This window comes from Camelus ferus, chromosome 23 (genome assembly GCF_009834535.1).
Source record: "Camelus ferus isolate YT-003-E chromosome 23, BCGSAC_Cfer_1.0, whole genome shotgun sequence".
Classification (NCBI taxonomy): domain Eukaryota; kingdom Metazoa; phylum Chordata; class Mammalia; order Artiodactyla; family Camelidae; genus Camelus; species Camelus ferus.
In genome coordinates this window covers 14671908-14790444 of record NC_045718.1, presented here as the reverse complement: position 1 = coordinate 14790444, position 118537 = coordinate 14671908, and the positions used below count along the sequence as shown (strand labels likewise).

General features: G+C 54.2%; 5 protein-coding genes and 1 non-coding gene across 11 annotated transcripts; 5 read left to right on the top strand and 1 right to left on the bottom strand.

Moving 5' to 3' along the window:
- The first annotated feature begins 466 nt into the window (after positions 1 to 466).
- GOLT1A (golgi transport 1A) lies at positions 467 to 14722 on the top strand. Of its 4 annotated transcripts, none has more exons than XM_032466970.1 (5): positions 467 to 651; positions 10086 to 10177; positions 11285 to 11397; positions 13672 to 13735; positions 14365 to 14722. In XM_032466970.1, exons 1-5 carry the CDS (start codon positions 627 to 629, stop codon positions 14401 to 14403), a joined length of 333 nt encoding a protein of 110 aa, XP_032322861.1. In that variant the 5' UTR covers positions 467 to 626; the 3' UTR covers positions 14404 to 14722. The 4 variants fall into 4 exon arrangements, with proteins under 4 accessions (XP_032322861.1, XP_006182369.1, XP_032322860.1 ...); XM_006182307.3 differs by having other exon boundaries at positions 11219 to 11397; XM_032466969.1 differs by lacking the exon at positions 467 to 651 and adding an exon at positions 684 to 1362.
- Positions 14723 to 18659: 3937 nt separating this feature from the next.
- KISS1 (KiSS-1 metastasis suppressor) lies at positions 18660 to 21894 on the top strand. Of its 2 annotated transcripts, none has more exons than XM_032466740.1 (2): positions 18660 to 19424; positions 21529 to 21894. In XM_032466740.1, the coding sequence occupies exons 1-2, from the start codon at positions 19322 to 19324 to the stop codon at positions 21840 to 21842; spliced, it is 417 nt and encodes a 138-aa protein (XP_032322631.1). In that variant the 5' UTR covers positions 18660 to 19321; the 3' UTR covers positions 21843 to 21894. The 2 variants fall into 2 exon arrangements, with proteins under 2 accessions (XP_032322631.1, XP_032322630.1); XM_032466739.1 differs by having other exon boundaries at positions 21505 to 21894.
- A 6881-nt stretch (positions 21895 to 28775) lies between these two features.
- Positions 28776 to 28847, top strand: TRNAT-AGU. The gene has a single exon. It is a non-coding gene; the product is annotated as a tRNA-Thr (tRNA).
- A 3715-nt stretch (positions 28848 to 32562) lies between these two features.
- Positions 32563 to 42834, top strand: REN (renin). Of its 2 annotated transcripts, XM_006182308.2 has the most exons (10): positions 32563 to 32705; positions 35776 to 35926; positions 36469 to 36592; positions 37170 to 37288; positions 38224 to 38420; positions 40279 to 40287; positions 40825 to 40944; positions 41350 to 41494; positions 41788 to 41886; positions 42479 to 42830. In XM_006182308.2, the coding sequence occupies exons 1-10, from the start codon at positions 32626 to 32628 to the stop codon at positions 42638 to 42640; spliced, it is 1206 nt and encodes a 401-aa protein (XP_006182370.1). In that variant the 5' UTR covers positions 32563 to 32625; the 3' UTR covers positions 42641 to 42830. The 2 variants fall into 2 exon arrangements, with proteins under 2 accessions (XP_006182370.1, XP_006182371.1); XM_006182309.2 differs by lacking the exon at positions 40279 to 40287 and having other exon boundaries at positions 42479 to 42834.
- A 1828-nt stretch (positions 42835 to 44662) lies between these two features.
- ETNK2 (ethanolamine kinase 2) lies at positions 44663 to 64340 on the top strand. Its single transcript, XM_032466941.1, is given in 9 exon segments — positions 44663 to 45232; positions 46870 to 47129; positions 50041 to 50163; positions 54746 to 54888; positions 55501 to 55584; positions 57966 to 58027; positions 58029 to 58112; positions 59710 to 59783; positions 64122 to 64340. Coding segments are annotated over 9 exon segments (1161 nt in total). The 5' UTR covers positions 44663 to 44974; the 3' UTR covers positions 64195 to 64340.
- Positions 64341 to 68810: 4470 nt separating this feature from the next.
- Positions 68811 to 112095, bottom strand: SOX13 (SRY-box transcription factor 13). The gene is made up of 15 exons (XM_032466940.1): positions 111117 to 112095; positions 110844 to 110982; positions 80125 to 80352; positions 78898 to 79004; positions 78726 to 78812; positions 77390 to 77562; positions 76891 to 76959; positions 76388 to 76502; positions 74025 to 74110; positions 73661 to 73809; positions 73110 to 73233; positions 72908 to 73004; positions 72438 to 72581; positions 71349 to 71565; positions 68811 to 70734 (listed from the first exon to the last, which is right to left on the bottom strand). Exons 1-15 carry the CDS (start codon positions 111217 to 111219, stop codon positions 70458 to 70460), a joined length of 2115 nt encoding a protein of 704 aa, XP_032322831.1. The 5' UTR covers positions 111220 to 112095; the 3' UTR covers positions 68811 to 70457.
- Between the last annotated feature and the right edge of the window lie 6442 nt (positions 112096 to 118537).

Genomic DNA, 118537 nt, shown 5'->3' with positions numbered 1-118537 from the left:
CGAAGCCCTTCGTGTCTAACTCCCTTGGGACGTTTTTGCCCTAGATTCAGCAGAATCCGGCTCTCGCGTAAGGCTGTCAGCAACAGGTTTCACGCAGTTCCTTGTCGCCCCCTAGCGGCTAGCATGGGTACTAGCACAAAAATGGCAAACTCTTACTTACAAGATGCATTTAAGTACTCTTCCAAAGAGAAGCAGGTCCCAACTTCTTTCACACCTTTCACCAAGCCACGTGAGGAACCCAGGTATCCCACAAATCCCTGTTTTCCCATAAGCAGTCCAAGTTTTGCGAAAGAGATGGAAACAGCCGAACTCAGCCTCAGGGCGTCAGGGAATGGGGGTGGCGGAGCAATAGAAGATTCGGATGGGCGTGGCCTTCTCCCGGTGGGCGGAGGACGTGGGCGGGAGCAGTGCCCTCTGGGAAGAACCCGGAGAAGAGAACCCTGTGACTTTAAGCAGCCCTGTGAGTATGTGTGTGTATGAGTGTGTAGGGGAGTTAATGATTTGCCAGAGGCTCGTTTCACAACTTACCAAGGGTCAGCTTCCCTCGAGCATGTACAAGTTCGGTCCTCTTTGCTCCTCACCCCTTGCCAGCTTCCACCCGGAAGGTCCCCCAGGCAGCCTGAAGCATGATCTCCATCACAGAATGGCAGAGTGAGTGTGAGGGACCGGTGCTGTGGAGGGAGCTGGGCTGGAACGGGGTATCCAGGCGAGAGTGGGTGGAGATGCAGCCCCGCCCAGCCGGGACCTTTCTCTGGGGAACCGGCAAGGCGACCTCTGGAGCCAGTTGGCTGGGAGCTGCTGTGTTGGCACCCTCCAGGCAGCGGAGGCAGGGCCGGGTGTGGCTCCCTGCCCTTCAGGGGGTGGGGGGCTGCTCAGGACCCCCAGGTAGCCAGAGGCTGGTGCCTGGGGGAACTGGTAAGTTTACCACTCAAGCTGGTCCCTTTCCCATACAGGGCTCTTTGATCTGGGATACTGCAAAGGCGGACCCAAAAGGCCTCTGCCTGTTCACACATCTTTCCCCCACAAACTCTGAGGGTCTCTTGGGTCCTTTCTTAGCAGAAATTCAACTCAGCTCCCCTCCCCAATCACCATGTCTTCACTCCTTTTAAATACCTTTCCCCTTCAGGGGAGAGGGCAGGGAGTCCCCAGATGTGGGAGAAGTGGTGAGAATGGTGGCTCTGTGAGTTTCATTTGGGTGAATTACTTAAAGCCAGTGTCTCCTCTGTGAACTTGAAGATACTGTTCATTCATTCACTGGAAAATTTGTCTCCTCTGTGTGCCAAGCTCTGTGTTGGGCACAGAGTATACAACAGTGAATGGAACAGACATATTCCCTGCCTACGTTCCAGAACGAGGATACAGGTAATTAACAGATAAAGAAGTCAGTATGTCAGATGGTGATACATCCTCTGGACAAAAATAAAACAGTATAAGGAGGCCCAGGAGTGCCGGGTAAGAGGGGCTGCTGCTTTGTATGTAGAGTGATCAGGAAAAGCTTCCCTGGGAAGGTGCTTTTTGTACAGAGACCCATAGGCAGTGAGGAAACAAAACCATGCAGCTATCAGGAGGGGGAAATCCTAGGAAGCGGAGACAGCCAGTGCAAAGGCCCTGGGGCATTAGCATACTTGATGTGTTGTTTGAAGACCCAGGAGGCTTGTGTGGCTGGAGCAAAGTGAGAAAAGGGGAGAATAGCAGGAGGCTCATCAGGGAGGTCACTGAGAGGCCAGACTGCATTAAGAATTTTGGTTTTATCTCCTTAAGATGGGAAACCATTGGAGAATTTTGTGCAGAGGGGCAATGTGACCTGCTTATATTTTTAAAAGATCACTCTGGATCCTGGATTGAGAATAGACTAGAGAGAAGTGGGGTCAGCAACATGGAGATGAGTTCTGAGGCAAGAGATGGTGCATGGGAGACCAGTTCTGAGGTGAGAGGTGGTGGAGGAGACCAAGGTGGCAGCAACAAACTGGTAGGAACTGGTCAATGCTGAGTCTGCGCTGAGGAAATTGCTGAAGGGATTGGCTGATGGACTGGATGTGGGGTGTGAGAGAAAGAAGTCAAGAATGCCCCCACTATTCTTAACCTGAGCAGTTAGGAGGGTTGAGTCGCAGAGGAAGCAGGAGTTGGGTTTTAGACGTGTTGAGTTTGACGTAAAGTAGATAGTCAGGTGTATGACTCTGGAATGGAGAGGGAAAGCTGGGAGTCGCCAGCATATAGATGGTATTTAAAACCAGGAGATAACCTGGGGCACAGTTTCTCAGCCTCCGCACTGCTGACATTTGGGGGCAGGGTAATGCTTTGTTGTGGGGTCTGTCCTGTTCATTGTAGGATTTTAGCAGCATCCTTGGCCTCTACCCACTAGGTGGCAGTAGCACACTCTCACTCCCAGTTGTAACAATCAGAGCGTCTCTAGACCTAACACAATATCCCCTGAGGAACAAAATCACCATCCCCTTCTCCCCCGGACGCCCCCTCTAAGTTGAGAACCACTGACCTAGGGGGAGGAAAATAGAGAAAAGATGGCTGAAGCCTAAGCCAGTGGCAAACTAACATTTTATTAAGCCAAAATGTGCTGAGTCCTATGAAGAGTGTGCTAAGTCCTGCGAGAGAGAGAGAAATGAGGGGACCAGACTAAGTTGGGGAATAGAGAGTGGACCAAGTTTCCCTGAGAAACTGACATTGTCATGGAGACCTGAAGGCAGGTAACAGATGGGAAGAGACTGCATGTGCAAAGGCCCTGAGGCAGGAAGGCTCATCCTGGAAACAATGATGTGGTTGGAGTGTGACAGGCAAGGGCAATAGTGGCAGGAGATGAAGCTGGTCAAGCAGGCGTAAGCCCTAACATGCAGGGCCTGTAAGCCAGGGAGTGAACAGGAGGACTCTTTCATTCTAAGCCATGACAGATTCTCTGCAGTGCACATGAGTGGATTACATGTTTTCTAAGATCCCTGACTCTGTGTGGAGAAGTGATAAGAGGGTGGCAGGAACGAAGCAGGAGACTAACTGGGAAATGTTGCAAGAGTCCAGGAAAGAGCTCCTGGCGGCTTGGAATTAAGTGGTGAGCTTGGAGAGAAGTGGACAGCTTTCAACATACATTTGGGAAGAGGAAGCAATAAAACCCAGCAGTTGGTTGAATGGGACAGGGGAGGTGGGATGGAGGAGCAGTGAGGGAGACTCAGTGATGGCTCTTGGGCTCCTGCCTTGAACTGCTGGTGGCGGGGTGGTGACATTTTATTTCATCGGGGGAAAACTGAGCAAGGTACAGCTTTGAGGAAGGAGGCTCAATAGCTCTGTTTGGACTTGTTCAGCTCAAGATGCCTTGGAGAGAGAACACCAAGCAGATATGCCACATCAGCAGCTGTATATGAGTCTGGAAGCTCCGAGAGAGGCGTGGGCTGGAAAGGTCGATATTGACATTGTCAGCACACAAGGGACATTTGAAGACCTAGAAACAGATGTGAAATGAGAATGAGAGGTGAGCTGGGGCTGAAGCCCTGAGGAATCCAAACCCCTAGGGGAAGAGAGGGAAGTAGGACCTGGCGAAGAAGACTAGGGAAGAGCGGTCAGCACAGCAGGAAGAAGTCAAGAATGTGTTGTCCTGGAATCCGAGAGAGGATATTTCAAGAAGGGAGTGGCCACCCCAACAGATGAGGACCAACATCTGTCCTCCGGATTTGGGAGCATGGGCGTCACAGATGGTCAAAGCCTGTGGAGGGGGTGAGGGCAGAAGTGGACCAGACAGGGTTGATGAAAGGCACTTTTTCTAGAGCCAAACTGCTAGGTTCAAACCCTGGTTCTGCTGGCTGCTGGCTGTGCACGCCTGGGCACAAGTTAAGCCGCTTGACCTAACTTCTCAGCGTTTCAGCTCTGCTTGTGAAATGGGACTAACAGCATACTTACCTCATAGGCAGTTATGAAAATATAACAGAATTGCTCAGGCTGCCTGGCACCACGTGTTCTTAGTGTCAGCAGTTACTGATATTAATCACTACTGTTAATTTTTAAAAGACAGACAAGGATCTTTCTCTTCCCATGTCCCTCCTTCCTCTTCCTGAACAATTCAGACCTAAAGCCATGAGATGGGGCGAGGGCGGTACCCAAGGCAGGTGTCAGAGCCCCAGCCGGTTGGAGGGTGTTCACAGTGGGGTTGGCCTGGTGCCAGGGCAGAGGCAGGAGGGCATCCTGGCAGGGACAGGGTAGGGGCAACTTTATGATGGAGGGGTCTGCAGACACGATCTTGATGAAGTGCTTAAAGAAACACCACCAGTTACAGGTCAAACTGAAATTGTGCATCACCTGAGAAGAACACGGCATCACATCTTGTTGATATTTCTGCAAAATCTGAATCTAGTCCTGAGGAAACATCACACAAATCCAAATAGACGGACAGCTACAGGATAACCGCCCAAATCTTCAGAAGTGTCAAGGTCATGTCAGGGAAAGACTGAGGAACTGTTCCAGACACAACAGATTGCAGAGACAGGGCAACCAAATGCCACATGTGGTTCTGAACTGGATCTCTTCGCTGGGACAACGGATGAAACCTGAGTGGGGTCTGAGCTTTGGATGGTAGTGATGTATCATCCGTGTTAATCTCCTGACTTTGACGGTTGGGTCCCAGTTGTATTGGAGAATAAAGGAAGCCACTGCCAAGGATTCAGGGGTAATGAGATTGCTGGTGGCAACTGCTTCCAAATGGTTCAGGAACAAAATTCTTTGTACATACTTGCAACTGTTCTGTCCATTTGATATTGATTTTATTTTATTTTTCATTCTTTCAAAATTTTATTTATTTATTTTTCTGTCAGTCTTTTTTTGGGGTGGTAGGGGAAGTAATTAGGCTTTTGTTGAATTTTATTTAATGTAATTTATTTTATTTTTATTTGATTTATTTATTGTATTTAGTTTTTATTTAATTTATTGATTTAATTTATTTATTTTATTTTATTTATTTTATTTACTTTATTAACCTCAGTGGAGGTGCCAGGGGATCACGCCCAGGACCTCGTGCATGCTAAGCACATGCTCTACCACTGAGCTCTACCTTATAAAATCAAATACTGATTTTTACAAAGAGGAAAGGAGAGGGAAAATGAATGGTGTCTGAGGCTCCCTTGCAGAGCCTCAAGCCAGGAGGCCCCGTCCCTCTGCCTGCTCCAGGGGATACTGCTTTCCTTGGAGCCGTGGCTGCTTTCTGGAGCAAGAAATATGAACCTGGCTTCAGTTAGTGTGAGCTACAGAGTGGGGCATCGGGGCAGGCTGGCTGCAGACCCTGGGCTTTCCTTGGCAGCTGCTCCAGATCTGCAGGGCCGGGGCGAACAGGGCATCCAGGCAGCCATCTATGGTCATTCTTGAGGTCTAGGGAGCACCCCACCTTCTCACCAGGTGGCACCCTGGAGAGCCAGGCATCCCTGGAGAGTTCCCTGAGCCTCCCAGCTGTTCTCCGCTCCGCTCCGTAGCCTGGAGCCCTGGCTGACCTCCAGCAGGGGTTGCACTGCCCCAGCTGTCTGGGTCCCAGAGACCGTGGGCTGCGGGCACTTCGGTCCCTCCTGGTGATGTGCCCCATCCCCCACCCTCTCTGCCATGCTGGCTGCCCCCAAAAAACTTCAGGAACAACCCCCGGCTCGCCTCGTCATTTGACTGAAATCTCTTAGCTACTCCACCAGCGAGAGGCAGAGGATGGTCTGCGGCTTGTGTGTGAGAAACACCATCTCTGACCCTTCTCTGTGGGGTGCTGTGTTCAGGGGTGCAGTTTCTCCACTGAATGCTGGAAGCACTAAGTGTGGCCCATAAAGAAGGCTGTCCCCGATCACAGGAAAATTCTGGAAACACGCCAGTCCTTGAAGGGCAGTGTGGGACAAGTTGGAAAAGTAATCGCTATGTAAGCCTGCAAATCATTGCTGCAGAAAAAGGTATAACATAGGAGAGAAGGCGTGAAGTGTGAATTTGAGAACCATATACTCTTCCTACCAAATGAGAAAGAGGCTGTACTTAAGTGCTCACGGGCTGGGCACACGGGTATATTAACAAAACAAAATGAATCCCCCACAAAATGTCCATGGTATGTTTCTACCCAAATACACCTACTAAGGGAGCTGGAGGGGACGGGTGTACTGTCAGAGCTGAAATCAATGACATATTTTCATGGTGGGTGTAAGCTACTAAGAGATACTTTCATAACAGACGTAAAATCTTAAAATACCTTTGTCATTCAAATGAAAGAAATATGGATGTGGTCTTCCCCACAGCATCCTGGTCCATATAGAATTATCCTGACATAGTAGCTGTACTTCTAAATCCACAGCTTGTTGTCTCTGAAGATAGAAAAATCATGCAACGTGGAAAGGCAGACTACAACTTCAATCATGATCAGGGAGCTATGCTCTTCCCAGGGCCCTGGGTTCTAAGAGATTTAATTCAGGCAGGCATTACTAGGAGGCAGAAATAGGAAATGAGCCTGAATAGATCAAGGAAGTTTGTCAGAAACAGGAGGATTAGTAGAAGATGGATTCTGGGCAGCTGGGCGATGTGTTGAGAGAAATGATGTTGTACTGGTTGTAACAAACCCAGCTGTGCCGAAAGGGAGACCCTTATTGGGACTGGCATTTTTCTGAAGTATGAGTTGAGCAAACTTTCAGCCCATAACTTGAAGGATAAATCTCATCTCTTATTAGTAATTCTTTTAAAGAAGCCCTTTGGCCTGATTTCTATACTGGAACTGATTCTAATCCTCTTAAGATCTGTATGGTCACAGATTATGAAAGATTAGCTACCTGAAAGACAATTGTGTTTCATTTTCTTTCCGTTGTAAATATAATTTAGCTGGTAAGCCTAGTCTTAATATTTTTGTTTTTGTTTTGTTTTGTTTTTTACAGTTCTGTCTCTTAACAATCAGACTTTTAACAACTTTTTGCCACAGTAGAAACCTGGCAATAATGTCAATGTCATAGATATCGTAAGGATCAAATCTAAGAAGTTAGTTAACAAGTCCAGTAAAAATTTTTCTCTTTAAAAATTACGTATATATTTTCTTTTTTAAAATTAAGCCATTTTAAATAATGTTATACACGTTGTAACTTTAAAAGACACTCTTGCTGTATCCCTATTCACCCTATAATTTACCAAAGAAGACATTTTAGCTGTATTAAGTAAATAAAGCAAGTTGCAAAACTATGTACAGTATAAACTTAAAGTTGCACCTCATCAGTAATTTTTTAAAAGGAAGCAACACAATTTCATTTACAATAATATCAAAAAGAATAAGATACTTAGGAATAAGCTCAACCAAGGAGGCCGAAGGCTTGCACCCTGAAAACTACAGAATGTTGCTGAAGGAAATTTTAAGATGCAAATAGGTAAAAAGACATCCCATGTTCATGGATTGGAAGAATTATATTGTTAAAGTGTCAGTACTACCCAAAGCAATCTACAGATTTAATGCAATACCTGTCAAAATCCCAATAGCATTTTTTTTTTCAGGAATAGAAAAAGCCATCCTAAAATTCATATGGAGGGGGCAGTGTATAGCTCAAATGGTAGAGCACATGCTTAGCATGCGTGAGGTCCTGGGTTCAATCCCCAGCACTTCTGTTTAAAAAATTAAACAAACAAACAAAATTACCCCCCAAAAAATTTTTCTTTAAAAAAGCACAGAAAAAATTCATATAGAATCACAAGGGATCTTGAATAGCCAAAGCAATCTTGAAAAAGAAGAAAGTTGGAGGTTTCACACTTCCTGATTTAAAAGCTTATTACAAAGCTACAGTAATCAAAACAGTGTGGGACTGGTGTGAAGACAGACATATAGGCCAATGGAATGGAGAGCCCAGAAATAAACCCTGGCATCTATAGCCACATGGTTTTCAACAAGGATGCCAAGACCACTCAATGGAGAAAGGACAGCCTTTTCAACAAATGTTGTTGGCGAAACTGGATATCCGTGGGCAAACGAGTGAAGTTGGACTCTTCCATCATATGTAAAAATTAACTCACAGTTCATTTTATCTCTAAGTAAGAGCTAAAACAAACTCTTAGACGAAAACATAGGAGAAAAGCTTCATGAAGCTGGATTTGAAATAACCCAGTTATTTCTTGGGTATGATACCAAAAGCCCAGGCAACTAATGAAAAAATTGATAAATTGGCTTATATCAAAATTTAAGCCTTCTGTGTATCAAAGGGCACAGTCAGCAGAGTGAAAAGGCAACCTACAGAATAGGAGAAAATACCTGCAAATCATTTACCTGCTGTGGGGTTGCTATCCAGAGTACACAAAGGACTCCTACAGCTCAACAGCAACAACGACAAAACCCAAACAGCCTGCTTTTTAAAATGGGCAGAAGACTTGAATAGACACTTCTCAGAACAAAAGTACACAAACGATCAACAGGCACATGAAAAGACGCTCAACGTCACTAATCATCAAGGAAACGCAAATCAAAACCTCAGGAGGTACCACTTCACACCCATTAGGACGGATGCAAAAAAACCCAAAACAAAGCAAAACCCAAAAACTAACTAGCATTGGTGAGGATGTAGAGAAATTGGAGCCCTTGTGCACTGCTGGTGGGAATGTAAAATGGTGCGACTTCTGCGGGAAACTGGTGTTTCCTCAAAAAAACTAAAAATAGAAGTACTGAATGAGCCAACAATTCCATCTCTGAGTATATACCCGAAAGACGTGAAAGCAGGGTCTCAGAGACACATTTGCTCACCTGTTTACAATAGCCAAAGGTGGAAGCAACCCAAGTGTCCATCCAAAGATGAATAGATAATCAAAATGTGGTGTATACATACAATGGAATATTATTCAGCTTTAAAAAAGGAAATTCTAACACATGGTACAATGTGGATAAGCCTTGAAGACATTATGCTGAGTGAAATAATCCAGTCACACAAAGACAAGCACTGTATGATTCCAATCATACGAGGTACCTAGAGTGGTTAGAATCACAGAAATCCAAAGTAGGATATGGTGGCTACCGAGGGAGGGAGGAACGGGGAGCTGTTTAGTGGGTAGAGAGTTTCAGTTTTGCAAGATGAGTCTGGAGGTGGGTGGTGGCCACAGCACAAGATGGTGAAGGTGCCTAACCCCACTGAACTATGTTCCTCAAAATGGTTAAGATGGTCACTTTTATGTGTATTTTATCATAATTTAAAATTTTCAATGTGAATTTTAAAATGAAGCAACACGGTGAATTGTCATTTGTAGACTATCAGAGTGGCAAAGGTAAAGTAAAATTAATGATTCTGTGTGATGGAGAGGGTTGAGGAGAAAAGGAGCTTCATATCCTAAACAGTCTGCACGTCTGTGCTGTGCCCCCTGGCTCTGAGCCAGGTCCTGCAGTTCAGAGAATGAGTTGGCATAGAACAAAAGACATGCTGCTGACGGGGCCCACCTGGCAGAGAACAGCCCGGCCACTGTGGCTGGAGCTAGGGCACCGAGGGGCGTGTGGCGGGGGCGGCCAAGGTGCTGGCTGGGGTGTAGACTCCCAGGTGATGAGCACATTCCTGATTGATGCTTTCCCTTCCCCAATCATGAGAGGTCATCATCGGGAGGCTGGGAAGAGGAGTGGCTTCGTGGAGAAAGGAGACAGTGAAGCCTCCTGAGCATTGACTAGGGCAGACCCGCTGGGCAGTTCTGAGACCCTCTGGGGCTGGCGGCTGTGCGTTTTCAGTGGTACCCCTCTGCAAGAGGACAGGACCAGAGTAGGTGGGGGTTGTGTTCAGCCAGGGACCCAACTCCGATAATGATCGAGATGCTGCAGCATTTGAAGACAGAGGAAACTGAAAACAGCAAGAGATGAGGGTAGCACTAGCTGCTTCATAGAGCTGTTGGGAGGCCAGGAGGTCAGAATCTGTAGAAATGACCAGCAGTTTCCAGGTGCTAAACGCAGATCCGTGCCCATCCCGCCCTTCCCTTCGCATCTCGTCATCCCCTGAGGGCACGGAAGCCAAGATTCCTGGGTGGAAATGGAGCCGCCCCCCCCGCCAGAGGACACCTGCCTAGGGGCAGTGAGGGGAAGTTCCAGCACCCCCACCTGCTCCCCGAAGCCCATCCCACCACTACCTCCTTGCCCACTGCAGAGATTGGCGTGGGCGTCACTGGCTTCGGCATCTTCTTCATCCTCTTCGGAGTGCTCCTGTACTTTGATTCGGTGCTCCTGGCCTTCGGAAACGTGAGTCCCCCAGCCCTGTGAACCTACCCGAGGTCTCCGTTGCTGGGTGGGTCGGCCCTGAGTTTGTTCAGATCCTGCCCATCCAGGAGTCAGGCTCTATCAAGCCCAGGCAGGCAAGGGTGGCTGGGGATGGACGGTGAGGTCTACTGGGCACGGAGAGTCTGAGGACCTGGATTCTCATGCCAAGCTCTGGGCGAGGCCCTGGGGGTGCCAAGATGAATAAGACACTGTCCCTACCAGCGGAATCCCACACCTTGAGACAGGAATGTGACATCAATGTAGATGACTGGGAGGAGGGCAGGGGCAGTGATAAAGTCACTGGAAGATAAACACATCTAATCTGAAACAAGGTGCTTGGAGGAAAGAGAGCATGCCCTGTGGGAGAAGGATGAAAAGGAATCTGGGGAAAAAAGGGGTGTGGGAGTGGATAAAGCACTTCCAGGTAGCTGGAACAGCAAGAGAAAAGGTAGGGAGATGGAGAGGAAGAGCACAGAACATGCTGGAAGACAGCCAAAGGGTTAAGTCTGACAGGAGCCCGGGCATTTGTAAGGGATCATTAGCCAAGCTGAAGAGGGTGACAAGGCCACAGAGCAGAGGCCTGGACTATTAACTCCATAGGCAGTGGAGCCCTGACAGTTCCCTGTGCCTTTGGGTATGGCTGCCAAACCTATTTAGGCCTCAGTCTTCACCTCTGTAAAATGGACAGAATCTCACTATCCCTTCTTACTTGGAAGGTGTGATGAGAACTGATGTCATATATGAAATACTTGGGATCCAAGAAATTGGGCTGAACTGGGTGTGAAGCCAGAGACTTTCCAAGTTCTCCTTGTCCACCCTGCCCCTGGAAACTCCTGTTTCTACCAGTTCAAATTACTCAGGGCTCTGGGATTTTTCCACATTTCTGGGTCACCCTCTCCCATATGGTCCCTCCTCGAAGATTTAGCAAGACCTGCCCCGTGCCTGCTGCGTGACTCCGGGCCTGGCCCTGACTCCCGCGGGGGCCAGTGTCTTTGTTCTCACCCTGCTCTCCCTCCCTGGCAGCTGCTGTTCCTGACCGGCCTCTCCCTCATCATTGGTCTGAGGAAGACATCTTCCTTCTTCTTCCAGAGACACAAGCTGAAGGGAACAAGCTTCTTCCTGGGGGGTGTGGCCATCGTGCTCCTGCGCTGGCCCCTCCTGGGCATGCTCCTCGAAACCTATGGCTTCTTTAACCTCTTCAAGTGAGTGCGGGTCCCTTTCCCCTGGAGGGGCCACCAGGGCCTCTGAGCAGCTGAGATCAGGTCTGGGCAGCGTGACCAGCAGTGCATCCAGAAGCTGGACTTTATCCTGCAGGAGAGGGGAGCCACGGAAGAGTTGAAATTGGGGAGGGGTATCAGGTAGACACTACAACCGTAGGTTGAAGGATAAGTTGGAGGGATCGGCCAGTCCACCAGCAAACATTGAGCACCTGCTGTGTTCCCATTACTGGGCTTGTCACCAGGGAAGAGACACAGGGCCTGCCCTCAAGTCTAGCAATCTAGATAGAGAGGAGGGGCAGTGAGCTGACATTTGCTAGTCCCCTAATGCACCAAGCACACTCACAATCATCCCCTCGTTTTGCCCTCTCCACAACCCATGGTAAGACTGTCCTCTGCTTTACAGATAAGGAAACCAATGCTTAGAGAGACTGCCCCTGCCCAAGTTCTCACAAGCAGTATGCAAAGGATCTGAACTTGACCCAGGTGTCTTTGGCTCATGTTCCCACATCCCTCGGCATGTCCTGTGTCAGCCTGGGCCCGATGAAAGGCAGGGAGCTCAGTGAAGATGTGTGGGCTCCATCAGGGCCAGGGAGGTGTCCCAGCGGAAGCAGGACTAGAGACAGGCCTTGGATGGGTAGGGTCTCCGAGAAGACTGGAGGGTGCTTAAGGAGAAGAAAGAAAAGGATGATATTGGGGAAGACCATCTCTGGGGCACTGAGGAGAGAACAGGGGTGGGACGGGGATGATGTGGGCTGGAAGAATTGTGGCTTATGGACTCATGGGAAGGAGCTGGGATCGGGAACCCTGGATTCTCATCAGAGCCCTCAGCTTGCTCAGTGCAGCCTTGAAAACACCCTGATCCACCCAGATGCCCGACACCTCAGAGACACCCTGTAGTGTGGCTTCAGGAACGAAATTTTCTCACAGGTGTCCTGCCGTCCATTATTTAACATTCAGATATATCATTATTCAAACAGTCATTTATTGGGGGGTGGAGAATAGCTCAGTGGTAAAGCACGTGCTTAGCAGGCACGAGGCCCTAGGGTTCAGTCCTTATTACCTCCATTAAAATTAAAATAAAATAAGAAAAAAAATTTTAAACCCCAACTTACAAATAGTCATTGATTCAAACAGTCAGTTATATTTAAAATACCTACTATGTGCCAAATACAGGGCTGGGTGTGGGGATACAGTGCTAAACAAGGAGGAACTTCCAGCGGAGCTTATAATTTCGTAAGGAAGGCAAACTAACTCTGAAAATAGTTACCATTTGTTGAGGGCTTAGAAGTGTAAGTAGAGCCACTGCAGATTCAGTAGCTCAGAGCTGTAAGAGCCCTCAGAGATGCAGGGGAACTTCAGGCCCAAGGAGAGGAAGTAAGTAACTCAGCCAGAATTCAGATTCCCACTCCCCTCACCTTTGCTGCACGCAGGGGCCCCTTCCAACGCCAGCCTCCGTGCCTCCCAGCCGTTTGGAGGGTCACCCATCCTCGCGGGGTGTGTGTGATGAGCCCGAGGCGTGGGAGAGAATAAACAGCACAGCGGTCCCGCCTGGAGGCCAGGAAACCTGCGGCAGGTGGTACACACCAGTGCAGGGAGGGGAAGACAGGAACATTAGTAAAAATAAATATTTCCCAAGCATGGAAGGCCTTATGATGTAGATACCATTATTAATAGTATTACTAACCCCATTTTACAGCGAGAAACTGAGATTCAGAAGTTAAGGGATTTGCCCAAGTTGACCAGTGCCAGTGATGGGCAGAGCCAGGACCTGAACCCAAGGAGCCTGCCCCCGGGGCCTCTATTCTTGAGAGCTTGTCAGGAGGGGCTGGCGGGGAGCGCAGCTACTCCTACACCCTTGGCCGAGCAGAACAATCCTCCTCTATCGGGATGGTGGTCCTCTTCATCCAAGCATACGGCTTAGGGAGGGACGCACATGAAGCTGTGAGGCAGGAAGATGACACCCGCCTAGGCAGCCAGATCAGCCGAATCAACCCTGGAGATCAATGACAGATGACAAGGACAGGGTGACAGATGTCGCAGCCAGATCGCCCTCACATCCCCGGGGCCTTATTCTTAACTACTCCACTTGGCTGCCTCTCAAAAAACAGGGCTGCGGCACCACGCCCACTCCCAGTGCCCTGGGGCCCGCTCTCTTGGGAGACAAAGCTGGAGCCTTTGGGGGGACCTCAGCCTCACTGCCCTCATCCTGCCCTCCCAGGCCATCACTGACCCCTCTCCCCACCTCTCTGCTCTTAGGGGCTTTTTCCCTGTCGTCTTTGGCTTCCTGGGCAATTCCGCCAACATCCCCTTCCTGAGTGCGGTAAGTGGGTTATTCCTGTGGCTTGGTGGTGCTGCCCTGGGGTGGGTGGGGCACACGGCGTTGGTAAAACTGGATGTGCTGTGGACCCTTCCTCATCGCCCCAGGTTGGCCAGCCTCAGCTCATCCTCCCCATCCTGTACGTTCTCCATTTGACAAGAGCAGATGAGATGAGGGGTGAGCAGCTGAACCTGAGGCATGGACATAGAGAACTGACGCTAGCTCTTTATTAGAGCCAAAGAGACAGAGGCTCGGGGACTCCAGGTGACCCAGCCAGAAGGTGCTAGGTTTCTGGGGAGCTGGCTGAGTCTGGGCCAGGCATGGAGAGGACGTGTGACAGCAGGAAAAGCAGATGGCAGACTGTCCTCTCCTTGGGGCAGGCATGGGGCAGTGGTCCCCTCCCTTTCTCTGAAGCACCTGACAAAATACGAGCTCTCTGAGAAGCCGGGGGGGGGGGGATGGTCCCTAAGCCAGCACCTTGACATGCCAGCCAGCTGGGCACATCCCCGTAGCCCCGTCTCCGCATCTACGCTCCGCACTGCTCCTGGCTCTCAAGGCCAGCTTCGTAATAACCTAGATATTGAGTCTGCTCTCCACGCTTTGTCTGGAGTAATGATTCTTGGCTCCCACAGCTGTTCCGGAGGCTTGAAGGCACCAGCTCAATGGTCTGAACAGCAGAGATGAGCTCCTTGAACTTGGATCTTTGGTTGAGGGGGCTGGAAAGGAAAGGGGGGCCACCCCCAGGCCCCCGCCCTGCACTGACTCATCTCCCCATCATACCTGGACTTCTCCAAGTCCAGAAGGAAGGACGGAGCCGAATGACTGACCTCTAATTCCAGAGTGAACTCAAGAGGCTGTCAGCACTGCTGGGAGCAGAGATCCAGGGCCCCATGGAAGCTGCACTGGGGCGGGTATCACATCCTGTCTTGTATTTATCAGAGGAAAAGCACGGATTAAATCCTCAAGCTGGGGGCGTCCCTGAGACTCACAGTCAGTGTCTCCAGCCCAGTAAGTTCATTTCCGGACTCGGGGCAGGCCGACCCACACACACACATTCGACTGTTCTCATGCCCTGTGATTTTTATCCTGGGGTTAACTAGTCCTAATGAATGAGATGATATATTTGCAAGCCCCTGTTAGCAGTAGGTATTAAACAAGTGATGGGTATTAATCCCGCATAGTGGCAGGAAGTGCTTCTCAACCATTAATTAGGTGGATATATTTAAAATATATCCAGGTAGATCCTGCGCTGGGGTAGAGACCCAGCCCCTGAGGGTAGAGACGTAGCCCCAACCTTCCGAGGGCCCCAGTCTCCGTCCGAGGGTGAAGTGCATTCTTTACAGGCTCAAGAAAGAGACAGGAAGGCCCCTGCTGTGGGTACATTTAGTAAATCTCTGTGAGGGCCCCCTCTGTGTGTACCGAGCAAGGAGCAGGGGTTGGAGGTGCAAAGGGAAGCAAACCTGCCCTGCCTTCAAAGTGAGGGTCACAGCAATTACAAAACAGTGTGATCCCAACCCCAGACGTGGCGGTGGGACCCCAGGAACAGCATCTGGACACACCGCACATGGAGGTCACTCCTCCGCGTTCCCTGAGCATCCCCCAGGTACGTCCACCTTCTAGAACTACCGTTTTTTGCTGCTTTCTTGGCCGGCTGCTCACATACCTGTGGCCGCCATCTGACCATGGCATATTCATCTCCAAACCCTGTGCTGAACACGTGCTCACTAATTGTTTGGGGAAAGAAGGGATGAGGGAAGGAAGAAAAAGAGACAGTCCCCCACCCAGTCCCAGATCCCAGCCCCGGAGCTGCCCCCTGGTCTGAGTCCCAGGCTGAGCTGCCAGAGCTGGGAGCACACGGGGATCAAACAGCCCCTGGGCAGACTGTGCCGTGTCCTCTCCCTCCCGCCCCCGCGTCCTGCTCACGTCACACTGGCTGTGTCGTGGCTCTTGTCTGGAGGGGGATCATCACATGCTCACCCCCTCCTCTCAGTCCATTTCCATGTTTTGGGGGGCAGGACAGGTCTCTGTGTGGGTCTGGGGAATAGGGAGTGAGGGGGATGAAAAGCACTTGTGGGGCTAAGAAAGCCAGACCTGGAAGGCTGCTGGGGTGGGAAGAAGAGGCTAATTTCAGTCATGAGAACCAGGAGGCGGGAGGCAGCCCTGGGGAGCACTGTGCCCTCTGAGGGGGTCTGAGGAGGAGGGAGCGGGAGGCAGAGGTGGGCCTGTCCCTGGCCACGTCACTCAGGCTTTATAAAAGAGACGTGATCAGGGGGCTGGTAAGAGTGAGTGCAGGAGCCCAGCTCCCCCTCCCTCCGGGTGTTCACCCTCCCAAGCATTAACATCACCGCCTCAGAGACCCCGCGGATCTCCCACTGCACCAGGACAGAGCCAAGGCAAGGTAGGTGCGCTGTGCAGTGCACACCTGGGGAGGGGTCTGGCCGGACCCGGGGAGGCTCCAGAGGTGGGAGCAGAAGTTCAGCTCCAAGACTGACAGGTGTGTCCCAGGCAGGCAGAGGAGGCACTGTTCTTTTTACTGGGTTGGCCAGATTATTCTGGGGGGTCTGGGTAAACACACTGACCTGCACTTTATGAAATCAGGACCTTGGGGATTCCTTTCTGTGGAAGGAGTAAGAGCAGCAAATGAACTCTGTGGCTGCGATGAGAGACTGCAGAAGCTTTTGGAGGGAGCTGGGGAACTCCTGGGGCTCACGTGCTCAACGGGACTTCTCTGAGCAGTTTCCCTGCACCGCCCCCCCCCCCGACGTGTGGATGGGAAACACAGACCTAACCAAAGAGCCCCTGTGTGCCCTGCCAGCCCCCTGACTGCCAAGAGATGGGGGTCACCCAGGAAGGGAGCTGCCCCGCTGCAAACGCTTTCTGACTAAGCCTGGAATTTGTTACTCACTAGGTCCAAAACCCTGCAGCAGGGGGACCACAAAAATGCCCACAGCAGGGCAGCCACTCATGGTCCCTTGGAAGCTGGTGGTTCTCTTCCAAATTCAGTTCTGCCACATGTGTTAAACATTCCTGTGCTGGGCAGTGAATCAAGACTTGGAGGAGAGAGAGGGAGTGAATGTGTGTGTGTGTGTGTGTGTGTGTGTGTGTGTGTGTGTGTACTGGGGACAAGTAGTGGGGAAAACCAAAATTCTCACATGGCACCCATGGTAAATGCTACCTATAATGGGTTGGGGAGGATGCAATACGGGTGAGAGGCACTGGAGGAAGGAACACTACCCTCTAACCACACAGCCTGCCTACTCCCCCTTTCCTCACTCACCATCCTGCTTCTGGAGAGCAGCCTGAATGCTCCGTCTGAAAAGCAGTCTACACACATTCCTCTCTGGCTCACACCGCTCCTGCGTGGCCTCTTCCCCAGCCTCAGGGCTCTCTCGCTCTCCAGCGAATCTCCACCCTCCAGGGCAGGCAGGAGGGTGCACTCCCCTCCCTCCACACCCAGCTCCAGCTTCCCTGCTGGGACTGCCTTGGGCAGATCTTTGTTCATCTTGCTGACTCCTGCTCAAAAACTCAGCTCAGGGGCCACCCCTTGCAGAAAACCTGCGTGTACCCCCAGATCAGGCTCCCACAGGCTCCCACCTGTCCCCCACTGCCCCCACCAGGTACCCACATGCCTCCAGCGTACCGTTTACCATGTTATTTTGAGATGGTCTGCTTAAGACTCAGTTTCTTGTGCTAGATCTCAGGGGAGGGCCTGGGGGAAGCAACCCTGTGTCTGAGCACCGGTAGCGCCCTGCGCAGCACAAGTGGATGCTGTGATGAGGAATGATGTCTGAACTAACCTGGACCCTGTGCCTCCTGGTCTGAAGCCACAAAAGAAATGGTTTTACACTGTTCTCTCGAATGGATTGATCCTGCTTCCACTCCCCACCCCAGGCCTTAAGGCTAGTGCAGAAAGCCGTGGTCTGCATTTCAGGGTGTCATAGAATCAAGTCTGCAAGGATAAGTGACCATCTGAGGGGACAGTCGGTGGCCAGTCTGAGCCAATGATCTTATTTTACATGTGGAGCAATAAGGCCCAGAGATTGGGGGCGACTTGCTTTGGTCTCACATCTCACATCTCACAGGGAGGGCAGGCAGAGCTGGGGCCAGATTGGGTCCCACTCTTACTCTGCCCTATGCCTGGGTTCTGGAGGGAGAACAGGGAGACGAATGGGGAGTGGGGGCAAGACAGAGGATGGACGGGGCTGAGCAACCATTAGGAGCTAATGGGCACAAATGATAATCTCTCCCAACACACACACACACACCCACGCACACACACACGCACACACACTTGCCCCTCGACCACAGAGAGGCTTCAGCCTTTAGATCTGGCACCCACACACTTTCTGCTTAGCCTGCAGGGCTGCCTGGCTCCCCATCAGTCTGTCTTTAATCATGTTTGTTGGACAATCTCAAAGTGCCTGATGACTTTTTCAAAGAGCAATCAGACTTGGAAGCTGGAAGAGCTTGCAGGGGCAGGCAGGTGGCGGTGGAGTGCGGGATGAAATGGGAAGGGGGTGTAGGGGGGGTCAGGTACAACAGCTCCCACCTCAAAAGCCAAAATAATGCAATCAATTAAATTGCTATCTTCCCAGGGCTCACGGAGACTAGAACATGGAGACAATTGACCTGATACACCGGGGAAAGGTTTTTCTCTTTCCTGAATTACAGGCAATAAGACCATTTAATGATGGTCTTCAAGGCCATGAAGGGTTATGAGAGCAAGCCAGATGATTGACTCTCTTTCTTTTTTCTTGAAAAAGGAAAACCATTAAGTTCCTATTACAAAGGTAGGGGAAGGTATAGCTCAGTAGTAAAGGGTGTGCTTAGCATGAGGTCCTGGGTTCAATCCTTAGCACCTCCATTAAAAATAATAATAATACAAAATAGATAAACCTAATTACCTCCCCCCCAAAACAAACAAAAAAGTTCCTATTAAAGCAAGAGGGAACTGAGCCAGGTTCAGGAAGGCACATTCTAATGGGGAGAGTGGAACACAGAAAGTTGTGGATTAATGCAGAGCCCAGCACAGAGAGAAGTGCCTGCTCCCAGGCTCCAGAGACAACGTTTGGACCTCAGCGTTTGCCACTCAGTGGAACTCCTGGACCTACTTCAGGTCACCCCTCCCTGCTCAGTGCCACACTGTATCTCTTCGTCTCTCCAGCATTCCTCCCAAGCAAACCTGAGATTCAGAATCCTGGCCATTTTCCAACCTGAGCAGTCCTGCCCCTTCCACCCATATGGATCCTTCCTCCCTCCATTCCGTCTTCCCTTCCCTCCTTCCTTGATAACCTTACTGGCCTCCCCTCTTGCAGGAAGCCCTCCCTGATGATCCCTACACAGCATGAGTTCAGCTTGGACTCTACTGTGCAAGTGGCCTCAGTCCCATTTTCCATGCTGTGTCTGTTCAGACTCATTCCTCCACTGGGGGCCTCCCAGGGCAGGGCTGTCTCCTCCCTTCCAGGGCTCCCCTCTTTGCACTGGGATCTGCCCCAGCACCCAGCCCCGATGTCGCACCTGACCTAGTCCCTTCTCCGTCTTTCTGTCTTGACATCAGGGTAGTTCCAGGACCTGCATCTTCTCACCAGGATGAACTCACTGGTTTCCTGGCAACTAATGCTTTTCCTTTGTGCCACCTCCTTCAGGGAGACATTTGAAAAGGTGGCACCCATGGAGCACCCTAGAACCACAGGTATGTGCTGACTGGGAGGGAGGGCGGGTGGGGGCAAGTGAGCTGTCGCAAAATGAGTTACCATATTTTTCAGCTCTGGCTAGTCTGTTAATGGGAATTTAACTCTGTATTTAATGGAAACCTAAGACTAGCACACGCAACACATTTAGGGGCCCCACTAACCTTGCAAGCAAGGGCCAGCTTGCCGCTGTTGTGGACGTCAGGAGGCTCACCCAGGTTCAGGTGCTTGTTAACCACCAAGCTCCTTCGTGCTTTTTTCTGCTCTACGCCAACCACCTCTCTGTGCAGATCTGCTGGGAAGGAAATTTACTCTGCAAGTTTCTTTTATCAGTGACCTTAGTTCCTTTATGGCGCATTTGGGGGGGTAAAAGTCTACACAAAAAGGACAGATCTTTAATACCTGTCAACCTTATGTGTTCATTGTGGAACAGATGTCCTGGAGAAACTGAGGCCCAAAGAGGTAAAGAAACCTCCCCCAAAGTCACTCGATCCAATGCTGCAGGAACTCAGCAGGAACTGATCTTCCCAAGAGTGCCCTCCGTGGGGCATGAGCTGGGATGGCGCTCGTCCCCAAGTCAGGAGTCCGGGTTTAATACTGCTGGGTGGTCAGCTTTCTGGGCAAACTAGAACTGGAGCTTAGCCTCTTGGGACCTCAGTTCCTCCAGCTGTGGGACTTGGAGCATTCCCTCTACACACGCCACATCACTGTGCCCAGAAGATATTATTCCAAAGCAGAAAGAACACAGCCCTGGGAACCCAGCCCTCCTTTGACAAGAGTCTCTTCTCTGCTCAGATCGGGTGTTCTTTCTGGGGGAAGGAGGCTCCCCCAGAAGAGACCCTCACCACTGCCCTGGGCACATTGAGCTCTTGGCTCTTTTTGGCAAAAGGTTTTAGGTGAGACTGAAAGCAAAAGTCTACGCATCCTGCTGATGAGATGGTGGCTGTAGCTGGAAAGGGAGCTGCGGTCCCTCCCACCTCAGCCAGGCCCTAGGCAAGGCAGGAGGGCCCTGCTAGGAAGATTATCACTAACTCTGGACCATGCCCCAGCTCCTCTTCTTCAAAGTGTGCCAGGGCACTGAAGAGCAGGGCTCAAAGCCAACTGCCCCCACAACACACACCCACTCACACTCCAAACCTCATTTCCACTCATCTTTTGCCACAATTGGCTGGGGTCATTGTCTACTCAGAGCTAGTTGGCATTATTTTCCTGCTAAAAATTATAGTGAACTTAATGAGCCTTGCATGTGAAGTGCCTTCCAAATTAGCCTCATTAACCCTCAGGATGAAGGGGAGAGATTATACCCAGAGTAGGGGCGGTGAGCTGGTTAAGGTGACCCAGATAATTTCCCATTTTTCATATAGCTTATTAGAGGTCACACTTGTTGGGGGTGTCAGGGCACAATGGTCTTAGCTGCACTTTCTTGATTTCTGTAACTACAAGCCTTTCATTAGTTTTTATATATTTAACAAGCATTTTAAAAAATTTCAGTATTTATTTAGCTTTTGTTGGTGGGGAGGTTTATTTATTTTAAATGGAGGTACTGGGGATTGAACCCAGGACCTTGTATAGTCTAGGCATGCACTCTACCACTGCTCTATACCCTCCACCCCCTTAACAAGCATTCTTGAGGCCCTACTATGTGTGAGGCACTGTTTACAAGACTCTGAGGGACTCTGAGATGACTAAACACGGCCCCAGTCGCCTCAAGGAACTCACAGTCTAGTGGGAGCCCGATGCAAAGCCGGAGCAAAGGGCCAGCCAGCGATCCAAGGAGAGGAGAAAGGCTGAGTGTCCAGCAAATGCTTAGTTTTCTTTATTTCCAAGCTCTACCCTATTTGCTTCCTAAAAGAATGTAATTAAATATAAAAGCCATTTAAGATAATTCCAGAAAACATTTGAAATTGAACTTGTGTTGAAGGCGGGAGGAGCAAATGGCCTAACCACCCATGCTAAGATGCTGGTGGTGCCCGGAACGGAGCTCTGAGCTTCCCAGGGGTCGAGGGATAAAAGAGAAGGCGAGGATGGGGATGCGAGTAAGTGTTCCAAAGCCCTCTTTCCTGGGCTCCGGCCTCCCGGCAGCCTCTCCCTGTGACTCTGTCCTAGGCCCGCGGCCCGGACCCCCAGCGCTCCGGGCCCCCTGGGAGCAGAGCCGGCGGTGTGAGGAGACCAAGCCCGCCGAGGCCGGGCCGGGCCGTCGGGGGGCGTCGCTGTGCCCGCCTCCCGAAAGCTCCGCGGGGCCCCAGGGGCCGGGCCCGTGCGCTCCCGGCAGCCGCCTGATCCCCGCCCCGCGGGGCGCGGTGCTGGTGCAGCGGGAGAAGGACCCGTCCGCCTACAACTGGAACTCCTTCGGCCTGCGCTACGGCAAGAGGCAGGCGGCGCCGCCCGGGAGCCGCGGCCGAGGCGCTGGGCGGGGCTGAGCGCTGAGATGCCGGCCTTGACCTTCCAACCCGGGACGTAGTCCGAGAGTGCTGGCGGGGCTGGGGGCGGGGCTGGGGCGGGGCTGGGGGTGGGGCTGCGGGCGGGGCCGGGCCTGGGCCAGGGGTTTCTGTCCTGAAGCAGTAAAGGAAATGCTGCCCACTCATCCGCCAGATTTGTGCCTAATTTTTGCCAGCGGCGCCGATGGGATCGTTTGCCTTCTCTCTCTCCATTGGCTCTTTAGCCGGTTTTAAGATGGCTTTAGTGTTACCAAGGTCAGTACTTCTCAAACTAGAGGTGGTGAGGGACCGGGTTGACTTTTTTTCCCCATTCCGCGGCAGATCAGTACTTTTAAACACACACACACACACACACACTGCATCCGCGGCTCGGACTGAAAAAAATAAGAATAACTAAAAAGAAGCCCAAATTGGATGCTCCTTGGATGTTCCAGCAATATCAAATTTCTATAAAAATTTCTAGGCCAGGGGAAGGAGGATGGCTTAAGTACCTTCCCTTTTCCCAGGAAAGTTTTTAGCCAGTTGGACAGCTTGATCTGGAAGAGGGTGCCAGCCACTGTCCCATCATACGTAGGCTTAAATATCACCCCAGCCCCACAGTCAGACCTCTGCTGGGGTGCTTGGCCACAAGGCTCTGAAGCCCCACTCCACGTGGGAAGAGTGTCAGCAGCGGACTGGGCCATGCATCTGCCACTCTCTCTCGACCCCAGGAAACCCTGAATGGGTCCAGTGGTTTACATGCATCACTCTCTGCATCCTCAGAACCATTTGAGGGGGCTGAGCATGTATTAGCCCCATTTTCACAAGTGAGAAACCCGAGGTTCAGAAATTTCAATAACTTGCTCAAGGCACGCAAACAATGAGTGGCAAGCGCTTTCAGGCTCCTGACGCTAGACTCTGGCTTCCCCATTGCACTGTTATGCCTCTCCGACATGACAGGGTGACCATGCCAGTCAGCTGTGACGGACACCAGGAAAGGTTAGTCTGCCTTGTGGGGACATTCCTGAGGGGCCGCAATAGCTGGGGAGTTTGAATTGCTGTAGGACAGAGTAGAGTTTGTCATTAGGGAAACTCCAGGAAACCTACGCTTCTGCCCCCAAGAAAACCCAGCCCTATTTGACAGCCTTGGGTGACCCCTTCCCTGCTTGATCTAGAACAGAAATGTTTTTCCCAGAAAGATTGCGGAGTCCACCACCATTCTGTGAAACACCAGTGTTCCACCCATTACAGAAACCAGGACGTCATAGAATGGAGGCAGAACAGTGTTGCTATGGCAATGAGATAGGCTGCTATGACAACTTGCCCAACCCTCCCCCCGAAACTGTCCTCCAGGATCTCTCAAATTATTTTTACTGCTGTGAGCTCGTGTCCCAGCATGGGATGCCAGGGTGATGCTGTTGGTATTTCATCCCTAAACACTTTCAGGTGTGTCTCTGTACCACTGGGAGAGAATCATAAACTAAATACCTATCCTGTTAAGTGAGTTCTTCTCCGAGTCCCTGGACCAGTTCTTTCTCTGATGAAGTCTGTGGGTAGGAAAAGACCAGTGGGTCTCTAAAATCTGCTCTTAGCCAGCCTAATCTTACAAAATTCTCTGTGATCCCTTGTAACCCTTCCTCATGGCCTTAAGTTTAGGCAGATAGGAGGCAGGGCGGGGTGTGTGTGTGTGAGAGTGTGTGCGTGTTGCTTCAGAAGTAGGAGAGTGAAATGTGTTCCTCTGGTATAAAAAGCAAGCCTGTGTCGGAGCAGGTATGTGTAAGGGGGTAAACGTGAGAAACATACATGTGTCTGTGTGAGCCTGTGTGTGGTGTGGCCCCTCTAACTACATTTCAGGCCTTATCGGCTCCCACTGCAACCCGAGTGCCCTCCAGGATCTCTGTTCTAGCTGTGTCAGCAGGTGGGGGGGGAGAGCTGGGTCCGCCTGTCCTGTGCTTCTTGCCCAGGGCTGTGCCTGTGAGATTCTGGGCTTCGGAGTTCTTGGCCCCATGTCTCGTGAAGTGATGGGCATCTCCATGAGATGAATGCATCTTTGACTTCATGAGGCCCCCAGCCTGACTCTGAATGGGTTGGAGGGAAGGTACAGGGCACATCGGAGGCTATGAGGGGCCCCAGGGACACCCTTCCACCTCCTGAGACTTTCTGGGTGGCCTCAGACAGATGGGGCACCAGAGCCCAAAGACTTGGAGGTAGGGCTGCTTTAGGGGCTCTCAAAGCCACTCTTTCCTGGGATCTTTGGACAATCCCCAAGGGGCAAGGGACCAGGAGGACCTGGGCACCCTTCCCTGGGGGAAGGGGAAGTGGGAGGCCTCTTTCCATGCTCCACCCCTTTTGGTAAGTCTGTTTCACTACTAGGGAGCCGGTCTCCTGCCCCTAAGCAAAGGAATGTGGGGAGTGGGGGTGGGGGGATGCAGGGGTATTTCTGCCTTCAGTGTCACTCAACCTGTTAATAAGCAGTTTTTCAGTACCTATGCATACCAAGCCCGGGGCTACCCCATTTCAGCCTCACAGCAGCTGCATGAGGTCGGCAGCATTATTGGAGAGGTTAAGTGGTGTAGCCAAGGTCACAGAGCTGGCCAGTTATGGAGCCCAGGGTCAGACTCTCATATTCTGATTCCAAATGACACAATCTTCCTCCTCACTGAAGCCTTTCCTTTCTCTTGGTCCCCGCTGTGTGGCAGAGCTAAACTTTTCCTCGAACGATCTGTCTTGGGAGCAGGTCTCTGGCAGCCAGTGCAACTCTATCGTGATCCCTCGCTAGACTTCTTCAGTGACAACAGAGGTGAGGTCACCAGTCCCCAGAGCAGGCCTCCCCGCCTCAAACCTCCTACCAGGGCCAGGCGTCTGAATTTTGCCCCTGTCTGGCTCCTTCTTTCTCTAGAAGCAGCTTCCCTAGGTCCAGACTCGCTCACAGGGAGGTGAAGGACATCACGTCCCATCTGAGGGGAGCCAGCACGCCCTTCCTTGCCTTCAGTGCCTTCTTCCCTTTTAAAGACATCAGAGCCCAGTGGGCTTCTGTGCTCAGCCCAGGAGGGAGCCTGGAGGCAGGGCTGGTTTGGGTTGTTGGGAGACCCAGGAATAACAAAGAGCCCCCAGTTTCATCCCCTTCTCAGGTTTTGCTCGCCTATGTTTTCTCTATTATCTGACCAACTGTCTCTTCAACGTGCCTCCCTAAGCCCCTTAAAAGACAGCACAGGAACAAGGGAAGAATAAACTCCCAAGGACAAAGAGAAGGGAGAGGAAACCACAGCAGATGAGAAATGACAACCAGATGTTAAAGATGGAAATTCTATGGAGGACTTGGCAGAATGAAGGAAGCTACAACATCAAAGCCAGCAAAAGAGGGTTACCGAAGGGCATAAATGATTTACCCCCAGGATCAAGTCTCTGTACTTGGAGGTGTCTGGGACAAATTCTAGACTGAGAGCAGGGGACTGGCTGGAAATCTTTATGTGCAGAAGAAATATTTCCCGAGTCCCTTCTCTCCATCCAACACAGCCAGGCTATCCCGCCACCCCACTGGGAAGAAGCTAGGGCCTTCCTCTCTTGAAGGCTCAGTAGAGACCTCCAGTCTTGGGGTCACAAGCCCAGTGAGGATGGGGATAAAGAGAGTGGCTGAAAAGGGAGAGACAGTGTGAGAGCCTGGCTGGGTGAGCCCCTAGCCCTGTCCCAGACTCCTCCCAGAATGCAGACAACAAGGACCACCTCCCCAAATGGGAGACAGAAAGCCCCAGAAAATGACAATGGAGAGGTTAAGTGGTATGCCCAAGGTCACGTAGCAGGCTGATACTGACAATGGAGGGTAACTGCCTTAATCCACGTGGCTGCTTTAACTAAGTACCACAGACTGAGTGGTTTGTAAACAACAGCAATTTATTCCTCACAGTTCTGGAGGCTGGAGAAGTCCAAGATCAAGGGGCCCCAGATCCAGTGCATGCTTCCTGGTTCAGAAATGGCTGTGCTTGTGCTGTGCCCTCACACGGCAGAGAGGAGGAGGGAGCGCTCAGGGTCTCCTTTATACGGGCACGAACCTCATTCATGAAGGCTCCACCCTCATGACCGAAACACCTCACCGAAGGCCCCACCTCCTAATACCATCACACTGAGGGGTTAGGATTTCAACAAATGATTTTGGGGGACACATTCAGTCTATGGCAGTGCCCCAGGGAAAAGCCTGCTTATAGCCTCCATCTAGAGTGAGACTTGCCCCTGCACACTGAGCTTCTAGGCCCCTCCACCTGTCCCTCTTAATCATGAATGGGGAGCCAAGGAGTCCCAGGAACTTGAAAAGAACCACCAGCTTGAAAGAGGAGACTAAAGCAAACAAACAACAGAAATTAGAGACACCACGAAAAAAATTAGTCTTCATTAATATTCTCAGAGGCCATAAGAGAAAACTTTGCGCCTATAAAACAAGTAGTGGATGCGATAAACATAGGAATAGTCACGGAATGAGAAAGGGAAGTTTTGGAAGTTAAAAGTATAGGAGAAAAATATTTTTAAGAAATAAAAGAGTTGGGACATCAAGTTAAGGAAATCTCGTAGAAGGTGGAACAAAAAGAAATCAGGAGATAAAATATAAGAAACTTAGAAAACAAAAAAGAAGTTGCAATATCCTACTGAGTTCCAGAAGAGAGAAAGGAGAAAATGGGAGGGAAGCAATTACCAAAGAATTAATGTAGGACGGTTTCCAGGAACAGAAGGACACAGATTTCCAGGTTGAGGGCATCCACTGAGTGCTCGGTACACACATGGGAAAAAAGCCACACCAGGGGTAAGGAAAGGTGGTGAAATCCCCTAGAGATCAAACTGTAGAAGAGTCTGGAAGCAGAGTGGCACCAGATTTGTTAAACTCAGAAGCTATTGGAAAAAACAATTTCCAATTTCACAGGGAAAATAAATTCCAACCTAGAATTCTATTCACACCCAAGCTATAAAGAGGAAGGGTTGAACGGAAGCATTTCTAGACATGCCAGGCCTGAAAGTGCTTACTTTTCCTGCATCCTTTCTCAGTAAGCTTTAAAATACACGTTCCACTTAAACACCAGTGTCAAGTGAGAAAGAGGAACACCCCCACAGCCCGGGCACAGAAAGCCACAGAGGAGAACGGCAAAGAGAGCCCCCAGACAGTGATGTACAGCAGATCCAGGAGCTCCCAGGAGAAATCCCACCGGTGCTTTACCCGGACATCACACCAGGTGGAGGGGGGTGTGGAGCATCTGAGCAGAATTCACAGGATCTTAGAAAAACAAAGAGTGGGAAAGAGGAGGGGGGCAATGATGAACTTAATGAAAAGCAAAAAATTACACAAGGAAATGTCATCACAATACACAGTGAACGTTAATTTAATTATAATGATGTAAATACTGGTGCTTTTGATTTTGCCAAGATTGGAGGGCCAGAGTATAAGAAAGAAAAATCCTTATCTGCCATAAAAGAAGAAGAGAAAATAATGAATAAAATTGAAATATTAAGAAATGGCAATTTAAGCATAACCTTTAGGAATATGGACGACCAAGGAGAGAGAAATGGTGGAGAGGGTTGAAGATGTCGCCTCTGTAGAACAGGGCTGGGCATGGGGACTGGGGGCAGGACTGGAGACTGCTGGTTCTCCTTAAAAGCCTTTTAGTTCTGGTGGATTTTAAAACTAGAGCATTTCTTTTTCTCATTTTAAAAAAAAGAGAGGGGGAGAGGGAAGAATGGAGGGAAGGGAGGAGGGAAGGGAGGAGGGAAGGAGAGAAGGGGTCCATTTTCTGGAAACATCCTCGGGATGCACCCACCTCCCTAACAGCCCCCCTCTACCCCCACTATCCTTCTGCTGGTGACGTTTGAGCACACATCCCCCCAGCACCCTCCCATCAGAACCACCGACCCTGCATCACCACTCCCCCCTCCAACACACAAACACACACCCTCCTCCGAGCTGCTCCACCATCACCCCACCTCTGGAGAAAGGACCTTCCAGTTTAAGCCTCTTTTGATAATGAAACAGACCCCCAGTGCCATTTGGGGAAAAGCTTTCATGCCTCAGGATACGGTGTCTGGACCCACTACATGGGTGCATCTCATGTCAGGAACGTTCCTTCGACCAGCTCTCCCACCAAGACCTCTGCCCCCTTGTAATCCTGTCCCCCCTCCAGACCCCTGCAGCTCCCAAGACCTGCGTCACCTGCCTTCAATTTTCCTGGGTCACCACTTGAGCAGGCCTCAGGCTGGGATCACCCCAACCCTGTAGCTAAATTCCTGTTCCTCCAAGGTCCCCAGAACAAACAGCTAAAGACGCTTGGTTCTCAGCAGGTCCCCCCGACCCCTCACTCCAAGGGGCTCCTGGTCCCAACCCCGATGCCTTCTAAGTAATTAATCCCTCTGGAGGGTCCACCCACACAAGGCAGCCCTGGCTGGTTATTAAACTCCATTCTGGGTCTTTTTTCTCTCTCAAGGCCCCAGCTGCTCCTCTCTGCAAGCTCAGTGCCTCCATCTGATTGAAAAAATTCCTCCTAGATGCAAGCTGGGGCCCTCCAAGGACAGGGAGCTAAGCGTGACGTGGAGAGGAAGACAGGCAGAGGAAAGACGTGTCTGCTTTTCTATCTTTTCTCCTGCTTCCCTGTTCATTTTTTTATGAACAGAAGCAGGACTGGCCCAAAGATATTTAACTTCCCAACTCTAAGTCTACCCCCTTTGCCCTCTTCCCCAGGGCAGTGGCCATGGCGAGAGCTTTCCACTCAGCGACTGCTGGCCGGGCATAAATCCATGCTCCTTTCAAAGCAGCAAAAATCAGGCCCTTCGTGCCATCAGCCTTCTCTCCCTTCACCTCCTTTGGCCTCTCTCAGCCTTGGTCATAATACCCAAATCTCCTTAAGATCATTAGCATGGAGCAAAGTGGGTTTGGGGCCATTTTTAAAGAAACCCTGAGGTGAGGAGGGTATAGCTCAGTGGTAGAGTGCGTGCTTAGTATGCACGAGGTCCTGGGTTCAACCCCCAGCACCTCCATTTAATAATAATGATAATGGCTTTCCTGAAACACACTTATTTTAACTCAAAACTGATAAAAAGACTTAATCACATATTCAGTAGTAGTCACTTGATAAACAGCTATCACCACTGACAGCTATAACATTTTATGTTTCACACATAAATGTTTATATATGTGTGTGTGTGTGTGTGTGTGTGTGTGTTTGCATATTTGTGTCTGGGCATAAACTGTAATTTTTTTTTTTTAACCATCTTACTTATTTACTAAATTGGCTTATACTTTTTTCTGTTGAATGATGTAGACAATGAAAATAAAAATACTGTGTAGTCACTATAAAAATTTTGGAAAATTTAGGAGAGCAGAAAATAAAAAACATGCATAGTCTTACCCAGAGATATCAGTTAACTTTTTTATATATGTCCTTCTAGATCTTTTTCATGCATGTGTATTAAAAAATGGGATTATAATTTAAATAATAATGATAATGATAATGATAATAATAATGAGAAGAAGAAGAAGAAAGAAGCCCTGAGCACCACTCATCTCCTGAGCTTCCCAGAGCACCACCCCCCCATCTGGAAGCCCCTGCCCGCCCCCTCTGCACACCCAGCCGTGGGATCTGAAGACAGAGGAGAGGGCCTGGCTCCGACGCGATTTATGCCTCTCCGGACTGGTTCTCATGGTTCTCACGTCATGGGCCTGCCCCAGGGGAAAGGGCAGGTGCGACCCAACCCTTCTCTCTGCCTCGGCCAGCTCTGCTTCCCTGACCCCGAGGTGACGCAGCCTGGGGCCTAGACGTGGGATCCCTGGGGGCTTCTGTGAGAAACACTGGACCCCGGGCTGATGGGGCCTGGGAGATAACCCAGAAGGGTCCCTACCCACACTCCTTCCCCCCTACAGCCCCGGGCATTGGAAGGCCTAAGTTCAGAGAGGGAGACTCTCATGGCCAATCCAACCACCTTCCAGATCATTCCCGCCCGACAGCGGAAACGGGGCAGGAACAGGCCAGGCCACCTGCAGGCAGTCAGGACACACCGAATCCTCTACGGGCCTTCAGGTCTTGCTTTCAGGATCCTCACTCATTCCCAGTCTTGCTTAGATGTGGTACCCGGTTTCTGGTCTTAGGATCTCAGGCCCATGGGACTTGAGGGGGGAAGTGGACTGAGAGGAGCCCTGAGGACAAAGGACGTCTTCAGCCCCCAGCCTCTGAGCTAGAGCGACCAGGAGAAACAGGAGACTGTCATTTCCGGGCCCCATCACCATCTCAGAAGTTGGTTTCCTTGTCTCTCCTCTGGTCCCTGCAACGCTCTTGTACCGTCTGAAAGGGGCCGCATGGTGCTGTGTGTCTCCTGGCGAGGTGACTCACTCTTATTCACACTTGTCCCCGCTGCTGGTCCCAGGGCCAGCACACACGTGTGCTGCACACAGTGGCAGGAGGCAGGGCTATGGGCAGGAGGGACGTCTGGGGCTGGAGAGCGCCTGAGGCCGCAGAGGGCCTGACCGGCTGGCTAGGTCCCTGGCTCTGCCTTTGCCACAGGAGGGTCTTTTTTTTGGGGGTGGGGGGGGAGAGATAATTTGGTTTATTTATTTATTTAATGGAAGTACTGGGGACGGAACCCAGGACCTCGCGCATGCTAAGTACACACTTTACCACTGAGCTGTACCCTCCCCCCACCACAGGAGAGTCTTGAGTCCTGACCTGGAATACAGGTGAGGGTCCTGCTGCGCTGTGCTGGGTGTCTAACCTGCAGCTAGACGGGGGCTTTAAAGAGCTCCCCCCACCCCAGAAAGCTCTGCTGGCTTGGCAGACTCAGCCACAGCTCAGCACCCCTTTCCTTCAAATCCCGTTGGCTGTGCTGGTCATCTCTGACACCCACAGCCCCAGAGAGGGGCCTGGGGTCCCAAGGCAAAGCGCATCCTTCCCTGAGTTCCCTGCAGCCTCAGCTTCCTGGTCTGAGCAGTGGGCATGAGGGGACCCACTTCACACTGCTGAGAAGGAACTGTGTTCGTTTCTGTCGCCTTTGTAACTGCAGCATCTAGAAAAGCACCCGACATACCTAAGAAAGATGAGAAATGCTCGGTGGACACTTGTTAATAATGAAAGAGGAATGAAAGTGCACTGAGGCCTGCGGGGGTGCTTAGCAGTCATTTGATCCGACAAGACAGATGTTTCCATTTTCAGGGCTTCTAAAAAGTTCTCCCCTGCCTTCAAATACTTCCTCCGCTGCCAAGAACCCCCCAATTCTCCCAACATCTTGGTTTTGTTTTTGTTTTTGGTCGGGGGAGGTATTTAGGTTTATTCATTGATTTATTCTTAGAGGTGGTACTGAGGATTGCACCCAGGACCTCGTGCATGCTAAGCGTGCGCTCTGCCACTTGAGATATACCCTCCCCCCCCCGTCATTGGGTAAGGGTGTTATAACTTCAGAGGCCCAAACGCATTCATTAGTCAACACATTAGCAACACAGCTTAGCTTCTCCGGTTAAGTCCTCACTGCCCACAATCGGTGCGGAGAACAGTGCCCTGGAGACACAGGACATGGACTAGCGGCGTGTCCGAGCAGGAAGGTGCCCTGGGCCACTCAGCGTCTGCTTCATTCTACAGATCTGGGAACTGAAGCCCAGAGACGGGAGGGGGGTTTCCATGTCACACAGCAAGTTGGTGGTAGTCAGCACTAGAACCCAGGTCCCTGACAACCGTGCCAGTGCTCTGGCACTGCCCGTCACAGTTCACTGGTCACTCACTCAATAAGTTTTAGGCACCACTTTGAGCCAGAAGCAGATGAACACACACACAGTAGGGTCGTACCTGCACTGTGGGAGCCCCCAACAGAAACTGTCACTTCCAGGCTGAGTCAGCGCCTGCTCCACAAAGGAGGTACTGATACTGATGTGGACCCCGAGGAACGAGCAGGGAAAAGCCAGGAGAGGGCAGCCTAAGCTGAATAAACAGCGCCCGTCTGGGATTTAGGAGCCAGGTGTGCGCCTGGTGAGCTGCCCAAGACTGGCAGAGACAGGGCCCAGAGAGGGCCGGGGCCGAGCAGAAGCAGGAGGAGGGGCTGGAAGACCAGCCGCCCCACCTCAGTCTTTGGAAGAAGCCTCCGCGAGGCTAGGTCTCTGAGGATGGACACACGTCCCCCCGCCCCCAGGCCTCTCGTCCAGAGTGCTACACGAGGCGCCTCTTCTCCCGTGATGCGCTTTCCCATAAATAGTTGCTGCTGACGGAGGTGGAGGGAAGGCAGTATTGAGGCCCCTGGGGCTGGATCTGTCAGGGAACAAGCCAGGAGGGGTCACCCATGTTCCGGATGGGAACACGGAGATGCAGCTGGGAGAAGCCAGTCAGGGGCACAGCCCAGGTTAATACAGAGGACAGAGCTTCAAAGACATAAGGAGTGGAGACTGGCTGGGGGCTGGAAACCTGGGTTCTAAGCCTGTCCCACCCCCGACCTTGTTCCCTAGCAGTGCTGTTTCTCAGCAGCCTCTGTCTTCTCTGAGGGGTCACAAGGCCAGGCTGAGACAGGGCTGCTGGCGTCACTGGGTATGGCCTTGCTTTCCCACAGCCATCCTTTCCTAGCTCTCCTGCTCCGCATCAGAAACCTGATCACCCTTCACCCACCTAGCTGGGTCCCATGGGGGATTTATTACTGGCTGCCCTGCCGTCTGCCCCAGGGTAATAAATTAGGGCCAAGCAGAATCGGCACCATCCTGAGTGTGGAGCGTATAAAAGGAGAAGGGTTCTTCAGTGGATCCCGAAGAGAGCTGGGGGCCAGGTGAAGGCTGGACCCGTGGAGCAGAATGCCTCGCTGGGGACTCCTGCTGGCGCTCTGGGGCTCCTGCACCTTTGGTCTCCCTGTAGACACTGGTGCCTTCAGACGGTAACTCGGCTGGGAGGGAGGGTGGCAGGGGCAGGGGAAGGGATTCTGACTTTCCTAACACCCCAACTTTCAGATGTGTGATGTCATCCAATCCACATGACCAGCAGGGCAGGGAGGTATGGTCCCAATTCAGAAAGGTTGGGTGACTCGCCCAGCATCACAGCCTGGAGGCCGTGTCTTTCGATCCCTGGCCAGAGCTTTCACTTCCCGCACAGATCACCATGCTAGGCAAGAAGGGGGTACTCAGCGATGACTGAGACATACTTCATGCCCTCAAAGAGCTCACAGCCTGATTACTAAGAAGGCTGTGGTATGGTTAAGTCTACCAGGGAAGCTGCGGGACATAGTTCCACGCAAGGCTTCTTCTAGAGTTGAATTGCCTTGGTTTGCTTTCTGCTCCACTAGCAGAACCAACTAGTTCTGGAACCACGGGCAAGATGCTGAACCTCTCCAGGTCTCAGTTTACCATTTTTAAAACAGGCATAATGACAGCACCTACATTACAGAGCCGCTTGGAAGACTGAACCAGACGATGCGTGCAAATCCCTTTGCTCGGTGCGGGTGCGCTGCAAAACCCAGCTGCGGTTACACGTCGGGGCACATTATCACAAATGTTAAAAGAAAGGCTTAAGGCAGCCCAAGGGAAGGAAGAGAAAGACATAACATTCCTCTTTGGTGCCAGGCCCTGCAGGAACAAGCAATTCTTCAAGGCTGCGGAAGGGGAGAGGTTGGGTGGGTGAGAGCCTCGTGGAGAAAGGGTTTCAGATTGGGGGGTGCAGATGGGACCAGAAGACTTGAAAGTAAGAGGATGAGTTTTAATAACAGAAATGGTTGCTGAGGATTTCACAGGATCCTTTTCCATATCTCAACTTGAGCTACCCTCCCAAAAACCCAACAGCCCCATTTTATAGCTGAGGACACTGAGGCTCAGGGAGGTCGCACATAAGAGGCTAAGCCTGGGCACACACTGGGCCTCTTGTTTCAAAGCCTCTTTCCACTGCTCCCGGGCTCATGGAGAGAAACAGCTGGGTTGGGGGCACAATGTGAGGGACTGGGAGCTTCCCAGCAGCGTGTGCCTGAGCGCAGCCCCCACCCCTGGGGGAAAGACTGATAGAGGTAAAACCGTTCTTCCTCGTTCTCTTCAAAAGCAGAAGAATGGGATTGGGTTAGGATGCAGAGGGCGTCAGGTTTTCGAAACACGCTTAGAGGAATTTTGCCACCTGCCGGGCGCAGGGCACCATGCAAGGCTCTTTGGGAGATCTGACAGCTGGACCCCATTCTCAAGGTACCGTGGTTGCCTTTTACATACACAAACGCCTTTCAGGTTTATCAAGCAGTGGTCAGCTCGGTTAATCTGCACAGTGATTCTCAGAGGTGGGTACTACCATTAAGTCCATTTTTATAGAGGAGTTAATGTGGGCTCAGAGAAGGCCCAGAGAGGTTAGGTAAATTGCTCAGAATCACACAGGTAGGAAGGGATTCAAGCATGTCCTCACAACCACCATGCCCTCACCAGCTCAGACCACACCACCTCCATGGACAGGAGGCTGTGCAGGGCTGGCTGTGAGCACCTGAGAAAAACGGAGCAGGACCCCAGGTGAGGGTGAGGCCAGGGTGGACGGAGATCATGGGGCAAGCTTCCTGGAAGTGAGGGTGCGTGCTGGGCTTTCAAGGATGAAAGAGTGGGGGCCAGGGCGGGGGTGGGGGGGGCACAGGAAGGGACTTTCTGAAAAGGAAAGGTCCAAAGCAGAGGCTGTTCAGAGTAAACAGTGGAAAATGAGCCCTCTTTGGATTCAAGTCTTCTCCAACCCTCCATTTTCCCATCTGTGAAATGAGAGGCTAGAGAATCAGCCTTGAAAAATCAGAATTGTGAAAACACTTTGGGAACAGCAGACTATGTTATGAATATGACGAGTCATTTCCATTAAGATATCAGGCTGACAGGCATGAAAGTTGTGTTTATGTTTGTGGGCATAATCGGTACAGGGAATGCGTGGGGTGTTAGAGGACGGGGCAGTCCAAGTACAGGGGAAGAGGAGGGGTACCCCAGACGCTGGGCTGCAACCCTGGGGTCCCCCAGCCCCGGCAGCCAGGGACATCTTCCTCCAGGCTTTGGCGCACAGAGCTTCATGTCAGAGCCCAGGGGACCCTACATGGGAAACAGGGGCAGACACACCGCTTTGAATCCCTGCTCCGTCACTACGGAGTCACCTCATCCCTGCGAGCCTCTGTTTCCTTATCATAAAGTGAGGACGGTGACAGCCAGCTTGCAGAGTTGTTATGAGGGTTACATGGATGGGCGGGGGGCGTGCACAGTGTCTGGCACTCATCTGGTGGCAGCTCAGTACGCTGTGAATTTCCCAAGTCTCCTTAATTCTGCCTCCCAAAGGTGATAGGAAAGTGTCAGGACAAGAAGCCGAGGGACTGGGACTTAGGATCAAGAAGGCACATCTTTCCAAGGACAGGCTGCCCAGGCACTCTGGAGATGCCTGCCTCTCCCCCTGCCGGAGCCGGTTCAGTCAGTCCACTCCATTCGCGGCCCTGGCTGGGCGCCTGCCTGCGGGCATCCCGGAGCCCCGCAGTGGCCGCTGCAGGTGTCTGCTGCCACCTGCAGGCTCCACGTGGCACTGCCTCCTCCTGTCCAGCCTTGACGGGGGCACCCCCAGCCTTCCTCTCCTTAGAGGGGAAGTCAGTGCTGTTTCCTCCTGTCTCCTCGCCTGCTGGATCTCCTAGAAGGCAGAGATGATCTTTATATCTCTAGTATCCAGCATGGTGCAGGGGCAGAGTTAAGTGTTCGACACGTGATTATGGAAGGGATGAATGAACGAACGAACGGCCTTGAGGTGACAGAGCTCCCACTCAGACAACAGGAGGGAGTTAGCGGACGGCTACTTGGCAGCACAGGTGGTCACAGAGGTCTGCAAATTCTCCTGCAGAGGCCTACAGGCCCAAGAGCGATTCTTAGGTGCCCGGACTAGGATTGGGGGTAGTTGTCTTAGAAGCTTCCAGAACTCCGCCATTATTACGGGGAGTACAGAGCTCTTCCTTTTCTTACTCCATCCTGAGCCAGGATCTTCCTCAAGAAAATGCCCTCGGTCCGGGAAAGCCTGAAGGAGCGAGGTGTGGACGTGGCCAGGCTCGGTGCTGAGTGGAGCCAGTTCACCAAGAGACTCTCGTTTGGCAACAGAACCACGCCCGTGGTCCTCACCAACTACCTGGATGTGAGTGCCCGGCTCGGGCCTTTCTCCTCCCATCTCCTCCCTCTCTTGGGCCTAAGGCTTTCTTTGCAGTTTCCATGCTGTTTTTGAGTTGCTGAGGGGCACTAAGCACATTCCAAAATTCCCATTTTATTGCCAGAAAGCCTGGGGCACAGAAGGCAGGAAGGAGCCCGGCGGCAGGGGCAGGTGGGGAACTCGGGAATCCAGGCTCTGGGTGGATTGGGGTGGGCGGGCGGGGTGCGTGACCTCGGATGCAGGTTTCTGAGCCCAGGCTCAGTGCAGTTTGACTACTCACTGCATCGGTGGTTCCTTAACAGGTGCTTGGGGCATCATCCTGCTTCATTTCAGTACTTAATTTTTGCCGTCTTGTCTCACTGAACCTCTTACTTCCCGGGAAGTCGTAAGACAGGGCTAAGCATCCCCCAGTCCCTGCTGGAAAATGGACATGTAGAGAGGCTGCATGAGCTGTCTCATGTCGCCCCGAGCAGGCAAGACCTAAGTCTCCCAGAGCCCCTCTAGCCACCTCTTTCCTGTCACCCCTACAGACCCAGTACTACGGCGAGGTCGGCATTGGCACCCCACCGCAGACCTTCAAAGTCATCTTTGACACCGGCTCGGCTAACCTCTGGGTGCCCTCCACCAAGTGCAGCCCTCTCTACACGGCCTGTGGTGAGACCCAGGACTCGTGGTGCCTGTCCCCAAAGCCCCCGCCCTGTCACACTTGGGCAGTCCTGCCTCACACCTGCTAAATCCTTCCTGGCACCACTCAAGCTGCTGCCTCCCCGCCTCTGCTCCCGCAGCCCCTGAGAGGAGAGAAGAAGGAAAGGGCCCTCGTGTTTCTGCCATGGCCACGGGGTGGAAAAGCTGGCCCAGGGAGGCCCCAGCCCACCAGAAAGCCAGCTCTTCCTGAGACTGGGAGAGGACTGAATTCTCAGCCCCCTCCCAGGCCCCTGGGCCGTCTGCACCCTGAGTGAGCTTCCTGGGACCAGAATCTTCTCCCCATCCCAGTGTCAGCAATTACTTTAAAATACTTCATTTGAGACAAAATCCTCAGAGATATAAGTACAGATCAGGGCCCCAAGAAACACTGTCCTTGATTGATGAAACACATGTTTTTCCAAGCCTCCAAGCTCAGGGCCTCCCCATCCCTGCACTCAGGCCTCAACACACAGGCCGTATGCACAGGAACCGCCTCCCTCTTCCTGCCTGGGCCGCCCTCAGCCCTGAGCCTGTGTCCCTCCCCCAGAGATTCACAGCCTCTACGACTCCTCGGAGTCCTCCAGCTACGTGGAGAATGGGACAGAGTTCACCATCCACTACGGATCCGGGAAGGTCAAAGGCTTCCTGAGCCAGGACGTGGTGACTGTAAGTGGGGCTTCCCAGTTCATCCGATCCCCTTCCTGCCCTTCTAGTCCCTGGACCTCTCCCGCCACCCTAGGGCCCATGATGAGGGATGGGGCAGGCCAGCCCACCGTGGGGCTTGGGAAGTTGAGGAGCACCCTCCTCTCTACTTCCCTGCAAAGCAGCAGCACCTGGGGTAGAGCAGACCTGCGCTCCCGGCTCAGCCTGGGTGATTGATGGAGGCTTCTGCATCTAACGCAGGGCTGGTCCTGAGCCCAACAGCCTCTAGCAAGAAACCTGCCTGAGGTCACCGAGCTCTCCCTGGGGCAGGGCTGTTGCGGACATTGTGGTCAGCATCACTTCTGGGGTCACACATAGGTTTTAAGGTCATAGTTGAGGTTAGGCTTCAGATTAAGGACAGGCCTGATTTTTATTGTCATTTGGTCTATGTCTCACCCACTCCATCCTAGAGTTTCTCTCTCCAGCCCCTGCTCTGATGGAGCTGGGGGCAGGGCACGCATGGAACTGAGAGGAAATCACTGTGGTCCTTACTCCCCTTGTCTGTGAAAGCGGGAGGAAGGAGCATGAAGGGCAGGCCTGGCTGAGCTAAAGGAATTGTTAGCCCATCATAAGGGTAGGGGACCAAAACCCAGTCCTGCCGATGTGAAGGCGGGGCCAGTTGGGGAGCTCCTGGCATCTTTCCTACTACCGCTTGGCAGTACCACCTTCTCAGCCTCTGCCCCTTCCAGCCATCGGATGAGCCCAGTTCTCTCTGGACCCACCGCCTAGATGTGTATTAGGAGAGGTGATACGCCTGGGGGGCTGATGAAATGGTCTGACCCCAAACTGTCACACCCTGGGGCATGTCAGTCCCTGGGGCCCCCACTGTGGAAGCCTAGATCAGCCTCTGGCCAGAGGATGGGCCATGGGCTAGTCTGCTCTGGTCCTGCCTCCCACAGGTGGGCGGAATCACAGTGACACAGACATTTGGAGAGGTCACGGAGCTGCCCCTGGTGCCCTTCATGCTGGCCAAGTTTGATGGCGTCCTGGGCATGGGCTTCCCCGCACAGGCTGTCGGAGGGGTCACCCCGGTCTTTGACCACATCCTCTCCCAGGGGGTGCTGGAGGAGCACGTCTTCTCTGTCTACTACAGCAGGTAGGCCTGGCCCCAGGGCAGAGGCGGGGGAAGGGAAGGAGGCAGGGAGCTGGGATAGGAGGAACAGAGTTCTGGGCCAGGATTTCGAAGTGTTCATGACTAGGTGGTATTCAATCCATATGTAGAAGCTACACTATCCAATATGGAAGCCGATGCTTAAATCTGAATTAATTAAAATGAAATAAAATGAGGCATCAAGTCCTTAGTCACACGACACCTCTCAAGCACTCAGCAGCCACAGTGGCTAGCGGCTAGCACATCGGAGAGCACAGGTGTATGACATTTCCATTTTTGCAGAAAGTTCTTATAGACATTCACTGCTCTCGAACAAGAGGAGAATACAGGACGGGGGTGATGGGAAGTAAGGCGTTGCTGTGTCCAGCAGACCCTCCCTGGGAGGATCCTTGGCTCCTCAGATACAGAGATAGCTGCCTTCATTCATTCATGAATCCTTTTGTCTATCTTCTCATTCACTGATTCGACAAATATTGGGCAATTATATGGCAAGCGCTGTGCCAGGCTCTGGGGGTACAGCCATTAACACAGTGTGTAAGCCAGAGTCCCTGCCCTCGCAGAGCTTACAGTCTGGCAGAGAAGACGAGAAACATGACAACGTGGTGAGCAACAACAGGGGCTGAACCCTTGTGCTTTCAGCTCTCGGCTGAGCTTCTCTGCAGCTCAGCCAGCCTTGGGGAAGCTGCCTGTCAGCTGTTCAGCAGAGCTGTGATCTGCTCTGAGCGGCTGGGTTGAGAAAGACAGGATGAGATGAAGATCAGAAGGGTGAAAACACGAGGCCAGTAGCAGTCAGGACAGAGGGGAGGGTCAGAGTCCAGAGAAATCGTGTAGATAAGATGGAAAGGCGTGTCTGGTTTGGTGAGAGACCGGGAGGGACTGAGAAAAGGCCACCAATTGGCTGTCAGGGGCAGTCAGGGGAAGGGATGTTTTGGAGGTCGGGCAGGGCCAGATGGCAAGCAGTGAAGAGGTGGCTGTGGGTGTCCAGAAGGGAAAGGCAGATGTAGGCTGCCCTGAGAAATTTGACAGGGGTGGGAGGGTCAGATGGGGGTGCAGGCAGAGCGGCAGACAGAAGCAGAGAAAAAAAGGGTGGGTGTCTTTTGATGCTGGAGGATGCCTGAGTATGCTTGCAGGTGGAGGAAGGAGCCAGTGGAAAGTGAGAGACTAAGAATGTGGGGGGCGGAAAAAAAGGAGATAATTGAGGGTACAGAAGCCCGGAGGCCATGGAAGGGAGGAGCATGCAGCAAACAGGAAGAAGGCGGGCCTTGTTCAGGTAGGGCCTACCTCTTCCTTTACCCTGGGATGAGAAGGAGGGAACGTCCAGGGGGATCATGAAGGGCTGAGAGAGGCCAAGGAGACTGGTGGAGGGAACTCGTGCTAGCACATGCGCATAGGTACTGGATTTGTAAAATGCAAATTGATGGCACTTGCACCAAAAACGTGTGCAAACTATACACCATGCACACATGTGCATGTACACATGCCTCTGCTATGAATGCTGGAAAACCCCATCCCTTTCACACACACACACACACACACACACACACACACACACACACACACACACACACAGGAAACCAGCCCCAAGGTAGGCCCTGAGCTAGGGGAGGCATCCTGCAGCCTGGAGGAGAGGAAAGCAAGGGGCATGAACTTCAGACTGGGAAGCACTGGGAGCCTTGGCTCCAGTCCCCCACTCACCCCACTCACCGCGGGGTGACTTCACCTCCTGGTGATTCCACTGCCTGCGAGGTAAAGAGAGGGCATAAAACCCACCTTGCCAAACAACAGGCCGGTGAGGCTCGCCTGAAACAAAGGCTTCCATCCTGCTGTGTCTCTTTCTCTGCAGAAATTCCAAGTAAGGAGATGGAAACCCCCTACTTGGCCCTGACCCACCAGAGCACTTGGCCCAGTATCACACATGCCACCTGCCCAAAACTCACCTCGGCAGGCCCAGGCTCCGCTGGAGGCCGCGGTTCTCCTCCCCTCCTCCCCCTGCGCCTCAGGCCCCTGCCCACCCCCACCCGACAGCTCCCAGAGGCCCGTCCCCTGTCCTATGCACCTGCTCAGCCCGCAGCTATCAAACCCAAGGGAGGGTGGGGCCAATTTGCATCCTATTTGCATTCTACTCCCTGCCCTTGTGCCTGTTTCTTTTCTGTGACCTCTCTGGGGATGCTTTTTTGGGTACAGCTGGACTATCCTGGAACCACCTCTGGGTGGGCTTGGGGAGTGCAGAAGCAGTAGGCCCTGCAGCTTCCCCGCCCTGCCAACCACCCTGCCTTCCCCTGCCCGAGCCGGCATCTGGCACCGGCACCCGTGCCCAACTTCCCTTGCTGCTGGGGCTATTGAGTCTCTAAGGCTGTGCGTCTCCAAGAGCCTCTGATCTTCCCCTTAGGAACTCCCACTTGCTGGGGGGAGAGATTGTGCTGGGAGGGAGCGACCCCCAGTATTACCAGGAGAATTTCCACTATGTGAGCATCAGCAAGACTGGCTCCTGGCAGATCAAAATGAAAGGGTCAGGAATCCCCACCCCTCTTCTCTCTCCAGAAATGCTGCTGCTGCTGGGGGTGGGGTCAGAAAGGGGAGGGTTACCGTCCTGCCCTCTCTTCTAATGCTGCTGATTCTTAAGGCTCAGCTGACATTTGCTCTCTGCCTGCTTTGTCCAGGGATGGGGGACACTGAGATAGATGGCCAGAGGGGAGGGGGCCTACTGAGAGAAAGTGGAGTGTCACTAAGCCATGTGCTGATGGAGGGGGCAGCACCTTTCCTCCTCCAGCTCACGCATTAACCATCCTTCACTGCACCACTGGACCACAAGCATGGCCTCCCATCACTTGCTGTCACTCAGGAAAGCTATGCAGCCTGGTGATGCCCCATCAGGCTCCTGTCCATCTGTCTGTCTGACTGTGGCCTCCTCCAGGGTGTCTGTGAGGTCAGCCACCTTGCTCTGTGAGGAGGGCTGCATGGTGGTGGTGGATACCGGTGCATCCTACATCTCGGGTCCCACCAGCTCCATGAGGCTGCTCATGGAGACCCTGGGGGCCAAGGAGCTGAGCCCGGATGAAGTAAGGAGCTAGGGAGGGAGGGAGGGTACCAAGGATGGGGGGAGCAGCACCTGGTCCAGGCCCCCAAATCACTCCAGGAAACATTAGGTCCCAAACGAGACTGTTCCAGGCCTCCCTCTCCTGCCTCTCATACCCTTCCCATGTGTGGCTTTGTCTCTAGTAGTAGGGGACTGGGGACTTGGGGACTGTGCCCAGCCCTCTCCAGAGGAGGGACCAGGCCACAAGCACAGGGCTGTGTCTGCTGGGGGACCTCCCACACTCAAATGGGCTCCCTTTGCCCTCCCTGATGCCAGTATGTCGTGAACTGTAACCAAGTGCCCACACTTCCCGATATCTCCTTCCACCTCGGAGGCAGGGCCTACACACTTACCAGTGCGGACTACGTATTGCAGGTGAGTCTCCAGTCTGCCCCTGGGTGACAGGGGAAGGGTGGGCAGGGGTCCTCAAAAAGAGACGAGGCATTATGCACAGATTACATGCTAGATCAGCGGTTCTCAAACTAGGTTGCTATTAGAGTCATCTGGGAGCTTTTAGAACTCCCAGTAACAGGCCATGTCCCATACTTACTGAATCTCTGCGGATAGCAACTGGGCATCGGGGTTTTCAAGACTCGCCAGGTGATTCCAACATGCAGCAAATTCGGGGATCACCGTGCTCATCTCCTGATCTCCGTTTTCTCATCAATGCTGCGCTCATACGTTCTCATCCACTTGTTTTCCTCAGTGGGTTTAGAGGCGTTAAATACCTTGTCTAGGATCAGAAGCTCTGCCAGACTGTAAGCTCCTGAAGGCAGCACTGTGTCTAATGCATTGTTAGCCCAACATCCAGCTTCGTGCCTGCATCCAGGAGGGGTGTGATGCATAATGGTTGAAGGGGTCAGGATGCAATGGGGGCCCACTGTGGATGGGGCATGGGACGGCTGTGGGGGGTCAGGAGAGGTGGTTATGTGTTGGGCAGTGGGGAACCTCTCTTGCTTCCTGCTAGGACCCATACAATGATGATAATCTTTGCACACTGGCCCTCCACGGTCTGGACGTCCCTCCACCCACTGGGCCAGTCTGGGTCCTGGGTGCCACCTTCATCCGCAAGTTCTACACAGAGTTTGATCGGCGTAACAATCGCATTGGCTTTGCTCTGGCACGCTGAGGCCCTCTGCTGCCTGGCAGGCCCTGCCCTCAGCCCTAGCCCAGAGCTAGAGCACTCTGGGTGCCGCCCACTCGCCTGTCTTTGTGCCTTCATCTCAGGGGCACGGTGCATGGAGCTTTTCCTGGATGTGTGCCCTGCCCCTAGCACTGGCTCTTCCCTGCTTTGAGAACAAACAGAATAAAGACTTCATATTCACAACCCCGTTGCACCTGGGTTCACTAGGGTTTGAAACAGTGGGAGGCATAGCCATGTGATCATGTGCAGACAAGAATGTGACAGAATGATAAACTATACATTCCCTCACAGGCACAGGTCCCTGCGTGCAGGGCTGATGTCATCCATCCAACGTCAGCAGGGCTCAAGTGGACTTGTTTATATAACCTGGGTGGGAAGTTTGCAGAGAGCCAGCCCCTTGAGGACCAGGGCTACAACTGTGGCAGTGGACTGTGGGCCGGGAAGATGCTCCCAGCTCATGGAAGCCAGCCTCAAGTTCAGGCTCTGCACTCAGGCCCTGCAAACCACCGCCCCACCCCCACTCCCACACAGCCAGTGAGACATGCAATCTAAGGCACTAACACCTAAAAGCGGAGACCACCAGAGATCGGACTGATACTCCCTTTTTACATGTGGAGAAACTGAGGCTCAGGGAATGAAAGCTTTGGCCAAGACTGCTCAGTGAAGTGTGAAAAATCAAGACTGGAACGCTGCCAGTCTGACTCAGGTCCTGGGGGCATCCCTTCTTACCACATACAGGTGTATCTTCATCCTGGCGTGGAGCCAGGTGCGCAAGCACACAGATGCATGTACTGCTGTCCTCCATCTCACCAACTTGGGACTCAGCATGCTGAAGTCTTCTCCCCCTCCCAGCCCTTGGCCTGTCTGCAGGGGATGTGTAGCTTGGGGAATGTGAGGTGGCATCCACCTGCAGTCACTGAGGTCATCCCTCTTCATGATAACTGCTCACCCTTCTTTTCACCAAAAAGGGTGAGGTACTGAGTAGCCCACCCAGGCCCCAGAGAACCTTATACGTCTAGAATCACAGCCCCTTGGGATTATATGGGACCCCAGAGTCCCTCTAGGGCTGCATTCCCGCATCTGCAGCAACCCTGTGCAGAGCCAAGGGCACAGTTCTGAGTTTGCTTGCCAGCTTGACTCTATTTCCTCATTGCAAAAAAGAAGAGTTGGAATCAGTGTCCTTCCCAGCTTGACATCCTGGGGCTCCATGCCTTAGGGAGGCAGCACCTCCCGCCCATCGTCTCCTACCCTGTTCAGTAGGACAGCCATAGATGGCTATTTACATTAAACGTACAATTAAATTAAATGTCACACTAGCAACATTTCAAGTGCTGGATAGTCACATGTGGCCACTGCAATGGACAGTACAGATAATAGAACATTTCCATCACCGCAGAAGTTCCCCTGGGCAGAGCTGGGTTCTGGACAGCAATCATGATAGGGCCTTGTGACTGAGAGGTTCCTGAATAGCTGAAAGGGACAACGTGGAGAAATAGGCACTTTTCTGGGTGGTACAGTGAGGGCTCTCCCACGTGGGCTGGTGAGTAGGGAAGTCCCTATTGGCTCATCCACCCCCAAATGTAGCCCCCAAGGTCTCCTCTCCATCGAAAAAGGTCTTTGAGATGCAGCAGGGGCTGCTCCCTCCCGCAGGACCTCTTCCAGGAGTCTAGGGACTGGGGTGGGGGCAGGAAGCTGGGGCACAGGTGGTCCCGACCAAGTTGACCTCTTGGGAGCAGCCGTATCTCCATACTCCAGGATGGAGTGAGGGCGCAGGAAGAGCCTTGCCACGACCCCGCCTCAGACTACACAAGGGGAGCGGCCCGAGGCGAGGGAGGGAGGAGGCCACCTCGCCGTCTCGGAAGTGGGGGAGCGAGCCTGGGGCAGAAGGGCCAGAGCCCCGGGTCGGGGCGGACCCGCCCGCCCTGGCCCCGCCCCCGGCCCCGCCCCCGGCCCCTGCGTCACGGCCTCTCCGGGGGCGTCACCCGGCCTCGCGCTCCAGGTAGCGGCGGCCGCGGCGGCCCCGAGCGGCGGGCAGGCGCTCCCCCGCGGCCCGCGGGGCCGGGGAGGGGGCGGAGAGGGGGCGTTCCCGCGGCCCCAGCCCCGCGGCCCGCCGCCCATGATGTCACAATCGCGGCCAGCCGCGGCGTTCCCGGCTCGGCTTCGGGGGCCCGGCTGCGAGGCGGCGACTGAAGCGGGCCGCCGGCTCCTGAGTCATGGACTTCCCCTGGCCCCTCCTCTACCACTCCCACTCCCGCGCCGGGCCCCCCCGCGGCGGCTAGCGTCCGCGCCGCGGCTCCGAAGGGGGTGGGGCTGCAGGGAATGGCTGTGCCCCCTTCGGCTCCCCTGCCGTGCTCGCCCTTTTACCTGAGGAGGCAGGCGTCTTGCCCGCAGTGCTCATGGGGCATGGAGGAGAAGGCGGCGGCCGGCGCGGGCTGCCGGGAGCCGCCGGGCCCCCCGAGGGCCGCCGCCGTCCCGTGCTTCGGCATATCTGTGGACCAGGACGACATCCTCCCCGGCGCCCTGCGCCTCATCCGGGAGCTGCGGCCGCATTGGAAGCCCGAGCAAGTTCGGACCAAGGTAGCCGAGCGGGCGCGGGGCCCGCAACGGGGACCCCCCGGGGCTGGAACGGGGATGCGTGGACGTCTGTCCGTGCATCCTTCCGGTGTCTGTCCCAGGGGTGCGCGGCTGCTGCGCAGGAGAGGGCTGAAATGGTGGTTTGTGTATTTATTTCTTTCTCCATCTATTTTGGTCCCTAAGCAAAGCTAGGCTCCCGCCTCTCTCGGCCCTCCACACGCACCGCCCCTCTTGGGGCTCTCGGGCACGCCGGAGGTCCACCTGCCCGCTGTCGGCACGCTTCGCGTGCGGGCCCCACCCCCTGTGGCCGCGTGCTGATGCCCCTCGCTGCCCAGAAGCGCGTACCCAGCCGGCTCTGAAACCTGCAAAGCAGGAACTTTTAAGGGCACCCCCCCGACACACACACACACTTATATACACATCGCTGCCCCTTTGCCAACCCATGGGAGCACCTGTCGGTCCCAGGAGCCACCCTGTGGAATTTGGCTGGCCCCTAGCCCTGCGCTGTGTGGAAAGCCTCACTGTCTCTGGGCTCTGGCTCCGCCACCCTCCACCCCAACCCCACTCGGCACCTTCCCACCCTGCTGGGCGCACTCGCAGGGACACAGATGTGGGCAGAGCCTCCCCCTGAGAAGCCTCAGGCTGACTCCTCAGCTGACTTGCCTCCCCTGTAAAGAGTCTTCACCTGCCCCACCCCCTCTGGGAGCTGCCTGGGGAGGAGGGTGCCTGGAGTGGGACACCTGCAGCTTGTGCTGGAGTGGTTGGGGCTCCATGCTAATAGGCCTTCTGGGTGGGGAAAAGTGAGGTTCTGGGCCAAGTGTGGAGGCTGACAGACCCCTCTTGGGGGAGGGGTGGGTGGGTAACATTTTCAAAATAAAAAACTGTTCGGTGTAAAACTGTCGGCATCAAGCAGGCCTGAGGTTGATTCCAGCTCTGGCCTAACATGCTATCTTCCAGTCCCTCCCTTCTCTGAGCCTCAGTTTCCCCATCTTTTATTGGTTCAGATGTCCCTTAAGGCCCCTTCCAGCTCTGTTCACACGTGGTTCCTTCCTCTTTGTCACCCTATGCAGAGAGCCAGCTGTCCCAGCCCAGGCTCTGCTCTCTCTGTCTCTTCTGCCCTAAGGAGCTCTGACTGCCAAAGCCCTGGTGGGTGCCAACCTCAGTACCCTCCTGTACCTCTGCCACTGGGTGGGGCAAGAGGGACAGCAAGGAGTCCTCTGCCTGGCAGGTGGAGAGACGCAGGTTGGGTCAGGCTGTACCCGTCCTGGGTGACTCCCAGCCCTCCTCTGCCACATTCTTTCAGGGCCTGATGGGAGAGTGAAGAGGGGGAGGGGGCGTCTACCCACCAAGTTGTGTGGAAATTCCTCCACTGCCAAATCCCATCCACTAGAGGCAGACGCAGGAGAAGTGTGCCTGCCATTTTTTTTCTCGAACTCTCTGGTCTACCTCAAGCATTGGGAGAAGGGAGAGCACTAGGAGCTGTGCTGAGCTCTTTACTAGTGAGAGGGCAAAAGGATAGGGTTTCTGCGTGATTGTGCTCAGCATTCAAATGAGCGCCCTGTGCTGGAGCTGGAGCATCACGGGGCCAGAGCAGAGTCCCTGCCCCACCCATCCCCGCACTGCCCTCTCCCCCATGCCAGCGCTTCACTGATGGCATCACCAACAAGCTGGTGGCCTGCTACGTGGAGGAGGACATGCGGGACTGTGTGCTGGTCCGAGTGTATGGAGAACGGACGGAGCTGCTGGTGGACCGGGAGAATGAAGTCAGGAACTTCCAGCTGCTGCGAGCACATGGCTGCGCCCCCAAACTCTACTGCACCTTCCAGAACGGGCTGTGTTACGAATACATGCGGGGCATGGCCCTGGGGCCCGAGCACATCCGTGAGCCCCGGCTCTTCAGGTGAGGAAGGTGCCCAGGGCACTGTTCATGTCCATGATGCCACAGGCCTTGGGCTTTGAAATCCTTGGCCAGCTTCCTTGATAGGGTAGAGTCCATGAATGAGAGTCTTATGATCTGTGAACTCCCTGAAACTGCATGAAAAGTTTGTGTCTATCTGCCTTTCTCTGCAGAGAGGAATTATATAGCTTTGTATGGATTTGCAGTGGGATCTGCTAAAAGGGAGCATTCTTGGGGCGACAAGTGAGGATTTTGGTGACTGTGGGACCACAGGCGAGATCTGCTCCCTGGCCCATGCCTCAGTCCTCTGCCCATCCCAAGTCTGACCTGGAAACATCTTGGAACCTTGGAAGTGAAATCAACCAAGTCCCCAGAGCATTCAGGGTTTCCTGTCCCTCCCCTCCTGCCAAGAAGTCAAGCATGCCTGGAAAGTGGGCCTTATCCAGGGTGAGTGTGGTTTTACCAGCCTAGGGAGGAGCCATCCCTCCCCCTAGTCTGAGCTCTTTCTGGGCTTCCTGACAAGATGGGAGCCCGCAGTTTGGGGAACTGCTGAGGCTTCCTTCCAGAGGTTCACAAGGACCCCTGGTCCCCCAGGAGCCCCTCCCAGTAAATGCCTGGATGTGTAGGACCCAGGAATTGGACTTAACCTTTAAGCCCTGTGGGTGCCAGTGTGAGGTCTGGAAGGGGGAGAACCAAAGAGGAGCTGGTATAACGCTCTCCTCTGACCATGCTGGGCAGGGATGTCAGGCAGGAGCCTCCTTCCTCCCCACAGCACCACGCCCACATGCAGGGCACTCACACTGCAGCGAGGCCAGAGGCAAGCTGCAGTTTACCCCTGACACCAGGGACAGGGGTCTGCCTGAGACCCTTGGGATGTGTCCTGTCCCACCTTAGGGGAAGGAGCCTTCCCAATCCCAGGGAGGAACAGGAAAGCTCATGTAGGGAATAGAAACCAAGAAATTTCTTTGCTACCCTCAAGCTAGTGTAACTGGCCCTATTTGCAGGGAACCCCTCTAGGGACTTAGAAGGAGGGAATCTGAGTGTATCCCGTCCCCAGTGCTCCTGAGCATTGCCTCTCTGGCTGGTTGGGCCCAGGATATTCAAGTGGAGTTGTATGTTGTAGCCATGTGTGTGTGTCTGGAGGTCAGCAGAACATACAACCCTGTGTGAGGGTCTTCTCAGGCTCCAGCTGATAGATGCACCAGCTGGAGATGCGAGGTCGGAGTGGGGTAGGGGAACCCTGTCCTGGCTTCTCCCACAGCGCTCCTCCCAGCTCTCCCTCAGTCTTGTGCAGAGGAGCTCAGACACTGGCAGGTCCTCACCACTCCCAGGCTCCCGCCACCTCTGTGAGTCTGGTGCTGTCACTCATTTTCTCATGGGAACAATTACCATTGTCAGGAAGATTGAAGATGGATTTAGGTTTGATAAGAAGAACTTTACATTTGGGGGAGAGCCAGCACCCGGGATAAGTGTAGGAGGTAGACCCTTCCTTGGTGACTTTCCCAGGAGAGACCGTTACCCTTCTGGGGTGAAGGTGGATCTCGGAGGGAAAGGCAGGGAGCAGGCCTCAGGAGCCACCTCCCTATGGTCCCCTGAACCCCACCTTCCAACTCTGCCTTCAGAGACTTTGCAGCAAAGAAATGCTGAGCGTTGGGGTCACTTTCATTGCTATTCCAGACAACAGCCCCATTGATATTCAAGGAGACACTGTTTCAGGCTCTTTTCGAATCTTCCTTTGCAAAGGGAAGCCCTGGGTCTCAGGTCTTGCCTTGCTCAAAACCTGACTGGCTCCCTCCTGGCCCAGAGCCTCTAGCCTCTGAAAACACAGCCCTCATCCCTCACCTGCTCGGTTGCCGCCACGCCCCTTGCCCCTCCACCCTTCAGGAGGTGGGAGGCTGGGGGGGGGTGTGCTTTGGGAGGAGCTCTGCTGTCCTGTTGGGTGATGTCCTGCCCCCTCCCAGGACCTGGCAAGGGGGGTGGCATCCCTGGAACAGCTCGGTAACAAGGTTTCAAACAGCCTTTGTTGTCTTTCCCAGTGATTATTATTCGAGCAACAGGCAGAGGCGAAGGAAGCTTGAATGTTGGAGGCTTGGCAGCTGGGTGGGGGTGGGGCTCCCGAAGGGAGAGCTGGCTGAGGACCCGGCCAGCCGGCTGGGACGCAGGGCCTCAGACGCTGGGGTCCTTATCAAGGTCCTCCCTCTCTGACCGGTCAGGCCTCCATGCACCCCCGCCCTCTCCCAGCAACCTTCCCAAGCTCTGCTCTCTCCTCTCTCCACCACCCCCTCCTTCTCTCCCGGGACCTTGGATAATGTCCACCAGAAAACTTGAAAATAGAACACGGGTTTGTTTTGCGTCCTTGGCACCCAGCCGCCAGCATCAACTCCCTGCCTCAGAGGAAGGGGCTGCCCTAGGCTGGCCTGCTTCCCTCCCCACCTTGGCCAGGCTGATAAAAGATGGGCATTTCTTCCCCGTCTGGCATCACCGCCCCCTGATCACTTGGTGTCCTGCATGTACCTCCCCCTGAGGTATGAGGGCATGGGTCAGAGTCCAACATGGGGAGGAGGGGTACCACCCCCATCCCCAGGTGACCCCTCTGCCCTCAGGGGTTTCTGTAGGTACACAAGCTTGGGGTGGGGCTCGGCCACTGACCTGTGGCCAACAGCCCACTGCTGTGCCCTTCTGCTCCCTGCAGAGCTGCTGGACTGAAAGCCTTATCTTATTTTCATGCCTTCTGCTGAGACCTCCTTCCTGCAGGACTGAGAGCTCCTAACAGATCTGTAATAGTCCCACACTCGGCCCCAGTGGACCTTGTAGGGCCATTTCTTTCTGGCCAAGGTGGGGCTGAACTGGGGAGGGGCTGAACTGGGGAGGGCCTGCCTGCACTCATGCTCTATCTTCCTGTTTCTTGCTGTAGGCTGATCGCTTTAGAAATGGCCAAGATTCACACCATCCACGCCAACGGCAGCCTGCCCAAGCCCACCCTCTGGCACAAGATGCACAATTATTTCACCCTCGTGAAGAATGAAATCAACCCCAGGTACAAAGATCTGAGAGCGTTCAAGGCTGCCACTGTCTATACGGCATTAGTATGACCTCCCCTCCCCAGCGCACCCCGACAGGAGGTTTAGGGGGCTTCGGTCCTGATTGCTGAGCCTCTGTTTCCAAGCAGAGTTGGGCCGATTGGCTAAATCTCAGGAACTTGGATGTGCAGTTTTGTCCCTATGTGCTTATTTCTCCTTAAGTGTGCTGGTTGTGGCAGGGACTAGGGTCGGGGACAGCGTCTCCTCGTTTTACTGGAAGGGTACTGAGCTCAGAGATTAAGCTTTGCCCAGTGTCACAGGGCTAGTCAGAGGCAGGGCGTCTGTTTCCCAGCCCAGAGCCCTTTCTCCCTGAGCTGCCTTCTGAGCAGTGAGAAAGGAGGGCCCGGCCCTCCTGAGAATGAGGTGGGGCTGAGTTCAGAGTCAGTCAGAAGAACTCAGCTCATCAGCCGACAAGCCCTTGGGACTTCAAGCTTCCTGCTGCTTACTTTGACGCCTCTTGTCCCCACATGCCTCTGGGGCCCCTGCTTCCCACCTTGTTCAAGCTGACAGCTTCCTACTTCTTCACTGCTCTCTCCAGGGAGGGGGTGCCCTCCACCCATCCTGACATTACCTTTCCCCAGACAGTTCCCTGAACCTTAACCTGGGAGCCCTTCTCGCCTTCTGATCCCTGACTCCCCAGCACACCCTTGAGTGCTGAGAAAAGGATGGTGACGTGGAGAAAAGACTAGGGTCACCCCTGCCCACCTCCGAAGGGCCATAGTGAGTCTCTGAGCTCTCCCTGTTGCCCCTTGGGGTTGAACATCACTCTTCTCCATGTATTCATGGGAGCAGGACACAGAAGATGACAAGACAATACTTAACCATCCCGTTCATGTGTCTGTGTCACATGCGCACACGCATGACTTTATATAGATCCTCCTGCTCGCTGATTCCCAAGCACTGCTTTGGGACCATTTGTCTAGGACAGCCTGTGCTCAGACCTTCCATGTCACATGTCATCTGGGGACAAGGGCTGCCTTCCCTCTTAGGATAGAAGAGCGCGCGGAGGGCAGGACCCTCTGAGCATCCACCCACCACTTTCATTAGACAGATGAGAACACTGAGGCCCGGAGGAGGCATGTGCCTTGCCCAAGGTGCCACCGATCAGTGGCAGTGTAAGGACTAGAGTCCAGGCCTGATGCTCAGGCCTGACCCTTGTTGCTGCAGCTGCTTTTGGCTGAACTGTCACTGTGTAATCTTGAGGGGGTGACCTTGTGGGGAGGGGAGTGCTCCCTGAAGAAGAGCCAGCCAACTTCCTTTGCTTTTGTCACACCTTAGACCCCGGACAAACCAAGTTGCTTACGTCGAGCCTCTTGAGGGGCTGATACCTGCCCCGAACTGTCTAACCTGCTGCAAGCAGAGGCTTGATAAGCAATCACTCAGATGAGGTGAAGCATTTAGGTCTGGTCATTGCCTGATAACCCTGATTTAGTCAATCCTTTATTTCACAAACATTCACTGATTGGGATTTAAAACAATAAAAAAAAACCTTGAAGGTGACATGGGCCCTGCCTTCCAGGAGCTTAGGAACCATCCATGGAAATAGGACCTGCCCATGCAGGGCGTGTGATGTCCTCTGGGGTGCGGGCACCAGGGAAAGTCTTCTTGGCAGAGGTGGTATGGCAGAGACGAGAAGAGAGGCCACGCCGGCTGGAGGAGGCAGCATGAACATGGCTTGCTTGTGGATGGGGAGTAGAGGAGGCTAGCTGGAGCTTCAGGAGGGCTTGGGGATGGGTCACGGGAGAGGGGATTGCAGAGGTGAGTTGGAGCTAGATTGTGAGTGGCCTTCAATGCCAGGTTCAGGAGCCAAGGTTAAGTTAGCAGGCAGTGGAGAGTCATCGTGAAGGTGTTGGAGCCAAGGACTCAAGACTGTGATTTGGGAAGGAAGCCTTGTGGTGTTGTAAAGGACAGATTTGGATGGCAGTTGGGGGATTCCAGGTAGGGAGGGCCGCTGGGGGAGTGGGGGAATTAGACACTGGATGGGCTCCATCTAGGACTGGGATTCCCAAATTTGAGCATGAGACTCCCCTAGGGTGCTTGCTCAGTGCACAGTCCAAGCCTCACCCTGGAGACTGATTGGGAGGGCTTGCATTGGACCCTGGGAATCTGCATTTTGGCAGGCTCCCCAGGTGATCCTGAGGCAGGGGATCAAGGAACCACATTCTGAGGAACGTTGCCCTAGGGCAGCTTCACTGCAGGGGGTAGAGGGGATGGAGAAAAGGAGGGTGAGTCAGACCTGGTGGAAATAGATCTGGTGGTCTCGGTGTTGGGTTGGGCATGGAGGAGTCCAGGGTGGCTGGGGAATGTGGGGTTATAACTGCTTCAGAGGAGATAGGTTGATTGGTATGAGGGCAAAGGTGATGGGCTGGTAAGTTCCAACACTTAGAAACACTTCTCCATGGGTTGAGGGTATTTCCCATCCACCCCGCCACCTGGGTCCTGAGCACTGAGCGGACACTTGCCAGGCAGCAGCGCCTTCTTCAGGAAGGACCCCCCGGCTTCCCTGAGGAGGCCCTTCACGCGCTTCTTGCTGCCTCTGAAGGACGGAGGAGTAGGAGGAGCCGTGCCGCCTGGGATGTGAAAGTTTCTGTGATGCGGTGGTGGTTACTCTTCTGCCAACCCCACAGCCTTGAGAGTTGAGTTATGCCAGGGTTGAAGGTAGCAAAGCTGGCAATGTTTCAAGTGTTCAGAGGAGGGAAGCAGGGTGGCTGAGGTAGGCTGCCCAGGGAGGTGGAAGGCCTGGGTTGTTCCCACAGCAGCCAGATGCGTGGCCTTGGGATGGGTAAGGTAGGGCTCAGACAGAGGTCAGGGCCTGGGCAGCAGGCATCTTGGATGTCAAAGACCTGTTTTTCAGGCTGCGACTTGGTCGAACCAAAGGAAGCCTCCTAATTCTTAACTTTGGACGGTCTCAGTCCAAGGAAGAAAAAAAGGAATCTTAAAAGAAAACGTAGCTTCCTAAGGAAAGCCAAGATTGAAATGCATCTTCCTGCCCCTAGCAGACTCCCGGGCTTGGAGTGGCCTGTGCAGAGCCCCCCCACAGTTCGGAGGCTTGACTTGATTTGGGATTCTTGGAAAGGCTGAGGACTCCTTTCCTTAGGTGAGGAAGTAGAGTACCCAGCTGTGTAAGACGCATCTGGAGGCTGGAGGAAGCCTCTGCCCTTCCTTGAGCCTCAGTTTCCCCATGGAGTTGGACTGGGGCCCTAAGATCCACTTTGGCTCTGACCTTCTCAAAACCTGGGTCGGGGGCGTGCTGCCCGTCCTTTTCCAGAGGGGGTGCCTTAGTTGCTGAATACTCTTCCCTGAGTCTGGCTTCTGGGCTGGGTGAGGGGTGATGGGGCGTCCTGTGGGAGGACCAGACAGGGGGTGTCTCCTTCTCATCCTCCTGCACGTACCCGCACCGCCCTGGACAAGAAAGCAAACAGGACACACATGGATGGAGGGAACACCCTAGCCTCCTCCCCTCGACCCATTGGTGGTTCCAGGGTTTTAAGGGCTCTGCTAACTATTTGGCTTTTCAGTGTACACAGACCTGTGTGCTTCCAGGGACCAAAGTTCAGAGCCTCAGAGCGCAGTCCGCCCTCCCCAGCCTCCCCACGGCCTCTGAGAAGGCATCGATTGACCTGTTCAACCATCCCTCCACGTGTACTTTTTTCAGCAGAAATGCCTGCCATCTGCAGCAGGACAGGGTGGGGCGGAGGGACAGGCGGCCTCCACGTGTCTTTGTTCCTGCCCCCAAGTTGCCCACACACAGGCAGGGGCCTGGGGCAGGGAAACACTCACGGTTCGAGGGGGAAGGGGCATTGCTGGGGCGTTCCAGAGCAAGAGCTTTCTGACTGAAAGGCCCTGATATCCCCTAGGCCTCGTAGAAGTGGACCCAAGAAGCAATTTTTTTGCTTTCTAGTCTCAGCCCAGGTGGTCTTGCTGTGCAATGGGAAGTTGGACTGGATGATCTCTGGTCCTTTCCCCCTGTACCGCTGGCCGCTAGAGCGTGAGGGAGACACACCAGGACATCCCTCTGCCTCCTCAAGAGGGCGCCAGTGCTCCCGCCCTCCTGGGGCGCTGTTACTCTTCCACTGGGGGAGCTTTGCGGGGTCTTGTTCTCCACAGCCACACCTTCCCCAGGAGCTGTTCCTACTGTCCTGAGAGCAGGCCTGTCTGCGCCCCTCCCCCGCCGCCCCGGTTGTCCTAGTCTGGAGTAACTGAGGTGGGACACTCGCCCTCCCCTCCCCTGACATCTCCCTGTGCCTCCGTCCGATATCCCTTTCCCTTTCATGAAGCAGCAGGGTGCTGTTTGGTTAGGGTTTTTATGCTTTACAAGATGATTTTTATGTTCACGTTTTAGTCAGCTTCTTGGAGTAACCACAGAAGTCAGAAAGACAGGAAAGCTCAGTGCCATTTTCCAGATGACAGAAGGGAAGGTCAAAGGTCCCTCTGCAGTAAGAAGTCAGGAGAGGGCCAGAGCTCAGGGCTTTGGAGGCCAAGCACCTGCCTGTCTGCTCTCAGCCCTCCCTCCACTGGCCACTTTTTGCCCCTGTCCAGCCTTTCTGCAGATGTCCCTAAGGTCGAAGTGTTGGAACAGGAGCTGGCCTGGCTGAAGGAGCACCTGCCCCAGTTGGACTCCCCTGTGGTGTTTTGTCACAATGACCTGCTCTGCAAGAATATTATCTATGACAGCACCAAAGGTATGGCTTCTCTGGCCCCAGCTGGGCAGCAGCAGGGCTTGGGCTGGTTGACCTGCTGGCTTCAGGGTCCTCTTCCTCAGCCTGGCACTTGGACAAGCGAAGTGAGACCTGCTGGTGTAGGGCTCAAGTTAATTTGTAGGAGAGAAATGAAAAAGACACAGATTCCCACTTAGAAAAATCTTTGCCAAGACTCAAAATCGTGGTTGGTGGAGCCATTCCCCCGACTATGTTTTGGGCTTACGAGGGTATCTTGGCGGCACAGAGCCTTCACAGAGAGAACCTCGCTGTGTTCCCGATTAGAGCATCACCCCCGGGGAGTGCTCCGCTTTACTTCTGGTCCTCAGCCATGCTGAGGACAGACGTCTGTAGATGGACAGAGCCTGAGAACCCAGCTATGTGAGAGGGGCAGCTGGAGCTGGGGAAAGGGCAGGTGGCAAATGGACAGGTGGAAGGAAGCAGCTTAGAAGACTGTCACTGGGAAGCTGGGTGAGGCTGGGTTGCTGCAGTGGCCAGGGGGAGTCAGTGGGTGTGTTCCTGAGGTCTGTGGAAGCTTGACCCGGCCCCATTTCCAGGTCAGGGGCTAACTGTCACTGCCTCTCCTCTACCTTGTAGGTCATGTGCGGTTCATTGACTACGAATATGCCGGCTACAATTACCAAGCTTTTGACATTGGCAACCATTTCAATGAGTTTGCAGGTGAGAAGGCATTATTATGTAGCCTATGTCCAAGATACCCTCCTTATGATGGAGGACCAGGTCCAGGGGGAGGGGGAGAGGGGTTCTGTACCTGGGGAGTGGAGGCTGGACACCCCTGTCCTCAGCACGGCACAGTTCGGGGAGATGGGGAGGCCCAGCCTGCCTTGAGAGCTCCAGGTCTTGTGGGGAAGCCCAGACCCCCCCGACACAGAGCCGGTCCTGCTGGCCCGAGTGGCACTTTGGTACAAATAAGAAAAACGCGCCCTCTGTAGGATCCCTGAGGATACTCGGCTTGACGTGTGAGTTACAAAAAGACCCCTTTCTCTGGCCAGAGACAGCCCCTGCCAGCTGGGCCAGCACAGGGCAACACCAGCCTCCACTCACCCTCTTGTCCAAGCTCCTTTGTACCCAGTACAGCCCGCACAATTGTAAATAGGGGCCCTGCGGGCAGATAAAGAAGCAGAACAGGCTGCAGTAGCTGTTTGCCTGGTGGCCTGATGAGATTAATCTTGGTGGAGCTAGGGAGGGCTGTGCTCTCTGAGTCTCGACTCCCCAGGTTCACACCTGGGCTTTGTTGCTTACTAGCTGCGTGACCCTCGGGGCAGGTTACTTACCTTCTTGGTGTCTGGTGTTTGCTGCTGACGTCCGGCAGGCAGGAAGCTGTCCTGCAGCCGAGAGAGGCTGGAGTGGGCATGGATGCAGGCATGGATGCGAGCATGGATGCGGTTGGAGGAGGGGCGTGTCCTGGGGGTAGGAAGGCTGGCCTTCCGTAAAGGCAGGTGTGTACAATAGAATCCTTTGTGTAAAGGAAGCAGGGCAGGTTTTTCCAGCTTGAGGGCTTCATTGTTGAACAATTAGATGGGGCCAAAGGGGCAGCTGGTGGATGGAGCTGGACACTGGGGACACTGGGCTAGAGGGACATCCCCAGGCTGACAATGTGGGGGCATGGTGTGGTCAGTCCCTGTGGCCTGGGATAGCTGAGGCATATGCAAGCCAGCTGCAGAGCCACTGCCTGGCCCAGCCTCAGGCACTCCCCAATCCAGGCCAGTCCAGGCAGATGCAGAACCTCGGGCCCGGAGAGAAGACATTTGTGTCCCTTCTGGCACCCCAGGTGACCAGGTCTGTCACGCACTGCTTGCACCCGAGGGCATGACTCCCCAGGGTGGCCACCAGCTGCATTTAGGAACTCAGGGGACAGATGGGGCCTCAGCTGGGCAGAGCAGCTGAGCTGTGGGGTGGCGCAGAGCAGAGGCTGGCCACCCGCAGGGCAGGTAAGTACTCAGCTGCCAGACCCACCCGCCTTTCCAAAGGGGTAATTTTTAAGCATTTTTTAAGTCCTTCTCACCCACCCCACAGAGCAAAGTCTAGCTGGAATTTCTCACAGGGGGCAAATTGCGTTCTGCTTCCTAGTTGAGAAAGAAGGAGGAGGGCGGCAGAGGAGACGGAGGGACCCCCTGGGTTCTGAGGAGCACAGAGACCTGTGCTGGGTGCTGGGAGCTAAGAACCGGCCTCTGACTGGCTGTGTGACCTTGAGCAAATGTCTGCTCCCTGGGCCTGGGCTTCTTGTCGCGCCGTTCTCTGGGGGCCCGGGAGACTGCGCTTCTCCGGGGACTGAAGGAAGAGGAGGAGGAAGGGACCAGGGAAAGTGGCTCTGGGCTGGCCCTGCCTTAAGTAAACCACTTCTTTCTGTATCAGCTCTGAAGCCGGGGTCCCTGCCACCATGCCCAGGGTGTGGCGGTGTGTGTTGGGCTGGCAGCTTGAGGACGCGAGGAAGGGGGGGACTGGACAAGCTCAGGGGTTCCAAGCTGCATTTCGAATCATGTGGAGAATGGGTGGGGGCCGGGGAAACTGTATTTTGGCCAAGCCCTCCAGTTGATGCTTTTTTAAGGAACCGGCTCAACATGGTCCAGGAAGCAGTGTTTGAGACACATTAAGTCCAGCTCCCTCACTTTGTAAGTGAGAGGAAGGGGCCTGCCTGAAGTTGCCTCCAGGTTAGCATTAGACCTCAGCCACCTAGGCCCGTGAGTCAGGGCTTTGACTGAGCGCCTCTTACGGGCCGTGGTTTTATAGAGGGTGCGGGCATACAGTAAGTGCTGCCTTAGGGGTCCCCATCACTCTCAAGACTGTGCCCCTCAGCGAGTCTCCCTCTCTCTCTGCTTTCATCCAGCTCAGCGCACTGAAAGCAGTGCCCTCAGCTGGGATAGGGGTCGACACTCCACACGTTAGAGTCTGGTGGTCAGAGAAGCTGCTTTCTGAGGCTCAGCCCCACCGGGCAAAGTAGATGGAGGTTTTGAGGGCTTCAGGGAGCACCTCCTGAGTTGGAGGAGACCCCTAGGCGGCCCCGCCTCCTAGCGACTTGGGTGTGGCTGCCTCCCGCGCAGGTGTGAACGAGGTGGATTACTGCTGGTACCCAGCGCGGGAGACCCAGCTGCAGTGGCTCAGGCTACTACCTGCAGGCACAGAAGGGGGCGGCCGCGTCCCCCAGGGAGGTGGAGAGGCTCTACGTTCAAGTCAACAAGTTTGCCCTGGTGAGTGCTTGTGGCTGGGGGCAGGGAGGGGCAGGGGAGGGAGAAGGCAGGAGGGACTCAGGACCCACCCCCAGCTCTTACCTTCCCACAGCCTTGTGGTGGATGGAGGAGGAAGCAGAGCCCAGGGTTGGGTGTGAGGTCCTGGGGACTCCCATCATGTGATCCTGGAACCCAGCCTAGGGGTGTGGTCTGGGAAGACCCATCGTGGGCATCCCCTTAGTACTAAGATGCCCTGTTCCCTGCTTTTCTCCCATTTCATCACGTCTAGGCGCTCTTCTTCCTCGAGAACTACTTCCAAGAAAGATCCCAGCTCCCTATTTTAGCACTTCTCTCATTTGGACAAGTTCTTTCTAGTGTCTAACCCTTAGCCTTTCATGCTGCAGTTAAATACATGATTTTTTTTTTAAGCCTTTGGAGGAGATAGAAAATGTCAGTTCTAATCCTCCTTGTTAACTATCTCCACTGACTCAGAACTCTGTGTAAGCCTTTCCATTCAGGCTCTTCCTTCACAAATGACTGTGCTGTCAGTTCTGGATTTTGAGTGCTGCTTATCCAAGGTACACAGTTCATGCCAGGTCTCCACCGGTGTGTGCCCAGGGGATTACTAACTAGTCTTGTTAATGTCAGCTATGCAGAAGCAAAAAGATAATACAGCTGCCCCGAATTTCACAATATGTCATAGAGCTTCAATAAAATCTTTAATTACCTATGATTTGGGATTGCCTAGTCCATCTTCCTCATTGACCAAGACTGATTCTCCATCAGGTTCTTCCCCTTAACTGCCCCACCCAGGCCTTCTGCTTGCTTAATTTTTACTAATCATTCCCACGTGCTAATTGATCTATGCCCCTCCCCCTTTAAAGTCCTGAAAAGGGAAGAAAATGGAGGGAGGGGCTGTATAGCCAACCCCAGAGTGAGTGGGACTTGGGGTGGGGGATGGCCCGGGAAAGCAGTGGCATCACTGGTGTCTGCTCAGTGGCAGCAGGAAGCATGGTGCTCTGGCTTCTTGAGCTCGAAGTGGCCTGGGCCCCGTGGGGTCTGGCTCCGGGGAAGCAGTTGTGGACTCGCGCCCCCTTGTCCTACAATTACGCTCATTTTCTAACCTGACCCGCCTCTTGATAAAAGAGAGGGAAAGGGGTGGAAGAGGTCAGTTTAGGGGTCTTCCAGCAGTCTGGGCCAGTGATGACCATGTGGCCAGGGCACTGCCGACGGGGTACCAGCCCCTCCACTGGCCACCAGGCCTGAGCTCTGGCTTAGGAATTCTTCTCGTCCTGGATGCCTTGGCCTTGAAGATTCTCCTGGTCTGGGAGTGGCCAGGGCTGGAGTTTGGGTCCTGCTTGGGCTGGGGAACAAGCTGAAAGCCCCCATCCTGCTTAAGCCCCAAGGCTACTCTGCTTACCTTTTTCTAGAAGGAGTGAAACCCCCAAAACCATCCAGTGACTTGGCCTCTGGAATACCCCCACCTGTGCTGGGGACACCCCACTGTGTCTCGGCCAGTGCCCCGGTTCTGTGTCTGAGACTTTGTCCTTCCAGCTCCATGGGGTCCATGACAGGTATGGGGGGCTCGCCACAGTGACCTCCTCTGGTCTATTTCCAGGCGTCTCACTTCTTCTGGGCACTCTGGGCCCTCATCCAGAACCAGTTCTCCACCATCGACTTCGATTTCCTCAGGTGAGTGCAGGGAACAAGTCAGAGGGGGAGGTGGGGAGGAAAGGAAGGGCCTCGGGCCCAAAATGTGACAAAGGACAGCCCAGATCAACTGTCTGGAGCACAGGCTTCCGCTCTGCTGGCTCACCTCCATTCAGCCAGCCCACATCCAGTGGGGTCGCTGCTCCAGGGCAGATGCCTGCGGACGCACGCAAGCCCAGAGCGCCTCTCTGAACGTGGTCAGCAGCCCTCACACCCCGCCTCCTGTCTCGTAGGAGATCCTCGTTCCTTCTTACAGCCTGCCACCTACTCACAGCCTACCACCTACCCACAGCCTACCAACCACCTACTCACAGCCTACCGCCTACTCACAGCCTACCAACCACCTACTCACAGCCTACCACCTACCCACAGCCTACCAACCACCTACTCACAGCCTACCGCCTACTCACAGCCTACCAACCGCCTACTCCAGCCTACCACCCTACCCACAGCCTACCAACCACCTACTCACGCCTACCAACAGCCTACCGCCTACCCACAGCCTACACCACCACCCCTACACAGCCTACCGCTACTCACAGCCTACCACCACCACCTACTCACAGACTACCAACCGCCTACTCACAGCCTACCGCCTACTAACAGCCTACCTACCGCCTACTCAGCCTACCGCCTACTCACAGCCTACCAACTGCCTACTCACAGCCTACTGCCTACTCACAGCCTACCGCCAACTCACAGCCTACCGCCTACTCACAGCCAACAACCTACTCACAGCCTACCACCACCTACTCCACCTACCGCCTCCTCCTCACGCCTACCAACCACCTACTCACAGCCTACCGCCTACTCACAGCCTACCGCTCTTCTCAGCCTACCAACCGCCTACTCACCGCCTACCGCCTACTCACAGCCTACCACCTACTCACAGCCTACCAACCGCCTACTCACAGCCTACCTCCTACTCACAGCCTACCGCCTACTCACAGCCAACCGCCTACTCACAGCCTACCGCCTACTCACACCCCCTACCGCCTACTCACAGCCTACCAACTGCCTACTCACAGCCTACCGCCTACTCACAGCCTACCGCCTCCTCACAGCCTACCAACCACCTACTCACAGCCTACCAACCGCCTACTCACAGCCTACCGCCTACTCACAGCCAACCACCTACTCACAGCCTACCAACCGCCTACTCACAGCCTACCAACCGCCTACTCACAGCCTACCAACCGCCTACTCACAGCCTACCAACCACCTACTCACAGCCTACCAACCCCCTCTCACAGCCTACCGCCTACTCACAGCCTACCGCCTACTCACACCAACCACCTACTCACTACCAACCACCTACTCACAGCCTACCGCCTACTCACAGCCTACCAACCACCTACTCACAGCCTACCGCCTACTCACAGCCTACCGCCTACTCACAGCCTACCAACCACCTACTCACGGCCTACCGCCTACTCACAGCCTACCGCCTACTCACAGCCTACCAACCGCCTACTCACAGCCTACCGCCTACTCAGCCTACCACCTACTCACAGCCTACCAACCGCCTACTCACAGCCTACCGCCTACTCACAGCCTACCGCCTACTCACAGCCTACCACCTACTCACAGCCTACCAACCGCCTACTCACAGCCAACCGCCTACTAACAGCCTACCAACCACCTACTCACAGCCTACCGCCTACTCACAGCCTACCACCTACTCACAGCCTACCAACCGCCTACTCACAGCCAACCGCCTACTAACAGCCTACCAACCACCTACTCACAGCCTACCGCCTACTCACAGCCTACCAACCACCTACTCACAGACTACCAACCGCCTACTCACAGCCTACCACCTACTCACAGCCTACCGCCTACTCACAGCCTACCAACCGCCTACTCACAGCCTACCGCCTACTCAGCCTACCACCTACTCACAGCCTACCAACCGCCTACTCACAGCCTACCAACTGCCTACTCACAGCCTACTGCCTACTCACAGCCTACCACCTACTCACAGCCTACCGCCTACTCACAGCCAACCGCCTACTCACAGCCTACCAACCACCTACTCACAGCCTACCGCCTACTCACAGCCTACCAACCGCCTACTCACAGCCTACCGCCTACTCACAGCCTACCACCTACTCACAGCCTACCAACCGCCTACTCACAGCCTACCTCCTACTCACAGCCTACCGCCTACTCACAGCCTACCGCCTACTCACAGCCTACCAACCGCCTACTCACAGCCTACCGCCTACTCACAGCCTACCGCCTACTCACAGCCTACCAACCACCTACTCACAGCCTACCGCCTACTCACAGCCTACCGCCTACTCTCAGCCTACCAACCGCCTACTCACCGCCTACCGCCTACTCACAGCCTACCACCTACTCACAGCCTACCAACCGCCTACTCACAGCCTACCTCCTACTCACAGCCTACCGCCTACTCACAGCCAACCACCTACTCACAGCCTACCGCCTACTCACAGCCTACCAACCGCCTACTCACAGCCTACCAACTGCCTACTCACAGCCTACCACCGCCTACTCACAGCCTACCACCTACTCACAACAACGCCTACCACCACGCCTACTCACAGCCTACCGCCTACTCACAGCCTACCGCCTACTCACAGCCTACCACCACCTACTCACAGCCTACCCCTACTCACACTCACAGCCTACCACCCCTACTCACAGCCTACCCCTACTCACAGCCTACCAACCGCCTACTCACAGCCTACCGCCTACTCACAGCCAACCACCTACTCACAGCCTACCGCCTACTCACAGCCTACCAACCGCCTACTCACAGCCTACCAACCGCCTACTCACAGCCTACTGCCTACTCACAGCCTACCATCTACTCACAGCCTACCAACCACCTACTCACAGCCTACCGCCTACTCACAGCCTACCACCTACTCACAGCCTACCAACCACCTACTCACAGCCTGCCGCCTACTCACAGCCTACCGCCTACTCACAGCCTACCACCTACTCACAGCCTTCCAACCACCTACTCACAGCCTTCCAACCACCTACTCACTGCCTACCACCGACTCACTGCTCCGGCTCTTCCGCCAGAGCTCTTCCACACAGAGCCTGGTGGCAAAGGAAATTGTTGGAAATAGATCTGAAAGATCACGAATCCGACCCTCATTTTATATCAGAGGGGACAGAGTTCCAGAGGGCAGAATGACTCACTGGGGTCACCTGGGTGGCCAGGGGCTATACCAAGACTTTACTTGAATACTGAACTACTTAAACGGCCCTGTCGTGTGAGATACATGTGTTCCTAAAGGACCAGGAATCATGTTGTCTTCCATTCTTGTCCAGTTTCTGTCTTTATCTTTTCCACCCACCCTCCGCTGAAAAGGAATCACTATGCTGGCTTCAAAGTGTTCACAAAAATTAGAGAAATGGAAGTCAAAGCCACAGCCAGACCCCCTCACACCCACTGGGATGGCCACCCTTAAATAAATAGGAAATAACAAGTGTCAGTGAGGATATGGAGACACGGAAACCCTTGTGCACTGCTGCTGGGAATATAAAATGGTGCAGCTTTTGTGGGAAATTATACTCTGCTTCCTCAAAAAGTTAAAAAATAGAACTACTGTATAATCCTGCAATCTTACTGCTGGGTATATACCCCAAAGAATTGAAAGCAGGGTCTCAAAGATGTTTGCACAGCCATGTTCATAGTAGGATTATCCACAAAAGCCAAGAGGTGGAAGCAACCCGAGTGTCCACTGATGGATAAATGAATAAACAAAACGTGGTCTCTGCATACAAAGGAATATTATCCCGCCTTTAAAAGGAAGGAGATTGTGCCACATGCTCCAACAGGGATGAGCCTCGAGGACATTGTACTGAGTGAAACAAGCCAGTCACAAAAAAAAAGACGAGTATCGTATGATTCCACTTAGATGAGGAAGCTAAAGTAGTCAAATTCATCGAGACAGAAAGTAGAATGGTGGTGGCTGGAGGGAAGTGGGTAGTTGCTGTGCGGTGGAGACAGAGTTCCAGTTTTGCAAAATGAAAGAGTTGCGGAGATCTGTTGGTCAACAATATGAATGCACTGACCACACTGAGCTGTGAAAAATCAACAGACAACCAAACATGTTTGGGGAAGGGTTGCTCCAGTCTGATCTAAGAAAAATAAAAGTATAGGTGAAGTAAAACAAAACAAAACAAAACAAAAAAACCCATTCTGGGCTGGGGTCCATTTTCCCTGACCTAGATGGTACGAGTTTGGTGAGAACTTACCTTGTGATGTGAGTGCCCCAAGCAGGGCTCACCCAGCTTCCCTTTTTACCCCCAGTTCCCTTTCCTGTTTTTTGGCAGGTACGCAGTGATCCGATTCAACCAGTATTTCAAGGTGAAGCCTCAAGTGTCAGCCTTGGAGATGCCAAAGTGACCAGCTTCCCCATCCTTCCCCTACCCATCTGCCTGGCCAGACCTGTTCTCCAGGGCTCAGTTCTGCTCTGGGGTCTGCACCCTTGGACAAGGTGGGAGAGGGGACAGGTGGGAGTCCCGGGAGAAGGCAGCTCTGTCCTAGTTGCCAGCCCCCAGTGATGTTCCTGGAGGTCACATTCTTGTTTGGAGGGGCTGATAGGACCCAGCTCTGGGGGTTCCTTCAGCTTGCCAGACGGGAAGGGCAGGGGCCGGGAGCGCCTGCAGCCAGCCAGTGCTCAGACCACAACCACCCTGGAAAGCCCAGCATTCCTAGCCCCAGGTCATGGAATCTGGGCTGCCTTAGATGTGTCTTTGACCTTCCTGGCTTGGGGAGGGGGGAAGGTGGGAGGGCTCCTTTCTACCTCCAGTGTCCTGAGCCCCCAGCCTGTCTCCCCCTACATGCCCTGTGTGGGAGGTGCTGAGCCCAAACCAGCGTCCTGCCAGCTCTGACAGATGGATGCACAAATCTTGGTGGGAGTGGTCTGGACTTGGGTTTGATGGCTCCCCTAGTAGCCCCCTCATCTGAGATCCCTCCCTTTCTCCAAACCAGATCCAATCAAAACAACCCTGTCCCGAACCTCAGCCCGAGGACACGTGCTCTCCTCCAGTGCCCTTTCTGCTCCGTGCTTGTGTTCTGTCCCTCTGGTGCCTGCCAGGAGGGAAGGCAAGGGAATGGTGACATCCTGGGCCACCAAAGACTGGCTCTGCTTCATGCTGTGGCTTGGCCAGAGGGGACGTAGCCAAGAGTGGGGTGATTGGACAGCACCTTCCTGCCGCGTTCCCTCCCCTGCCCTCCAGGCCCTCACTTCCAAGGAACAGTCTCTCCATGTCCACCTTCTGTCCTGAAGTTGACCCAAGGTCCCCCGACTTGGGAATGACTAGTAGGGGTCAAAGGGCAGGGGCCAGGGACATCCAGGGCTTGCCCAGTGTGCTGGGGCCCAGGCAGGATGGGTTGTGAAGGTGTTGGAGGAGCTGTTGCCCCAGACTCTCAGGGGCCTCCCCTCCTTTCTGTCCTCACAGCCTCTTGGGCCCTCCTGGCTCTGGCCCATAAAATGATTCATTTGTAAATTATCATGGTTTTCTGCATTAAAAATGGCCATTTATGGACCACTCTGTCTGAGCGCCAATGGTGAGGATTCGACTTGGATGTGTGATTAGTTCTTCTGCGGTGGTGTGGGGAGGGGTGCTCCAGCCCCTCCTCTCTGGGGTCCCTTTGGGCTGCACACTTTCCACCACACCCTCCGTGCACCTGGCTCCCAGGGCCTGGGTTCTTGGTTTGGGGTAGCTCTGGACAGGGATGGTAGTTTCATAGCTCCTCTGTTTTTGACCACTTTGCAAGAATAAGTTGACCCTGAGAAGGCACAGCTTAGAGGGAACCAGGCTGTGGATTCCAAGAACTTGGCCTCCCCAAGTGATGGACCAGTAAGACCCTGAACAGAAGTCCTCAGGACTTCTTCCTGGGTCCTCTCTGGCTCCTTGCTGTTGGGGAGTTGGATGAGGGGTTGCTGTGCCTGAGAGCAGGCAAGGGGGATTTCTGGAACCAATCTGTCACCTTCTGAGAAGGCCAGAGGGAAGGGAGAGCAGAAGCACAAAGGTGAGTGGGGCACCCCTGCAGCAGCTCAGGCTCACCTCCAGGGCAGCCCCTGCCTCCAGGGCCTCCAGAAGGAGCCCGGTGCCCTTAGTGGTAGCAACGCAACAGGAGCAGCTGCCTGCCAGGTGGACTCTGGCTGTTTGGCTTTTGCTTGCAGAAGTACCAGGGTGCCATGGCAACCGCTGGAGCTGAGCTGGCACAGGCAGCTGGGGCCTTCTTCAAGGTCATGGTGATCCAGGGAGGCCAGGCCCCTGGTGGGTAGCAGTATCGAGCCTAGGAGGGGTGCCAGTGGGGACATGGGGGAAAGGTCTAGTCCAGCATAGGGACGGTGCCACGGCTGGGCAGGTAGGGCCCCGAGAGTCATCTGTGGGTTCAGGTGGTCATGGGTGCAGCCTTCCTGTGGACTAAATGGCAGGGTCACCCTCCTTGTTTCTTCTCCGACCCACCTCTGGAGCTGAGGGCAGAAATAACCACTGCAAAGGCAGCTCCATTTCCAGCCTCCTGGGGCTTTGATGTCACAGCACTGAGATGGTGGTGCAGTGGTGGGCAGTGAATGGCTGGGACAGGGACCCCTCGCAGGTGTACCCCTACAGCCCCAGCCACCACCCACACCAAAGGAGCTCACTGCAGGCACCATCCCACTGCCTGCCTGAGAAAGCGTCCTCACTGCCCCAGTTCTCCAGGGGAGTGGACAGGTGGGGGCAGGGAGGGGGGCTGGGGAGTTCAGGCACACCCCTCCCCCACAAAACCCAGAGTCCCACCATCTCTCCTTTCACTGCCTCCCAGACTAACCAGCCCCCTGGCCCATCTGGCTCAGCACCAGGCCTTGGAGACTCTGAGGAGTCTGACACTCTGCTCTGGCCAAAGCGCTCCTGGGCAGAGGGTCATCTCTGCAGGGCTCGGACCCTCAGCCTCCACAAGAGAGGCACAGAGAGGACAAAGGACAAGCTCATGCCCCAGCCTTCCTAGTAATGTCCCAGATGCTCTGTTCCTGGCCTTTCAACCCACCTGACCCCGTCCTGCCTCTCCTGGGGCCAGGGGGGTGGGGCTGCAGGGCACCAACCACAGGTTCCCCAGGCAGAGCCATTCCTGCCCTTAGGGAATGCAGGGCATGTGACTCTTGTCCCAGCAGCTGGAGTAAGTTCAGGACAAGGGTTGCTGGAGTGGGAGAGAGGCAGTACTGGCCTCAGGTCCCCTGAGGCCACAGAGGACCTGGGAATAGGGAAGTCAGAGGCGCTCCGGACTGGCAGAGGCCACACAAACCTGGCTGGGAGTGTCCTGACCAGACTGCCCAGATTTGGTTTGGAACACAGTCCGGGAAGGTAGTGGGGACTAGAGGGTTGCAGAGATGGGCAGCGACGTTGAAATGAGCAACTCTCCCCTGTGGCCACTAGGGGGCAGGAGCCAGTCAGCCATGCTCCTCTTCCCAGGGACCGCCTGTGTCTTCTTGAGGGGACGAGGAAGCTGGGCTCTGCTACTTGCCACTGCCCTGCCAGAGACCTGGGGTGGAGAGGTCAAAGGAGAGGAGGCTCAAAGCTCTGGGAGGCTGGGCTGGGGAAAACCAGCAAAGACTAGCAGCCAGGACGCTCCCTAGATCAAAAAGCCGGGACCCTAATTCTTGAAATGACTTTACTCCCAAGTTTGTGGCCCTGGAGTCAACCACACCTACCTTCTCTCACCACCACTCTCTCCAATTTAGAAATCCCCTTTCCAGCATTCAAGAGCCTCTGCTTGAATACTTCCTGTGTTGGGAAGCTCTCTACCACTTCTGACCATCTTTGTCAAGGTTTTTTATGTTAAGCCAAAAATATTGACCAATGCGATTTTCACCAAGAGCCAAGTGATCAACAATAGTTCAATTAGAGAGAAAAAGAGGCCAAGTGCTAGTGCTACCCTCTGAGCCACATCGAGTATCTATGTGTTGTTCACCTGACAGCTTTGTCCACCTCACGATCTTGTCCTTTCTGCCCTCCCCTAGTCTCCTCTTTTCCGGACTAAACATCCCTGGCCCCAGCCTAGTGGATGGGCCACCAGCCCCTCTAGTCCTCCGTACAAGATGCCTGCCTCTGGGCCCCTTCAGTGTGACAGCGGCCTCCTCTGTTGAAGGGCCTAGGACAAGCAAGATGCACTTGAGACCAGGACTGTGTGGTGTATACTGGCCCATCACCTCCCTTGTTATTAACACATGCTTCTGTTAATTCAACCCAAGTCTCTCTCACACCCACTGTTCAGCTTTGTTGCCCTCATTCCATATTCATGGCATTAATTTTTTAGCCATGAGAGTTGGTCTTTTATCAACCCTTGCTGCGTTTTGAGAGTTTCAGTCTGTTCTTCAGCTCTTTCAGGTCTAATGCACTATTATTTCTCCTAGTGTGATGTGTAAGTCTTTGAAATCCTGCTTCAAAGAGCCCTGAAGCACATAGAGAGCCTGCTTCATTAATCAGTATCCTGGGGGCCTCATAAATGGGCTCATGGTGTCTCTGTGTGCCCCTTTCTGGGATGAGGGTCCACAGCTTTCATAAGATTCTCAAAGGGCTCCTTCTCCAAAAGAGGATAAAGGCCATGTAAAAGGTTCAACCTCCTTGTTTTCAGATGAAGACAATGCGGACCAAAGGGGAGACATGATACCCCACCACCACCACCCCAACACACACAAAGCCATGCGTCTAGTCCTGGGGAGAACCAAAGCTTCCTGACTCTTACTCCAGTGCTCTCACCTCTCACCATTGCCTTCTTTCTTAGGACCTGGGTGGGCACTTTGTGGTGAGGTCTGGCTCACCTCCTTGAAATAGGGGTGGTATCTTAGAGTGTGGGTTGCAGGGGTGGCATCTGACCTGGGCCTCCCTTCATGTTTCCTCCCAGGCTCCATGCCTGCAGTTCCCCAGAGCTGCCACCAGGGGGCAGTGGTGCCTGGGCTGGTGGCACATTTACGAATTCTGGACTTGGGCCAGCCTCCCGGCTCCCCACCTCCCCCAGCAAGGGCCAGATTCTGAAATGGTCTGTCTTTATTACGCCAACAGAGAACAAAACAAAAAAAAATCCCCAAGTGTAAACAGGAGAAATGTGCTGGTTAAGTTACTCATCATTATCTTATTATTAACAAAATAAAGCACTATCTATGTTTACAGTCATAAAAATAAAAAAAAAAAAAAACAGCCTGGAGAGAAGTTGGGCTTGGGAACTAGAAGGGAAGGGGAGAAGGTGGGGGGTGGACACAGGCTCCACATCTGTCCCTGGGGGATTCGGGGTTCCCGCCCACCCTGACCCCAGGGCTGTTCTGGATCTTTGGGGTCAGGTGCCAACGGGATTTGATTTTCTTAGGGAAAGACGTTGTGGAAGGGATCAGGAGCGGAGGCAGGTTCCCCGGTGTGGAGTGGCGGAGGGGAGGGGAGCGGGCAGAGCGGTGTGGAAGGGGATGAAGCCTGAGTCTTCTCACCAATCTCTTCCAGGAATGGGGAGGCCCCAGCCTCAAAAGGGAGACGTGGAGACCAGCTGCCACGAGAGCCCTGCTCTCCAGGGCTTCTGTCACTGACAGGAAGGGGGCACCATCCGTCCTCCTGCCCCCCCCACCCCATTCCTGGCACTCAGGTTGGGACCAGGGGCCAGGGCACCAGGACAGAGCCCCTTAGAGGCCGAGGACATTCCTAGGCTGCTCGGAGCTAAAAATGGCTCCCTGGGAACTGACAGGCTGAGTCTGGGAGGGAGTGAAGGGGCAGCAGGGGAGGTCAGGACGGCTAGGGGGCCCAGGGCAGACCAGGGGCCTTCAGAGATCCTGTGGGCATCAAAGGGGCAAGGGCAGACACCGAGGAAGGGAGAGACACAAAAAGGCCCTGCAGAGAAACAAGGACAGAGAGAAATGCACCAAGGACACACACAACCTGAGACACCCAGACTGACAAAGAGGTAGCAATTAGGGGACAAAGAAGCAGAGAAAGAGCCCCCTGGAGAAGCGAGAATGGCATGAAGAGACACCCACAGGAACTCAGCCCCGGTGCCTGGCACATAGTGGGCACTCAATAAATATCTTGTGCAACGAAAGAACGGATGAAAACATGGGCACGTGCGCACATGCGTTACACACGCATGCACACACTGCACACACAGCAGCCAGAGGCATGACAGGCTTGGCAGAGGATAGACAGGACAGCCAGACCTTTCTGCACAAAGTACAAAGTGATCCTGGTGCTAGAGGAGCGATCTGGGGTGCTGTGGTGGAGGGGGAGACATGTTGGTCCCATGATGGCTGGTCCAGCCAGGAAAGAATGGAAGCAAAGCATGTAGCCCTAGGGGGACAGGTCTGTAGCTGCCATACCCCCAGGGTGGGCAGACCTGCAGGAAGGGAAGGTCATCCAGTGTCCCCTGGCCATGAGCCCCAAGGGTCACGGAGCTCAGCCAGCCCGGCCCACCACCACCATGCAGGACCTGCCCCCGAGGCCATCAGCTCCTCAGGTGTGCCCGCAGGTGTGGTGGGGAGGGGGCATCTCCCCTCATGAATGTATCTACAGATGCACGCTGTGCCCATCTCCCGGGCATGCCCAAGTCCAAGTACCAACATAGGCCAAGTGTGGTGGCTGTGCCCACTGGCTTGGGGCCAGATCTTCCCCAGGGAGGAGGCCAGGCCCACCCAGCTGGGCTCAGTCTGTGAGCACCACCAGCTCCCCGTCACTCTTCTCCTCGGCCTCCGAGTCCTCGTCCTCGCTGTACCGGTACATCTCGCCATCGGCCACCGAGTGCCTGTCGTCCGGGCCCTCGCCCTCCTCCCGGAGGCTGCAGGTGTTGACAATGACAGGCATATTCGGGTCCAGGCTGCGGGGCACAAAGTGGTCCACCAGGGGCTGTGTCAGGGGCACGCCTGCCACCCGAGGGTACAGGACCTCCGAGGCGCTCATCTGCATCTGGCCGGGCTGCGGGCTGCGGGGCAGAAAAGACGCACGGTTACAGGGGGCCTGACCCTGCTCCCCTCCGCGCCCCTTCAGGGCGTGCCCTCCCACCTCACATCCTTTGGGCTCAAGACACACACGCTCTGCGCCCTGATGGCAAATTCACAGTCAGCTACAGACTGACACATGCTTGCAGCCCCAGGGCCAGATAGTCCTGGAGGATCGCGTGTGAATCCAATATCTGGAAATTGTATATTTCAAATGCCCCAGGGTATTTCCTGTTCAAAGGAATCCACTAAGATCCTTGGTCAGGAATCCTCTGTAAGACACGTACCTCGATTTTTAGTACCTCTGAATTTGTATTGTGTTTGTCAGAAAGGGGACCCACAAGCACATTTCTCCAGATACACGCTTGTCCCTCACGGTCACTCAGTCACGAAGCAATTCCTGAGCCACTAGGTGCTTACCATAGACACAGTCACACACACGGGCCCAGCCACACACAGATGATGCCAACACACCCATGCACACGTACCCACGGCCAAGCCACACAGTAACCCCCACCGCTCACAAAAGCTACACACACATATGCGCGCACACACACTCATACACACACAGTTACAGCCTCTGGGGAGGCCTGCTCACGGGGTCGCATAGCTCTGGCGGGCATCCTGGCGCCGGGTCCTCATCAGAGCCTTGTACTCGCCCACCCGCAGGCGCTTGCCCTCCACGATGCAGGTGCGCTTGGGCCGCGGCTTGTACTTGTAGTCGGGGTACTTCTCCAGGTGCTGCCGGCTCAGTCTCGCCTGCTCCTCGTAGTAGGGCTGCTTCTCCTGGTTGGTCATGGACTTCCAGCGGGAGCCTGGCCCAGTGCCCGGGGGCGGGCAGTCAGCACTGGGCTCTGCCGACACCCCCCCCCCCAGTCCCCTGCAGGCCCTGGAGGCCCCGAGAAGGTTTTGATCCCCAGACATACATGCACGCACATACACATAGCAAGGGCCTGGCCCCTTGTGGGTGCTCCGTGGTGCTGAGCAAATGAATGAAGCTGGCATGTATAAGCGTATCCAACTGCCAGCTTAAGACACAGCACCCACCCATATACCAGACCATCTGGCAACTGGTGGCCTCTGGTCTGCATGATTTGCACAAACCAAAGAGTAGCCACCAGGCCGCAGCAATGCCGAGAGCTCCCTGAGGACAAAATGCTTGGTGCCTCAGTAAGCAAGAGGCTTGTGTAGACACTGGAGGAGCTGAGGCTTGAAAACAACCGCCCTCTTCTAGCCCCACTTGTCCTGGCCTACATTTCTCCCCAAAGAGGACGTGTAATTTTAAAAACCTTTCTTTACTGACAGCCCGAGAATATCCATCTCTCCTGTTTCCTGCCAGAGCCAGCTCCAAGGGTCAGGGCAAGCAGGGGAACAATTAGGGGAGATCAGTGGGGCCAAAGAATGTGTATACACACACACACACACACACACACACACACACACTCCCTTCCCCTTCCCCCTCCTCTAGTTCTCGGGTGAGAGCCATACAGTGTACAAGACCCCAGGACCCAGCCACCCCACATCCTGCCTGACTCTCACACCCCATGATTCCACTGGAGTTCAATATGGCGTGGACTATCTCCAGCAAGCTCCAAGTAGACCCAGCTGGCTCCCGCCACCAGGTTCTGCTGGACTCTGACGCCTGGAGCACCTAGAGCCCCCAGAGCCCCCACCCGCTCGCCCTTACCGAGGATCTTGCTGATGCTTGAGTTGTGCATGTCTGGGAAGGCTTGGAGGATCTTCCTCCGCTCGTCCTTGGCCCACACCATGAAGGCATTCATGGGCCTCTTGATGTGGCTGCTGTTCCGAGACTCAGGGAAGTGGCGGGAGCCTGGGGAGCAGGGGAGAAGTCAGCCAGGCAGGGCAGCCGATGTGGGGTGAGGAGAGCCCTCCAAGGCCGGCAGAAAAAGACACGTCCAGCTTGACCACCAGGGGGCGCGGGCAGGCTCCCACAGGGGCCACAGATGGCCAGCAGTAAGACATCAGCAGACGCCTAGCCCGGGACCCAGAGACAAGACAAGGGACAGGCACATAAGGGGACTCCACAGACAGACTAAGGGAGACCAGGGACTGGAAACACGACCTGACCCACCCTGGCCCTGGGGGGAAGCAGAGGTGGGCCCTCCTGCCCATCAGCCCAGTACCCGGGGCCCTCACCATCCACGTCACAGCCCAGCATGGCTTCTTCCAGCGGGTGCACACAGCTCTCCTCCAGCCGCTCCTTGGCTGGGGATGTGTCCAGGCTAATGAGGTCCTGGGTAGACAGGGGTAGCTTGTGCATCAGCCCCTCTGCGCCACCCTGCTCCCCTCCCCGCTCTTCCAGCTGGCTGTCCCAGCACAGGGGAGTGGGAGCCCCTACCTTACGGAAGGGGGTGTTCGGGGAACTGTCTAAGGCCCCACTGTGGCCGTGCAGCAGCTGTCTGGCATCCTGGATGGCTTTGGTGACAGCGTCCCCTTCACCAAGGAAGCCTATGGGAAGAAGGAGAGCGAAAAAAGGGAAAAGAGGGGTTATCGAGGGGATTGACCCAGTTCATGCCTTGCCACCCCTGGGCTGGAGCTCCCCCTTCCCTTCTGTTGCACTGCACGTCCCCTAGAGGGCGCCATTTACATCCCCAGTCACTCCTACTAGAAGTGAGAAACCACCCCTGAAATTGTGCAACTCAGTGGCCTGAATCCCTGATGGCGGGGTGCCCAGTCAGATACGGTGGGGGGAAGGAGGGAGGGGATCTTCTGAGACACTGAATGCTGAAATTGAAGGGGGTTGGAGAGAGGAGGTCTAACCCCTTGTTTTACAAAAACTGTAACCCACAGGGGGAAGGGACATGCCAGGGCCATCTCCTGCCCCCCTGGCTCTCCCCAAGAAGAAGGCTGAAGGAAGAGGTGCAGGAGCCTTACCCAAAGGCAGGCTAGGGGGGGCTGGCCTGCAGGTCCCGCGTGGGGGCCCCATGGCTTGGGGGGCGGGGGCCACAGCTGCCCATCTTCAGGCTGGGGGAGCTGGAAGCGCTGGGCAGCTCGGGCGCCTTGGGCTTGGCCGTGAGGTTCAGGGGTTGGGAGGGCTCCTGAGGGAGACCCAGAAGCCAGAGGGTGAGAGACACCAAAGGAGACCCCCCACAGAGGGACAGCGGGGACACATGGTGACAGAGGGACAGAGGAGACAACAGACCCAGAACAGCCCAGGAGACACAGGAAAAGAAGACAGAAGGAGCATGTGAACAAGAGCAAAGGGCCCCCCAGGGTCCCCTCGGCCACCGCGGGCCAGTGGGTGGGGCGGTACCTGTAGGGGGTGGTGGGCAGGCATGGCCCCAGGCCTCTTCACCACGGGGGCGGGGGGCGTGTGCAGCAGCTGCAGCGGGTACTCCACTGTGGAAAAGGCGGCAGGGAGAAAAGTCCTGGATGAGCACAGAACAGCAGACACCCTGCTTGACGAGGTCCCAGCAGCGCCAAGCAGGCAGAGGCCCAGGGGCTGGCGCAGCTTGCTTCCAACCACTGCCCTCCCAGCCCCAGAGCGCTGCTGGGGACCTCCCATGCCCTCGGCCCCCACCGCCCCGCACACTGATCGGCCTCCTCACCCAGCTCCTGCCCTTCCCGACCGACGGACCACGGAATTTCAACCCACTGGTGACGTGAGAACAGGTACACGCATATTCATTCTGCGGACACTTGCATTTTGTACCTACTATGTGCAGGGTACAAAAGCAGCAACCTGTGGTGTAGCCTGTCTCGTGTGCACTATCTCACGATAGTGTGTGGCATATAACAGGTACTCAGTACATCATCCCATTTTACAGGTCACGAAACTGAGACCGGGAGAAGTTACATGGGTGCCCACAATGTTAATCAATGGGAGCACCAAGATCTGAGAGCTCCGGGTTCTCTAGACTTTTCCCCACTACACAGCACTCTCTCTGCTCTACCTAGCCTACCTCACTGTCCCTCAAGCTGGCCCAGCATCACGGACTTGACAGTTGAGGGGGGGAGATAAGCCATGTGGACAAACCACTGACCACATGGCCGGAGGTGACAGGCGCTACAGGGTGGCATGCCAGAGGACTCTGTTCAGCTGGGGTGACTGGAGCAGGCTTCCTGGAGGAGGTGGGGCGCGAATGAGCGTGGCAGGTGGGCAGGTGGAAATGGAGCCGGCGGGTGTGGGAGCGAGAGGTGGGGAGTGAGACTGGCATGCGGTGGGCCCGTGAGGGCTGCGCTCGGGAGTTCGGACCCTAGGCTGTAGGCAATTGGGCATCACCTGAGGCTTGTGGGCAGGAGAGGGGTGTTGTTCATACTCAGCCTGGGGCGGGGGTGGGGCGTCTGGCAGCCTGCAGCCTCTGCTTACTAGGATTCTATAGCAAACGAAGCAGGTGGAGCCTAGCCAGTCCAGGTTTTCCACAACTTGCTTCCTGCCTCCCTTGTCTGGAAAGCATGTGGCCCCCTCCCCCAACCAGACCTGGGCCCTCCTCAGCCCAGCAGCTCGGCTCCAGGCACCTAGCATTGCAATGGTTTTGCGTAACCTGTCCTTCCCCTGCACCCCTCCCCCTTCCCAGTCCCCACTCCCTCACCTCAAACAGGAAGCTTCCTTCAAAGTAGGGCCTGACTTCCTTCGTTTTTGTGTTTCTCCTTCCCCTCACCCTGGAGTCAGTGGGGTTGATCGATGAACTGTGCCCATGGCCCGAGGGCCTGGCTGGTGGACCCATAGGTGCTCACCTGGATGGGACTGCCCTGCCTTCTCTCTCCCACGGAGCAGGGAGACTTGAAAGCTGCTCCCCTCCTGGGGCAATTCCAGGCGGCATCTCTGCCCTGCCCCCAGGGCCTCTCACAAGGAGTCCAGGATCACAGCCTAACGATTCTGTCTCTGCCTCGGTCCCACTGTCACTGCCTCAGTTCAGGCTGGATCCCCTCAACAGGTCTGTACCCCTCTGCTTCCTAGCACCTCCAGCCAGTGTGCAACGCGTCCTCTACTGAAACATTCGTGCGTGTCCCATAGTGTACAAAATAAATGCTAAAGTCCATGCTCAGCCCCAACTGCCCTCCCCCGCCACATCCCACCACCCTGCCCTGTGCTGCCCTCAGCTCCACGGGGCCCCTGCCTGGACCACCCTTTCCCCGGCCCTCCACCCTCAGCTCCCAGCTTCACCCTCACAAGTCTGCTCCCCCAGGACCCAACAAGCGGCACCTCCTCAAGAAGCCTTCCCAGATGCCCCGGCTACTGGTATCCTTCATTCTCTCTCCCCAGACTTGAGCTCAAAGTCCACATGTCTTCACCCCCAGGGCTGCCCAGCAATCACTCAGCACCTGACACGTGGTCGGTCGTGGTCGCTGAGTCTCAGTGACGGCGCAGAAGGTCAGGGCAGGAGCAAGAGATGTATAAATCTCAGTTAATGTTCAAGATATTGAAGATATTAGGGAACTGGGGGACTAGGCCTAGACTGGTGACATCTGCTTACATCTGGAAAGCAGTTAAATGGTTTTCTAAGTGTGATTTCTCTTCATTCTCCCAGTGAAATTCAGAAAGAAGGGATTATTCTCCCACTAGACAGATTCCAAGCGGAGGCCCAGAAAGGCCACACTGCACATCTGCGGATGAGAGCAGTTTCTGGGCTCCTTCCCTGACCTCGGGGCAGCCCTCCCCTCTCCCACACTCACCTGGTTTGCAGGGGATGGGCTGGATGGGCAGAGCCAGCTGGGAGTCAGGGGTGACAGGCAGAGGCTGGTGGCCTGGGGGGAAGGCTGGGATCATGACGTAAGGCATGTTGACCTGCTGGGGGCAAAGAAACCCTGTGTGAGTCCCTGAGGGTCAACCAGCTACCCAGCTGTGTCGGCCCTGGACACAGGAGACAGACCCAGGGATGAGAGACACAGGCCTGGGGCAGAGACAGTCTTCCAAAGGATCCAGCTGACCCCACGCCCCTTCATGGGCTCCTGTCTTCCTGCCTCAGGTCCCAGCCGGGAGGAAGATGCTCTAGGCCCTGCCCTTGAAAAAAGGGGACGAATAAAGGGGAAGGGGCTAGGGCAGAAATAAGCCCCCTCCGTAGGGTCAGGCCTGAGTGCTTCTGCTTAGTCCACATCCCCTCTCCTTCCCTGTCCCTAATACCTGTCAACTTCTCAACCTCCCGCCCTCCCACCACCCAGCCTTCGCCTCTTTTTACCTGGATCTGCTGCTGAAGGAGGTTGATCTTATGCTGCTGCTGGATCAGCTGTTGCTGCTGCTTAGCGATCTGGCAGAAGGAAAGAGCAGGCGACAGGAGCGGGGACATTAGGCCCCAGGACCCCACCCCGCACAGGGCCTTTGTGGCCCCCATCCACACCCTGCCTTCCATGCTACTGCGGACCACGGGGGACAGCTGGACAGGGCAAGAGGCAGAACAGCCAACCTCAGAACTTATTCTCCTTTTGCGGGGAGCTCACCCTTCTGTCAGAGGCCTGGGATGGAGGCTGGGCAGGGAGCAGCCAGCCACCTTCGCTTGGAGCCTCTCAGCGCCCCTCCACCCCCCGGCCCCTCCCAACATCCAGAGATGGGAATCCTACAGCCCCCGCCAGCGCCCTGTCTGCGCCGGCTAGGCCTTCCCCCACCACGTCCCTCTCCAGGCCCACCCGGACCCCCGCCCCTGGAAAGAACCCCAGACACCAGGGCCAGCAGGGACCTACCTGCTCCTGCTGCTGCCGGGCCAGCTCCATCTGCTGCTGTTGCTTCTCAAAGAGCATCGCAGCCATGTTCTTCTGCTCCGAGTGGGCGGTCAGGAGCTGGTCCCGCAGGGTGGACAGCTGGTGGATCATGACCAGGAGCTGGAGCTCCTTCTCTGCCAGGCTCTCCTGGGTCCCTGCTCCACAGGGAAACAACCACCACTGAGAATTTTTGTTTGTTCATCTGTCCAGCCGTCCATTCGTATGACATTGAGCAACTGCTATGCCCCAGAGGCCCCTGTTACAGGCAGGACGGCAGAGGTGACTGAGACATAATCCTTGCCCTGGAGGGGGCTCCTCCTCTTGTCAGCTGACAACTGCGTGCTCTCCCCATCAGTCACTGTTTCCAGGCCCTGGAAATGCTGATGGTGGAGCGTCTCAGCCCTGGCCCACCTCTTGGACGTCCTCAAGTGGCCAGTGCCCGAGGGTCAGAGTGGACAACCCACCTCACAGGTGGGCCCAGCGTGACACCCTCAAGCTTTGGAGCAAGACAGGTCTGGGTTCAAATTCCCCTTTGAACCCATCCCTCCTGGGAGCTGTTGGGCAAGCGACCAACTTCTCTGCACTTTAGTGTTTTGAATCTACAAACGAGCACAATGATTGTCACTTCACAGGGTTGCTGTGAGGGTTAGTGGTATTGAATTAGAAGCTTCGTCCTGGATCTGCCACGTGGTCCTCAGCTAGCAAACATCAATGCTTCCCTGTCTCCAGTCTTAGTCTCCTAAGTGCCAGGCTGCAGAGCACCTGCATCAGAATTACCCGAGGAGCCTCTGAAAACTACAGATGCCCAGGCCCCCATCCTCTGGGGTTCTCATTCGGTAGGTGGAGGTGGGGCCTGGGCACCTGCTTTGTTTTAAAGCTCCCTTTGTGTGGTGTCATCAACCACACTGGGAAACTTATCACTCTAATGAATCCAAGCCACAGCCTTTTAATTCGCTCAGTTAGGTCCCTGGTGGCCTAGAATTAATTTTCGGCAGTGAACGGGAACGTTCGGCTCATTTTATAGTTAGATCCAGGAAGTGGCAATGACATGCTTGAGGTCATAAGGATCTTGGCAGGAGCCCAAACCCCTACCCAGGGGATCTGATTCCCTCCAGGCCTCTGCTTCAAGGGAAGGAGCCCAGGGCGGGGGCCCTGGGGAAGGGGTGGTGCTGACCGCAAGGGCTGGAGTGACACGGACCAAGTGTGAGGCACCAAGGAGCCCCAGGAGTTGCCCTACAGACCTAGACCGCATGGCCAGGCCTGGAGAAGGGCATGGGGTCCAGACACCTCTCCCCTGCCCACCCACACGGGCCTTCACCTTTGACATCTTTGGTTTCCACAGAGCTCCTTCCCAGAAACCTCTCCTTCCAGTCACTGGACAGCAGCTTCTCGATGGCCGGCACAACTGGAAGGCACCAACGGCATAAGGAGCAGCCAGTCTGGCACCTCCCTCCCCAGGCCCCTGTCTCTAACTAGGGCAGGCATCTTACCTTCTTTTAAATTTCGGTTGAAGTCCAGCTTCTCCTGGCTTCCAGAAGCAGCCTCGGAGCCTCCTGGTCTCCTGGGTTCTGGGGATCCATTGCTCTCCAGGGAGCTGCTGTCCTGCAAGACATGCTGAATGTCACTGTCACCCCCCAAGAGAAGGAGGGGCAGACTGCAGTGGGGGGCAGGATGCTGAGCACCCCAGAAGTGTGCACCCTGAGGGGACCCCTGAATTACCCCCAGCCCGAGGAGGGCCCTCCCTCCCCACCTGCCCTACCTTTGTTCTGACGTGGCTTGATAGGTACGGTGAAAAGAACAGAAGGTTTAAAGACAAGAGACCTGGGCTCAGTGACACAAGGTGCTTGATGCCACATGAGTCCCTGAACTTCCCTGAACCTGACCTCCCTCTTCTGAAAACAGAATACTAATATCTCCCCGTCATAGGATTGTTGCTGGGAGATCAAGGGAGTTAATGCATGTGAATGAGGTTCGCCACTGCAGAGTCAGAGGCCAAAAGTCGCTATTAATTATTTCTCCCTTGTATATACCTACCACTCCAGCCCAGCTGGTTACCCCCAAAGACCCCACCCTACCCCTCTTTAAGACACCGTCCCCTTTTCTCTTCTCATCTGAGTCCTCTCCATTCTTTAAGGCCCAGCTTAAAGCCCTATTCCTCCAGGAAGTCCTCCTTGATCACCACCCCTAACCCCAAGCCCTCCTGGCTGGATCTCTCCTTAGAGCCCTTAAAACTCTCCTCATTTTCACTCATTTGGCTTTTGACTATATATTCCTTTTTTACACCTCTTGCATGGAATCGTGGCATTTTTAACAGCTGCAAGAATCCTCCCTGCTCTGGAAGTTCAGTTCTGCCATTTCAGGGACGAGGAACCACAGGGTCTTGAACAGCGATTTAACTCTGGTTTGAGCAGTAAGACTCATATTCTCAGACCAGTGGGAACAAGCAGCAGGTTACCTTTAAGCCAGACTTTTGGGCGCGTGTGTCATGTCTGTCTCTCAACTAGTCCCCAAGGGTAAGGACTGGTCACACACAGGTGAGCAGTTCCTGTCAGGTGAGTGAGGGAGTCCACGTCCTGCTCAGACAGGTAGCCTGACCCGCCCCCCTATGTCGCGCCCCAGAGATGGACACTTCCGCCTGCTGCTCGGCCCGGCCAGGGCGCCCGCCACGGGCAGTGGCACAGGCACAGGGGCTACAGAGGCGGGGTGGGGACACTGACCCAGGAGCCCCTAGGAGAGTGCTGGGCACCTGGGCTGGAGCTTGAGGGTCAGCACCATCCTGGGGGACCCGGGCTGGGTCTCCGGGCTGGGGCTCGGCTGCGGTGGCCGAGCCCTGGGGGGCTTCGTGGCAGGGCTCCTTCTTTCCCTCTGACTTGACAGTACAGTTCACCATGGTGCCAGCGTCATCCAGGGCCAGCTGGGCAGAGCCGGGGCTCCTCATGGACATCCTGCAGGGGGTGGGGGCGCAGAGTGAGTGAGCTGGGACCTGAGCCCCAGAGGCAGTGCCTCGGCCATCCGGTCGCCCACTCTAAACAGGTTCACTCCTGCAAAAGGCAAGCTTTCATTCGGAACCCACTGTGGCAAGCTAGAAAAGATTCTTGTCCCTGTTTTTTTTTTTTTTAAACAGAAAAGTCTAGAGAAGGCTGGGCCGAATTTCGTCACAGCCTGCCTGTTGCAATGCTGGCAGAGTGGGCTGATGGGGCCACCTGAGAAGGCCGGAGATTGTTAACCGGCTGCTCCGGAACCCAGTAAAGCCAAGATTACATATACACTATGTGTCTGTAGTGTCTGTGTATGTTGTGTATGTACGTATTGATAATTAGTTACCGAAATTTAAAAGCTCAAGAGGTATCACATCACTGGATTTGAACCTCTCCTGAAGTTGGTCTGTGGCAATAATTGGCTGGAATTGGGCAGCAGTCACTCCTTATGCACAGTCTGCCTACTCTCCTCCACTCCCTCCTACTCCCCGAAAGGAAAACCAAATATCAACTACCTTATATAATACATTTAGTCTTTGTTTTTCTTACAGCAGAGGGAAGGTAAAAGTGAACTAGCTCTTATCTGCATGCATCTGTCAGCCAAAAGTGAGGGAAAAAACAAGCCGAGAGATGAGTGGCTTTAAGAAAGCTATTTTCTTCTGTCTAGCTAGCGTCTCTCGATTGGAGTCTGGCCCCTCAGGCATCTGCAGTCCCTGGTGTGAGCGGGACAGCGCGCACTGCCTCCCGCTGCTGATACCCACCGCCCGGGATGGCTGAGCAGCTGAGCGGGGTCCTGGGGAGAAGTTTTCAGTGGTCACACCAGGTGCACGGCCCAGAGCGCACCTGCTCACCCTCCAAAGTCATGGAAGACCAGTGCGGACACACAGCAGGTCCTTAGTAGGCAGGGGTCTTCCCTCAGCTGCTCCACCAGCTGCTGCGTGACCTTGGGCAAGTTACTTAACCTCTCCACACCTGCTTCCTCATCTGTAAAATGGGCGGCGGGAGGGTCATGAATTAATATTTACGTGGTGTTTAGAACAGTGCATGGTACCAGGAAGCATCACGGTGGCCTCTGTGAAACCACTGCTGCCTGGCATGCAGCACAAGGACCGCAGCCTCAGCAGAGCCCGGGGGGCTTGCCTGAGAAATAAAGTCATTGGTCACCCACAAATCAGAATTTCTGTGGGTGGCGCCGTGGGTCTCTTTTAACAAGCGCTCCAGGTAATTCTGATATATACTAGTTTGAGAAGCATCATTAAATAAAAATTTTTGAAAAAATGTTTACACGGGCATTAAATTTTTAGGAGGGGAGTGTTGGGCAAAACTTAGATACAGTAAGACGTCTCTTAACTGCAGGTGCAGTGTTGTATTTGCACATTACAGCAATTCTGTGTAAGAAAATGTTTCTGGTAATGTACAACGAATGATGCAGAGGGCCGTGGACAGTAGGTGTAAACAGCTGTACACAATCTGCGTCCAGTATTTTACGTGAAATAACTGAAGCACCATTCGAGTCGAGATGTATGTGTTTGATTTGATGCCATCCTACACATCAGACCAGACTTTCAAAGGGCAGGGTGCTCTGGGGGTCTGGCGGCGGTGCCCCAGGGACAGGGCGCTGCAGGTGAGGCGAGAACATCAGCCCAGGAGGAAAGGAGAGACCCCAGCCCGGCTGCCCTGCGGCTTCAAGGTGCAGCTCTGGGTCCCCTCCCACCACCCAGGGACCTGGAGGGCGGCCAGGAAGCGGACGGCTCGGCCCATCCAGGCCCTGGGAGGGGCGCAGAGCCGGGCAGAGCAGGGGGGCCGGGCGCGGGGGAGGAGGAGCCGGGGAGGGGTATTATCCTGGAGCTGAGGGCAGCAATTACATAACAAACAAACCCGGGGCTCAAGCTGTGAATTAATCAAACCGCTGAAAATAAAACCTTCCTCTCAGGAACTTCAGACAAAAGAAATGAAAACAACCAGGCTGGCTGGAAAATAAAAGACAGCAGCACTGAAAGGGGGACAAAAGGAAACCAGACAATAGGGTGTTGGACAAAGGCAATAAAGCCAAAGGAAGTGTGACGGGCGAACAATGCGGGCCTGTGGGCTTCTGATCCCCGGCCGGCTCCGCGCCGCGGGCCCACACCCACCGCGCCGGGCAGGCCTCCGGGTTTGCCACCTCGCCCGGGGCTGGGGTCCTGAGGGCTCTCTCCTCCACGCGGTCTCAACTTCGTGGCCTTCCAGCTCCTACCTCAAAGCCTGTCCTCCCTCTGCAGCCCGGAGAGCCCGGAGGCCGCCGCAGGGCGCTCGGTGACGGGAGCCGTTGGGAAAGGCCAGGCCTGGTGGGCACCGGCCTGGGGAGCCCCCCCACCTCCGGCGCCTGACGCCGACCCAGAGCTGTGGACCGCTATCCACCCTCCCAGCTGAAGGCGGAGGTGGAGGAGGTGATGATCTGTCCTAATGAGCTCCCGGGACCGCGATGCCCGGTATCCTGGCCACTCGCCCACGGCTACTGAGCACCTGTACCAGGGTCAGTCCCAAAGGAAACGTGCTGACTATAAAGGACACCCCCGCCTTGGAAGGAAGGCTTAGCATGAAAAAGAGAATGTGAAGCAGCTCACTAATAATTGGTTATTGATTACATGTTGAAATTATAATATTCTGGATACTATTGGGTTAAATCAAATACACTGTTAAAAATCATGTCACCTGTTTCTTTTCTGCACTTCTTATCACAATAGGAACATTAAAAGTATACATGTGGCTTGCAGTGTCTTTCTGTCGGACCAGGCTGCACTAGGAGAACCCCTCCCTTTTAGCTTGCTGGCCTTTCTACCCACACTCAACCCCCACGAGCACCTCCAGCTGGGCACTGGGATTATCCTCATATTGAGGGTCCCGCCTCCTGAGGCTCCCAGGGGCTCATCCTGGCCTCTGGGCATAGTGCCTGGTAACAAAGAAAATGGCTCCTGGTGACCAGCCAAGCTGGCTTGGAGGTGTCAGTCTGTTCACTAGGGCGTGGTACCCACCAGATAACCCTGCCAGGTCCTGCTGGCAGCCCAGACAAGGGCCCTTCATTCCCACTGGCTGGCGTCTGGCTCTACTTCAGGCTCTGGGCACTGGCTCTCTTGTTGGTCCCCCTCTCTGGATCCATTTGTTGATGGAGAAGCAACAGCCCGGCTTGATGCAGAGTGCAGGCTTCAGGATTCAATAACTTGGATTCAAATTCCTGCCCTGCCACCAGCTGACTTATGTGACCGTGGGCAAATTAATTAACTCCGAGCCCCGGGTTCCTAATCCATATAATGGGGTATAATAACCTATATCTCACAGGAGTCCCTGAAAATCAAATAATACGGGGCAAGCATCCATTCAGTTGTCATACAGCCCAGGATGCTCCTAGAGCCAGGTAGCTGAGAGAAAAGTCTCTGGGGTCAGACAGACCTGCGTCTATTTGAATCCCAAGTCTGCCTAATTAATTGCTGTGCAACCTTGGGCAAGTGACAACTTCTCTGAACCGGCTTCCTCCTCAGTGAAATGGGAATAAAACCCCCCAATATGAAAGGATGAGCCTTCCAATAACACTTCCCACTTGGCAATGATACGTTACATATTTAAGTTATTTTTGACTTGCCGGTAGCCCGAGAACCCACCCAGCCCTGCCCAGGGCACTGTGGGAATGTCTGTTTGATTCACTTTTCAGGGGGGTGGTAATTAGGTTTATACATTTATTTTCTGATGCAGGTGCCAGGGATTGTACCCAGGACCTCCTGCGTGCTCAGCATGCACTCTGCCACTAGAGCTATACCCCCTCCCTTGAAACAGGCTTATTTTTGCTCATCACTGTGACCAGAGTCCAGCACAGTACCTGGAGCACGGCAGGTGCTCAAAATAAATGCTTGTACAACACTCAGAGGGCACAGTATACCTCGGCGGCACGGCACAAGGCAGCCTGGGTGCATATCAAGCGCCAGCTGCTGTTACCATCGTTGTTAGAGAGATGTTGCTCTCCGGAGTTTGTTTCCCACGCCCCCATCTCCTGTGCCCAGTTATCCTCAGCTGCCTCTTCCTTGCATCTAAGCACTTCCTGTGAGTGACCCCAATCTCCCAGTAGCAAAGTAAGTCCGTGTCCTTTGTTTTCACCTTAGGACATGCAAGAAACACTTGCCTTAACTTTTGAATTTAAAGACCCTGTTGGAGTCTTCCCTTTAGGTCTCTCCTTTTCCGGAAAGTTTAAAAATAATCCCCTCAAATCCCCTCATTACTCCTTCCCTACGGAATATGCTCCGTGCTTCAATATCCACATGGTTTTCCAGGAGGGTTTCAGGTAAGCGGCCACACCCTCCCCTCTCCCCAGATGCCCAGAAGCCAAGGACTCTTAGTACACAGGAGACGTCAGTAACTGGGCTCCCCCAGTTCCCCCCAGGCCCTGGTCCAGGGCCACAAGCCCACGCGTACTCTGTGGACTCTATGTGCCCAGCTTCCTCCCTCTCACCTAGCCTTACTCATATTTTATAAACTGAGGCCCAGAGAAGTCTGGTTCCTGTGGCTTGTTTGATCAGTACTGCTCCCAGCATAGAGTGAGAGGACCTTGAACCAGTCAGGACACAGAACGGCATCCCTGCTCTGCCCTCCCTTCCCTTCTTGGGAGCCTACCCCACAGACCCTCTGCTGCCTTCTCCTTGGCCTCACCTCACCTGAGCATCCATAAAAGGGGAAGGCCCTAGGGGGACCGGGCTCTGGCCATCCTCACCCTTGATGCCGCAGAGTCTTGAGTCTCGGAGCTAATGTCTGGGAGGCCCTGGGGCCCCCAAATCCAGTGCTTGGACAAGACATAGAGACGCCTGCCCTCCACAGAGGACCAGGGCCTCAGAGCACAGCTCTTATGTGACAAAGCAGACTACAGGTGGCGATCTCTTTTCTCCTCCCCACAACCAACCCAGCCCCCTGACGCCCCATCCACCCTAGGCACACACACAGAGCTCCCTCCTACCCAAAACAAATCACCAGCCACTTCCTCTCCCAATCAGCCAACAACCAGCCCAGCTGGACTGGAATCAAAGGAGTTTTGACTCTCAGACCTTCCTCCTTCCACAATGACAGCCCCCTCGCTGCCCCTCCCAAAATATCTAGATACAGATAAAGATAGAGATAAATTCCAGTCATCGGAGCATGACGGGTGACTCAGCCCCAAGGGTACAGGAAAACAGCCCGGACAGACAGGCAGACCCTCGGGGGAGGGCTAATGACACATTTCCCCACTGGCACACACCGAACCTGTCCGCTGAGACTCCCACTTCCAGGCTGGCCCTGAGGACGTGGTGCTGAGGGGCACTGCCAGGGAGACAACCACGTGGCAGGGGAGGTGCAGGGCCTGAGTCCCAAGGGAATGTCACTTCCTTTCAAAGCCCCAGAGAGCCGAGAGCCTCAGGCAGCCCTAAACAATAGCCCAAGGCGTGGGTGCCCAGAACGGTGCCCCGGTGCCACATCCTGCCATTCTTCTCCCAGGCCGCACCCTGCCACCCTTCCTGGCTACGCCCCATCCTATCTCCGATGTTTACTCAGAGCTGGGAGCTGGCCTGGCCGCAGGCTTGGAACAAAGCTTTCCTGAGAGGCCCCCTCACCCTCTCCAGCCTCTGTGGGCCCTGAGGGTATCAGATCCACGGTGTGGCCCAGTCTGGTCTAGCCCAGCACAGGGAGGAGGGCACAGCCAAACCCCCCAGCCCCCCGGGCTGTTTCCAGGCTGGTCAAGATAGTATGTAGCGACCTGGTGCAGCAGCCAAGACCAGCTGGACGGAGGTTTGGTGAACCTCCGGGCTCCTGCACCCTCAGCCTGCTAGGGGAGGCAGCCTCTTCCGTGCCTCTGGCACAGAAGCCCAGCTGCAGACAGAGCTTTGGCAGCTGCCAAGATTCAGCTGACCCCCAGCCCAAGGGCACAAAGGACTGAAGGAGCTGGAGAGAAACTGAGGCTGTGATGTTCCCATCCACAGCGCCATCTGAGACTTCCCTCAGCCCGGGAGGAGAGTCCAGGAAGAGACAGAGGGGACAGCTGGGAAGTGCTGTTGAGGGTCCCAGTGGGATGGGTACCTGCCCCACTGGCCTGGGGTAAAACTGCAAAGACTTAAACGAGGTCTCCAGGAAACCCTTTCTCTGGGGGCCCTCCTGCCTTCAGGACCTGATGCTGTATCCAGCCCCTCCCCAGCCCCATCAGCAGCCCACCCACAGTGCTAGGAGGCAGCCCCCAGTCCTGCCCTTACCTCCCAGTGGCCAGGTCCAAGCCTACATCCTGCGCAGGGCTGTGTGTCTTGTCTTCTGCACAAGCAACGCCCAGCCCAGCCAGCACACAGCAGAAATGGTGCAGCCAGGCCCGACTGGCCTTGTTAAAGGCCTCCCTTTTGGGATAACCCTGAACATTAAGACAAGGGAGAGGAGGCAAAAAGGAGCATGCAAGGGCAGAGCACCCACTGGGCTGCGAGCACTGGGCGAGGGGCTCGCCACTCATTTCTCTGTCTCATCCAAGTGGAGAAGCCAGGACTCACTGGTGCCCAAACCCATGTCTCTTCATCTATCAGCTGATGCTCCGGTCACTCTCCTCCACCCCAGATAAGAGGATCTGGTCCAGCAAAGATAGATGTGCCCCTGTCTTCGCTGCTCACAGGATTCTGGTTGTTTTTGACTGAAGTCATGGCCAAGGAAGAATTAGTCAAGAGAAACCAAGGCCGCTTTGGGAACTTGGGGAAAAGATTCAACCTCTCAAAACCTCCATTTCTTCATGTGTAAAATGGAGATTCTAATACCTACTTTGTGATTAGAAGGTAAGCACAAGCTTGGAGAACCTGGTACAATTCAGGGAAGGAGAGAGGGAGAGAGACCTAAAGCGAGAAGGGTGCTCTCCCTCCCCGCCCCCAGAGCACCAACCTACCGGCGGCGAGCAAGACACCCACCCTGCCTTCCTCCCCGGCAGGCCCTGCATGTCCCTGACTCTCCAGAGGCGGGCAGGTAGGTGAGACCTTCTGGCATTGCTGGGAGGCATCCTGACATGGCTAAGAGAAATGGGCTTTATTGTCACCCAGACCAGTGCTTGAAGCCTGGCTCCAGCATGTACTACTGTGCGACGATGGGGAAGTTTGAGTTTCTCCACCACTAAAATGGAACAAATAATAACCCTCTCACAGATTTACTGAGAGGGCTGAATGTGATGTTTGTTCAAAAGTTTGCTCTCTGAACCCTCCTATCACCTTTGGGGACACCTCCCCCACCCCTGCAGGGCCAAACACGCATGTCAGCCTCTTCCACCTCCACCTGCCCCGCAGATCCCCCTCTCCTTGGCACCATTTCACACGCTGCTTAGGCTGTCTGCACACTCTGTGGGTGTCCCCAGCCACCCTGAAATCTCCCCTGGCCGGTGCCCACACTGAGCCAGGCACCCAGGCCCAGCACACGGCAGACAGGCTGAAAGGACCCAAATTTGCCAAGGAAACCCCGCATACTCAGCGCCACTGCCTGCCTGGTCCACCCCTTGGGCCGGGCCTTCCCGTCCCCGGGCTGATGACACTACCATTCTGCAGACCTCACAAGTGCCTCATTTCCTCCGGAGCCGGAGCCGAGAAGGCAAAGTGTTGTTCTGCGAACCCCTGCAGTCCCCGGCCAACCCCGGGAGGGGGCAGGAAGGTGGACCACAGAGGGGGAAGCGGACAAGTGGGAACGGCCTGTGAACACCAGGATGAAGTCCCATCTTTGCAAGGCACCGCTCCTCCCAGGCTGGCGCGGGCTGGGCAGCGTTTGGCTTCTGCATGGTGACAAGTCCAAGCCATACAGACTAAGCTCTAGGGGTCTGTGGTGACACTCTGGTTCTGGAGACACCTGCAGGTGTTTCAAACCCCAACAATTCTCTAACTAGCAGCATGGATAGGCGGACTTACTAGCTCTCCAAACCTACCACTGCCTTTAACTATAAACGCAACATGGCAACATATACCCAGCAGTGTGGCTGTGAGGCGTGAACAGTACAGTGCAGGAAAGGCCGGGGCCAGGGCATATGCATCCTAACCCAGGGCTTGGGGGGCAAGCGGCGGGTGGAGAGTCACCGGTTCCACGCTGCTCTAAGTTGGAGCCCGGTGGATACTTAAGACTTAACCTCTATACACCTCAGATGCTTTATCTGTGAAGGGGGCTGACAATAGCTACTTGTCACGGTTGCTGGAGAATCAGTAAGTCTTGTATATAAAATACTTAGCGCAACGCCTGGCACAAAGCCGGCTGGCACTGAGCATTGTTATCATGGTCACACGAATGAATGACTGTGCTTCCAGGGAACTTCTGCCAGCCAGAGCAGTCGGCCTCAAGCCGGTGAATGTTTTGAAGGCCCTTCTTAAAGGTATTTCAACTATCAGCCTCCACATATCTGGGAACCCACAGTCCCCTCTCAAAGTGGGCATCCTGGGGTCCCCGAGGGCTCAGGAAAGGTATCTGATTCCCTCCCTAATTCTTCTCCCTCTTCCTGCCTCAGGCACCCACGGCAGGGGCAGGGGAAATGGAGCAGTGATCGAGATGGGTAAATGGTAAATGCCGGTCACCAAGAAGGCCACCAGGCTGTGTTGACAGGGAACAATCTAGCACCCAGAAAGCCAGCATGCAAATAATCAAATATACTTGGCCTCATCCTCTAGTCCCTGGGATGTACCTCCCTAAGGCTCCATAAAAGACACACCTTGAGAGAAGGTCTGGGGGCTTCCAGAGGGGCGCAAGCATCCAGCTCCCCAGCTTGAGCAGACAATGGAGAAACAAGGTGGCTCACGGTGGCCGTGGCCCGAGGGCTGGACCGGATGCACCGCCTCACCTTTGGGCGCCTTGCTCAGGTCTGCTGCTTCCCCCATCGCCTCCCCTTCCCCGACCCCAGGGGTTCTGGGTGGGACACCACCTGTGCCTTGTGAAAACCTAATCACCACCATCTCCCCCAAGACAAGCTCGCTCATCGGAAACCCCAACTGAGCAGCTCTTGCTCAAGCAGCGTTCATTCTTCCAGCAAACAAAGTGTTCCGTTCTGTTTCTCTGCAAAGGCCAGTGTTTCCTCTCCCATTATCTACCCCATCGGCAGCCAAGCCTGCCGCGAAAGCAAGATTTCTTCTTTCTTTTTGTTATTTTCATGGTCTCCTTTATTTATGGGTGGCTGTTTTTTCTTGCCTTTGGCTCCTTTTCAAAAAGGCAGGGGAGCAAGGGGAGGAGAGCTGTATCACCGTCTCTGATTTCATCTAAAATGCTCACCAAACAGTCCCGGGGGCAGCCAGCCTGCACCCCAGTCTGCCTGGGACCCCAACTTCCATCACTGCCACCCTTTGGAAACTGGGGCAGGACCACCTCAACCAAGAAAAGAGCCAGACCAGGCAAAGGGGTGGGATGAACTATGATTCTGGGGGTGGGGTGGGGTCTTGACATCTGGAGCCCTCGGTGGTAATAATAATTAAATAATAACAGTGACATTCAAAGTATTTAACAACCAAATGATGAGCAGGAACTAATTAGATGAGACTCTCGGGACAACCAGGTGAGGTGGCAGATGCCAGCCACACACAACTGGTTGCCACTCTGCTGTATATCAGCTGAAGGCTACCTCTGACCATTGCGAACATTTCCTGAGTATTTAGTACATGCCAAGCACTGTTTCGACTCACTTTTATTTACATTCATTTATTTAAATTTCACCATAATCATCTGAGGTAGATGGTATTATTGTTCCCATTTTACAGATGGAGAAACTGAGGCACAGAGGTGATTTGAGCCCGGGCAGTCTAGCATCAGAATCCTCTCAACCAGACAACAGGAATCAAGCACACAATAAGCTAAGTTCATCTGTAGGGACTGGCTCTTTTAATACTTTCAACAGCCCTACGAAATAGTTACTATTATCACCTGTTTTTTTTTAATTATTGTATTACTTAATTATTTTTTATCTTGGGGGAGGTAACTAGGTTTACTTACTTTTAGAGGAGGTACTGGGGATTGAACCCAGGACCTCATGCATGGTAAGCAGGCACTCTAGCACTTGAGCTAAACCCTCTCCCCTCTTTATTATCATCTGTTTTACGAATGAGGACACAAAGGCTTAAGGAGGTGAAGCAACTGCCCACGGTCACAGCCAGTGAGTGGTAAGCAAGATACCCACCCAGCTACTGGCTGTTGAGTCCCTTCTTTTATGTACTGAACTGTACTGGCTTCTCTTCCACTTATCTGAGGTCCCGAGAGCCATGGAAAAATCATCTCCTGGAGCCTGAATCACCTGCCCCTCTACCCCAAGCTCTGCCGGGCCACTGCTGCTCTCATGATGGGGACCCAGGCAGGTCCTCGTTCAGTTGCTGTGAGAGAAGTCAAAGGCAAATGCTACATGCAGCCATCAAATGACTCAAAGCATGACTACTGCATCATCCTCTGAGTGAGGTAGGGGTGCAGAGCTGCCCCAGCCCCGACCTCCCTAACAGCTATCAGCTCTCCTTTGCTTCCTGGCCACCCTTCTTTGCCCTCTGCCCCCACACCTCCACTCCCGCTCCCTAAGCTTCCACCAACAGCATCAAGCAGAGCTGTGAACTTCATAGACCCTGCAACATACGTGCCTAACGAGTGGCTACAGTCACCTTATTTTCTTATCAATTTTTCTCTGACTATAAAAGGGATGTGTGCTCATTGCAGAAAATCTGCAAAATTTAGGATAACATAAAGAAGACAAAAAAATTAGTCTCTCATTTCCCATCAATCCAGAGGTGGCAGCTGATAACAATTTGGCATATTTTTCCATCAAATAAATCTTTTTTCTATGCAAGGTTTTTTCTTTTTCATCGTTGAGCTCATAAGCAAGGTTTTATACTACTCCTCGCCCTCCTAGCTTCCAACAGTATATCAGGGGAAGTTCTCACGGTACTAAAAATCAGAAATTATTACAAATTCTTTATAAAGCCATTTGCCATGGCTGCACATCTCCTCCAAGGCATCTACAATAATTTACTTTATCCAACGCCCATGGTTAAAACAGTTCAACTCTTTAAATCTCATATTGCTGAAATCTCCTCTTCACCCCCAAGGTCATCCACCCTCCAGGCACTTTCAGTGGGTCAGGGCCATTCTGCTCCAGTGACAGATGGCAAGGAAAGGGCCCTGACAATCAGCAGGCAGAACAAGGTGGCGGAAGGACCTCACCTGCCTCCTCGTGATGGGACAGTGTAGCAAAGGGGGTACAGGACGGCGGATGGAGGCCACGAGGGAGGCCCGGAGGCATAGGCCCAGGGCCTGACGGCGTCTGCAATGGGGAGGGCACGTCTCAGTGTTTCTTGGGGCCTGACTTCCCCTTATAAGGATGGGGAACCACAATGAGATGCCAGTTCACTCCCATTATAAAATGGCTATTACTTAAAAGAAAAGGAAAAAAGAAGTGTTGGCAACAAGACAGCTGCTGTGGAAAATAACATGGCGGTTCCTCAGAAACTTAAACAGAGAATAATCATATGACCCAAAATTCCCCTTCTGGGTCTATACCCCGAAAGAAGTGAGGGCAAGGCCTGGAAGAGAGTGTTCACACGGCTCATACAGCACTATTTACAAGAGCCAAAAGGTGGGAACAACCCAAGTGTCTGGAGGGATGAATGGATAAAACAAAATGTGATACACATACAACAAAATATTATCAGCCTTAAAAAGGAAGGAAATTTGTGGGGGGGGGAGGCTGGTAGCGTGCAGGCTTAGCATGCATGAGGTCCTGGGTTCAATCCCTGGCACCTCCATTAAAAAATAAATAAATAAATAAGCCCAATTACCTTCTCCCACAAAAAACAAAAACAGAAACAAAAAAAAAAAAGAAAAGGAAGGAAATTCTGACACATAGATGAACCTTGAAAACATTACGCTAAGTGAGATAAGCTGGACACAAGAGGACTCTGCTTACATGAGGTACGTGGAATAAATTCATAGAGACAGAAAGTAAAGTAGAGGATACTAGGGGCTGGGGAGAGGGGCAGCGGGGAGTTACTATTTAATGGGAACAGAGATTCAGATTGAGATGATGCAAAGTTCTGGAGATGGACGGCAGTGAGGGCTGCACCATGTGAATGTACTTAATGCCCCTGAACTATATAATTAAAAATGGTTAAATTGATAAAATTTTGTTATTGTATACCTTACCACAAAAAAAAAAAATAGAGAATGAGAAATTGCTAATAATGTACACTTTCACGGGGCCTTTAATCTGCAGATGGACAGAGGCGAGAGCACAAACACAGACTCACAGATGGGGGACTCATGTCACACCGGGTGTCAGGGAGAGTGGCCGGCTGGAGACCAGCTGCCTTCGGAGAACCCCATGCTCACAAAGCCATAATTAACATCACTAATTGAAGTGTCTAAAAGAGCCAGAGCCAGACAGTGCCAGACCTGCCCCACCAACTAGAAGTCCGGCCCCTCAGTGCCTCCCTCGCCTCCAGGAACAATCGAAGGCCTCCACCTGCCACACAGAGACAGGTGTATTTAGGATTCCTCAGCAGGGAGGGCAAGGGATCTGGGGGCAGGAAGATGGGGACAGAGGGAGAGCTTTAGCTTCCTTTAAGTCGGCTCCTTGGCTTTCCTGGCTCCTTTCCTTTGCCTTTCCTCGCATGTCCTTCTTAGGGTAGCAGTTTCAAGACAAGCCCTAGGCTGATGCTTGGTTTCTAGAACAGCACCCCCGCTCCCCACCCCCCAGCTTGCTGAACAACCCTGGGAAAGTCACTCTACAGCTCTGGGCCTCTCGAGGTCCCTCTGAGGAGGACATGATGACAGTAATCCAAACAACTGCTCTAAAGTGGAAGGTCTGAGCTAACAGGGGGGTCACTAGGGTACAGGCCACCTGGGGAGAGAAGAGGGGATGGAGGGCCTTCCCAGCCTGCAGGGTCATCCGCTTGTCCCACAGATGCTGGCTTCTTGGGCCACCCGGACTGTCCTTTTCCTCCTCAACGAGTGACAGGCTGGGACCAAAGTCCCATCCAGCCCTAAGGTTCATCGGACATTTCCGTCTTCTAGTACTGGTGCCTTTACTGGTAAAAGTTACCCAGTTCCCACTTACCCAAGAACACATCACAGGGTTCCCAGTGTCTCTAAGAGCCTGTGCTCCGAGGCCTGATTAAGAGAGCAGGTCACGCTGATGGCAGTCCACCGTGAAGAGAACCTTAGGGATTTCCTTCGGAAACCGAAAAAAGCCACTGGCATCTCTGTCCAGAGAGGATGAGATGAGTGTCACCCTGCCTGCCTGTGCCTCCCCAGGTCCTCCCTCTGCCCCCACTGGGCCTTTAGAGCGGCTCGGCTTCCCTTCCCCCACAGCCTGCTGCCCTGACCGGGGGGGGGGGGGGGGGGGGGGGGGGGTGAATGATGGGGTCACTGGAGGTGCCCAGCTCCGTTGCTTAGGAAGGAATTTAACCCTCTCCCTCCTGCCTCATAACTATCTACCCTAACATACCTACCTGTGTAGAGGGAAAAAAATCATTGCAGAGAAGCTATAGCCGGCCCAGGTGATAATTCCAAGTGCACAGTGGCAATGATTTGGAAGCGGAAGATTGGAGTTCGAGCCCTAGTTCTGCCACAAAATCAGGATGCAGCCCTGGGCAAGTCTTAATTCCCCGAGCCTCAGTTTTCCTATCTGTAAATTGGGAGTCAAAATATACACTGCCAGATTGCTAGGAGCCTCAGCACAGTGATTTCCTAAACACTTCAAAGCACTTCATACATTAGGTGGTTTAAAAGGCCTCATACAAGGATGAGGGATCTGGATGCCTTTAACTCACTGTAGGGCCTGGAACACCCCACCCAACCTTGCAAGATCTCAGTTTTTCCATTTGCACATGGAGTGAATTAATTCTTCCCCCAGAGATAAAACTGTAAATGGGGAAGGGCTCCAAGGTCTTTGATGCTGTGGAAACAAAAGTCCTGCTAAGTCCCTGGCTTCCACCTCCAGGCTGCAGCCCAAATCAGCAGAGGGACAGTGACAGCACCTGCCATTTTTCAAGTGAGCAGAACAAGCCAAGCATCGCGCAGGTATTTTCGGCAGCAACAAAACTCATTTTTATAATTGAGGCACCTGAATTTTACCAGGTGGAGGCAACATCCCACTGAAGGTCCACCGGACTCCAAGTCCAAAACCATAGCACAAGACCTTCCCCTCAGGCACACCCAACCCCAGTTAGCCCTCTCTGCCGTGGGGCTGGGTGCCCGGGGACAGCCTTCACTTCCTGCCAGGTTCCTGCAGGCAGCTCCCGAGCACCCAGAGTCCAAAGGTTAGTCAAAGTCTGTCTATTACTGTGAATTCTTAAAATTCACCAGCAGTTGGGTTTGGTGAACACAAAGGATTCACGCCTCAAAGTGAGGCCAGTTCAGATGTGAATTTCATCAGTGTTGCAAAAATCCATTATACTTGGTGTAGGACTGTCCCCTTAGTGACCAGTTTACAGGACAACACTGGGGAAAGGACAAAAGGCTTTGTCCACTTTGAGACAAACTATCATTTCTGCTCTACCTGGCAATGCCTTGTGTGCCGCTAGTATGTGAAAAAGTTCACTCCCTTTTCTGGGCCACTCCCCAGCACCAGCACAGTGGTGTCCACGCACTGGGGTGCACACCCTGGCCCACCTCCACCCCACATCCCACCCCTGCTCCAAGCTCCTGGAACGCTTGGGCAGCAGCTCTCGCCCTTGTTTCTTTGAGGGCATGGGTCACTCTGTTAACAACCACCACAGCAACAAATACCTGGATAAGAGTCCCATGTACCAGACACTGTCTGAATACTTTCCACAGTAACCCTTTTTATTCAGTCATCTCAATACCAGCTGTGACTGTCCGTGGCATTTTAAGGTTGCGGAAGCTGAAGCACAGAGAAGCTAAGTAACTTGGCCAGGGTCACACAGAGCATCTGTGTGCCAAATTTGAAGGAAGAATACGGTGGGAGGCTGACAGAAGTGTCATAGTCGACAAAATCTGTCCCCACCACACTCTGGAGAGGTGCCTCTCTCCATTTCCCAGGCCCTACAAAAGCCATGCTCATGACCCAAGGGAGGGGCTGCCCCTACACCCAAGCAGACGCCAGAAGAGCCACACCATCCCCACCCCATCACAAGCCCCAGCAACCACCACCACGATGGCCATGATGCTAATATCAGCTCCCATTTACTGGAATCTTCTATACTCCGGCCCTGTACCAAGCACCGTACATCACTTCATTGAATCCTTTAAACCTTATGAGGTAGGTATTATTCTTTTCCTACTTTGTCGGTGAAAAAACTAGGCTGTAAGAAAGTTTTAGTATTTGCCACCAATCACACAGCTCAGAAGAAGAGCTAGGACTCAAACTGGGGTCTGTCTGAGTCCACCTTGCATCCAGCCTCCCAACCCAAGCCCATGGAGATGGAACTAGTCCTAGCGCCCAGGCCAACTCAGCTGAAAGGCTCTGTTCCCACATCGCAGCTCTGTGTCCCATGATCCCGCCTCAGTCCCCAGAGAGATCACAGCTTCCCTGTGGGCAAGGTCTGGTCTCCCCCTGCCGCCTCACCCAGCGCCTTCACATCATGAGGGCTTGCTAAATAAAGCTTATCGATTCCCTGAAAATCTTATTTGTTAAGAAATATATCACATCACTGCCTTTAAAAGACATCCAGGGGAAGATATAGCTCAAGTGGTAGGGCACGTGCTTAGCATGCACAAGGTCCCGGGTTCAATCCCCAGCACCTCCTCCAAAAATAAAGAAATAAATAAACCTAATTACCTCCCTCCCCCTACTCCAAAAAAAAAAAAGACATCCAGAGATTAGTAGTCATCCATCCAGAGCAAAATAAGGTTGCTCATTCATTGAGGAAACGGCACATCCCAGGGAAGTTGGCCCCACTCACTTGACCCCCCGGGGGGCCTAAGCCAAGATGAGTGTGGGTCAGGGCGGCCAGGGAAAAGGAACACGCCATCCCCAGGCTTGGCCCACACCCTGGGAACCCAGGCCCTACAGGGAAGGGGAAGTTGTCTCGATTACAGACGGTTCACCACAATTGAAGGCAGCACAAACGTCTTTGAATGGAAAGAAAAAGCAGAGAGTTCTGTTTGAATTTTTTGCAGAACAATGAGAGAAAAACTTCATCTTGAATGAAGGAGCCACCCATTCTCAAAATTCTCTGAAACACTCTCTGGTTCCTTACTGCTAACAAAGTCCCAGCTCCTTGGCCTATATTCAAGGCTCCCTCTGACCTTGGTGCTCTCTGCCTAACTGCACCCTGAGCTAAAGGCCCCCTTTCCACCCCAGCAGGGCCCCTCAGCCCGGGGCTGCTAGCTTAGTCACCGCTGCTCCTCGCAGCACCTGGTACAGAGGTCTTGGCAGACGCAGGGGCTCCCAGTGGAGCCCTGAGTCGGATGCTGGGCACAGAGTACGTGCTCCATATGCATTTAATGAACTCATCCGTGCTGAATCAAAACAGAGTTCATCCTTTCATGAAGCCTTGGCAAGAGCCTTGAGCCAGCCAGGGAAGAAGATGTCAACCCGTGGACAGAGGACAAGGAACCCGCCTCAGGACTGAGTGGCCATCAGCTGTGTGAGGATAATAATAAGATAATAGTCCAAACCTCCCAGCTGGAAGCCAGGCGCCTTCTCTCACCGCCTAACATCCACCCCCCCCCCCCAACTCAACACCACCCTTCTGCCAGTGCATTACATTCTCTGCCCTGGCTCTTTCCAGAGTCCCACAAAAGCTTCTTATCCTTCCAGTGCATCTGCCCTTCAACAACCATCCAACGGCACCAGGACTGGAGACATAACTGGAATTCGAGAAAAAGCCACTTGAGTGGTTCGCTCTCCCCAAAGCGGCCTGGACTCCTCCCAGCCATGAAGCAGCGCCTGGGGGATCAGGCACCACCATTCGGGGGTGCTGACCCCTTGACGAATGGCTAATGTAGCAACTGCTAGTCAAAGCCAAACAGCTGGGAGGAGAATGAGGGGAAATCAAGGGAGGAATGATACCAAACTTACGGGAGGAGTGGATGGAGGAAGGGGGCTTGCTTCCAGGAATGGGGACCGGTGATGAGTCCAGGGAAGCGTGGAGGCCAGCCTGGCAGAGGAGGCACCACAGACGCTGCTCCTGCCCTCTCCATTGTCTTCCGGGACCCCCACAAAGCCACCTGCACACACGCAGCCCAGGCGCCCGCAGGGCTCTATCTACTGCCCCGATCTCGCGGCCTCCGAGCTAAATTCCACCAGCTCAGCACTTCTGCAGAAAAGGGGGTTGTGCTTCTGCACCATTCTTTCCACAGGGTGGTCATCTCGCCCGCTCCCCCTCTTCCGGGGTTCTCCTGGCACACAGCTGCTCTCCTTTCCTTGTAGGGCTGCAGTGACTCTGCTCTGGGCGTCACTGCCCTGACCCCGTTTCACAGGAAGAAAACCCAGCAGCCCAGAGGGCATGATGTGAGCGGGGAGCCCACTCACCTGCTCACGGGAGCCATCGGGGTTCACATGGGAGGGCGTCTCCCCACACAGGGCTGGGCTCAAACTGGCCCCAGGCTAAAGCTGCCCCCAGCACAGGCCAAGGCACCGCACGGCCAGTTATAACATTGCTGACCGGTTCGTCCTTCCTGTCCGGCCTCTCGCCGTGGCCCTAGGAGTCTTCCCCCAACCCTGGAGAACAGAATGTGCTTGGCTGGAGACCTGGTGGTCATAAATTGCTAATAACAGATTCTCACTCTGAAAAACAAAATAATAGAAGGCCTGGCCCTTCCTTTCTGCTCCTCTCATCCCCAACACTATTTCCTACAAGGCCAAGAAGAGGAAGAAATGCCTCCTTTGGCCACAGTCCAGGAGAGCAATCTCTTCCTCCGAGGCTCACTCTCCCCACCAACCTCTCCCTTCAAGGGCACAAAAGCCAGGCCCCGAGGAGCCTGTACAGGGTATGTCTTTGTTTTCCAACGTTCCTTCTTGTCTCTAATCTTGCTTTATCCTCAGATTTATTGAGCACCTGCTAAGTGCCAAGCTTGTGCATCTGCGTGTGAAGGTGCCCCGACACACGTCACAGGGGAGGGGTGGCCACTGGGGCCCGATGCGGAGGACTGGGGAGGACAGGACTGTGTGTCCCTGATAAAAAGCGGCGGTGGCGGCGGGGCAGCCCTCCGTGTTCACCCCAGGGAGGGCGAGCGATGGTGGGCCTCACCCGAAGCGGACCCTCTCTGTTTCTGGTCACCAGCCCCCTGGTGGGGAGGAAACGAAACAGGAGTGAGGCCAGACACGAGCAAAAAGCCAGAAGCAGCCATCTTTGAAAAGAACAACCATAAAAGGAAAATCTGAATGTGCCTAGGGATAGATTATAAAATTGTGTTCGGTGTATTGGTTATATGCAAATTATATGCAAATATGTGCACGGCCCTTGGAAAAATCCAAGTGTCACTGCTGCTCTTTCTGCCTCTCTCTTACTCAAGCAGTTTCCAGGGCTACCTAGGAAGCTATCTGCCCCCCTGGCCAGGGGACCCCCAGAGTACTGTCTATCCTCAGCCCCATCTCCCCGCGTTCCCCTTTGCACCACCTTCTCTCCTTGGCTTCACCTCACCTTGAGGCCACCTAAGAAATGGGAGTACAGAGGAGGAAGAGAAAATGGGGCTATGGCCACGCTAGGCACGGCCAAGGTGGCAAGTGAGGGAGGAGGGGAGGATGGTGCCCTCTGCCAAGGCAAACATCCTTCCAGATCTGGGCTCGGGATGGGCTCCCCACAACCGTCGGGAGGCCCAGGGGGCTCCAGACATTCCTAGATGCCCCTAGCCCTTCTCATCACCAATTCTCCCAAACCAATGGCAGGATGCCAGGGCAGGAGGCCAGAGGACTCTGTAGCAAGGTCCCAAAGTAGGTTCCCATGTGGCCCAGATGTGCCACCTGGACCAGCTTCAGCCCTTCGGACCCACAGCCCGTGGGGAACTAAGAAGGTCCCACCACTTGGACGAGTCGCTGTCTCCAAACCTCAATTTCCTCATCCACAAAATGAGGCGTTAGATACCCTGTGCCCTTTCAAACTGATCAAGTTTTGTGAGGGAGGCATCCCTAAGATGAGCCGGGTGGAAGGAGGCACACCGTGGAGGGCACCACCAAGTACAGATGCGGGATCGTGACCAAACGTCTGACTCCACATCTGGATTTTGAAACTGCAACACAAAGGACCAGGGTAGCTGTCATCGTCCTCATCTGACTCTATGGCCACAGCAACGTAGCCTTCTCATTTTGCCCCGGGAGGGGTCCAAATGGTCCTTCCCAAGCTGCAGATGGGAAAAGCGAGGTTCCGAGAGGTAAAGTGACAAGCCTGAGGGCACACAGTCTAGACCAGGGCCTTGGTCTCCTCTGGTGCCCACTGGCCTCAGCTGCCCATTGGCTCCTTGAACACCAGCACAGCGATGTCAGAGGACCCCTGGAAGGCTTCAGCCCTGCGGGAAAGGCAGGATGGGCACCCCACTGCCTACAGCACGGGGAACAGCGCCTGGGCTGGGACCACTGCAGGTCAGCTCCCTCCACTCAATCCAGCAGGCCCAGCTGGTGCCCCGGGAAGGATGCTGGCCGGTCCTTCTGGTCCTGGGTCTCTGACCTGACTGATCTACCCAGGAAATGGGCATTCTGGCTCATTACCAGTTTGATAATCATATAAGGAAGTAGACAGGCCACAGTTTCCCTCCTACAGACACAGAGACCGAGGCCCAGAAAGGTGTATGGTATCAGCAAGACCACACGGACGGCAGCCCTAGCAGCTCCTGTGTACTGTACAATTGCTGTATCTCAGCCCGTAACACACCCTCGCGCCCATCCTCCTGATAACTCTGCCGGGGGCGAGACGCCATTACCCCCATTTTATGCGTGAGGAAAATGCAGCTCAAAGAAATTAGGCACATGGCCCAACGTCCAGGCTCAAAATCCAAAAGCTTCAAATCCAGAATTTTCTGCCTCTAAAACTCCCCGGTGTTTTCACCAAACCATCCCGTGTCTCTGTAAGTTGAAGAATATTCCAGAGTGAGTGAGACTGAGTTACTCACAATGTATTGCGTGAGGAGGAGGAAGAAGAAAGATACTGAGTGACGAGCAAAGTTGGCACCTGACCCTGGAGCGGGCTGGGGATGAGCCCGAACCCCTTCGCCCGCTGCTCGGATGCCTTGTGGCCCGGCTGCCCTCCAGCTCTTGTGGTCCAGACCCTAATGCAGGTGCAAACAGGTGCCTTCACTCCTCCTGGCTGCGGCTCACACAGTGCCCCTGCCTAGAAGGCCCTTCCTATATTCTCGACCAGAAAACTCCTATTCCTCATTCAAAGCCCAGCTCAAATGTTGCCCCTCCTTTAGGCATCACCCCATAATAATCCTAGGAAAGTTTATTGTCCCTCCAGGGCGTTCCAGAGCCCCGGGCCATTCCTGGTCTCCAGCACTTGACTGGACTGCAATTATCTGTCTACCTGTCTGCTTCCCAGGCTCTGGCTGGATTTGAGCCCAGGATGCTCTCTCAGGGACTATACCACAGCCATCACACCAGGCATCTCGTCACACATTTAACAGTTAGGATAGCCCCATGAGGCAGTGACTCTTATCATCCTCATGTTACAGATGAGGAAACTGAGACTCAGAGAGGTTAAGTTACTTACTCAAGACCACACAGGGAGTCTGGCTCCAGAGTCCGCCTGTCCCTGCGCCTGTCCCTTCCCTCCCTCTCCCATCCCTAGTGCAGTGCCTGGCACACGGCAGGGGATCAGTAAAGGTCTGTCTCAGTAAGGGGTACAGAGGGACGGGCATGCTGCCGCACCCTCGCCACCTCGACCTCAAATCCCAGACTCCCTCGGCAATTGCTGTATCTCAGCCCGTAACACACCCTCGCGCCCATCCTCCTGTTTCGGCCCAGGTCTCCCTGTTTCTTGCTCCACCTGACGTCACACCTGACATTCGGCGCTTCTTTTTTCCGAAAAGCTCCAGGTCCTTTTCCCAACTCCCATCCATTTCTTCCTTGGGTGCCCCAGCAGCGGTGAGGGTCTTCCTGTCTTTGCGGGGGAAACTGAGACCCACAGAGGCCTCGTGGCCACTGGATCTGTTCAGAGGCAGGTCTCCTGCCTCGGGGGCAAGTGCCTCGCGTGGACTGGTTCTCCCTCTGCCTCAAGCAAGAAAAAACAAGCACCAAGATGCAGGGGGGTCTGGAGGTCAGCCCCTGCCCTCCCCTCACTCCCCGCACCCCGGGCTGACCTGGTCACTGGGCTGGGGGCTGGGCCTGAGAGAAAGGGGAGGGGGCCGCTCCCTGGGGCCAGGGAGGAGGAGACAAGAGGCCCTTTGTGTCCGCAGCTCTCCTGAGACACCTGTCCTCCCTCCTGCCTGCCTGCGGCCCCCTCCCTCCCGGCCAGCCTGTGTGCGGCCTTGTTTATCCTGCAGCCCTGGCAGCCAGACCCAGCCTGCTCCCAGCGTGGGGCTCGGCGGCCCCTGCCAGCACCTGCCCGGCCCTGGCAGCCCCGGAGGCTGCCGGCCAAGCACAATCACCCCGCTGTTGACACAGTTGTTGATTTTCAGGAGGGCAGGGAGGGACGGGAGGGGAGGAGAGAAGCAGCGAAGGCATTTAACGCCAGCCTGGCTATTTCGCAGTTGGTCTTAGCGATCCTGCCCCCCAGCCCCAGCCCCCCAGCCGCCTGGGAGAGGCTTGGCTTTCCAATCCCCGGGCCACTTGGGCCACATACCACAGGCAACCCCCAGCACACCCCATGCAGATTAGCGCACCCCAAAGCCCATGCTCCCCAAGCTGGCACACTCAACTCAAAGCCGAACAAGGCCTCTAGGTGCCAGAAGCCCCTAGCCACCTGGTCTTTGAGTGCCCACTAGTCACCCTCCCCAAAGTCATTATGTACCAGGGTCCTTGGTGATGGACAGGACCATCTGATATAAACTTGGAGAACCAGGTGGGCTCCTGGGAGACATGGGGGGATCTGCCTTTACAACCTTCTCTCTGTCTGACTTGTTCTTGCCAAGCTATCTATCTCCTCCTCACCCTACAGGTCATTATGTTTCCTCTTACAGGGAGCCTTCCCTGACTGCCCACATCTGGCTGTGGTGCCCTTCCTTGATGCTCTCATGCTCTGCAGCCCTCCCCCTACACCTCACTCCCTTCACTTTGTCAGTCAGTATCTAATCTCTATCTTCCTCAAAACTATGTAAGGGCTGCGCTTTCTCTCAGCCCCAGTGTACAGGGCACAGCTTTGAGAGGCAGGCACTCCCACCCCCCCCCCGCAACTGCGGAGAGGGTGGGCAACGGAGCAGCCCCCTGGGGCCCATATTAAACACCCACCCCACCTCCACCCCAAGCTCCCACTTTGACAGTCACCTCTTGGATGGATAGGGCCTGGTGGCCAGTTAAAAGGCTCAAGAACTTCAGGAATCACCTGTTAATTTGCCACCAGCGCAGGAATTTAGATTGCTAAATCCGATCAGGCAGTCATCTCAGAGATCAAAGAGCAGGATCTTGAAAGACAAGGGATGGGTGAGTTTTGACGATGGAAGAGGGAGAGAGGAAGGCACGGACAAAAGAAGGCCCTGTGGGTCAGAGGCCAGCAGAACGCCTGGGGAAGGGGCTGCTGTCGGGTGAGGCAGGATCATCCCCTCTTCCCCACTTGCCCCTACAGTCTTCCCCGCCCCGTCTGGGAGCCCCTAAACCCAGCCAGCCTGGACTCGGGAACCAGGAGCTACTGCATCGGGCCATTATCCAAACAGGACTCTGACTCCACAACTCCAACTCTCCAAGGCCTCCTGAAACTGCCCAATACATCCATACCCCTGCTCACACACAAGCCCCTTCTCAGTGCTGGTTCCCCAAACTCCAAGTCAATCAGCATCCAGAAAGGGGTAACAAATAGCCAAAAATCACCTCCAAATTGAGGGTTTTATGTCAAGGAGTATGAATCTAAGGCCAGGCAGAGCGAAGAGAAAGGAACTTACATTATGAAAACCACAGGTCTCTGATGTTCTGAACTGGTTCCAAAAGGGCCTTCCTGTACAGCTCTGCAGGCTGTGCACTGCACAACTTCAAGAATCTCATTCACCCAGATTTGTATACTTAATATAACTTGACAGAGAGCAGTCAAGTTCATGCCTTGACTTCCTCAGATACCAAAGAGAATGCTCTCCTGCTACCTACCTCTACCCCAGGCCAGATGTGGCAGACCCCCTTCCTCTGTTCACTGCCCTATTTCCTGGTGAGGGTAGCTGTGAATGTGACAGCTGAGTCCTTCACCTCAATTAAGACGAGAGGCTTTCCTCTCCTGCCCCATCAGCCCCAGGTAGGGGACCCCACTGACTCCCCACTAGCTCTTCCCCTACCCACTCCCCTCTTTCTCCAGCTCTCCCCCTGGCCGAACTCCCCTACATGGTGCACTGGGCTGCAGTCCACACTCACAGTGACACGGTGGGAGGAGACTATGTTTACAGAGAGGGGACGGAGGGAAGGAGGGGGATCACCCACTGCCCTCCCCCCAGGCAGAGTGGAATTGAAACTCCAATCCATGTGGGGCCCCCCTGAGGCTCTAGAGAACTGAAGCTCAGGAAGGAGGGGTGAGAGGAGGACCTCGCTCTGCTTCTCAGAACCAGCCCCTCTCTGCCTCCCAGTCACTCTCCCCTTTCTTTCTTGACATTGGTCTTATGTCCACTGTCGCCCGAGGGCTCTCAGAGGCATTGATTGGTTCCCCAGGAGCCAGAGGGGACTGAGCAAGGTCTTCAGAGAGTAGGTCCTGCCGGGGCACCTTCACACGCTTACACATGCATGCACACACGCCCTCCTTCCCCACCAGCCACTTAAAGGGGAGCCAGACAAGCCTAAAAAAGCGCCAGGGCTGGAGGGGCCACTCCCTTCTGCTTTCATCCCCCATTCTCTTCACCCCACTGGCCTCTGAGAGCCTGGCTGTCCTTGTCCTCAAACTCTTAGGTTTCCTTCCAGCCCCTCCCCACTAACCTTTCACTCACTCTTCTTTCCCCACCCCACCCCACCCCACCCCACCCTTCAAGGGACAGGTAGGAAGCAAAGCCTCACAGGGGTGGGTGAATGACTTCAGGCTCCTTCAGTAGGGCTGGGGAGGGAGGGTAGGGGGACAAGATTTCCAAGGTTTCACACTGAGACAGAAAACGCTCCTCACTGCTCCATTCAGGGGTGCACAGGGCCCACCTGGCGTGGTCAGGCAGGAGTTAATTTTTTTGTCAGCGTGGGGGCAGCTTAAGCCAAAGGTCACTCCTTCCTACCTCCTCCCAGGTACCAGGCCAGCGCAAGAGGCCCCTGGGCCCAGTCCCTGGGCAGCCCACCCTAGCCCAGAGCCCACCATGGGGTCCATGGGCCTCCTCAATGGTCATCCTGAAAGGGTATCAGTCCAGGGTAACAAGCACCTTGTTGCATTTCCACTATGACCCCACCTGTCAGGGACCCCTCTTTCTGCAGAATATTCTACTGTTGGTCAAGCCTTGACTCCTGGTCTTCCAGAGGAAAAACCACAACCACTGTCTGCCAATTCTAGATAGATTTTAAACCCTTTCTGTTCTGATGACAAGAGTAATACACATGGTTGTTCTACTTTTGGAAATGACAGAAATATAGGAATAAGAAAATAAATATGAGCCACAATTAAAACAAAACAGAAGTCAACAAAGGATGTAGGTCTGAGGTTGGCCACCTCCAGCTGTGGGAGCTGGGGATGGATCTGCTTGGCCTGCTTGGCCTGGACTCTGACTGGCCACCCACCCTCACCTTGGACCTCTAAGGAAATCCCCCTACCCTGGCTGCTCCTTCAAATGGCTGGACCTGGGCCCCCCACTGCACCCACTTCTGCCTTGGGATTGGCAGCGGGGCACCTCCAGCCCGGTCCAGGAGCAGGACCCAGGCCTGAGGCTCCTACTCCCTCTGTGGGGGATGGGGAGGGGGCAGGGACCAAGGCCCTCTGGGAACTAGTTCCCACCCCATCCTGTTCCACAGGCTGCACATTCCATTCTGAGTCAAGCAGGGGGCGGGGACTGGGGGAGGTAAGGCCGAGGGGAGGGGAGGGGAGGGGAACAGTCTGGCCTCCTCTGGGGCGGATCCCCCAGGGAGCTCCAGCCCTGGCAGGGATTACAGACCCAAACCACCAGGGGAGAAGGGGGCCTGAGAGTTCTGGCCCCATCTGTGGCCCCTTCCTGTTCCCCTCTCCTCAAGCCAAAACACTGACACTACCTCGGACATGTCCCCAGAAGACAGAGGGACAAGATGCGGTGGGGAGGGGAACACCAAAGCCTCCCCCATAACCTGGCCACAATCCCCCAGGCTGCTTATGGGGCTTCGTGCCAAGGCCATTTAAATGCTAAGGCCACTGATGGGGGGAGGGGAGTCTGTGTGTGTTTCAAGAGAACTGAATTCAGGCTTGACAGCCTGGGTCAGGCTTCCTGGAGTGACCGAATGGGCCTGGGTAGTGATGCTCCTTAAAAAAACCAGTGGCAGCTAGAGATACAGTCCCCAGTTCTTCCTTCCTCTCCTCTACCACCCCAACACAGCCCTTCCCCACCCAAACACTCCTGGCTAGAATCTTCAGCCTCTGGGTACAGATCTCAGCCCCTGCTGCGCTCCTGGCCTGTCCTCACGTGCGCACTGTGCGGAGATGCTGGGCAGCCTGCGGCACATCCTGGGCTGTGCCAGCCGGTGCATTAGCCCACAGATGACCTTGGGAGTGGGCAGGGGAAACCCCAGCCACTTCCTCCTCACCTCACAGCCTCTCAGAGTTCTGATCACCGTCACTCTGGACGGAAACCTGTTCCTACGGGAGCCACAAGGGCCTTTGCCACCATGAGGCATGAACAAGGCCGGTCTCATGGGTCTCTGGCGAGGTCCATGGATATAACAGGCCCTCGGGCTGAACTGAATGCCCCATCCACTCCACTCCACCCCACTCTTTGGAAGAAACTACCGTATCATTGCTGTTCAGAGAAAGTACTTGAATTTTTAAAAGAAACAGAGTCACCTCTGATCAGAGTTGGCAGAGGCTGAAGGCACCCCTGCTGAGCTGGCTTGTGACAAATGTCCTGACTGAGCCTTCCCAAGGAGCTAGAAAAAGGACCAAGGAAAGGGCAGTCAAAACAGGGGCCACCAAGGCAAAGAATCCCATCCAGGGCATGCCTTCCTGTTTGGGAGCAGAGAGACAGGGAGATGACAGGAGAGGCGAAAGCGGTCCTCCATGGGTGCCGGTCCCTGTGTGGTGACAGGCACCAGAACAGCCTTCCTGCTAGCACATCCAAGTACCAGGAAGGGGACCAGCAGAGGGTGAGGATCGTAGCGAGTTCAGGCAGGAGCAAGCCCTCCTAAGCAAACACAGAGCTCAAAAATAATTCCCATTCAAAGCACGATTTAGCGTGGGCTTGGCCAGGTCTTCCCAGCACAGAGCCCTTTTCAACACTCAGCTTCACCCCTGAATAAGGCTGGGGAAGGGAGCGTGAGGGCACAGCTGCATTTGAATTCCACTTTTTCCAGGGGGTCAGCTTCCTGGTGACCTACTCAGGGAGCTGTCCAATAAGGGCCAATCTCAGAGCACCCCCAAAGAGGAGAAAACCTACGTAAAATCCAGCGTCAGCCCCTTAAAGGCAGGGACTCCTAGATGCCCTGAAAAAGCAGGTCTACTTTGTTTGGCAACAGCAAACCCAGACCCTTACCATTCATGGAGCACTGCTGCATACTTAATTGGATGTGAGCCTACCCAATTCTGAGAGATATCGTCCCATTTCACAGGTGGGGAAATGGAGGCTCAGAGATGCTATGTGATGAACATCTAAATCCTTCCTACTGTATACGTCGCGTTGACCCGAATCTGCTAATTATCAGAGTAGCAAAATGTTCAGGATGAGGCTCTCCTTACTAGGAGGAAAGATGGGGATAAGGATGTGGATGGAAACCAACACATTTCCAAAGCCAAGGTGGCACTGGAAATCGTCTGTCACCATTGCCAACCCCAGCACTCCTCATCACAAAATCGAAGCTAGAGGTGGAATGGCCTCTCTTAGGCAAGAGCAGTGTCTGGCAATGGTGTGTTAGTGAGACCTGCTGGCTCTGCCTCCAGAATGACCTATCGGCCCACCCCATCCAAGCATCATCTCAATTCAGAACCAGCCTCTCTTTTCCATTCTTGCTCCCCTTCAAAGTATTCACTACTTAGCAGCCGAAGCTATTTCCCTTTTTCACACTTTTCCCCCCACTTATAGAAATAATTCAGGACCACTGTAGAAGATTGGAAAAATCAACAGAAGATAAAGGAGGAAATAAAAATCACCCATATGCTTAGTACCCAGAATGCACCTCTGTAAACGTTTCAAGGCAGCCATCTAGTCTGCTACATATATATGCATGATGGGTATGCATATGCTTACCATTCATTATCTCTTCAAAACTGGTACTATAATACATAGTTTTATATCTTTTTTTTTTTTTTTTTTTTTTTTACTTTTTGTTATATACGTTTTCCAGGTTTAAGCTGTTCTTTTTTAACTATGCTTTTTGGTTTGGGAGGTTTTTTGGCATAGTTGATATATGCCCATGGTATTAAATTCAAAAAGGACAAGAGTCTACAGAAAAAAAAACCATCTTTCCTTCATCCCATCCCTCGGCCACCGTTTCCCTCCCCTGAGGCAACTCTGATTACCAAATAATCTTTTTTTTTCTTGTGTACCAAATAATCTTTTTAAATCATAAATCAGATCATGTCACTTCCCTACTTAAAACTCCCCAATGGCTTCCCATGCCCTGGCCATAAAATCCAGGCTCCTAACCAGTCCTACCAGGTTCCTTGTGACCAGACTCTGACCCTCCTCTGATTTCTCCAGTCTCCCTCCCCAGCCACATTGCTGTTGCAAACCCTGCTCTGGCTGCCGGCAGTTTTCATTTGCTGTTCCCTCTGCCTGGAATGCCCCTCTTTCAGGTCTTTGTGCAGCCAGCCAGCTCCTTCTCATCCTTCAGGCCCGGGCTGAGCTAGCGTCTCCCCAGGGCAGTTTTCACTGGCCTCCCAATTTAGGAGCACCCCTGTCTGTCCCACAACGTACATTCTCTATCACATCACTGTGTTGTTTCTTTCACATCACATAGGACGTAATATTGTCTTGGTTATCTATTTTATTTATTGCCAGTCTCCTCCCACTAGAAAGAAGGCTCTGTGAAGGCAGGCACATACAAGTCTTGTTCACCCCGAAGCCCCGTGGCCTAGCACAGGGCCTGGCACATAACAGGAGCTCAATAAATTTCTGTTAAAGGGATGAGGGAGGGTGACTGCAATACTGGTTCTCATCACTGACAGCCCACTTGCAGGATCTCCAAGCACCAAGAATCACCCTCCTGGCCATCCTCCCATGCCTGGGGAGGGGGTTAGAAGGGTCAGAGAGAGGAGAGAGGAGCCCATTGTCCAAGGCAGCATGGGTGGGCAGCAGCCCCCCCACCCCCCACTCTTCCTCAGTCACTCAGCTCAGCCCTTACTTACGATGTACATTTGCAAGATCTAGAATCAGACAAGGAGCTTGCGACAAACCCAAATTCCTAGAAAATATTCTAATCGCAAGCGGAAAGTTGAAGGTGAAACTTTTGCCCCTTGCTTACCCCAAATCCCAAATCCAGTCTGCCCAGGCAGCTGGGATACTCCAGGCTCCCAAATAGGCCCCAGCAGCAGGCAACACAGATGCCACCCAGGAAGCAGAGCTCCCTGAGGAACAGCCTCAGCCCATTCCACCTGATTCTTCCCCCAGGGGCCCAGACACCTGGGCTCCTCTCTCCAGAAATTCACCCAGCCCCAGAGACACAAATGCGCATTTGACCCTGAGCCAGCAGCCCACGCCAGGACACTCAGAGGACACCCTCCTTGATATGTGCCCTTCCTGGAGCCTGATTTCCACTGAGAGAGCACTCCAAGTTGGGCCAAGACTGACTTTTAAGAATGAGAAAATGGAGGAAATGTAGTGCCTTTTACAAAAATTGTGAAGGGAGGGAGTGAGGGAAGAAGGGAGGAAAGAGAAAAAGAAAAAAGATAAAAGACTTCACAAGATGGAACTAACAGGGAGGTTAGTGAGGCTCTGAGGTGCTAAAATCAGGAAAAGGATGGGAAGAAGTGTGAGGTTTCTTCCTTCCCAGAACTGGACAATTATTATAATTGATTCAATGAGTGCAATCCCAAAATGCCCGTCAGGGCTCAATACAAGGGGGGTCAAGGAATAATGGCCGTAACAGTTAACATTTCTCCAGTGCTTATGTGCCAGGTACTGTTGTATGAGCTTGACTTTATTAAGACTTAATCCTCAAGACAATCCCATGAAGGAGGTACTGTTCATATTAAGCCCATTTACAGATGAGCAAACTAAGACAGAGCAGTAAGGTTAAACTTCTCAAGATCATGTTTCCAGTGGCAGGATCTGGGATCTAACTCCAGAGTCCTGGCTCTTAACCACTAAGCTGGGCTTTCAGTGGTCCAACTACCCTCCTCGCGTTCTTGCCTTCCAAACTAGAATCCCCTAACTGATCATTAGACGCCGGTTTCAAAGATGTGTGCTTAATTCTGCCCATTTTGCATAAGGGAAAATCTAGAAAAGTTAAGGGACTCGCCCAAGCTCAAGCTGCCCAGAGGTGGGGAATGAGAACCAAAGTATGCTGAATCCCAGCATCTCGAGCGCCACTTCCCAGGCGTGCACGGTAGAAACCAGGGTCTCTGGAAACTCCGCCCAAAGCAGCAGCATCGTCTCTGGTTGTCTTTCGCCAGACCCCTTCACCAGCGCCAACGCCAAGGTGCCCTGCCCGGAAATTCCCACAGAGTCAAAGCAAACTTCCCAGGAAAACTCCTCGGCTTCCTCCTAGCGCCTGTCACCGAGGCGGCTGCCAAGAGCGCCGTTGGAGTCCTTGCAGCTGCCGTCGGCCCTCCAAGGCGGGAAGCCGCGGCTCGTGCGCTCGGGGTCCTCCCGGAAAGGTCCAGGGCTGAAGTTCAAAATTCACTTCCCGCCCAGGCATGGCTCGCGGCTCCGCCCGGGACTCTCGGGCAACCCCCACGTCTCTCGCCCTCCCCAGCTCCAGTTAAGTAATGGAGCACCTCCAGCCTGGAAGGCCAGGCGGGCAGATGGGAGAATCCCGCGGGCGATTCCTGCGCGTCTGGGGACTCGAAGCAGCCGGCGCGCACACACACGTGTGTGTGTGTGTGTGTGTGCGTGTGTGTGTGTACGTGTGTGTGTGTTTACGTACAGAACGCGCGGGGTGGGAAAACAATGGCGAGCCGCTGGGAACAGAGCAACTAGCCCCCCTCCGCACCTCTCTACCTCCCTACCCTCAGGCTTTTGCAGTGAAATAGGGATAAAAAGATTCACCTCCGACATCCAAAGGCGGGAGGTGGGGGGTGATAAGGAGGCTAGGGTGGGAGGAGGGAGGGAGGTGAAACTGGAGCAGCCGGAGCAGAAAACAAACAGGATGCAGCGCCCGGCTGGTCCGCTGGGGAACGAACCTGGAAGGGTGGGAAGGGTTGCGTGGCTGGCCCCCGGACCCCCACACAACCAGGGCAGGGTAGATCCGCGTCTCCTCGCGGGCACTCGAGTCCCACGCGGGGCGCGCACTTGGTCGCCTCGGCTTCCCGCTGGGAAATCCTTGAATTGGGCACACAGATGGGTTGGTAAGAAAGCCTTAGTGCCTCCAACCGGTGGGTGAGGAGCAGGCGTGGGGCGGGGGGGCACCCCAAGCTCGGCCCGTGTTGTGCGCACACAGACACAAACACACTCACCCACGGCCTTACCAGGCTGCCACCCCTCTCCACAGGAACCCAGGTCCACGCCCGCGAGGAGCCGCCGCTGCTGGCGTAATGGGGTGGGTAGGTGGGGGTCCATTCCTTTTCGGAAAACTTTGCAAAAGATGTAAACTCGCAGAGACGAGAGCCGGTGTGTGCCCAGAAACGTGGGGTCGCGAGTGTCTAAACTTCGGAGGGCTGGGGAAAGGGGCGCGGCGGCGCGCGCCGGGCGCGGAGGGGGAGCACTTACTACTCAGCCGGTCGCTGGGCTCGGGGCTCGCGGCTCCGCGCTCCTGCTCCTCCTCCGGTCCGGGTCCTCGCGGCTGGCAGCCTGGGCTTCCCGCTCACATGCCCCGGCGACGCAGCGGACGGGCGCGCGCGGGGCTGAGGCTGCTAGGCTGGGAGGAGGCACGCCCCCCCCACCCGCCGTCGGCCGGGAAGTCGCTCGGGACTCGTGGCCACCCCGGGTCCGCACCCCGCCGCCGGCCGCCGGCCCGGGCGGAGAGCTCGGTTCCGGCCAGGCGGCGCCCTCCGCCCGGCCAGGCCGCTCTCTGCACTCTGCCCTCTGCCCTCGGCTCGCGGCCGTCTCCCTGCCTTCCGCGGTCCCGCTCCCGGAGTCGCCGGACGCTGCGCGGGCCGGCCCCGGCTCTCGGGCTCCGCGCTCCGCGCCTCGGTCTCGAATCAGGGCCTGGGAGGCTGACCGCTGCGCCCCAGGCTCAGATCCGGGCTCGCCGCTCCCGGGCCGGGGTTCCAGGACCCGCACTCGCACAGTTCAATTCCAAGCCGGGACTGGGATCAGGGTGCTCGCTGTTCGCTGCCGCGAGGCGACTCCACAGCCTCGGAGGAGAAAGAGGGAGGGAGACAGAGAGCCGGCAGCGGGAGGGGGAGGGAGGAAGGGTGGGGAGATGGAGAAGGAGGGAGGGACAGAGAGTTCCCTCCTCCTCCCTGCAGCCAGGTCCCTCCAGGCATCAACAGCTGGAAACCTCTGTTGGAAAGGGAAGAGCTAAGGTTCCTAGGGGGCGGGGGTGGGTGGAGGTGGAGTGAGGGGCTGGTGAAAATAGAAGAAAGAGGTGGATTCTGCCCACTCCCACTGCCGAAGTAGGACATCTCTACACAGGATCTTCGCTCCTAAGAGCAAGACCCAAGAAGTTGTCCATCCAACTGCCAGTCTCCTAACCCCTCCAGACAGATAGCCTGGATTTAGGTTTTGTTTTGTTTTGTTTTGTTTTGTTTTGTTTTGTTTTTAAAAACCCTGTTCAGAACCTCCCTTAGGAACCTGATCCCACCTGCAGCTAGATTGCTTCCTAATGTGTCAGACCACTCCCTAGACCTGTCATTTTACACTCTCTCAAGTTCTTTATTTTTTTTTCCCCTAACCTGTTAGATATGCGGGGTGGGAGTGGGGTGGGAGTGGATTCCTTTAAATCAATATATTTATTAAATGTCTACAATATGCGTGGCCCACGTGGGCTCCTGGGGACACCAGGATGAGTGGGAGAGTGCTCTGCCTTTCTGGAAGGAGACGAGTGGATGAACATATGATTGCAGTAAAATGGAAGAGTGCTGAGACCAGTCAGATGCATGGGGCATGGGGACCCCACAGGAACTGGGGTCTGGGACAGGGACCAGAGTCTTCTTGAGGGAGGTGTTGTCTGAACTGGGTGTTGGAAAGTAAAGCAGTTTAAAGGAGTGGCACTGCAAATGACACTGTGGCCACAGTGCACTTGGCCAGTGTCTCAGCAGGTGACAGCCAGGCTCTAAGACCGATTAAGGCTTTGGATTCCATCAGCCCCCACCACCTTCCTTGGTTAACTCCTCTTATTCATCTTTTAGTTCTCAGCCCAGACATCTACCCTTCCAGAGCCTTTCTTGATGGCCAAATCTGGGTCAGGTGTCCCATCTATGTATGGGCTCTGGAAGTCCCCCAGTTGTAGACAGAATGGGGACTGTTTATTTGTCTGACTCCCCCAGCTGGACTGTAAGCTCCACAGGGGCAGAGATGTGTCTCTCTGGCTCCCTGTTGGATCCCTAGTGTTTAGCTGCAGCAGGCCCTCAATAAATACTTGTCCATCAATTGGCTGATTGAACAGAATAGTTTTAAGCAGGGTCTCTGCTGAGATCAGTCTAACTGAAGGCAGGGAGGCCAGAGACCAGACAGTGACAGTAACCAGGGTGAAAATAATGCAGGCCTGAGCTAAGCTAGGGGTAAGGAGGATGGAAAGGAGGAAACAGGTGGGAGTAAGGGGGTGAGAGAAGTCAGCATTAACTCTTCAGAGTCTGGCTTTTGGATGACTGTGGATGAAGCCATTTCAGAAACTATGAAAGAGCCACCCAGGTGCCATTAAGCCGTTCCTCCTCCCAGCCAGTATGCTTGTGTTTTCCATATATCGGGCTTTTTCCTTTGGACCTTGATCAGCTTCAGTGGGCAACTTTATTACGGATCCCTCCTGCCCTTAGCCAGGGCAAATCGGAGAGGTAGGAGGTGGGCTCTCCTCTCTCCAATACCCCAACCTGCTATTTCTCACTTCTTTGGTGTCAGCCTTCCAGTCACTGCCACTGAAGTTGAGACCATTATAAGCACCCGCCTACTGTGTCTTAGGCACAGTACTATTTTCATATATAATATCTGTTTGTACCTTATCCTAGGTCTGTGAGGCTGGTTTCCTTATCCCCATTTAGGGAAGAAAAAGGAAGCTCAAGGTCACAGCCAGTAAGTGATGGCGGTGATATGGCTCTGAAGACTGTAGGTCTTTCTATAATACCACACTATTTCCTGGGAACACCCATCAAACTTACACATTTATCCCAGTCGATCACTCCCTCCTTAAAATACTCTCTTCTGACTCCACATTCTCTCGAATTTCTTCTGACCTCACTGGTTTCTCTTTCTCAGCCTTCCTTATTTATATTTCTTCCTCCACCTTTGTCTCCAGGTGGGTGTTCCCTGTGTGCTCTCCTGCACCCCATTTTCCTTTCTCCCTAGGTGAAATTTTATCTGTTTCCATGGTTTTACCAACTATGTGCTGATGATTCTCCCAATTTTTTTTTTGATTCTCCCAATTTTTAAAATTTAAAACGCCAAGACTTTTTAATGTACTTTGGGCTCACGTATCTAACCATACACTTGACTTTTCTACCCAAGGACTCACATCCCAAACTTAACATATTCAAAACTGAGTCTATAACCACCACCCAACAAGCCCATTTGCACCCAGTACCATCATTCCCATCTTAGTAAATGGTACCGCCACCTACCCAGTGGCGTGAGCCTAAAACCTAGGAGTCATCTTTAATTCCTTCTTTCTCATCTAATCAAATTAGTGAGTGCTGTTAATCTACCTCCAAAAATATACCCCAATCCATCCATTTTTCTGTCTTCGCTGTCCCCACCCTAGCCCAGGCCATCATCATCTCTCAGCAAGACCACCCCAGCCTCACTGCTTCTGAGAACTGAGACCACGTGCAGCCACATAATTTAACTAAGGCTGCTTACATTGACGTGACTTTAATATTTGTTCCAGAAATTTCTTGCTCAGGAAGATAAGACCGTAAACCAGTAAATAACTTCATTATTTGCTTCAGGAACTCCCTGAAAATCAATTTATCTGAACAATAGCCCGCTCAAACAGCCCCCTTCTCAGGACAATAGTTTGCTTAACCTGACAAACCACTAGCTTATCAAACAATTGTTTAGTTTTCAAGACCCTCCCCTTGCTGTGTCCTCCAATCCTGAACGGTTATCTCACAAAATGTGCCCAATCCCAATCAGGTCTCCATGTTGAAAGCTCAGCCTTAAACCAGACTTCAAACCCTGTAAATACCTCCTTACCTGGAAGGCACTTCCCCAAACCCTGTCCTTCCCAGAGTGGCTCTGTTTCATTCTCCTGTCTCCACATAAATGTCCCTTCCTTCATCTTTCCTCCTCCCCCATCTACAAGCATCCTCCACCCCCATCTCCCACCTTATTCTTCTCACCTCCTTCATATCACTTACAGCAACTGATACCTGCTTATTTTAGCGGTTTTCGGTTTTCTTGTGCTTTTCTGTCTCCCCTTCAGACTGTAGGCTCTGTAAGGGAAGAAACTTGTCTGCTCCATTTAATTTCCAGAGCCCCTAGGAGATGCTCAAAAAATATTTGCTGAAAGAATGACTTTGATTGGCTTCAGCAAGTGTGGTCTCCAACCCGCTTCATGTGGTCAAGCCTGCTCCTGAGACACTGGTGGGGGCTGCAGTGTCCAGGGGTGGGTGTCCAGGGTGGCTGAGGTTCCCCATCCCGCCTTCAATCTCCAAGGTTAGAGTCAAAGTGTAAAATGCAGATGCCTGTGGGGGAGAAGTAATAAAAGGATTAAATTCACAGAATGGTGTGAATTGCTTTCCTCAGTGTAACAGGAGCAGGGCAAGGGAGAGAAGGCCCAGGAGAGGCAGTGAGTGAGGAGTCCGGAGGACAGAGCCCCTCCCGGTCTCACTGCTTGGCCTGAAGCCCTTCCTGCATCGTCCAGACCACCTGCACCTCCCAAGGGCCATTTTCTCTGTGCAGCCTAGAGGAGGGAGCTTGTAGCTTGGGTCAGGTCAGGGTAGGTCCAGCCTAGCAAAGCTTGTGTGGGTACCAACTCTTCCTCCTACTGATGGAGGAAGTGCTTTCCTGGATCCCTATAGCCAGGCAGCGAATCAGGAGCGCTCCACTGGGTGGGTGTCAGCTTTCAGAGCATGCACTCCCTTCTGGCTGATGTCTATGGGAACTCAGTTCTTCCCAAATTTTTCCAGAGGGTCACCCTGGGGTATGGAAGCTAATCAAGAAGATAACGGGTCAGTGGTAGAGCGCATGCTTAACATGCACGGAGTCCTGAGTTCAACCCCCAGTACTGCCATTAAATAAATAAACAAACAAACAAACAAACAGACAGACAGACCTAATTAACACCCCCCCAAAAAAAACTTAAAAAAAAAAAAAAGAAGAAGGAGATAACAGGTGGATTCACAGAATGTTTCACTTGCCTATCAGAATCCGAGAATATAAGATCTGGAAGGAACCAGCCTTCCAGAACCATCCCCTCCAGCTCCCCTCTTTGCGCGCAGAGAGGAGCGGTACCTTGCCCAGGGCTGGCACTTTATTTTACACAGGTGATGTCCTTTAATCTCTCAGCAGCTCTGTGAAGATGGAGGGCAGTTCCATTTTACAGTTGAGGAAAATGACACTCCAGAGAGAGGAGGGGAAGTTTCCAAGACCACGTGGTGAAGGGGAAAGAGTTGCCATTTGAACCCAGGTTTTCTGGCCCCCAAGCCCGAAATTCTTCTGCTGTGTCATCCTGCTTCACTTTTTATGGAGTTTTACGGTCCTTAGGATCTGAGCCATATAAACGAACACTTGAGTATTATTCAACAGCCTAGATTCTAGCCTAGACCCTAAAAGTAGAAACTCTTTACGTCTTATGTGTCAGCCTCCTCTCCTCCAACTGGAAGACTTTCTCCCAAGGACAGAGGTTTCTACCCTTTCTGCCATCCCCCAGCACACTTCCATGCGCACACATGCACAGGGACCACACTCAGTGCATGTCCCCTTGAGTGAGCTAACGTCAATGCCTTGAGTTTTTTATACACACACCCATGCACACACCAGCTCACACACGGACACTCACCCTTCTAAAACTCCTTCCCTCCGTTCTTCACATGCTTAGCTATATAGGGAGCTGATTCTGGGGAAGAGGGCTGGAGTAGTCCTTCTCACTTCCAGAATGAGCACAAATTCTTTTTCAGGAAATTTAATTATTACTAGTCCTAAACACCTAAACACCGTGGATAAAAATCAGGCCGCCTGTCTCACTGATCAACCTGGAATGGGTGCAGTGCAAAGACAATCACCTTCCTCCAACAGGGCACCCACCACACACACACACACACACACACATACACACATACACACACATATACACACATACACACAATGATTGGTTTTTTTTTTCTTTTCTCTTTCTATTCTGTCCTATTCCTTCCCACAGAAGGGGGGCCATTGAGCCCCACCTGAAAAGGCAGCTGATTGAGGGACAGAGAGAAAGAGGGAAAGAGAGTGTTCCCTTCCTAGAAGCCTAGGCAATTTAGAAAATCCTGCTGCAGCCTCTTCCTCTTCCCCTCCCCCCCCACCACCTGGTTTATCCTGCCCCACCCCCATCACCTAACTTTTTTTTTTAACTCTCCTTCCTGTCTTGAGGAGACCTAGATCCTCATCCTGGGAGGGACTGGCAACAATTAACAAAGGCACCATGGAGGAAAGACAATTAACAATCCAGAAAAGAGGGGAAAGAGAGGCTTTGTTCTGGTCTCCATGGCAACGGGGGGGAGGAGGGGGAGGAGGAGGAGGGGCCGTCCGGAGAGGCTGGTACTTTCACTTTCCTTTCCTCCCTCCTCCTCCCTCCCCCTCCCGCCCCCTTGGGTTTCTGCCAGGGAGGCTGAGGGGATTTTGAAGGAACAGAGCTGGGACAGGCCAGGTCTGCAGGCTGGAGACTTGAGGTGGGTGACTGAGGCTCATGCCCCAGCTGTGAACTCACTGAGGAACTGAGGCCAGAGGGACAGCCTTGGGCCTGAAGCAAAGGCGTCCTCCCTTCCTCCTCCCTCTATGAAGGGCTTATCTTGTGCAAAGAACTGCACCCAGAGTCCCTGCTCCGGACAGCTCATGGTCGGAAGGAGCCTGGGTGGCTTGTACTTCCGTCCTCATCAGAACCCAGCGGGAAGTGGGGGCGACGGGCAGGACTGGCTGCCACCACTCAGAGGGCCCAACGCAAAACGACGTGTGGTGCCCTTGTTTCAAAATTATCGAGAATTCAAGATGGCAATAGCAGAGCATTCAGTCCAGCACAGGGTCCTTCTGAGCGCCAGGCCCTGTGCAGCTGCTCAGGTTGAAGGCCCGAGAAGCCGGCCGTGCCAGAAGGCTGGGCTCTGCCCGCCTGCTCAGTGCGTGCGTGCACACACGTGCGTGGGAGAGCGAGAACACTGTGGGGCAAGTCTTTCCTTCCTGGATTTCTCTCTCAACAATTAACGAGGAGACTGAACTAGGTGATCTATGGGTCGGGGCCGCTTCTCCAGGGTAAGAGGAGAAGGACTTGCCAGGCTTCTCTCCACTGCACACGGTTACGACTCCACCTCTGAGCAAGAGAGACACCGAGTACAGAACACTCATTCCTAAGAGTGGGGTGTTCCGGGACCCAGCGCTCCCAGGCTTCCCTGCCTACAAAGGGCAGAGGCCGATGAAGAACAAGCACTGAGCCCTGGCTGGAGCTCATGCCTTCGGTTCAGGGGGAATTAGAAGGCACCTTCGAGCTCACCAGGTGTTTGTAGCCAGAGCACAGGTGTCTTGGCAGGAGAAGCCAGGCGCACTCGAGGGGGGGCTTCCCCGCTAGCCATAGGAGGCTGGCTGCTGGGGCATT

Bases quoted from the DNA above. Each gene is read 5' to 3' on its own strand.
- GOLT1A (XM_032466968.1), top strand. From the start codon at position 1,317: ATGGAACAGACATATTCCCTGCCTACGTTCCAGAACGAGGATACAG. The intron at 1,363-10,085 runs GTAATTAACAGA...TGCCCACTGCAG, and splicing joins GTTCCAGAACGAGGATACAG to AGATTGGCGTGGGCGTCACT. The intron at 10,178-11,218 runs GTGAGTCCCCCA...CCTCCCTGGCAG, and splicing joins TGCTCCTGGCCTTCGGAAAC to CTGCTGTTCCTGACCGGCCT.
- KISS1 (XM_032466739.1), top strand. From the start codon at position 19,322: ATGAACTCACTGGTTTCCTGGCAACTAATGCTTTTCCTTTGTGCCACC. The intron at 19,425-21,504 runs GTATGTGCTGAC...GCCTCCCGGCAG, and splicing joins GGAGCACCCTAGAACCACAG to CCTCTCCCTGTGACTCTGTC.
- REN (XM_006182308.2), top strand. From the start codon at position 32,626: ATGCCTCGCTGGGGACTCCTGCTGGCGCTCTGGGGCTCCTGCACCTTT. The intron at 32,706-35,775 runs GTAACTCGGCTG...ATCCTGAGCCAG, and splicing joins GACACTGGTGCCTTCAGACG to GATCTTCCTCAAGAAAATGC. The intron at 41,495-41,787 runs GTAAGGAGCTAG...CCCTGATGCCAG, and splicing joins AGGAGCTGAGCCCGGATGAA to TATGTCGTGAACTGTAACCA.
- SOX13 (XM_032466940.1), bottom strand. From the start codon at position 111,219: ATGGACCCCCACCTACCCACCCCATTACGCCAGCAGCGGCGGCTCCTC. The intron at 110,983-111,116 runs GTGAGTGTGTTT...GCCCAATTCAAG, and splicing joins GCAGCCTGGTAAGGCCGTGG to GATTTCCCAGCGGGAAGCCG. The intron at 72,582-72,907 runs GTGAGGGCCCCG...CCTGCTCCCCAG, and splicing joins GCTGGGCTGTGACGTGGATG to GCTCCCGCCACTTCCCTGAG.